This window comes from Protomyctophum parallelum, assembly GCF_964188405.1.
Source record: "Protomyctophum parallelum genome assembly, chromosome: 13".
NCBI lineage: Eukaryota > Metazoa > Chordata > Actinopteri > Myctophiformes > Myctophidae > Protomyctophum > Protomyctophum parallelum.
Window position 1 is genome coordinate 15,640,825 of NC_139708.1, and position 144,179 is coordinate 15,785,003.

The window sequence follows — 144,179 nt, forward strand, 5'->3', positions numbered from 1 at the left end:
AGAGCCCCTGGTTGTCCTGTGGGGAACCAGAGCCCCTGGTTGTCCTGTGGGGAACCAGAGCCCCTGGTTGTCCTGTGAGGAACCAGAGCCCCTGGTTGTCCTGTGGGGAACCAGAGCCCCTGGTTGTCCTGTGGGGAACCAGAGCCCTGGTTGTCCTGTGAGGAACCAGAGCCCCTGGTTGTCCTCTGGGGAACCAGAGCCCTGGTTGTCCTGTGAGGAACCAGAGCCCCTGGTTGTCCTCTGGGGAACCAGAGCCCTGGTTGTCCTGTGGGGAACCACAGCCCCTGGTTGTCCTGTGAGGAACCACAGCCCCTGGTTGTCCTCTGGGGAACCAGAGCCCCTGGTTGTTCCAGGTACAATTCCAGCCCTCAATGTGTGTCCCTATAGCAAGGCTCTTAACCCCTAATTGCTCCCGGAGCGACGCACCATGGCTGCTCACTGCACCTATAGTGATTATGTGTAAATACAGAGGCCAAAGAGGCAGACAGGCAACAGGCCTTTGGTGTCAGTTGTTCATGAACCTGGCTGTCTGGTGGAAGCAGTTGTCTCTGAGCCTGCTATAGTGCTAGACGGACCCTTGAGGCAGTGGAACGGCTGTTCATACGACCCTCTGCAGCAGCGCTTGAAGGCAGTACAGTTCCCATCGTGCCAGCCGGTGATGTATCCAGTCAGGATGCTGGTGCCTCTGCAGGCCCATATGATCTTAGGCCCCATGTCAGAGTTCTTAAGCCCCCTTTAGGTGAATGAGGCATTGCTGTGCCTTTTTTTTAACCACATGGCTGATGCATGTGTGTGTGTGTGTGTGTGTGTGTGTGTGTGTGTGTGTGTGTGTGTGTGTGTGTGTGTGTGTGTGTGTGTGTGTGTGTGTGTGTGTGAGAGAGCGAGAGAGCGAGAGAGGGAGAGAGGGAGAGAAAAGGGGGGGGGACTGATTTGTGAGAAGAGGCTGTTCAGATGTCATTGACGATCATAATTGATAATGTGTGAAAAAAGAACCCCAGAAATATTGTTCTTTGAAAACACATTCTCCAGAGTTACAGCCAATAACTCTTCTTCATGTCCTGTCATGGAAATTAGGCTAATGTGATCTGGATGGATGTTTCCCACAGCACAGCGCAGAACACAGCACAGCACAGCACAGCACAACACAACACAGAGAGCACAGCACAGCATAACACAGCACAGCACAGAAGTGGTTCGCAAAGTGGGGTCTGGGGCCCTCCCCAGGGGTCATTGGGGGGGTTCCAGGGGGTCCCCAGCAAATTGTGTTCATATACTGCACTATAGTGTCAAATTCAGTTTAAACACTTTTATACTTCAGCTGTTCAAAAATAGAAGACCTACAAGGTCACAATACATATCTGCTATCTGATATTAGCCCACATCTTCTCTTATGGGGCACAAATGGCACAAGATCTTTTCAGATGGGGGTCCACGGCCTAGTAAATACATTTGGGGGTCCTTAACATGAACGTGAGTGTGGGAGAGGCTGTAATGAATGAAGAATCGGGGACTAAGGGGAGCCATGGAGCTTACTGAGGATTACAACTAGTGCACAGACAGCTGTCATACATTTAAGCCTAATTTATACATCGTCGCACGCCCGTGGCGCTCACCGGAATTTCAAGCTAACTGCGATACGTCTCATTGTTAGCTCGGAAATCTTTTTTTTTTTTTTTTGGTGGTGCAAAATAATTCAAATTAGGCTGCATGTACGCACACGCACCCACCATGCACGCACGACACACACGCACACACACACACACACACACACACACACACACACACACACACACACACACACACACACATAAAGCTGGGACCAAAGCTGCATTTTGAGAGGGCAATAATGCAGCGATAGACCAGATCAGGTCAGCTGATAAACTGGACCAGGCATGGTTGAAACAATATTTGGGTCCAGTAGTCATTAGAGTCTTTCTACGTTGTTTTGTGTGCAGAGAACCAGTTCGTTTGGCTGGTGTTTCCACCTCAGCCCGGTTCGGTTGTGAACCAAACCAAACTGCACAGAATCGTGCTGATCAGCACGGATTAGCCTTGATTATAGAGGGTATGCGATGCGTGTGACATTATCATCAAACCCGGAAGTTATGCGGGAAGTTCGGGAACGCCTACTGAGTGGCAAATAACGACTTTCTGGCCTCGACAGCCCATACATCCGAACAGAAAAGTCCAATATGATTGCATAAACGACATTAAACACTGTTAAACCCACTTTGCCACTCGATTTGCCACTCACTTTATGCATGCGCATACCCTCTATTCCATGTCCACCGCTTTGTAATCTTGAATGGTTGTGTGACTGTAGAAGGTTTCCATGTGCAGTGACAGTACAGTGTACAGTACAGTGACAGTACAGTGTACAGTACAGTGACAGTACAGTGTACAGTACAGTGACAGTACAGTGACAGTACAGTGACAGTGTACAGTACAGTGACAGTACAGTGTACAGTACAGTGACAGTACAGTGACAGTGACAGTACAGTGACAGTACAGTGACAGTACAGTGACAGTGACAGTACAGTGACAGTACAGTGGCAGTGACAGTACAGTGACAGTACAGTGACAATACAGTGACAGCAGGGTTTCTCAAAGTGGGTGCCGTCGTGTCACAAGTCCAGGGCTCCCTGCCGCAGAACACTTTGACAATAAGTGTAATTTCTCCATATCACTTCAGGTTAACCACTTGTGTAGACCCTCTATACTTAGTAAGACGGACCACCAAACCTCCTTGCCAAACATTGACGATCTACAAACTGATCTATAACTGTGGGCCTCACGATAATAAATACACATGAGGTGAATAAAACTAAGAGAAATGAATGCTCAAGTAAATCATACAAGACACTGCAGGATGAGACAAACACAACAATGAGCAGGTTTGTTTAAGACGCGCCACAAAGCCATCTTTGAACATGACATCATGTCTCCTCCGTCTCTGCGTTTCACTTCATCTCAGTGCACCGAGATAATCCCTCCAAGGATGGGATGCAACTGCTTTTGTTTAGTGTCTGTGGCAATATCTATCTCTGCCTCTCTCTCTCTCTCTCTCTATGCCTCTGCCCCTCTCTCTCTCTCTCTCCATTCTGGAGGATTATGCCAGTACGAGCATACGGTTTCCCAGAATTTCCCACCGGCCAGCTGCCGTGGGTCTTCTGTCCCCGCAGAGGTCACACAGAGGTCAGAGAGAACGAGAGAGTTTGTAATTATATGCATGTGTTTGTGTGTGTGTGTGTGTGTGTAAACGCATCATGTGTGCCCCATGTGGTATCTCTCAGTGTACCCTCGCGTGCGAGTGAGTGAGTGTGTGTGTGTGTGGTGTGTGTGTGTGAGGTGTGTGTGTGTGTGTGTGTGTGTGTGTGTGTGTGTGTGTGTGTGTATAAACGCAGCATGTGTGCCCCATGTGGTCCCCTCGCGTGCGAGTGAGTGTGTGTGTGTGTGAGTGAGGTGTGTGTGTGTGTGTGTGTGTGTGTGTGTGTGTGTATGCGTGCTCATCTTGGTTCTGAAGCAGGCAGTGACAGAAGGGTCAGCCAGGCCTCTCCTGCCCATCATCTGGTTTCTCACATCTCCTCAGTCACGCTGAGGTCAGCAGACAGGTCAGGTTTGGGTCACATGGTAAAAGGCAGCGATGACAGTGCCAGTAATGTTGTGTCATCATCATCTTCATCACCATTGCTATGCTGCTCTGTGGACGGGGTGAGATCTCGCCTTGCATTTCACATATACGGGGGTATTGTTTTAGCAAATACAGTGGAAAAAAGGCAGTGCTGTCATAAGAACTCTGTATCCACAGTCATCTATGATGTCAATCTTCTTCATGATGATCTATGAGTTGTCTAGGCCTATGACATATATATGACATAATGACTCAAAATTTGACCAACCTTTCAACCTGATCAGAGCCCTATAGAATAGTGTAAAGACCCTGCGAAAGACCCGGCCATAACTTGCTTCTCCAAGGGAGCGAGCTCTCTTCAGTCAGGCGAGTGCTTTGTGAGATTATCTCCGGTCCGGACACGGACAGGCACGAAAACGGACCCTTTTATAGACGACTAGTCTACTGCAGAGCCACAGCTTTTTGAAAAGACAGACAGAAATGAACCGAGTACAAGCAGCTCTGTTAGTCATGCGGTGGAGCACCGCTAAGGCTGTAGCATTCAGGAAGTAGGCCACACATTGCTTAGCGCGAGGTGCGCACAGTGCCGTACCTGGTCTTGGTGGAAACGTAATACCACACGTGGGCACATTATCAGCCTCCCCGGAGGCTACGGCGGGGGCCAGCCAGGCTGGTGACGTCATCACATCAAAGGGAGCGACTGCAATTTTCAGGGCAGTGAAAAAGCCATGCAGAGAATGGAACAAGGAACCCGCAGGTGGGCACTTTCTCTATTCAGCGAGGTGCCTGTCCGTCCACACGGTATTTCTAGCCCGTCCTATTATCGGGCCGGGTTGATTGCACATCTCACACCCTCACTGAGGACTTTTCATGTATTTCCTGTTGAACTTATTTTCTTTTTGCTTTCACATGTCTCTCTCTCTCTCATTCTGAGTCTGCTTTCGCGGAACACTGACAATGAGCCACGTACTGTTACTGATGCACTAACCACACCCAGCTTAACCTCATGATAGTTGTTGCTGTTACTTTTCAGGAATATAAAAAAATCACACCTGTGTGAAGTGAGGTGGCGCTAATATATTAAAGTATAACTCATGTTGATTAGGTGATGTAATGGTGATGTAAAACAAATGGTGTCAAAACAATACAAATTATCTTTATTGTTAATGGCATTTAATGTTTGTGTTAGGGACAAGATGACGTACATTTTCTCCTCATTGTCAATGGTGTTTTTAAAACAAACATTGAACTAAAAACAAACATTAAACCATACAGTGCTGGCGCCCCTAAAAAATGCCAAAATAGAAGAACTACAAGCTCAAAATGCACCACGTTTTGAGCTTGTAATTTTTGTGACATTGTGGAAAATAACTTTTTATGTGAAAAAAACTGTATTTAATTTGCTGCACGTTTGTCGATAATAACATAATCTACAAGTGGGGAAAATGCTAGGTGATCGGCAAGAGCTCTCTGCTGTGCCGCACAGAGGATATTGTAAGTTGGTCTTTAGAGTGGCACCCATTGAGCTGTGCCAGGCATGCATGGAGTGCACAGGGTGCCCACAAGGAGACACAGAGAAACCATGAGACCATCCACAGAGAGAGAGAGAGGCAGAGAGAGAGAGAGGGAGAGGGAGAGGGAGAGGGAGAGGGAGAGGGAGAGGGAGAGAGAGAGAGAGAGAGAGAGAGAGAGAGAGAGAGAGAGAGAGAGAGAGAGAGAGAGAGAGAGAGCAGTGAAGGGAGGGGAGGGGAGGGAGGCTAGAGGGCGGGAGACTCCGCAGCCATGGCAACAGTGTGTTTTTGTTAGCGCGCGTGAGTCAGACAAGCGGTGAGTCACAGTCAGGAGGAAACACACACACACACACACACACACACACACACACACACACACACACACACACACACACACACACACACACACACACACACACACACAGTCACTCAGGGGGAAGCCAAATAAGGGCAACTGCACCAACATGCAGAGAGAGGGACAAAGAGAAAAAAGAGACCAGGAGTGAAGACAACGAAAGAAGGATTAAAAAGAGGAGGTGACATGACGGAGGGGGGTCTGTAACAAACCTAGGACAAGTGAGAATGGAACCAAACAAACAACAGAGAAACACACGAGCAGAGTAATGGTAGAGAGGGAAATGGAGGCCAGAGGTCTGGAGGAGCGCACACACTGTAACCAGACTAGTGGTGGACAAAGTAATATGCTCAAAATTCAGAAGGACAAATTATGATGTACATTTTCCCTTCCTATATATCGAATAACTAATACATTCCTAAGGGTTAATATATCTTTTGTGAAGTTTGGGTCCAATATTTCCACTTGAAATGTAGGGCAGATAAAGTGTTAAAGTGTTCTTTATCTGCCCTACGTACGTACTACTTATGTTACTGTCCACCACTGCACATAAAACACACATGAGGATCAGAGGGGAAGGAGGTAGAGGGCCCACATACTGTACCCTCTCCCAGGAGCACCCTTCACATGGGCGGGGGGGAGCGGAAACGCACGCAGACACACCCAGGTGGTGCGCGCACACACACACACACACACACACACACACACACACACACACACACACACACACCTTGGCTTAACACACTAAACCACCCATTTATTTGTAGGGATTGTCCAACGTCTGCACGCATTGGAAAGCTGTCTGGTTTCACAGATCAAACGAGATAATTGTCTTTGATTTTCTTTTTAGAAAGTTACAATCTGTGTGGTAATTACAGTCGTAATAATAATAATTAGACTTTTATCGATCCCCGTAGGGAAATGCAGTTATGACCTTTTTCTGAGTGGAAAAACACGCCTGTTTCCTTTATTATTATAATTTTTTTTTTTTTTGAACTTTGTTTTTATTCAAAAGTTTTCTTTTTTCTTTACACCAAATAATAAGAATGATCAAACACAATTAAAACATACGAATCAATGAAAACAACAACAAACCAAAACAAAACTGAAGAAAGAAACAAAAAACATACATAAAAAGAAAGAAAAACAGCTTGACATAACTACTATAGTACAGCATTTCCAAGTTGAGCTAGGCAGGAGAGGAACTGGAGACATGACTCACAATACACTTCAGAATCAATTATATAAAAGCATTTTTGTTTTGTTTTGACACAACCACTTCATGACACTTTTACAGACCCAACAACCTCTACACATATATTGAAACACCCAAATACAATATCACAGAAGTCCATCTAAGTATGAAACTGTCCATTTTTAATTGTAACCTTGCGGTCATTTCTTCCATTATATAAACCTGCTTCAGTCTCTGCTTCCATTGGGTTATAGTAGGTGGCTTTGTTTCCTTCCAATTTACTGTTATCATCTTCTTTGCAATCAGTAAAAGTATCCTTAATATGTAACTCCATGCACGCACCTCCTCTGGTATAATACCAAGCAAACATAACTCAGGACCAAAAGGAATATTCAACCCTAAACATTTTTCGATTTCCTTATTAACCTCTTTCCAAAACCTTGAAATTATTGGACAGTCCCAAAAAATGTGTGTATGGTCCCCGATTTCCCCACAATTTCTCCAACACAATTCTATGGATGGTGTTTTCACATATGAGGAGATGACCAGAGGAGTATTGAAAAACCTAGTTATGAGTTTCCAATCGAATTCCTTCCACATCTGGCTATTTATTCCCTTGTGGCAGCCTTCACACATGTCCTCCCAGGTTTTGTCTTCAATAATTATATTTAGTTCCAATTCCCATTTATCCTTAATGTACCATGTGTTTTGAGAAACATCCTCCAGTGCTTTATATAAATTGGAAACATGTTTTTTAGTCGGGAATTTTTTTTCTGCAATACCAATGAAGTACATCTCAATATCATTTGGAGTCTTACTAATCAGCTCTCTCTCCCTATGATTTGTGATATAATGTCTTATCTGGAAGTACCTGAATAAATCACTTGAAGGGAGTTTAAATTGCGTCTGGAGTTGGGCAAAAGATTTAAAGATCGTTCCATCAAATAACTGGTTTATGGTTTTAAGCCCCTTATCAGCCCAGCGACTGAATCCAGTATCGCTTATGGATGGCAAGAAATCAATATTACCCACTATTGGCATTGCCCTTGAAACTGACCCTGGTCCCCACAATGTTTTCTTAACTGCTTCCCACACCTTTAACGTATGCTTTATCCATTCATTTCCTATTTTAATTTTGTTTTTATCCATTGTTTTTTTATCAAGGAAGGGTAATGTTGACAGAGACACCCCTTTAATTGTGCTCTGTTCTATTTGGTTCCAAACTGTCTCTTCATCATTACTTATCCATGCTACAATTGCAGTCAACTGAGCCGCCCAATAGTAGTGCTTTAGATTGGGAAGGCCTAGGCCTCCCCTATTTTTTGGCAAAAGAAGTGTTTTGAGCCTTATTCTGGGCTTTTTATTTTGCCAAATAAATTTAGAAATCATTCGGTCCAGCGCCTTGAAGGTGGAGATGGGAACTCTGACAGGCAAGGACTGAAACAAGAACAGAAGTCTAGGCAATACGTTCATTTTCACCGTTTCAACTCTACCCAATAAGGAGAGAGGAAGAACATCCCATCTCCCCAGGTCATTTTTAATGGCTCTAATTAGTTTTGTATAGTTTGCCTCAAATAACTGTGTAGGATTTGGTGTAATTACAATTCCCAAGTATCTAAACCCTTGTTTAGACCAACGAAATGATACATCATTGTTTAGTTGTGTAGGCCAGGACCCAGAAATCATCATTGCCTCTGATTTGCTTTCGTTAATTTTATAACCTGAGACGGAACCATAACTTTGCAGGCATTTCATGAGTGGGGGAATAGAGAGAATTGGATTTTTTATGAAGAGCAAAACATCATCGGCGAATAGCGCCACCTTGTGGACGAACCCTCCATCATCTGGAATGCCTTGGATCTGAGTATTTCGGCGTATAGCTTCAGCTAAACATTCTATGCTGATTGCGTAGAGAATCGGGGATAATGAATCCCCCTGTTTTACGCCCCTCTCAACCCTGAAAAAATCTGAACAGTGACCATTAACTCTAATTCTTGATTTGGAATTATTATATAGCAAATTAATCCAAGAAACAAATTCTTCTCTGAAACCCATTTCCTTTAAAGTCTCTTCCAAGAAGAGCCAATCTAATCTATCGAACGCTTTGACACCGTCAAGGCTAAGAAGCATCGATGGGTCTTTATCCCTTGCAGCTAGTGACTGTATGTTTAATGCTCTTCTGATATTATTTGTCCCCTGTCTTTTCCATATGAAGCCCGTTTGCTGGGGGGATATTAATCGTTTAATGTACTTTTGGATTCTATTTGCTAATATAGAGGTTAGTATCTTGTAGTCCACGCACAGAAGACTGATTGGGCGGTAACTAGAACACTGTATGGGGTCTTTTCCTTCCTTATGTAATACCGTTATGATGGCCTCTGACCATGATTTTGGGGGATCCCCTGTCAATAATACAGAATTATATAATTTGCATAGCTTGGGAGAAAGTTCGTTTGCAAAAACCTTGTAGTATTCCCCTGAAAAACCGTCTGCTCCTGGAGATTTATTATTTTTTAAGTTGGAAATTGTTTCCCTTATTTCCTCCTCAGTGATGCGTTTTATTAGTTTGGATGCTTCCCCCTCTGCCAATTTATTTAATTCAAGGGGTCTCAAGAATTCAATGATCTTTTCTCTTTTAAATTCTTGTTCTTGCCCCTTGTATAATTGTTCATAAAATTTTGCAAAGGCATCCGAGATCTGCTTAGGCTGCGTTTCAACCAGGTTGGTTTCGGGGTGTCTGATCTTAGCCACAGCGCGACCAGATTGGGCCTTCCGGAGTTGAAAGGCCAACAACCTGCTCGCCCTATTCCCCATCTCATAATATTTTCTATTAGTATACCTTAGTGCCCCCTCGGCCTTGTATGTTAATAGCTCATCTAATTGTTTTCTGGTTTCTTTTAATTCTTCCAGTGTTTTCCCATTCCCAAACTGTTTGTGTTCTTTTTCTAGTCCTTTTATTTTGTTTTCCAATTCTTGTTGTTTTGCAAGCCTTTGCTTTTTTATTCTCGCTCCTATAGAAATAATCTTCCCTCTGATTGTGGCTTTACCTGCATCCCAGACTACTGAGGGTGAAACAATCCCATCATCATTTATAGCAAAGTACTCCAGAATGGCACCCTTTATTTCCTCCTTAATACTAGCATCTGATAATAATGAGGTATTAAGCCGCCAGTACTTTAAGTGGTTAACTGACTCAAAGCCAACTTTCATAGAAACTGGGGCATGGTCTGAAATAGTGATCTGTCCTATAGTGCATTCTCTGATACGAAAAAGATCCTTCTTTGACACACAAAAGTAATCCAACCTAGAATAACTGCCATATACTTGGGACATAAATGAAAAATCCCTTTCATTTGGGTGGAGATGTCTCCATGCATCTACCAAGCCTAACTCCCTCATCACGTTTGTTAAACCCATGGCCTTTTTGGATAGAGTTTTTGTTGACGACGGTAGTTTATCCCACTTATTACTCAAAGTACAATTCTGATCTCCTCCCATGATTATAAACCCCTCTCCTTTATCTGCAATTAATGCAGCAATCTTTTTACTAAACCGAGGGCAATCTTCGTTCGGGGCATACACATTCAAAATGGTGACCTTTATGCCTCCCAGTGTCCCAACCACCATTATATACCTGCCCTCTTTATCCTGGAAGGTTTGCTCATTGCTATAATATACAGATTTACTGAACAAAATAGCCACCCCTCTCTTCTTACCACCCGCATACGACGCTCCGTACACTTGATCTACCCACTCTCTTTTAAGTTTTGAGTGTTCGATCTCTGACAAATGAGTTTCCTGTATCAAAGCCACTGAGCACTGCATTTTCTTCAATTGACTAAGTATCTTTTTCCTTTTTATAGGGTTGTTGAGACCCTTTATATTATAGCTAATAAAATTTAAACCTGCCATATTTTTTGCTTTTCATTTTGACATGCCTCCCCTCCTCACCACACAAGCCCAACTCTGCCCCATAAACACACACAATGGATACAAGCTGTATAAACACTGAAAAATAAAAACAACAATCAAAATTCCCCGTAGAATGCTCCAACCCAAAAACCAAAACACACAATAACACCCCTTGGAACACCCTGGGTAGAGAAAAACACTCTTGTTTTGCACAGAGTGCAGCTGCAACGGGCCACCTCCTGATGTCGCCCTCGTCCCATTGCTCGATTCGCATATCTCTTAGAGCATGCATTGGTCCCCCTCCTCTACCCCCACTAAAACCTATCTGAAATTAAGAAAAGAGGAATACTAGGGATACTTAGCCCCCCCCCCCCCTCCCTCGGCAGGCACCCCCCTTGATGATACTGAAATAAAACCATATTGAGGATATTCCCATGTCTCGCTGTCCCCAAAATACACTTGTTACCCAACATATATTTGCATGATTATCATTAATAACCAAACCAAAATGATACCTCTGTATTTAGCCTGCCGCCCCCTTCATATATTATTCACAAACTCCACATCAGTCAAAATGAAACAAAAAAAAAACAACTTAACAAATCCTTGTGGACTGACCTTCATTTTTACACTTTCTATCTACCCCCCCCCCCCTCCCACATTCCCACCCTCTCCCAAAGCATTCCCCTATATTCAAATAATAACCATTGCCTTAGTTTTCTTTTTTTTTTACCTTAAGTTCTTATTATACTAACAAATGTTTCAATTCGTCGCAACATCCCTTCAGATGATACTGACCTCCAGGACGTTCATAGATGTGATTCAGAATATCTGGATACCTCTCTGTCCTAGACGTCCTTGGCTGGGATACTTTAATGTCCGTTGCTATTCTTCTTGGTCGTCATCTTGAATGGTGGGTCTGTTGTCATCGGGATTCAATGGACTGCATTTTTTTTATGGCTCTGATGTCCTCCAGGTTCAGTTGACGGCTCCTTCTTTTCCCTCCTTGTGTCTTCCACCCGTCCTGCGCCAGCTCCCTGTCGAACATGTCTTGTTCCTCTGCATCCACGATGATTTCAAACTGCTTCAGTGTCTCTCTAGCATCCAGTAAAGATGGGAAGACCTTCTCCCCGGTGTCCAAGAAGATCTTTATTTGGGCCGGGTAGATGGTGCGGGCTTTGATTTTCTTATCTTTCAGCTTTTTAATCACTTCCCACACTGCCTTTCTCTTTCTTTGTAGATTCTGTGAATAGTCATGGTCAAATACCACTCTCCTTCCCTCATACTGGATGTTTCCCTGTGACCACGCTTGCGCCAAGACTGTCTGTTTTACCCCATAGTCAAGGAAGCGAATGATTATGGATCTCGGTGGTGCTGTCGGCTCTTTCGGTTTGGGCACAGTGGCTCTGTGCACTCTCACCACCCTTACGGACAGTTCTTCTTCTAATTGCAAATTTTCACACAGGAATCTTTGTATAAAGCCAGGCATATCATTCTTTTCTGCGTTTTCTTTTATGCCATACACACGGATGTTGTTTCGACGTGACATATTTTCCATTTGGTCACACTTAGCAGCTAGGCTGGACTCCTTTTTTAGCAAGTAAGCTAATGCTCTGTCATGTAGCATGCTCCTGTCTTCTGCGTCACTTACTCTTTGCTCTGCCGTAGCGACTCTCTGGTCCAACATGTCCATCCGTTGTTTTATTTCAGTCATGGATGCTTCCAGTCTGCCCAATGAGGTCTTTGTGTCCCTATAAAAGTCACTGTTTTCAGCTCGGAGCTTCCGCAGCTCTGTTAGCATCTCAGACTCCACGTTCCCTCCAACAGCCATGGCTTGCAATGATTCACCCGTTAGCTTTAGCTGCGTTAGCTTCAGCTGCCTTGTATTTGGTCTTAATTCAGACTCCTCTGTGTTTCCTTTGCCCGAACTTTTCGTAGTCTTGCCTTTCACCATTCTTTGACGACCATTTCAGTATATTTTCGTATTCATTTGTTAGGTTTTGATTAGTTTTAAGGCTATTTTGTAAATAGGTTCAGCGGAGCTAGTCTTTCACACGTCTACCTCGGTCATGACGTCACCGGAACCCCTATTATTATAATTTTTTGTGAATTAAGTTGTCAATGGAAATTTGAGTTGACAAAAGGATTCAGTTGACAAAAGCTGAGCTAGCTAAAATCCACTACAGCTAGCAACAACTAGTAACCTAACATTTAAGAGTTAAGACACTCACTAACTACTGATTTGTACTTAGTTGCGTGCTAGTGTCTCACACTGAGAATAGCCGATGTACAAGCCCACAACTCGTCGCAGTGTGACATGTTGTGAGCTTGTAGATATGCTATTTTCTGTGCGAGACATGATGCACAACCCAAGTATAAATCAGGCCTAATTCCCTTCTTCTTCAAGTCTTTGTCCCTCTGACTGATGGGTTTATTTTCCCACGGCCCATTGTGGGAGTGGAGGAGCCCTTTAGGTGGGCGAAGCTGACTGTATTTACACTAAAGGAATCTGAAGGTTTATGTGTGTGTAGGCAGAGGTTTACATACACACATAGACCACGGCTTAATGTGTGTTTTGGCTACCGTTGGCCCTGACAGAGTGCTTCTACGCGAGCTTGAGTGTGTGTGAGTTTGTGTGTGCGTGTGCTCGCTTCAAGGGAATGAGTGTGTGTTCTTTCTTCAGGGTAAAGAGAGTGCTCAGTGCTCCATATATATCTACATCTGTAGGAGTGGCATAAAATAGCCCCCCAGGCAGACCCTATACGAAGATATGCCTGTTTTTACAATATCATAAAAGCTGATATACTCAACACTTCACTTCATAAAGCCTGTCCCCGGCTGCCCGTCCCAATGAAGCCAGGGGGGGGGGCTGCCTGCCCCAATGAGGCCGGGGGGGGGCTGCCTGCCCCAATGAGGCCGGGGGGGGGGGGCTGCCTGCCCCAATGAGGCCGGGGGGGGGGCTGCCTGCCCCAATGAAGCCAGGGGGGGGGGCTGCCTGCCCCAATGAAGCCAGGGGGGGGGGGCTCCCTGCCCCAATGAGGCCGGGGGGGGGGCTGCCTGCCCCAATGAGGCCGGGGGGGGGGGGCTGCCTGCCCCAATGAAGCCAGGGGGGGGGGGGCTGCCTGCCCCAATGAAGCCAGGGGGGGCTGCCTGCCCCAATGAGGCCGGGGGGGGGGGCTGCCTGCCCCAATGAGGCCGGGGGGGGGGGGGGGGCTGCCTGCCCTAATGAGGCCGGGGGGGGGGCTGCCTGCCCCAATGAGGCCGGGGGGGGGCTGCCTGCCCCAATGAGGCCGGGGGGGGGCTGCCTGCCCCAATGAAGCCAGGGGGGGGGGGCTGCCTGCCCCAATGAGGCCGGGGGGGGGGGGGGCTGCCTGCCCTAATGAGGCCGGGGGGGGGGGGCTGCCTGCCCTAATGAGGCCGGGGGGGGGGGGGGGGCTGCCCGCCCCAATGAGGCCGGGGGGGGCTGCCGGGGGGGGCTGCCTTCCCCAATGAGGGGGGCTGCCTGCCCCAATGAGGCCGGGGGGGGGGGGGGGGCTGCCTGCCCCAATGAGGCCGGGGGGGGGGGGGGGGCTGCCCTAATGAGGCCGGGGGGGGGGGGGGCTGCCCGCCCCAATGAGGGCACAAGGTACCTCGCTGACACTAGCATGGCCTCTCATTCAGCAGCTTTGACTCATTCTAAGACTCTGTTGTGTGCCACTCCCAACATGCACCATATGCGAAAAGCTATTTATTACAGTGACGAAAAAGATGCTTTGGGTAATTTAGAAAATGTTCTACTTGACATAATCTGTGTCTGAAAGAAACTTTATGCTATTTTATAGTTATTTATAATGATTACATTTCAAGTGAAGCTATACTATTTCAGGGCAGTGGTGTAATTTTAGACAATGAAGTTCATTGTTAAACCTTAATGTTGTTGGTGCCTCAGTAGCTCAGTCGGTAGAGCCTGGCTTTGAACTATAGTAGACTGTAAACAAAACCAAAAAAATGGACATGGGAACAGTGACATCACCCACTGCTTTCTACAGACCCGCTTCGAAGCCACTGTTTCGGAAAATTCAAATCCACCAAGGGCAGCGCTAGAGACAGTAGAAGCCCTAGAAGAACATTTAAAGTGGGGCCATAATTTACAATGAACCTGGGTACTGCCGACTTAGCATATGAGCAGCACGGCTAGGGTAACCTCAACCTGTAACCTGCTGGTTGCATGTGTGGTGCTCCACCTCAGCAATGCAGCTCCCAGGGATACACACTGTTTCCCAAACAGTGGGACAAACAGCAGGACCAAACAGGACCAAACGGGACTCATTTGTGGGTCACGGACCACATTTTGATTTCCTACCTTTAAAAAAATATATATTTGGATACATTTTAAAACAAACAAACAAATCTAATAAATTCCATTTAAAAAGAATATAATAATTAAGTAGTAAACAAAAATGCATCGCATGGATGCACCTGGGACGTGTCCTCAGTGATGTATCCCAAGGTCATCGGGTCTTCCAACATCATACCCCTCGCTCAGGTGACTCAGCCGGGGTGATCAAGTCCCGACTTACGTCCCAGTAGCTACCCTCGATCAGTCCCATTAGGAAAAAAACAGGGCCACACTGCCGGGACTGGGTATGCGGGAGGATCGCATCAATTCTGGCATGTGGAGGGACTAGGCTCTGTGGGTTGACTCCTGTCCGGGCTCCTCCCAGGTCTCACCAGGTCCACTCCTGCTCTCAACAGTTCCAGAACATGTGCGTTGCACCAGACTCCCAGCACCAGGCACTTCCTTCAGGAGTGAAAATAGCCGATCAAAAAGATCGCAGCGCGGCACGAAGCGTCGCGTTGTGCGCTTGTAGACCTGCTATTTTCACCAGTTTGGGTCCCAAGTTTGGGCAAGCGTCTAATCTCTCTTTTGGGTCTCGACCTGAAAGGTTTGGGAAGCACTGGCCTATATTGTATTGTGTAGGTGTCTATATACAAGTGCATTGAGTACAATACGGTTCACACTACTGTATATTGTTGCCGTCGGGCAGAAACCACTTATCTCCATTCTAACCCTATTTTTTGTGTGAATTAATGTCCTAGTTGATCACTACAGTGTCACACATGAGTATAACATGTAGGAGATCCGCAAGCCTGTAGATCTGCTGCTTTTGCTGTTTTCGATTTTGAATCCTGAAAAGTAAGTTCAGTTTTGGACATATGAGGTTTCCACACGACAGAGAAGATATATAGATTTGAGATTCGCCACAAGACACCATGGTATAATGAAGTACAAACACAGCTTAAGAGGTCAATTTGGTCAAGTGGTAAAAAGAGGCTATTTTGGACATTATTTTGAAAGCGGATTGAAAGCCGTCACGAAAGCGTTTAATATCGGTATGGCACCGGCCCCCGAAATTCCAGGATCGGTCACTGGATCTTATTATGTGTTCTTCAACAACATCTCCTTTCAGACAGAATCCTCCCCTCTCGGCAGGTGAAACGCTGCTGAGAGACAGGTGCAGAAAGTATGTATACGGCTGTCACAGGCTTGACCCTGAGCTACCGCCATGGGTCAAAGGTCAGCACTAAGTGGAGAGGCAGCTTTTAGAGAGTGATGTTACTGTCGGGAAGATAACAAGAGGGGACAGAATGTAGTGTGGTGTTGTAAAGCTGGGAGAGGGAGGGGGTACAGGGCCGGGACCGGGGTACAGGGACCAAGTGTGTGTGTGTGTGTGTGTGTGTTTGTTGACACACTGGTGATTAATAGGACACAGGAAGTCACTCAGTGGTGTGTCACTTCAGATGATGTCAGCGGTTGAGCAGAGGAACCCAACCGCCATGTGGCCACAGATAGACTTCCTGACTCGCTGACCACACACACACACACACACACACACACACACACGTAACGTGCACATACAAAAACACACACAACACATGAACTCATGAGGTCATGACATAACACCATTTTTCGAACACTCAAAATACTATTCTGTAATAATTTTCATTTCTGTTACTGTTATTATAAAATATCTATTCTACTAATTCTGGTATTACAGTATTACAGTCATTTGTGTGGTCGTCACTGTGATGGACTTTCGTCAACACGTTTCAAGTTTTGTCTGTCTGTCTCTCTCTCATGCCATGAGCTCACCTCTGGAGAATGCATCTCCATATCTTGACTCCTTTGTGCTGAGCACCATCTCCTGATCACTGCATACTCTGAGTCTGCTCCCCAAAACCTGCATGCCTGACAGCTCTAATGCCATCCATCTGGCCTGACTGAACAACTGCTTCTGAGAGAGACAGAGAGAGACAAAGAGAGAGAGAGAGAGAGAGAGAGAAACAGGAGGAGGTAAAGATGGTGTGTATGATAGGAAACGGGTGCTGGGTGCAAGAGAACAAGTGAGCAAAGGGCAGTAGCTGGATTGAAACAGATGTGTGTGTGTGTGTGTGTGTGTGTGTGTGTGTGTGTGTGTGTGTGTGTGTGCGTGCGTGCGTGCGTGCGTGCGTGCGTGCGTGCGTGCGTGCGTGCGTGCGTAGGCTGGTGGTGGGCTGGGGGTGAAGGTGGTCCTGGCTGGATATATTTAGTGTGTGGAGTGAGAGAGGGCGGTCGCTTCTCAAGGGGTTTTTCCAGGGGAGTATATTTAGACGTGGGGACGTGTATAGAAGACAAGAGGGAGGGATGTGAACACACTAGTCTACTAATGCCAATCTGATGTAAGAGGCTGCAACAGAGGGCCACACGCACATCCCCTCTGTCTGTCTGTTCCTGCAGACTGCACCTATTAACCTCCACAGTATTTCACACGTTATGGTCTTCACACACCCACACCCACACACACACCCATAAGACTAACTCACTCACACACCCATAGAGGCCTTGCTTGCACAAACATTTTAATAGGGCCTTGTACAATCACTCACACACACACACACACACACACACACACACACACACACACACACACACACACACACACACACACACACACACACACACACACACACACACACACACCGTTTTGAAACAGGGCATACTTTGATAGAGAGAGGGAGTGAGAGAGAATCGCTTCTACGTTGAAAAATGTCGATAGGCTATTCCCACTATTGAAAGTAATACATAAATATAGCCTGCTTTGGTCATAGTACATGATTGATTTATTTTGATTATTGGTGTCATTTAGTATATTTAACTAAGCCAGTTTGATTATCTGTCCTGTGCAGTTTTCGTTTACAAAGGCAACATTTTTATGCTCCTATATTCAATGGAAAAACACAATTCGATCGTTAATCCCAATTCTATCTCAGTCAGGACAACTCAAGAATGGATGGAATAGATATTTATTGAATATAAATGAGCAATATGTATATTATGGTTTGGCGATGAATTGGATCTGCTTTTTAGGTACTCGGATCAAGCGCATCAGTCCCGGCCATAGGGACTCCGAATCCCCCGTACCTAAACAGTAGATCCAAAACGACAGGTGGTAGCTGGGGTGGAGGAGGGTGAGCACCAATGATGAGAGGCGGCCCAATTAATGACCGGCAGCGACTGCACTGAGGTTTCCTGGCTGAACTTTCATCACGCATGTCTGTGACAGGCGTGATGCTCATTAGTATGAGTGTGTGCACACCTTTGAGACAGCATGGAACACACCATCATATCTCCTATAGACAGCATGGCACACACCATCATATCTCCTATAGACAGCATGGCACACACACACCATCATATCTCCTATAGACAGCATGGAACACACCATCATATCTCCTATAGACAGCATGGAACACACCATCATATCTCCTATAGACAGCATGGAACACACCATCATATCTCCTATAGACAGCATAGAACACACCATCATGTCTCCTATAGACAGCATGGAACACACCATCATATCTCCTATAGACAGCATGGAACACACCATCATATCTCCTATAGACAGCATGGAACACACCATCATATCTCCTATAGACAGCATGGAACACACCATCATATCTCCTATAGACAGCATGGAACACACCATCATATATCCTATAGACAGCATGGAACACACCATCATGTCTCCTATAGACAGCATGGAACACACCATCATATCTCCTATAGACAGCATGGAACACACCATCATATCTCCTATAGACAGCCCAGTGCCATGCAGGCCTGTTGGCCCGCCATTCCAGACACCGCAGGGCAGGCGGGGCGAGAAAGAGAGGGAGAGAGAGGGCCGCCAGCAGCCCTGTGCGTTATTTTCCGAACACCAAAGCAGCTAACGTAGTAAAATAAAATAAAAATACAAAAAAGAGACGAAAAACGAGGGCCACAGCTGAAAAAGCAATGCTAATAATAATGAGAGCAAAGAGAGAGAGAGAGAGAGAGAGAGACAGAGAGAGAGCAGTGTGGTCTCAGTTCAGCTTGCTAAGGATAATAGCATGCGCGCTGGCTGGGGCAGATGGAAGGGGAGAGGAGAGAGCGAGCGCAGAGCCGCAGTGACGCCATTGTGGTTCCACGGCACTTCCTGTCTACTGCCACAGTGTTTGTGTGTCTTGTCGCCATGGCAACTGCCAACACATAAATACCAGAGAGGGAGTGGACAGAAAGAGAGAGAGAGGGAGAGAGAGAGCGAGAGAGAGAATAAGGACAAACCTATAACCAGTCAAAGTCAACTGAACCCATTCTGAGCCTCCTGTAGTTGGCAGGTTCGTCAGCTGGGCTGAGAGTCGAGACCCTGATGGACTTCTCGTGGACTTTATGGCCGCTCTGGGCCTGTTTTCTAGTGACGTGGTGTGGGATGGATGAGTGTGAGATGAGGTATGGCCTGAAATGTCCCTGGATCTGGGGCCCGTATAGGTTGACAGGTTGGTTTGGCGAGTCACCCAGTAGCCGAAAGGTTACTCACAATCCCCGTTTTGTTCAACCCACACTGCCAGTGCTGCCCAAAAGCTACCTCTGAGTGCAGGCAAAGTAGAGTCCTACTGTATATACAGTATAGGCCTATAGGGCATACTGTATATCCATCCATCCACTGCCACACTCATTATGCTCGCACCCACCCTATTCTCCTCGCTCTCTCCCTCGCTGATCGAGCTCTTGTCTGACATCACACACACAACAGAAGTGGTTGGGTGACATTGGTAATTGTGCTGATGCCGAGTCTGATTTTCACCGATATCGGTGCATGTCCATATTTGGGCATAATACAGGAATACAGTTCTTGAACACCAGTAAGACGCCCTGAGGGCGAAAGGGCCCTTTAGTGTTAGTGTTAATTTAAATCACAATGTTCACCAGTTACATGTGTACACATGCATTCTCAGAGTTCGATGAGCAGTCAGCATGTTCCTGTGTGGTAATAATAGCGGTGTGGACACAGCCCACTCTCCCACTGTACAGTACAAACACAGCAGGAATGTAGGCCCATCTTGCATCATTAAAGGGTAGGGACATCGTTGCCGTCGGGTGGAAACCTCCTACTGTGTGTCCAAAAGCATTCCTTTTTTGTTTTCACTACTTTTGTGCAACACTCTTGTATGATGAAGTAGTAGGGCATCAATTTATGAAAGAACATACGTTAAAATATGAAGATATGGTTGTCACCAACGATATACAGTACAATACCACAAAGAACGGTTTACACTGTGTATGAGTGACTTTTCATCTCCATCCATCTCTCAGATTTTTCTCTCTCTCTCTCTCTCTCTCCAAATACATTTTTCCGCTGCTTGTTGTATAATTAGATGTGAATTACCATGACGACCAAATGGGAGGTTCTTTTTTTCTCCTTCTTTCTCCTGCAGGGCCCTGAGGCTGAGATTAGAGTCACTTAACTGCTGTCTGACTCACCGTCTGAGTAGATCACTCAATGACTCAATGACTGACACACACACACACACACACACACACACACACACACACACACACACACACACACACATCTATACACAGAGTATCCTGGGTGACTTATTAATTTGTTGTTAGTCTCTCTACTACACCAGCTATTCACACACACACACACACACACACACACACACACACACACACACACACACACACACACACACACACACACACACACACACACACACACACACACACACACACACACACACACACACACACACACATCTATACACAGAGTATCCTGGGTGACTTATTCATTTGTTGTTAGTCTCTCTACTACACCAGCTATTCACACACACACACACACACACACACACACACACACACACACACACACACACACACACACACAATTGGCTAAACGCTAAGACACTATTGATAACATGACATTAATATTATAAAAATAAATGTATGTTAAAAAAATGTCTACTTACCCATTTGGGGCGTGAACCCCTTTTGGTGTTTTAAACATTATGTTATAATTTAGCTATTGAAGCTCATACCACCGTGGTGCGCTATGAGCTTGTAGGTCTGCTATTTTTGAAAATGTGGCACAAATCTTTGAATATATATTCTTTCAGAGTGAAGGTTTTTCACTCAAATCTTTGCTTCTGGGGGGTCCCTGGAACAACATATTTTCAGATGGTGGTCGTGGCCAATTACATATAGTTTCTGGGGTCCTTGACATGAAATATTGAGCACCCCTGACATAAAAAGGTAGGTATGTAGGTATTTCAGAAAACTGTCAGGATTTAGAAGACATTTTTTAAATTTCGACGTCAGGCCTAAATGGGTTAAAACATTGAAAAATAGGTTTGCATTGTGATAGCGATAAGTAGGAACTTACAGTACGGTAAGTCATTAGGTTCATCGATGAAAGACAGAACGCAATCGATCAAATTGATCACCAAAATTGAGTTAAGTGATCCGATGGGTGGGCCACGCAGACACTTTAGATTTTCCAGGTGGGCCCTGATCCAGAAAAGGTTGAGAACCACTGTGCTAACTAATTGTTAACGTGCATAGGCCTACTGTATGTGTACCATCAGATTGTCGTGGATAACAAGTCTCACGGTGACAGAGGCAAATGGCTGCCGTGAATTGAGGTTTTCACCATGTCAGCATGCCGTTCGGTGCAGTCTCATGCTGTGTGTATTATTAGTGTGGTTGCCCTAGACTATTGTAATTTGTATCATGTTCTTTTAAATGCCGAAGATACCTTATATTCTTAGTTGAGGTGAGTCCCCCCTGGGGTTCTATATACAGTAATACTGGGTCAGATAGTATTTCACTCTACAGCTAATCTCTTCGACAAAAATAGACGATCTACAAGCTCACAATGCATGGCATTGTCTGTGGCATGCGTGTATATACAGTATAACCCTGTACTGTAGATCGCTGCTGTTGGGTAGAAACCTTGTATCTTCATATTTCAGCGCTTTATGTTTTTATGTATGACAGTGCCATGCAAAAGTAGCAAAAAACTGACTGTATACAAACACGCTCACAACAGATTGCAAACTGTAGCTCCATTTACACCTGACATTATGCTTGGCCTGCAATCGGATAGTGAAAAAAACAACGGGGTAAAAAAACCTTGAACTAAGTCAGGTGTAAATGCGCATACAGTATAAAAGATGCAATGAAGATCCAATCACGCAAACCACCTCTGCAGGTGATCAGAGCCCCATTGGGCCATGCACATACAGTAAGTGATGACATTTAATTGCCATGCATCGCCAATGTACACACAGTCAATAATGACATAAACGGAAATAAACTATAACGCGTGCAGAGAGCCTACTAGGAAGTGTGTGCTCACAGGGCAGTCAGGTTGGGCAGCCAGCCTGCCATAGCAGAATGGAAAACAGAAGGCCCCATGCAGGTTTGACTCCTAGCTGGCCCCGGCTGTCGAGGTGTTGATGAGTAAGACACTCCCTGTATGCTCCCTAACCGCTTGGTCTGACCACTAGAGCAGCAATCAACTGGGTGGTAGTCTAATTATTATCAGAAAGATTATAAAACGACTCCCCCCTGTCAGGTGTAAAGGAGCAACTTGGACACTCAGGCATGAAGGAAGCATGAGTTCAAGTCCGTTGCTCTCCCCTTGTCCCCCATATATGGGGACTAGGTTGGTGGAGGGTGTGTAGAGCCCAGGATCACATTAGATGATTGACACAGGGGTGAAAAATGGGTTACAAAATCGTGGGATAAAAAAATAAAAAATAAAACGAAATGCAAATAATGAAGCCATTCCTGTGCATTGGACAACTTTCTGCGGTACATGGTTTGAGGAGACGAAGAGTGCCTCATCCTTTACCGAATCTGATTTCAACATGTATATTATTTTAATGGCAGGTGTCAGTGTAATCAAGATGAATCCTATCTGGGCACTCTCCGGATATGAAACACATGCTGAGGGCAGGTGAAACGGGGCCATCCGCGCCCGACCCACATTACTCCAGATTGTTGTTGCCTCACTGGCATCAACATCCATCCACAGATCTGCTCACAACACACACATGCACGCGCACACGCACACACAGAAATGGGGGTGTACACTTTTACAACAGTGCTGATGTCTATCGGGTTTCGACATACAGTAGATGACGGGCGGTGAAGATCGTGTTTCAAATAGCTATACAGTATCACACAGTCACACACAGCCAAAATCCCCAGTGTTAGTTGAACTCTGAGGGAGTGCAAAAATGGACCCTGTAGGATTCTGATAAATCTGTCTCTTTGCACCACGATGAATATTTAATGGTGCCCGTGGTCTCAAATCCGGCTCATCTTACCCCGGAGATTCACAAGTACCTTTTACATGTCAAGGAAGTGGACAGATGCTTATTGTACATGAAATAATGAATGACATACTGTACATGTGTAAAAATACCGCACATTTAGATGAAGCGAGACAGGCAGAAAGACAAACAGAGCTGCGATGGAAAAGGAGATAAAGCAGATGAGCCCCCCCCTTCTTGCCCGCAGACCCCCATGTCTGGCGTCACTGTATGCACACGTGCACAAACACGCACGCAAACACTGCAGGAAACAGTAGAGCCTATAAACAAATGCAACAAAGCAGACGCACTCGTGGCCCTTCCTTCGTTCAGCTTGGCAGTTGTGCAACGTAAAGAAACCTGAATCTAGTAAATCCCCCCGTGTAGACGACATAGAGATTGATGTCCGTAAACACGACTCCATCCCTCTGTCTGAAGATAAAGGAGCTGGCAGGCAGCGCTGGTGCTCATGTGCCTACTGGAACACTCATCGCCTCTTAAGACTGCACGAGTTGCTAAATGCTAAGAGACAGTTTTGTGTGTCTGTGTGTGTGTGTGTGTGTGTGTGTATTACTATACTTGTGAGGGCCAGATGTCTCCAAAATTACACTAGAAATGGAGACATTGCAAGGAAATCTTTTCCTGGTCCAGACAAATTTGTTAGTTTATGTTTAAAAAATGATTTGAGGCAGTAGGCTTACAATTAGGAAAAGACTCAGGTTGGGGTTCGACATTTAGGAGGTTACGTTTAGGGGTTAGGAGTCGGTGTTATGTCTGATTTATGTCTGATTTTTCAGTTTCCAGTTATTTTCTGCAATTTTCAAAGTTGTCTAAAATGTTGACGTCCTCACAAGTATAGCAATACAAACGTGTGTTTGTATGTGTGTGGGTGTGTGTGTGTGTGTGTGTGCGTGCGCACGTGCGTGCAGTTGGAATGTGTGATGTCTGCTCTCGCAGGGGCGTGGTCGTCTCTCTCTCTCTCTCTCACACACACACACACACACACACACACACACACACACACACACAGACACACCCTGGGATGAGTCTGGGAGGGTATAGTATATGGACGGATGGACGGGAGGAGGGGAGGGGAAGTCATAAAGACTCTAATAACCCTGTCTGTCTCTCAGGAGCTCGTCTTACTCGCCCTGTGCTGGGGGGAGAGGACTAGGGAGTGTGTGTGTGGGGGGGGGGGGGGGTTGTTTCAACACAGGACAGGTGCAGATCAAACTGAGCTTAGACTCACAGACAGAAAGACACACACACACGCACGCATGTGTGACAGGCATTTATGTACACAATACATATACATATATACCACCTGTCATCTTAAAGGTATAAGTGGTTTTGTCTCGCCCCCCTATAGAGTCCTCTAGGCGAGACTAACCGACCACACTAGATGTCTGTGTCGGTGGCCCAAATGCCAGGTTATTGTTTTGTTTTTTTAACCAATCACGTCACTTATACAAGGTCACGTGAGGAGGTTGCGATTGGATGCGTCACCAAATTACGTGGCTACGTCGCTAGTTGAAAACTAGGATAAAGATACCAAGGATTAGTGAGTGACGTTAGTTACGATTGAAGCTGCTTATAAGATACCAGGCTTATATCTACCAGTAAGACGCCTGAGGGCGAGAAGCACTGGCCATATATAGAGTGTTATCTGTGACCTTTGGTTGCAAAAATAATTGTAATTATAATAATAATATAATAATAATTGTTGACGTTAGTTGGCTGTGCAGCGATGTTTCAAAGACCGCCAGCGTGCACTGTTTTGTTTGAATTGAACTGAATTGTTTCTCTGTTATTATTATAACCCAAGCAAACGGCAGGAACACAGTCAAACTTTATTATTCGCTCTAAACTCTGACTCTTCTTCTGTCACATTACAATCACATTCTCTATCTCTCAAAGCCCCATAGACCACAGGTGCTCCCTTGTTGCACCAAAGTACCATTACAGTTAAATTGAAGTGTACTCGGGTACAAAACAACATTACTAATGTGAATGCTGGCCACTGGGGGAGGGCAATTGTATTCGGCAACCGTTCGAATCTTGCGGCCCCGTTGAAATTATTTGCCGACCCCTCTGTGAAATTGCCCTACTATTGGGTACTATTGGGTTATGTTTTTGATATAATAATATATCAAAAACATAATGGCATAATGTGTTGAAACTGTTCCAGATTTAGCTGGAGACCCCCTGGAACCCCCTCAGGAACCGTTGGGGATCCCCGGACCCCACTTTGAGAACCACTGATCTAAGGTCTGATATCACCCACGACCTCGGCTCAACCCGTGGCAGATTGGAATCAAAAGTGCGTCCAAGGATTTTAAATAATGTCCACTTTGATCCTTGTCAGACAAACATACCGAAGCAAGACCTTATCACGTGGGAGGGGCTCCGGCTCACAAGCTATGTTCCTCAAATGCAGTTAAAAAAAAAAGAAAATGTGACAAGAGGTTCTCCTTGACTTGGCTTATATGTCAAAACAGCATATCAGGTGTCGAAACACTAACACCCCCCTTTCTTCTTGCACAGTAAAACACCCTCTGTTAATTTAACTCTGAGAGTGTAAAAGTTAAATCAACACTGCCGCTTTCGACTGTCTGCGTGTTTAGCTTGGCTATCTTCCTGCTTGCCGTTGACTCAAACAGCCCTTTTGCTCTTTTATTAGCAGCTGCGCGGCCAATTATCTCCCTGCCCCCCCTTTCCTGTGCTTGGTAGTCGCCTCAGCCCCACAGACGGGAAGAGAGGGAAGGGACGGGTGGAGGAGGAGGAGAGAGAGAAGAAGTACGAGAAGAAGAAAAGAAGAAGAAGACGCATAAGAAGTGGAAGAGAAGACAGAAGAGGAAGAACAAGCAGCAGAAGAAGAAGAAGGAGCAGAAGAAGGGGCGGGCCAGGGTGCTCTGACGTCGTCAAAAAGGAATCCCCTTGACTGGGCTGGGTCTGCCTGCCTTCTCACTCTCACCCTGTCTGGCTCCCAGACACACTCTCTCTCACACACACACTCCTGTCTGCGCAGCCAAAGGAAAGACATACTGACAGATAGACAAACAGGGGGAGAGAGAGAGAGAGAGAGAGAGAGAGAGAGAGAGAGAGAGAGAGAGAGAGAGAGAGAGAGGGACAGATCAACTCACATTAGGACAACGGGGAACGTCAGGAGAGGCAAAACTAAAGAGAGAGAGAGAGAGAGAGAGAGAGAGAGAGAGAGAGAGAGAGGAAAAGAGAGACGAGTAGTTTTCTCTCAGGTAGGTACAGATTTCTGTGTGACTGCTGCCTTCTGAGAATTCCTCTCAGATGCAGGTCGTTGCCTTTTACTGTTATATGGCTTTACTGCCTGGCACACCTTGTATGCCTTTTTCTTTCAACTTTGTAGCCTCAGGACCGCCCCGGCGGCGGGCTCCCACCCACAGAGAAGCTGTTCACACTCATTTTTACAGGGAGTTCCTGCAACCTGTTGATCGGGACGGGAGTTCACACAAAAGTGACTGTGATGCGTGTCTGCTGCTCAGACTGTGGAGCTGCATGGCATAAAGTGGACTATAGCGCTGCTGTTCCGTCTCGCCTGAGGTCTGCTATTGTGGACTGTCTCCGTCACAAAGGTCAGCTGTAAATGGTTCCTTTGAATGGGATGGTAGTTGTTTTCTGTCTGTCTGATCTGTGTCTCAGAATGGATGTCTTCTGGCCTGTTCGGGTGATTGGATGTGTGCCGATTGATTGTCCAGACGTAATGACTTACCCTGCCTCTCTGTGTGTCTGTCTGTCTGCCTGCCTCTCTGTCTGTCTGTCTGGCTCGCTCTACACTGTGTGTACGCTGTCTGACTGTCAACATACTGTACTGTCTATCTCTCTGCGTGCCTATCAGTCCCCCTCTCTCTCTCTGTGTGTGTGTGTGTGTGTGTCTGTCAACTAACCACAGCTGCATGCAGCGTTTTTTGGCAGAAGAGTGCGGTGGACGGAGGTCATAAAAAGTTCTGGAAGAGCACAGGGCGAAAAAGACGTAGCCGTGGTGGCGTGGAGTGCGAACTGGGCCCGCACGAACATTCCTCTCATTGTTCAGAGGCCCTGTAAGTCTGTGAGCTGCGCTGCTTCCACAAAACCTCCATGAAAGGAAGGGAATCTACAGCTACTGTAGCTAACCCAGTTACAGCTAGAGGCTTCTAGAGCCGTCTTCCTGTCTGGCCGCCTGCCTGTCTGGTTCCCCTTTGGGAGTGCTGGTATAGACCATATTGGGATATCTAAGACTAAAACGTGTCTAAAACGGGGCTCGGAGAGAGGCTGACCTATGGGGATGATGTGGGCTAATGAGCGGCTAATTTGGGTTAACTATGGGCCCTCTTGTTTCAGCCGCCATGGTCTGCTGCAACGCTACGGTCTGCGACTTTAACCCCAGATAACCTCTCAGCCGAGGGCCATAACACAGAGAGAATGAGGGAGAGAGGGAAGGAGTATAGTTACGATTAAGACTCATTTATGGTCGGTCACGCGGAAAAGTAGCCGATCTACAAGCTTACAATGCATCAGCGACGCGTTTGTTGTGTGCTTGTAGATCGTTTTCTGCGATCTTTGTGCGACATAGTTATGAATTGGGCTTTATACTTCCCATTCATGGAGGGAGAGAGAGGGAGGAATGAGGAAAGAAAAGAGGAATTAAAGTGAAAGAGAGCGAGGTGAAGACCCAGTAGCCGGGCCGTGGTTCTGGTGCAGCCGCGGTGAGCGAGCGAAGGTGTGTGGGTACAGGTGGGTGTGCCGGTAAATGGCGTCTCTAAGAATGGGCCCGGGCTCTGGAAACCGTGGTGTATTGGAATAGTATGTTGTGTTTCAGTGTTTGACCGTGTGTGTGTATGTGTACTGTGCATGTGTGCTTGAGTGGCAGCCGGGGGCTTTAGTGTGTGCATGTGTGGTTGGGTGGCAGCGGGGCATCTGTGCACTAACTACAGGGCTGATGGTGGTAAGGGGGGTTTGGCAGAGAGTCAGGCCCCAGCGTAGGGTTACACGCGCTGGGATAGAGGGAGCACAACCACGGCCTGGGCTGAGCCGGGCCTTTAACTAGGCTGGTTTCACAGCACTAACTGCACTTTTTTTGTAATCTTGGGCTGGAAATACTTTTTATTTTCAGACTAATGTCCCACATGTGGCACGTTCCATTGATTCCAGGCCTCTCCTTCTCTCTCTCTCTCTTGATTGAAGAAAGGCTGCAGTAGAAAAAGGCTTGTATAGGCAGAGGGGAGCGCCAGGAGTGCTCTGAATGTCATTGAAAGTCGTGGGCTCAGCAATAATTTCCCCGTCACACGCAACATGAAACAAACGCGCCATTACTCGAATGCATACGTGTCGTGTGCACACACGCACACACACACACACACACACACACACACACACACACACACACACACACACACACACACACACACACACTGTATTGTATTGTGTAAAAGTATCCAGCCATATTGCGTTTTTTGTGTTATCCCATTCATAACGGATTTGCAACCAAGCCAATATTATGGATCTGGTGGGGGAAATATTATGCTGAATTTGCATCTGATCGATCTAGAGGTGTTTGCGTTGTGTGTGTGTGTGTGTGTGTGATTTTGTTCCCTGAACCAATATTCCAAATGGACTCGTAGTCTCGTACAAATACATTCATGTTTTCCAAGCGTCGGTGACTTACACACTTGTTATCTCCTCAGCTCTGTGACTACCAGTCTGTCACAGGTAGAGAACTTGCCATTCGTTCTCCATGGTTTCCCTAACATGCTCGGCTGCGTGCTTATCGGGGAAAACTGTATGTTTAAGTGGTGTAATTTCCACCACAGCAATTATGGAAAGCAAACATTGCCTATTTGCGCTTTTAGCTGGGTTTTTTTTTTACTCAATTGTTTACACAATGTGTCCAGACATAGAATAGTTCTTGATAATTGTCGTTGCGTGCAGTGTCGAGCACACCAAAATAGCAGATCTACAACCTCAAAAAAAGTGCCACGGTCATGTGAGCTTGTAGATCTGATGTTGTCAGTGCTAACAATCCGTCTTAAGACATTTATATCATGATCACTCGAAACAGAGCATAGGGAGCGAATGGCTGTCTCCCTGGTAAAATTCCCTGATGCTATGGAAAGATACAAATGCATCACACACGTCGGCGCGATACATTAAATAATTATTAATGGATTGTACAATGGCGGTTGAAGAGAGACTCCGGGGCGTCTCTCTGTCTCTCTCTGTGTTTGCACTGTGAAGTGTTTCACGGCCAGGAGGTGAGAATGATGTCAGACTGGTATGTATTTACACTATTCCTGCTTCATGAGAACATGGTCCGAGGCTCGCTAAACGCACACATGCCGCGTTTGCCCGGCAGCAGTGGCCGACCACTGACATAACCCTGTTTGTTTATAGATAGTGACCGTACTGTGGGGCGCAAGACGCAGTTTGCGCGTGTGTGTCTGTGTGTGCGTTACTGTGAGGACACATGCAGATAGAAGATATGTGTTGAAACAACAAGGGCTTGAGATCCAGCTGTCTCAACAGAGGCTTTTCCACTTAGCGGTATGCCCTTGTGTAAACGGCAATGTCAACTCTGTAACTCGGAGCGCGCTGAAGAGGAGAGAGAGAGAGAGAGATAGAGAGAGAGAGGGAGAGAGAGATGATCGGAGGAACACAGCCTGTAGCCACGTCTACACTTTGGACATCCATATGTCCAGGCTCAAGAAAGATGCTACGCTATTAGAACACACACATCGCTAAGACGGACTTTTTGTCGTACGGCGGTGTAGCTCGCCGGAAATGGCCGATCTACAAACTCATGACGAGTCGTGAGTTTGTAGATGTGCTATTTCCGGCGTGTGACAACGTTATGCGACTAAAAATAAATTAAGCATTGCAAACCGCAGGCACGCGCGAAAGATTCTCAAACATAGACAGATTGCCCCACAGACGGTATTGTCTCAACTAAAAAAACATACTCAAAAAACATTTTGTTAACAGGGTACATCTGCTCTTGATCGTTAAGTCAGTGATGTCAATGTTCCTATCCTACGCCTCTGTCAGGATGCAACACGTTGGCACAATTAAGAGCTGCCAATGGGTCGCCCATGTGATGGTTTCTTACCAATCGTAAACATCCAATTTTACTACAACGAAAACGTTTGGAAGCTGCAAAACTGTCTCTCGCTGCTTTACGGAGGCACGTCACATAAAAACTAAACTTGAGCAGAGCAAAAAAAAGAAAATCCCACGAAAAGCCAAACGCAGAAAGAAATGCCCGAGGGACGCCGTGAGTGACGGAGACGATTTAAAAAAAAGGCGAGTGTTTGAGGTGAGGCCGGCGCTGGACGGGCGTGCGTCAACCCCCGGAGTGCCGTCATTAGAGAGGAAGGGAAGGAATGAGCTCATGGACATTAACGGCTGTGGGTTCCAACGGGGAGGGGGGAGCGAGCGAGAGACAGACAGACAGAGAGAGAGAGAGAAACCGATGGAAAAGATGAAAAGACAGAGAAAATAGCACACTATATGAAGCCAGTGCCAGATGAAAGGAACGGCGGGATCGAGGGCTTTAGGTTGATGGCGCGGAGGAGTTCAAGAGGAGTTAGCGTGCATGTCTTTGATGGGTGCCGAGGACCTCACGTGACCTCACGTGACCTCTCGCCTGCAGACGCTCCGCCGTGTATTGCGACCATATGGATCCTCGAAGCGGACCTTTGCGCAGGGATCTGTGCATTTTCATGTGAAGATGACAGATGAAGGTGAAAAACGTACTGAAGGTACCGACGCGTTTCAATCAAAGAGAATTTTAATCAAACGAAACATTAATGCAGAGATCTCTTTTTATGTGGAGAATAGATGTGTGTGGAGGCCCCGTGTTTCAGCGCCGCTGTCCAAAGTGGGGTGACTCAAACGTAAGAGCGATTTGTGAAAATGTACCACGTCACAATGTGAAAAACGATATCTCGGCCTAACTCAATATAGCCCTAAAATGAGTCAGTCCAGCCATGGTCCTGGCTTCCATAATGTTTCTAATTCTGTAATCTATGAGAGAGACAGAAAGCGAGAGAGAGAGACACAGAGAGAGAGAGAGAGATAGAGAGAGACAAGCAGACAGAGACAGAGATGATGGAGAGAGAGAGAGAGAGAGGAGAGATTCAGAGAGTGAGAGAAAAGGAGAAACAATGTTTTTCTTCATTCTACCCAGCAGCATCAAAATCACAGTGTGTTCTGGGTGGTTAATGTGGTGTTATTGGTTGATTGGACCGCAGGCCGGGGAAAAGAACATTGGTCTGGAGAGGACCGGGGCCGATATGGGGAAAAGAACATTGGTCTGGAGAGGACCGGGGCCGATATGGGGAAAAGAACATTGGTCTGGAGAGGACCGGGGCCGATATGGGGAAAAGAACATTGGTCTGGAGAGGACCGGGGCCGATATATATGCATGAGAAATGGACGCAGCCTCTGTTGTTTGTGCCTAAAACGCCTGGCCAAGCCAACATTTCATTCACTATTTCCATGTTCTTGCATCCATTCCCACCATGGTAGCTTGTCCACACCACTGCCATTTCTGTACACAAATCACAGTCAATTAGGACAAAACTGTCTTCAGCTCCACAGAAAATGGAATTTATATAGCCTATATACAAAATGTAATTAACTATTTTCAAGTGATGCTCAATAGACTTGGACATAAATGGCAGCGTGACAGCAACGTCTACAGTAGCCTATTTTGCTTTCCAAGTTGAAAGCTTAGATGAAGTAAGGTGGCACGATATGAAATCTGACAAAGATGATAAACAATTAGCGGCCGGCCGTCAAACTGTTAAGAAACATTTTGTTGGAATGTTGTTGACTGACTGAATCAAAATGCGGCTGAATGTAATTATACATTTTGCATTTGAGAATACCTCCGGCAAGTTATATTTGAGGACAAGCTTATTGATGTCTATTAGATGCTTTATCATATTTTCCAGATTTTGCTTCCGACATGGTTGAGGCTCATTTGTGACAGTAATCGGTGTTGGGTTTCTCTTATATATCACTTCAAATTAATATTATTTTACTTTATATTACTTGGTATGAAAAGAAATTCTCTACATTACTCTGAAAAAAAGAGATGTTCAATAGAGCGCCGAAGTCCTGGCGTCACTCGCTCGTCCCCTCGATTTCCCTGGTTCACGGAAGTAATTTTTCTATGGAGAATAACATGGGCTCATCTTAATATCGTTTCATATAAGCGTTGTGGTCCAAAAATAAACAAGCTGTCTCTCTGCGTTATTGTCAGGGAGGTGTCTCTGTATCGTTTGCGATACAGTCTGTTTCAAGCGAAAATGTAACTAATTCAGTAGCAGTAACAATAGCGTTTTCTCTCAGTCAGTTGATTCTTCATATCCATGATGAGTGAAGTGGCCTGGATGATTTGTATATCATATATCATATATTATATGAGGCGATCTAAAATCCCCCTATGGGGATTACAATGCAAATACAAATTACATGAAGCCGCAGATTTGCGCCCTCTACTGATATTGACATCAGACTTCGGTGCTCTACAGCTCCTTTTAGAACTGAATCCACTATATTGGAGCAATAATTAATCTCACAGGAGGAGTCAACTGCACATATTGCAGCCTCTCAAACCTAAAGGAATACAATTTATGTGCGTATATTAAAGATATTTTCGCTATTTTTGAGTGGTGCAACCACTCCAAGGAACAGCAATGTCCGTGTTCACCTATGTGTCCGTGTGACGTTAATGAGCACAAGTATGACTATTAGTACCAGTAGGGGCGCTGTTGTGCCAGAAACAGAGAGAGAGAGTGCTGCACTGTTGCCTGCTAATGAGAGAGAGAGGGAGAGAGAGAGAGAGAGAGAGAGAGAGAGTTCACACAGGTGTGATTTTTTTGAAAACGGACGAATAAATCAATTATTTTATTCAAATAGTTTTTCTTATATAAACGATTAAATCCATTAGTTGGATGAACTTTTGAAGCCCCACTTTACGGCCCAACCCTGGTAATTACATACTGTAGCATCTTAGCATCTGCATTGGGTCCCTGGGGTCACTGTCACTGTGTCCCTGGCAGCAGACACTGAGTGAGAGGTCTGCAGACTAAAGCCTATTTAGAGTGTGGACTTCCCCATGCACATGTTGCACTGGATGACACTGACTCATACCGTGTACACGGCACAAGAATCACACGCCACTGGAGCGCCCAATTAAACGCCATGCCAAAACAACATTCAATCGGATGTTTCATTTAACCACTTTAAACCTTCCTACGTTGGCCATGTCGTTACAGGGCGAGAAGGACAGAATTGCCCCTGAGAAATGTACAAGAATTTAAGAAAAAAGGAAAATCCCATTTTTGGAGAAAATGGTGAAAATAGCCAATCTGCAAGCTTGTTGTGAGTGATGCAACGTTTTGTGAGCTACCGGTGTCTTTGCTATTGTTCATACTATCAAGTATACATATAATCCCATGTACTGTATAGTTTATAGTGTTTTGCAGAAAATATCAATACCAACATAGAGATTCTTTGAGATTTAACTCATACTTCGTCATACGCCCTTCTCGCACTGAAAATAGCCAATATTATGCTTCAAACAATAACTTTTCTTCTTCTTTTTAAGGGTTTATTTTGGGGACGAGCGACACAGCCGTACATGGATGCATAAAGAGATCTTGAGCCGGGCCGTGTGGTGGAGGAAGCAGAGGGCCAGGGGCAGGGCAGGGCAGGGCGGGGCTAACGTCTTAATGGGACCGCCACTTCCTCCTAAGCTTATTCTCCATGCTGTCATTGAAAAGCTATTTTTATAAGAGGCCACAGGAAGTAAGCGAGTCTCTAGAAGCACTCACACTCGCACACACACACACACACACTCGCACATACACACACACACTCGCACTCACACTCGCACACACACACACGACCGAGAAAGGCCTTCGACAATGGTCTGTGAATGACATAGTTGACACCGAGCAAATAAGGCTCCACTCGGGCTCATGCGGTGGTGCTCACACATCCAGCACATAACCACACACATACGTGCAAACACAGTTGTACTACATTACGCACACAAGTAACTGAACCTGTTGAACCCTAGCGTCCTTATTCGGAGTATGCCACAATGGATGAACATTTGGAGAAGATAGCAGATCTACAAGCTTAGAATGTGTTGAGAGCTTGTAGATCTGCTATTTTCGGCAAAGAGAGTTGGTTTAGAGGGGGAAAACGAGGGGGCCTATAGTATATAGACCCCTGGGGGAGTGTTGAAATAGACAAGACAGACAAATGGATCCTTATGGGTCCATTTGCATGCATTTTTACACTCTTGGTAGTTAAATGAAGGCTGAGGATTTTTCTGTGTAGAATTAAGTTGAGCCCCCTCAAAAACTAGCCGGAGGCGCTATGAGATGGGAGTTTGACAGAATGCCTGGCAAAGTAAAAAAAAAAAAAATCCATTCAATGCTCAGTTACCTCCAGGCCCCGCACTGGCGTTGCTGCAGGCAGCTTCTATGCGATCTACGTGTGTGCACTTCTGAAGTCCACCTCTGCAGCTACTACAACCTCTGTGCTGTTGGCCAGGGGAATTCCTGGCAGAGTGATTTTTTTAAACTAAAGGACTAAATCACATTGCCAGGGATTTCCAATGGCTGGCATGAAGGAAGCAACCTGGAACTGCATGCATGGGGGCCACACAGCCACACGTTATTTTTCACCCCCCCCCCACCCCCCCCCCCCCCCCCCCCACTCCACATTGTTAGCAAAAAGTCACACACATTAAGTGTTGCATGGCAGCGGGACTTAACTCGCGTGTGAACAGTGTAATTATCCTTCGTGTTCACAGTGGTTAAGTTCTGCCACCATGGGGCTACAGTCTGCAAGCTGGGAGGGGGGGGGGGAGGGGGGCATCCCTGGGGAGGGGGGCATAGATGTGATAGATGGATGGATAGTAGTACATGACACTGACTGAACCCAAGCTCTCTCAACGGGGGCTTTGTGCTGCTGTACATGTCCTAGCCGCAAAAGCTTATTCTGAATGGCCATTCTGATAGACCCCTCTGTGTATAAACATATCCAGAAAACCTCAGTACTCCAACAAACCAAATGTATTTCCTGTGGCTGCCGAAGACAGAAAAATGTTAATGGCCAAAGCGATGCCAGTACACAATACACCAACATTCAGTTAATATACCGTCCACGGAGGCACTATAGAGCGTCGCAGTCCCTCCCCCTTTCAGAACAACGAGTGGCCCAGGAAATTAATCCCAATGCATTTTTCCCATAGGCATTTCAGAAAGTATTTATTTAAAGACCTTTTAAGCGTCGTACGAAGCCAACTCTTGTCGTGACAAATCATGACAACACACACAATATTTTGGACAAAACAAATAATTACATAGAAGAAAAACAACAAAAAAAGTCTTGTAACCTGCCGTTTCTTTCTACTTTCTAATTCTTTGTTTGGCCCGAAAAATTGTGTTTGTTGTCATGATTTGTCACGACAAGAGTTGGCTTTGTCCGCAGCGTAAACGTCTTTAAAAAAATACTTTCTGAAATGTCTATGAGGAAAATGAACGGAGAATCATTTCCTGGGTCATGGTAGGGGGGCGGGACTGCGACGCTCTATAGTAAAGTCATGATGAGTGTTCAATTGACCATTAAGCCCTACAGTATATACTTCTCGGTCTAAGCAGCGAGCGTCTGTTTTTCTGCCAGTGTGTTTGGGTATCCAATATACTATACTATATACCCAAAAGTACAAATACATCTCCAGGAGGTTCTCGACACTATTACGAGAGAAAGTGCAGTTTGCAGTGAAAGACGGCATACAGTAAATGGCCGCTTACGGCGGCCTACCATTTTCACAGATAACTACCTTATCTGTGCCTTTGATTGTAATGCTCCAAGTCTAATCGTTTCCCTTCTCATAGTGTGCTCTGTGTGTGGTGGAGTGGGCGGACACCTGTGGCGTTCACAAAGGTCTCTCTATTCTGGTAACTAGTGTGATGGTATCCAGTGGTGCATTTACTCACTGTATTACTTAATACTTATTTACTTCTACTCCACTACATCTCGGATCCAAATATTGCACTTTTACTCCACTACATTTATTTGAAAACTTTAGTTACTAGTTACTTTGTAGACTTGTATTATTAATACAAAACATCAACATTAACCACTTGTACTATTTTCGTACATTGTACATTTCGGCCATTTGAAAATAGCAGATCTAAAAGCTCACAATGCGTCAACATTGTATACGGTACATTAGAAAACTTTTGTGACCTTCTGCATAATGAGTAATTTCTACTTTTGGTGCTTTAAGTACATTTACAATACCTTTGTACTTTCATTCAAGTGCATTTAGAATTCCAGAGTTTTGCTTGTAAGAGAGTAGTTCCACATTGCAGTATTGATACTTTTTCCACCACTGTGTGTCGGTATCAGAGCGGTGCTTTCTAGTGTGGCTCAGAGGTGACGACGTGCACTCTGCCTAGTGCACGGTGACGACGTGCACTCTGCCTAGTGCACGGTGACGACGTGCACCCTGCCTAGTGCACGGTGACGACGTGCACTCTGCCTAGTGCACGTCGTCACTGGAGTGCAGCTTCCGCGGTTGCAGGTGTTCTGCTGATGTAAGCTCGGTGACGTCAGCCCGCCAGACACTGTGTGACATAAACCAGTTGGTTCCATTTGTACACTCTCAGAGTTACAGACCCATAAGGGTCCATTTGGTTCCAAACTATCATTTAGCTGGGGACCCCCTGGAACTTCCTCAAGGACCCCTGGTGGTCCCCGGACCCCACTTTGAGAACCACTGATCTGTATAGAGTATAAGGTCGGTGCCGGGTGGAAACCTTGTATGTCGAAAACGTTATTAATATTTAAAAAGAAACACACCCGCACATTTAAAAGTGTGAAAATATCGTGTGTGATGAAGTAGGGAAATACATGTATGGGAAAAAAAATAAAAACACTTGGAAATGTGTAGATACAAGGTTTCTGCCCGACGGGCCGGCAACGAGATGTCATCTGTCTCATTACTGTCTTCAACTGTTCCTTTAGGGCTGGTAATATGTTATCATCTGTACCAGAGGCTGGTAATAACCATGTTATCATGTATATCAGAGGCTGTCAACATCACTCACGGGGCTGTGTGTTTGTGTGTGTCTTTGGCTCTTTGCACAGGTGTCTACTATACAACTCTAAATGTCTGCTGCACGTGTATTCTGGGTGTGTATGTTAAGTGTGCATGTCTATGTAACTTTGTGTTTGCATGTATATTCTGTGTGCATTGTCCCTGTGTGTGTGTGTGTGTGTGTGTGTGTGTGCGCACACTCACGTGTGCTCTTGTATTACTATACTTGTGATGACTGTATACTATACAGTGTATAGTGTATAGTATGGTAGAAATTGATAAATAAATAGACATTGCGAGGACCATTTGTGTGTGTGTGTGAAGGTCTCTCTCTCTACGCCTCCTGGGCTGGTCTCCTGTGCCTGCTGTGCTGATAATCAGTATGTGATGTTGGCTGGCTCAGTTCAGCAGGAACAGGGGTTTGGTCTCACGCACACCGAAGCACGCACACGCATGCACACGCACACGCACACGCACACACACACACACACACACACACACACACACACACACACACACACACACACACACACACACACACACACACACACACACACACACACACACACACACACAATAGCACAGACTGTTAAATGAAATGATTATCATGCCATGTCCATTGTCCATGTATGCTTTATTTATTTTTTCTCCAATATGGATAATATTCATGTTTATTCAGTGACGGTACTTGGTACTTGACAATATTCCCTAAGGACAATGAATGATGTCATTCAAATGCAATCATTTTGCATTCAACCACTTTTAAGTGGTTAAATAGCTCTATTCTTAGAGAAACGGACTTGGGAGTTACGACTGTGCGTGGACCGCTCAATTCCGTCTACGCCCAATTCCTTCGCCACAACATAGCCGATCTACAAGCTCAAAACGCGTTGCAGCGCAACACGTTTTGAGCTTGTAGATCGGCTATTTTTTGGCGAACTTTCCCCCATGAATAGGCATGCTGCAATTCAAGTGGTTAAACGAAAATAATCTGCACTTCTGCTCGAGTATTAAAAACAATTAACCTCTCTGTTGTGGAATGTGTTTGTTGGTTTAATAAAGTATTCACTGAAGGTGTTTTATGGGGAAATATTGTACAGGAATAGAATATATTCTGTTTTTATATACTTTACTTACATATATATACTACAGTAGTCCATTGTGTTCAAAGTATGTATTCAGTCCAAGGTTCTGTGCCTACAAAGACCCTACCTAAAAAAACAATAACTAAAAAGAAAATAATTTTAAATTTTCTGAATTTTCTGAATTTCTGAGTCAACCTCAGTAGTTTATCATATATTATAGAACTTAAAAACAAAAGTATTTACAAGCTGTAAGCATATCCATTGAAACATTCATGGCTGAAGAAATACTGTGCCTAATTCAAATGTGTGTATGTGGTTTCATGATTTTTTTTTATGATGTTCTTTCACATGCAAATAAAAATCCCTCCAGGCTGGATAATGTGTTCCTTGCCTCTCTGCACCACCACAATACATCACACTGGTTACATGAGCAGTGGTGGAAAGGAACTAACACTAACATTTTGATTAGTATTACAAAACAGACAGTAACCTAACCACTTCAGCCTAATTTAGAAAATTTGAAAGTAGCCGATGGGCTATTTTCAAAATATTTGAGAATGTGACATTTTGCATAATGAGTACTTTTACTTTTGGTACTTTAAGTACATTTTTAAAGCTTGAAGCCAATACTTTTGTACTTTTACTCAAGTAAATGTCTTTCTATATTGCAGCATTGATACGTTTATTACTGTAAGTAAAATGTAGTTTTTCCACCACTGTGCATGAGTATCATCACTGTGTCTGTGTCACTGTGTCTCTCTTTCTAGGCTCTTGGTTTACCATCCTGGGACTGAAGTCCTACATACAGCAACATACACCTGGTTTACCATCCTGGGACTGAAGTCCTACACACAGCAACATACACCTGGTTTACCATCCTGGGACTGAAGTCCTACACACAGCAACATACACCTGGTTTACCATCCTGGGACTGAAGTCCTACACACAGCAACATACACCTGGTTTACCATCCTGGGACTGAAGTCCTACACACAGCAACATACACCTGGTTTACCATCCTGGGACTGAAGTCCTACAGACCTACACACAGCAACATACACCTGGTTTACCATCCAGGGACTGAAGTCCTACACACAGCAACATACACCTGGTTTACCATCATGGGACTGAAGTCCTACACACAGCAACATACACCTGGTTTACCATCCTGGGACTGAAGTCCTACACACAGCAACATACACCTGGTTTACCATCCTGGGACTGAAGTCCTACACACAGCAACATACAGAGTGTTAAACCAGTGGTGGGAAAAAGTACTCGCATGCATGTTTCAGAAGAAACTAGCAGTAACTGAAGTTTTCAAATAATTGTGGAGTAAAAATACAATATTTGGATCTGAGATGTCGTGGAGTAGAAGTAAAAGTAATGAAAATTGAAAGTACTCAAGTAAAGTAAAAATGGAACCTACTGTAATTACAGTACTTGAGTACATGTACTTAGTTACTTTACCCCACTGATGTTCACTGTTAACCACTCAAACCCTTAGTTGAGCGGAATACCCCAGAACTCTCTCTCTAGTCTGTCTAGTGTCTACACCAAATATAAAATGATATAATACATATAATCAGTGAAAACAGCTAATCTACACGCTCACAAGCACTGCGAGTGTGTAGATGCTGTGTTCGGTCAGTTCAATCGTAAAGCTGGTTCTAGAGATTCCAGAATGGGGATGCTAGGGTTCATGTGGTTACCACACAGTGTAATAATGGACCGTTAAATGTCCATAACACACAGTGTAATAATGGACCGTTAAATGTCCATGACGTCAGGCTAACACTCTGGCTTTTGCTGTGAAGGCGGTAGGTGGTGAAATGTAATTTCACAACACGGTTGGGTAATGAACAGAATAATGCATGGAGGCCTCTCTCACGCCCAACGCTTATCCAAGTTGTGCAACTCGAGTCAATTACATTAACCTTCTGCATTCATCTATACTGTAAGTGATGGTCACCCACTTGGCAGCAGTGGAGATAGCACGCAAAACTTGGGTAACACCAATCATGTTTCACTGTGATAAATTCCAGTTCATTCAAATTCATATCTTCTCATGATCACAAAAAAGACACACACACACACACACACACACACACACACACACACACACACACACACACACACACACACACACACACACAAGTACTGTATTGCACAAGCCACTGGTGTAAGGTTGTAACCTGCACATGCTTTCACAGAATTATATCCTGCTATGCATGCATGAACAGGGCAGGCTCAGACGCAGTCTCCGGAAGATGACACTGCTTCTGTGCAGATTTCTGATATTAGGGGTCCGAGCAGTGAGGCTGAAGGGACCTTATTGTTCTTGTTATCATTATTATCTTTGTCAGGCTACAAGTGTTTGTGCAGCAAAAGCCATATAGAACATACAGTACAACCACCCAGATTGGCAGGTGGTCACTCAAGGTGAAGTTCAGAGAAGAGGGGAGGAGAGGACACATCCCTGGGGAGGGGTGGATAGTAGGATCGGCCTCAGGTTTTAATGGGTTAATCATTATTCTAGTACATAAGTACATAAAACCAACCAAACTAAACAACAAATGGTCACTCCTAGAAGGACCTATTGATGCCTTGTGTGTTTTTAAACTTCTAGTGAGCGGGGTCTCTTTTCTTGACTTTCATGCAATGTAGCACTTTGAGATTTGTGTCAAATATAAAAGTGCATTACAAATAAAATGTATTATTATTACACCTGTGCTACTGCCCTGAGTGTCCTGACTGAACCTTGAGCGTCCCATATCACTCAGGCTCTGGGAGGGAGCAGGAGATTAGCTCCAGATTAGAAGCACGTTAAAAAGACAGATAGGGCGCTTAGCCGCTGTTGTGCGGATGTTTGCTGTCGTCAGGTCGTCGCCATGGCAACGCACACACAGCGCCCGTCATCCACGTCAGACAGCTGCGTCAGGACACGAGGAACGACGGCGGTTCAACCGACCAACGACTTCCTGTTTCTGTGAAAGCAGCGTGTTCCATGTTCTCTACAGTATATCTGTCCCACTCTGTCTCTCTCTATGTGCATCTGTTTGCCTCTCCATTTCACCCAACCCCTCCCCAAGTATCGCACTCATCTTTCCTTCACCCCTTTCTCTCTCTCTCACTCATTCATTCTCTGTCGTCACACCCACACCCACCCAGCCCCCCCCCCCCCCCCCACACACACACACACACCCAACCTCACCTGCCACAGCCTATGCAGGTTATGAAAGCACGGGCGGGAGTTCCCATGGCAACATAACAGGTAAACAGTGGGAGATAAGGAAGTGAGACGTATATGTGGGTAGAAGTGTGAGAGTGACGACAAGCTCACATACTGTATGCACACGTGCACGCACACGCTGACATGAATATGCTAATGTACACAAATGTACCTAAACTGTGTAACTCTCTCCCTCGGTCTCTGTCTGTGTCTCTCCCCCTCTCTTCTAACTCTTACTCTCACTTGGTTACATTTGTACATTCTCCAAGTTACAAAATGGAGAAATTAAATTGACACAGATTATTTCATAATGTAACTCTCTCCCTCTCAGTCTATGTGTGTGTGTGTGTGTGTGTGTGTGTGTGTGTGTGTGTGTGTGTGTGCGCGACTGTGTGCGTGTCTCTCCCTCTCTCTTAAACTCTTACGGGTCCGTTTGGTTACATTTGTATCAAGAGTTACAACATTTGTAACCATTCAATGGTTAAATTGACACTGATGATTTCACTGTGTAACTCTCTCTCTCTCCACTCCCAGTAGATCCACCCCACCCTACAGCTGCGTAACCAGCCGACTCTCGCTCTGTTTCTTTCCTTTCCTCTCTCCTCTGCTCTCCATTCTGGTTCTCACAGTGGGGCGCTGCCAATCTGGCTGGAAGGGAAGCGCTCATAATTACCATTATGACTACTGTGGCCCGGCCCGGCCCAGGACGTCACACACTGTACCGATTGTTCCGCGCCAACACTGTCTGCTCTGTGCAGCACACGCCATGCAACGTTATCATAGCGTGACTGCAGCTCACACACACGGCACAGCACCACGCCACAACACAACACATGCGAATGCATGCGTGTACACACACGCACAGACAAACATAAACGCTATCTGAATTTTCCTGTCATCCTTCAATAAAGCACTGAACAAACATAAGCTTCAATGAACTGCATGATGGAAAAACCATACATCACTCTGTCTTCTGTTAACCCCCCCCACACACACACACACACACACACACACACACACACACACACACACACACACTGTGGGGCTGTGTGCGTGTGTGCATGTGTGCAGTGAAATCCTCGGACCTCAGTGCTGATTTAACTCTGAGATGACCGAAAGCAAACCCTTACATTTGGGTCAATTTCTACAGTGTTAAATTAACAGATTGTGTGTGTGGTGTGGTGTGCGTGTGTGTCTCAGTCTGAATGCTAATCTTTGCTTGCATGTAGGCTACTGCATGAAAACAAGCGTGCATTTTGGGAAAGTTGACCATATTGGAAAGTTCTATTCCAATTCTCCAACTCAGCGTCCAGAAAAGAAAAGGCCATCATTCCCACATACACACCAAAAAAGAAATATGTAAAAAACATCAACAAATAATAAAAGTTCCCCACATCACCAAGGTTTCAACGTACACAACACAGTCAGTATAATACCCACATTTCCATTCCTGCGGTTGCAAATATAATTGGATTGTGGATATGACGTGTTCTGGAAGTGAGGGATATATGGGAACTATGATTAGCCTCAGGAAATATCCGCTCCCACAACAGGACAGTGCTCTATTGCTATGGGAAATGTCATTATCGCTGTTACAGTGTGCGCTAGATTGGTCCGCCTGATTCCACTGGCGGTGGAAACGGGAATTTATGAATTCCTCCCGACATGATGCTCTCTTGTGTGTTTGGTGGGTGGAATCTTAAAGCAGCAATCCGGAACGTATTTTAAAACCACATGAACCCTAGCGTAGTAGAAATCTGCTCTTTCATGTGGAGGAGAACCGGGTTCAAATCCAGGGCGGGACGTCAAAAGTAACGGATTGCGGCTTTAAAGCCTGACTTATCGTTCACTGCACAACAAAAATAGACGATCTACAAGCTCAGTGACGTATTTGCCGAGCTTGTAGATCTGCTATTTTGGGAAAAGGGGGAATGTATGTGAGAATTCCTCCCCACATGAATGATATGCACTCTTGGGTCTGGTGGGTGGGAGCTTACTGCGGGTCTTGGCAGCGGAGCAGTCCTCACGTGCAGCATGTCTTCTGATGTCCTCACTGGCCCCGCGGTCCGCGGGGGAAACCAGCTCCAGGGGCGGGACTTCCCAAACAACAAGTGAGGTGATTGGTGGTCTCGTCACCTGAAATGGCTTTTGGCCGTGGAGGAACATTCCACACAATTACTCATGTCACACACACCCCCACACGCACACACACACACACCCCCCCACACACACACACACACACACACACACACACACACACACACACACACACACACTTACTGCCAGATGCAGTGCCAAAACAAGTTCATCACCACCAGTCACCACACCTACAGTGTATGTGAGAGTTTTGGAAAGGCAAGATGATTACAGTTAAATTCCCAGAGTCAGGATTATTTTTTTCACGGTGCCACTGCTAGATTTAATTTGTACCCCCCCCCCCCCCCCCAAATAAAAACATCTTTAGAATAATAATGTTAGAACTTGGAACACATCCATTTGAAATATATATAATATAATATATAATATATAAAGAAAACTTATCTAAACTACAGGTAACCGCCAAAATAAAGAAAATACCACAGTAAATGAGGCTTACAAGACCATTATGGAAAGCGGGTTCTTGCAGTGCCATTAGTGTGATGTGCATTTTCCTGGCAGGGCTCAGGTCTACCTAACCAACGCAAAAAGAACATTCATAATGATCACTTTCATCCACAGACCAGGCGTTTCTATCTGGTTTATGGATGGCTGCGGTTCCTTTCAGGTCATGAATGATGCTCCATTCCATGGTTCCAGCATGACAATAGCTCCATCTGTAGGACAACAGTGGTCACTACACGTGTCGATGCTCAAACTAGTTCTGAATAAAACATTATGGGACTGCTTTCTGCCACTGTATGTACCATGCAAAAGGAAGGCAACTCTTGCATAAAGTGTCTTAATAAATAAAAAAATATTGATAGTTATCTTACGTTGTTTTTCCTCTGCTTTGAAAAGTCTGAAAAGGACACGCGCACCAACAATTCACTGTTTGAGTGAGTGACAAATATAACCATTTTACTTTATTGATTCTCGATTGATTGATACATTGGTATCACATGAACTGTTGTAGATTTGCAACTGTGAAAAAATCATGTACCGTACGCAGTACAGTGGTTCTCAAACCTTTTCATTTCAGTGACTCCCAGTTTGGTATGCACTGGGCCATATAGAACCCCATAACACGCTCTCATACACTCTCTGAGTTACAGACCTGTAAGGGTCCATTTGGTTCCATCTGTTACAGACCTGTAAGGGTCCATTTGGTTCCATCTGTTACAGACCTGTAAGGGTCCATTTGGTTCCATCTGTTACAGACCTGTAAGGGTCCATTTGGTTCCATCTGTTACAGACCTGTAAGGGTCCATTTGGATCCATCTGTTACAGACCTGTAAGGGTCCATTTGGATCCATCTGTTACAGACCTGTAAGGGTCCATTTGGATCCATCTGTTACAGACCTGTAAGGGTCCATTTGGATCCATCTGTTACAGAACTGTAAGGGTCCATTTGGATCCATCTGTTACAGACCTGTAAGGGTCCATTTGGATCCATCTGTTACAGACCTGTAAAGGTCCATTTGGATCCATCTGTTACAGACCTGTAAGGGTCCATTTGGATCCATCTGTTACAGACCTGTAAAGGTCCATTTGGATCCATCTGTTACAGACCTGTAAAGGTCCATTTGGATCCATCTGTTACAGACCTGTAAAGGTCAATTTTCAGTGCAATAATTAATAATTTAGCTGCAGACCCACTGGAGGTCACCAGGACCCCTTTGAGAACCACTGCAGTGCATGATATTGTAATATAGGGCTGGGTGATGATGTGACTGATTGACTGAAATAAATAACAACTATTTCAAACTTTTGTCTGAATAACGATTAAGAATTCTAAAAAAGATACTAAAAAGCGAAAACAGGAGATCTACAAGCTCACAACAAGACACGTTGTGAGCTTGTAGATCGGAGAATTTGGTGAAAAATAAAAAAAAACAATGTAGTGGAGGGTAAAAAAGTGAACAATGTGAATAATGCGATCGCATCCCCGTTCTTAGTTATCAGCAATATGCTGGTAACTAGGAGAAACATCATTTAGTCTTTTTTCCAAAGCTGCTTGCCGATGGAAAACAAATGACAAATATAGCACTCTTGGATCTTGTTTAGCTGCTGTGAAGTCATCAGGGATTTCTGTCAACAGTCAATTTGGATTCAAACTTGAAATAAATAAAATATTGCAGTTTTGTAATCCAAGCATCTCTCACACGCACTCCCACCAGCATATACAGTGCCACATACTCGCCTATACCACAAATCAATAACATTCTGTACTGTCTTTGGTACATGCTACACAGCATGCTATCAGGCTAGTTCAATCCCCCTAGATCAAACCTGTAGCAACACTTGTAGATTATAGAACAACTTTAGAGATATAAAGTTATGTATTCCGTAGCTATATTTCAATCATCAGAACAGAAGTTACAGTACATACATTTTGAAATTAGGTAAATATCACATAACTTACCAGCATCTTCCATTGCATAAGGCATTCTTGTTTAGCATTACAGTGCTAATATTTACATTGCATGGCCCGAACAAAGAGTTGGGAGAATCAAACATCTTTAAATAACACAAAAAGGGGTGGGTGGGGGAAAAAAGTTCCTTGGAGTTGCTAAAATAAGGGTTCCCTTTAATCCGTTTTCTTGTTAGGCGTAAACTTGTCAGCATGGAGGGCGAACGTCTCAGCCACAAGGAGGGGGAAGACTATAGTAGCATCTGCATAAACCTGGGTAGAGAGCATAAGGAACAATATATGTTACAGGATGCCATTTCTGCTGCTTTTTAAACATTATGACGTTTCTGCGTATCATGACATGCACAAAATAGGGACATGTGAGCTTGAAAGTGGTGTGTCTGTGTTTTTTAAATCTTTAACCAAAGAAAAGTATTAACAAGAGCTTCTGACTAAATAATAACTACACTGGAACATAGCCGTCTGTCAGGTGGAAACCTCATTATGTCCAAAACTGTTACTTTTCAGGATTCAATTTCTAAAATAGTAAGTAAAGTAGCAGATCTACCAGCTCAATTTGTGCCGTGTTTCAAGCTTGTGGATCTGCTACTTCTGTGTACCTGTGTGTGACGCTGTATTGTGATCAAGTAGGGTGTTCATTTATTAAATTTGAATCTTTAAAAAGTTACAAGTTAGTTATGGAGATAAGAGGTTTCTGCCCGACAGCAAACATAGGTTATTTTTTATATTTCCTGAAAAGTAGCGGTTTTGGACAATGTTTCTGCCCGACAGCGACATTATGTATGTCTGACGCTTGCAACGGATGGAACATAAGCTTAATTAAGCCCAACATTCGCTTAAAATAAGAGATTGACAAGCTCACAACGCAACACGTCAAAAGTCAGGGTTTTCGGTTAAAATTCCTAGTTTCCGTCGTTAGTTTCATTACCTTAACAGGCTTAGCATCCATTCTGATTTTGCCCCAGGACACGGCCTCATCAGGTCTGGCCCCAGAGTCCGAGCCATCAAATTCCTGACCTGTGTTAACAAACACTGAATAGTCGGCTCCATTTCTCTGGAAGGAGACACAGATGGAGTGTGAGGAGTAGGGTAATTATAGTTAAATCAACCAAGACTAAACCAGTAAGACGCCTGAGGGCGAGAAGCGACCTCGCCCTTCGTGCACTGGCCATAAACAGCATGGAGCGTGACCTCATCAAAGTCAGATCAACATATGGAATGTCGGAACAGGTCAGCTCCGTATATGGAGATCTAAGGGTGGCAGCGGGGGTCTTGAGTGTCTTGGGTTTGGTAGGGCCGGGACTTACTCTAGTTTTCGCCGGCTGGCGGGCACGGCTGCATAAATAACTTTGGGGCAGGCCCGTCTAGAGTTTAAAAAAATGTTAAAAAAAATGTTTTCGGGATTTTACTAAAAATACAATAAAATAAACAATGCAAAACTAAATAAAACCAACTAAGAATTGCATGTAAATCATCTTTGTTTTAGGTTTTTTTACTATCATATCTGATGTCAGGCATTATTTCATTCCGCCTTCATCAGCTTCTATTGTATACATCAAGCCAAGCCAAGACTGAAATTAAGAACTCTACTAAAACTGGTCAATTCCTAAAAGTAACTACTCACTACTTGGGCAGTCGTAAAACCAACTAAAACTAAACTGAAATGGAACATATCAGAGCTGGTTACCATCAGATTGGCATTGGATATGTGGTGTTTGACCAGCCCTCCTCCCAGGATGATCATCCCTGTCCGTTTGGCAAACACAGCTGTGCTGTTTAATTTACGGATATCTGAAACACGACACAACATGGACAGCATCAAACTGGTTAATCGACAATCCACAATTGCGTTGATTAAACTTCTGTTTTAGTAGTTAGCCGATGTTAGCAAATGTTTCATCAGCCAACAAAACGAACCCTATAAAAGACAAAAATGTCAATTCATCAATCATCACGGTTCTCATTGAGACACATCAACATAATAGCAGATAATATTAAATATCAGATGACTAAGATGAGTAGAAAAAAGATACACAGTACTTAAAACCACTGGAACCTTAGCGTCGCTATTCTGGTGCTGACGCATGTTGTGAGCTTGTAGATCGGCTATGTCTACAGAGGAGATTTGGTGTAGAGGGAAGAAAAGTGGGCCAAACGCAGAGCCCTGGGTGACCCCGCGAGTACAATATAGGGTTTAAGGGGTTAAAGTCTCATACCAGTGGTCTGGCATGTTTAGTCCATTGACTATGACTCACAGTATACTTGACAGGCTGACATTACGACCGATCATTTTCCAAAGCATATCGTGGTTTGTTTAATTTTCAAGGAGGACACTGGATTCCATTCCTTTTAGTAAGATATGAACACAGACCGGCAGAGACTTGAATCTAGCCTGAGAAAGGTAACACCAACACAGGGAATATTATTGTGTGGTCTTGTCCATGTTATGTTATCATTATGTTTGAATGCATTTTAAAGCTCTGATTTAGGTCTAGTCAAAAATATTCCTTTACAACATGCTTGCCTTATTAACCATGGCATTATGTTTAATCAATAACAATGGTAATATCTTGTGTTTATAATATTGTGTGTATCGACACCAGTATGGTCACGAACAAACCAACTGCGTTTGCTTCTGCACCAGCAAATTTCACAAACCAGTGAAACCACAGCCCTCAATCACTGTTTTTACATCACTTGACACACACAGCCGTGAAAGTATGTTCTCATGCGAAAGACATACACGACAAATCAAACAAATAATAGACTAATCAACTACTGCAGTGGTTCTCAACCATTTCAGGCTGTGACCTCCAAATATCATATTTGAACTGGGGACCCCCCACCCTGATAAGCACTTGGAATGTAGGAGGCATTCAACTTGCAGATTTACAAACCCTTTGCATTGTATTTTCAAATTATTTGTCTCCTTCTCATATTATTTGACAATTTGGCCAATGTTTGACCAGTTTTCATAATAGTTTGTTGATTACTTTTGATGCAGTAATGGTATTTTTATTTTCTTTGTTTTTGAGGTATTAAAATTGTCACTTCACTGTCATCTGGGGACCCATCAAACTTATTTATGCCCAGGAATCCCTAATTCCTGGATATAATTTTTTTAAGACACACATGTTGACAATCAGTGAACTACTGTATGAGGGTCAGCCCTAAACACTAACCAATCAGAGACAACTGTGTTTGGGACTTGGCAATGGTGAGGTGTATTTTACCTTCCACTATGTCCAACACCAAGCCAGGGTTTCTGTAGGAGTGGAAGTAGATCATGTCCCCCAGAGAGCCATCTGTCAGGGCAGGGCTGAACACCGGGATGTCATTCTGAAAGAGAGGCCACGTCACACAGGTTAACACCACCAAAAAACACTGACAGCCTTCAGTGCACACAACAATATTAGTATACTATACACTCACTGGATGAGTGACATAACCCATTAAGACCTCAGCGCGATTTTACAAATGCCTTCTAAATCAGTAGTTCTGACATTACCAGTTTTCAAAAATGCAAAAAGTGTGCGGTTTGAGCTTATATACAGTATCTTTTATTTTATTTTATAGCCAACAAAAAAAATCTAAAATTACACACTTTCCCAGTTTAAATGGGTTTATCAAAATGTATTAGACTTCAGCATTAAGTCTTTTTTCATTAATTGTCCATTATGATGTTGTTTTATTTATAGGTTTTATTGTATTTTATTCACACCGGAGTGTACACACACAGCAAATTGAGAAAGGTCTCCAGCCTGAATGGACATTGCAATTATGTGGTCAACATTCTATCTTGTTCAGCTACCACACCAGCCAACTCAATTACTGGTGCAGATGAATTCATTTCTATCCAGGACAAAAAGGTATATTTTTTCATAAAAGGAATGCAAGGTGAAACCTTGCACCTCAATCTGGTGTGTAATGTGTATATAGACTGTACACTCCCTACTCTAAATGTTACAAGGAGGATTAAAGCAATGCGATCACATAATTCATGGATGTTACGTATTCTACTTCCACCTTCAGGCTGTCCATTCTTCCTATAATTAAGGCGATTCATCGATTATTCAATTAGTTGCTAACTAATTTAGTAATCGTAATCGAATCGGCAACTAATTGCTCTAGTTTTTTTTTCAATTATTGTCATACTGTTACCTTTAAAGACTGACATATATGTAGCTATTCTTTAATCAACTCTATGTAATAAGAGTAAAGGTGCCATGGGTGGCTTTCATTTTTTTTAGATTTTGTCTTTTATTTGAATAGCAGGCTAATCAGCAACTGAGTATGTATTTTTGAATCAATTATTCATCTTTAGTTATTTTTCGTTAGTTGGAACATGTCTATAAGAACCTACAATCTAATTTATAAAGTGCTAAATAAATTCCATAATCCGATCAATCGTTTAAATAATTGGCCAATTAATCGATTATGAAAATAATCGTTAGTTGCAGCCCTACCTGTAATGCATCATTCATACTGCGTGTTGCATGCCGAAAATAGCCGATCTATAAGCTCACAATGTGTCGCTCGACTATGGCTCGGCTATTTCCAGTGCGCGACACCCTCCGTATGAATAAGGCTTCCCCAGCCAAACATACTGTATATGCCAGGGCTCACCTTGTAGGCCCAGTAGTAGACAGAGGCAGGGTTGTTTATCTCCTTGCCCAACCGGTGGATCATTTTGGACGGGGTCCAATGGGTACCCTGGGCGAACAGAGAGAGAGAGAGAGAGAGATAGAGAGAGACTTAACACATCATAATGGCAAAGACAAACAAAATACAAGTAGAGAAACTTACACACACCTCAGTTTTCTGTTCTAGTACCATCTGATCCAAAATCGGCATGAGCCAGTCCTCAAACTTACAGTAATTGGTATTGGGGACCAGAAGATTACCTATCCTGTGGACACAGCGAGAAAGAAGTGAAAAAGTGGTGTGGTTGTTAACAGTAACAAGGAATATGGCCGATACGATTGGAAAGAAATTGACCAAATGCCAATATTTGAAATGTCCGTCTCTAGACTGCGTGCATGTGTTTTTATTCATTTATTTTTTCAGCATATTGACATTTCTTTCCATAATGGAGAAGTGGCTCACCACTATATTGACTATAATGCCAATAATGGGTAGCCAACCTGTTGATGCCTCTCTGGCGCAGGTCCTTGCCAGCCAGGCTAAAGTCTCCAAGGTAAGTGTCAGCCAGACACTTGATCAAATCCTCCTCTATGCCTCCAGCTGTGGTCACAATCACATCCACCTACAGAGATCAGAAAACCATGCCAACATAATGACGAGTGTGCAGTCAATGTCACCGACATATATTTTAGCCTCCAGTTGAAAACTAGCACTCGTGCTTTATACAATGCATCTGTGATTGTGATGTCCATGTCATATTTAATAATTAAACATAACATTACTAACTCACAGTATGTCATTATGCCTGTCTTATGAGCCCATTATTAACTCTACACAAGCTATCTGCATCATGCATACCAAAATGTTGATAGGCTTCCAAACCCCGTCTGAGGTTATGAACTGCAAATCAACACAAGGGAAACAAATCCAATATGACAATGGAGCTGTATATTTATAATTAGACACCATGGAGGAATGTGTGTCTTTAGACATTCTGAGCATTCCTGTGTCAAACAGTAGATGGCCTGTAGCCACAAATTAGTTCTGTCAGACTATTTTCAAAGCATCTCACCATTTGTTTACACGTTTTTCACAAGTTCACTGGTCATTTCTCATTCAGCATTTTTAGACTTGTTTTTTTGAACATTTTGAAATGTACCCATTCTACATACTGTGAAATAAAATAATCCATCAATCAAACAGTATGTCATATACTATTACTAGCAACCCCACGTTACACATTTTAGACTACACATCTTTAAGTACAAGGACAAGAGGAACGCCAATTGCGTTGCCGTTTGCGTTGTTGCAGACATTGCTTACAAAATGTAATGGGCACATTTCCCAATGTGTATATTATAGGCAAAAATATATGAAATGTGTTGACCGATTTGTGGGTTGTACCATGTTGTGCTCCGCTAGGTAGCGAATGCTTTCCCTGACTCCAGAGCTGATGAGGTTGGAGGTGTAACCAAGGAAGATGGTACAGCCTGTGTGGCGCTGGGACGGGTTGGAGTCTTTCCACTCACTTCCTTCTCCCGTTTCCACCGGTTCCAGACGTTTCTCTATCTGTATGTGTTGCATGACAAAGATTATAAAGCATTGGCATATGAAACGTGACTCACATTCATATCACATGTAAAAGATACACTAAGTCAGAATGAATGTCATAACCGGTGATCTTAGTGCCGAAATCAACTGGAAATTGTAAACAGCCTCAGGGGGCGACTTCTCTCGATGCATCGACCGGACTATCACATCACATTCTCTCACTGACTTTTGGATTACATACATTTTAAGGGAAAGCCAAACACAAAAAATACATATATCTGACAGCTGGGATCTATAAAGGAAGAGGAAGAATGGGGGAAACGTATACAATTACAGGCCATACACAGTGGACACCTTAACAGATGATCAATGTGTTTTAGACATCAGCAGCTCAAATACAGATCTCCCATCCTTGATCTGACACTTGCACATTCCTCTCACCATTTTGTTGATCTGTTCGATGGCCAGGCCCATGTTACTGGCCTGGAAGCCTGTAGTGAGGTAGGACCTGAGCAGAGCGCGGTGGTCCACCCCCTGGTTGAAGTCATAGCCCCGGATCTTGGGCAGGTCCTCGGGTAGGTCCTCGCTCTGTTTAAGGACCGCCTCCGTGGCCACCGACGGAGCTTGATCTGCCATGTCTTCTCTACAAACAAAACACAGGACAGCAATGGCAAGTGTTAGCAAAGAGGCGCCTTTTCCTTACATAGAACTCAACTGGCGTAAAAATCGACTCGCATTTTTCATTAAAAGGGCCACTTCACCTCTTTTGCAACCAGATCCAGATGTTTGGGAGATAAGAAACACTTTCCTGGGGTTTTTATGTGGGTAATATGTGTTTTTAGATATTTTAGTATTTCCAGTATTTTAGTGTCCATGATGTTGGGCAGTGGGCACACTGGGCTCACTTACTTCCTGGACTACATGTTGTCTCAGTAAGACATCTGCACCTGGCTCGCTGATAACAAACTATCTTTAAAAAACTGAATCCATTCTCTTTGGATCAAATAGTAATCTCAGCAAGGTAGATGGCTTCTCGGTTAGAGTGGGTGACATAATTATCACACGAAAAAATGTAATTACCTACCTAGGTTCCATCCTGGAGGCCAATCTTTCCGGTGATAAAATGACCACCAACGTAATCAAAAAAGTCAACCAAAGAACAAGATTCCTAGTATACAGGATCTCCTCACTGGTCAACAAGACCCTAACAGGAGCCCTCGTATAAGGTTTCTTCAACTATGCAATGCATGCACCTCTTGGTACCACAGCACCTTAAAACAAGGCTCCAGACTTCCCAAAACAAACTGGTCAGGTTACTACTTGGCCTCACTCCCCGAACCCACCTCACCCCTGCCCACTTTGACAGGCTGGAAGGGCTTAGGGTTGACGAGTGACGACAGAGTACAGGATCTTGTAATGGGTCTGGTCCACAAGATTTGATACACCACCAAGATACCCATCATGCATGTACCTGTCTAAATACTTCCTTAATGTCAACGAAGTCCACACCCACAACACCAGAGGGAGTTCAACAAACCATGTGCAACCCAGAATCTGAATCCCCCTCACTTTAAATGTTTTTCCCTTATTACCCCCTCTATGATGATTTCCTGTTTTTGGCTATAATAGAAGTGTATATTTGTACGTCTCTAAATGTTATGATGAATTGAACAAGGTGGACCCTCGTGTAAACAAGTGGTTTATTGGGTCGTCCACTCAGTTAACAGTTTTTGTATTGAATTGTGCTTGAAATGTACTATAATTCTGCAAACTGTTCATGAATACTTCAATCAAAAACTTTATACTGTATTTAAGATTATGACTAATCGTATTCAAATTGTATCGGTCCCCAATGCTGGACAGAGCCTTAACTTGTTCTTGGACTCAATTGACTCCCTAGCCCCTCTCGGAACCCGCCGTAAAGCTTTTCTGAAATTTGGATGTCGCTTTGCGTAGGGTCCCTGTGCGTATCTATATTTTCGTATGGGAATGTTGGAATGTGGACATAAATATCCTCGGTAACATCGTATCTGTGCTCTTTGACGGCCTCTTTTCCTTTGAGGGCTTCTGAATCTGTGAACTATAAGTACCTATACATACCGCTGCGAATATCTTCCGTTTATTTACCGTTTATTGTACCGCCTCCCGATGTGCGGTTGGCTTGTGCCGGCTACGTTCCTGCCTCTGATCTGCTCTGTCATAGCTATAGCGCCACTAGCTAACCAGATAGGCGGTACAATGAGGTGTCAATAAACAAGGAAGGAAAAGAAGAATCAAAGCGACCAAATCGGTCAAACAAAGATTAAAAATACTTAACGGCTTCCGTGCCACAGGAGATATTCGCAGCGGTATTTATAGGTACTTATAGTTCACAGATTCAGAAGCCCTCAAAGGAAAATAAGCCGTCAAAGAGCGCAGAAGTACGTTTCCGAAGTTGTTTACGTGTATTTATGTGTGCGTACCCGGTGGCAGGGAGGAGCTGGTATAGGACCCATGCTCTGGGTCTAAAAAATTTCAGAAACTTCAGTAGCATTCATTGGGTTCTGCTTGTAGGGCTATTGACTCCCATACCAGAACAAGGTGATAGTATGCTCCCAGACTGGGAGCATGTTATCTCCTTGTTACAGTTTTTGAGTGGTGCAACCACTCCTACATCCAGCAACGTCCGTGTACCTGTGTACCTGTATGTATGTATGTATGTATGTATAAGTGAGCATGAGTATGTTACATATTTATACCAGTAGGGGGCACCAGAGATACAGAGAAGAAATTGGAACGATACAGAGAAGAAATTGGAACGATACAGAGAAGAAATTGGAACGATACAAATTGGAATGTTACAGAGAACCAATAGACGGGAGTTGCACCACTCGGTTCACACTGGTGTGATTTTTGTTACAGATTGGAGGTAGCTTTGAAGTCAAGGATGTAAAGAAGTGGTACGGTTTTAGACCGAATACCCTGGGAGGCAGGTGCCATAACTGCCATTTGTAAAGGCTAGGTTTTATTGTGAATTTTCAGTGAGGAACGTTATCAAACAAGCGAGAGTTCAACGTTAATGATCAATAATAATGATCACAAATCCAAGTCAAAGGCATAACATTATGAGCTAGGCCCACCTCGCATTTTCTCTGTGAACAGTTCATTGGGCAGCGGATTGCTCTGAAAAGCCGTAGGACCTCTGATTGGCTAAGGATCAAATCAATCACAGAAACGTTTCTCTGACAATTATGTCATGCTAGTTGTGTTAGCCGCTCTGTACGTATCGGCTTGTTTTACTGTCCAGAAAGACACACAACCTATTCATTTAGAGTTGGTTAACGTACCTATTTTTGAAGAGCGTGGCGGTTTAGGAGAGGAAGGTGTCAGTTAGTGTAGAATGTGTTGTGGAGCATTTTCATTGTAGACAGCAGTAAACAACACATGAGCCTGGTGGAGCCTGCATGTATACTACGGAAAGCGTAAAGGGACAAATTGTGGGCGGCTTAGATTCGCGTTTCGTTACGTAACTAAAAATAAATAAATAAAAAATATAAAATAAAGATAAAATTATGAAAAAGATAAATGATAAAAATGATAAAATATTTTAAAAATAAGAAAACCATATGTCGTTTTACATGGTTTTCATCTTTTTATTCTTTACATGCTTTTTACTAATAAAGTAGGCCTATGTCATCAAAAACAAAACGACACAGCCTAGGCCAGAGCCTAGCCCTCCAAGCAGAACCCAAATGCTACTGAAGTTTCTGACATTTGTTCGACCCAGTGCATTGGGTCCTGTTCCACGTCGTCCATGCCACCTGATTAAAACATTTACTGGCTCATGTTAACATGTTTACCGCCTCCCCGCGCTCTTTGACGATATTCTTCAGTATGAGGCTTTCTGAATATGTAAAGTATAAGTACCCATACATGCCGCTGCGAATATCTCCTGTGGCGCGGAAGCCGTTAAGTATTTTTAATATATGTTTGCCCGATTTGGAAGCTTGGATTCTTCTTTTCCTTCCTTGTTTATTGACACCTCATTGTACCGCCTATCTGGCTAGCTAGTGGCGCTATAGCTATGACACAGCAGATCAGAGGCAGGGACGTAGCCTCACAAGCCAACCGCACACCGGGAGGCGGTACAATAAACGGTAAACAAACAAGAAGAAATAAAGCGACCAAATCGGTCAAACAAAGATTAAAAATACTTAACGGCTTCCGCGCCACAGGAGATATTCGCAGCTGGATGTATAGCTACTTAAAGTTACCGATTTCAGAATAACTCAAGGAAAATAATGGCGTCACATGCCGCGGGTCCTATTTTAGAGAGAATCTCCACTTCCGCATATAGGAATTTCCATACGAAAATACAGTAGTGAGCAGGGACCCAACGTAAAACTCAACAAAATATCATAAAAGTTTTACGTAGGGTCCCGAAAGGGGCTAGCCAGAGCCAAGGCTTAGACCTAGAATGCCTGTGATCATTTAATTATACTTCGTAAATTTCTAGATAGCTATTATAGCTATTCTCATGTATGTTAAATACTGTACATACTGTACATACTGTATGTAACAACAAGAGCCGTTATAGGGCTAAGAAAGGCTATGTCGTTTTTCCTGGTTTTCCTAATCTATCATAGAAACACCTAACCACTGATGTGGTTGACTGTATTGTTTTCCATGAGTATTTCCTCATCTTATTATTTTATTCTATAGTATGCGGTGTCACTGAGCAGTATATGGGAGGGATTGAGGGTTTTCTTTTTCTCTTTATTTTCATTCCTCTTTTTTGTTTTTCATTAAAAATGTATACTATATTATACCAATTATAACAATTTATAACCTGTTTGACAAAAAAAAAATAAAAATAAAACCATGATTTTCATGATCTTTTTTTTGTCAGGTCACGGTGAAACCTGACATATGAATTAGTCAAATTGAATGACCACTTTGGCTCCTAGTCGGGACCTAGTCCTGATTGGCTGCCACACACGCATGTATTGGTTATAATTTATCGTTGAAAACCATGAAGAACGTCAAAGGCCTACTATAGTATAGTATGTCGTTTTTCATGATTTTCATCTTTCTTTTATCGTTGAAAACAATGTCAATCAATAAGTGAAACAATGACATCTTTGGGGCACCTGGGATCTCCTCAAGGACCCCTGGGGCTCATGCACACACCTACTTTGATAAACACTAGTGTAACCTACTGTACATAGAGTATTGTCTTGTACTTGTCTTGTAAATCTTTGTAGGCCTACTTTTATACTTCTAAACATGTAAACTATGCAGAGGATCAAAATACGTATTATGAGCTTGTAGATTGCCTATTATTGCATAGCCGGCTCCTTTTTTCTGCCATGAAAGTGGCCCCCATACTAACTCCATGATCTTTCATCATCAATGGACGCTATGAAGTGATGTTATGTGGCCTTTCCTGCACTGTGTTCTAGCTGTGACCTTTATGTATTCCACACATCACAGAGCCTTTCAAATGGCCTCTAGTCTGCACACAGGATGACCCAACCAAGGGCATAAAGAGGAGTAGCCTAGAGTACACAGGTCACAAAGGAAAGACTGCTGTCTGCTACTGGAAGACCATTGAGATTTAGAAAAGATAGAATAACGAGTAAAACAAAATTGTGAAAATTGTGAATAAGTGATTTTGTTTGTTTATTTATTTTTTGGGGTAGAAGCTGGCTCCTGCAGTGCTGGCCGATAACTTTTCAGTACTAATGTCTCCATCCTCTTCTCACTTTTAAAGTTGGTCTACTGATTGCTGCCGCCTGCTCATACACAATAAGCCATGTCAGGAAAAGTGTGCAGTAGCAACAGTGTGGTGCAGGCACGGAGAGTGGTGGAGCAACTACGTGTGGAGGCTACCATGGAGAGAATCAAGGTATGCATGCATGCATTTATTAATTTCATTAATCATCACTTCACTGTAACTCAGAGGGTAAACATTTGACTGTGTAAGACAAGACAATGTGAAAGCAATATGAGCATAACTGCATGTAAAGAAAATCAGAATAGGCTTAGAATGATTAAAACGAAGGTAGGAATAAATAATTGTGTTCTTTAATTGAAATTACATAATTCATTATGCAGAAGAATGAGGTAGTTATTCAACAATAATTTCAATAAATATATAAGGATCTTCAACAAAATAAACAAATAGTGTTCACCATATAAATACTGTTTTGTATGTTTGTAAACCAGCACATATTGTAAAAACATAATTGCTACATTTTATGGGGGTTTTCTTGTAAAAGGGGTGGGGGTTACGAAAATGTTTGGACATTCCCAGCTGTATTTTACTTCACTTATAACTCCATAAAGGTAAAATAGACAAATTGTGGATATGGGTTTGCTTTTCATTTCTAAACCACTTTGAACCTTAGTTAGGGCATGTACGTCACTATAGATGGAAATAAACCCAACCACAATACATGTGCTTTGTGATTTCTTTTAACAGCAAAACGCATCCAATACACATATAAAAGTTTGCATTCTTTGAATGTGTTTTTAAATGATATTTTGAATATTTCCTGGGGGCCAACCTATCTGTGTGTGCCTGCAGGTCTCCCTGGCAGTAGCAGAGCTGGTCCAGTACTGCCAGAACCACAGACGCAGTGATCCGCTCCTCACTGGCATCGCCGCCAACACCAATCCATTCAAAGACAAAAAGACGTGTGTATTGCTCTAGGATTCATTTATGCACAGAACAAAACTGCTGGCTGGGAAATGGGCCGTAACCTTTTTGCAATAACATCAAAATTAGGGTTTATTACTGCATGCATTTGAAACTCTGAACAAAAGAGTGGTGAACATGCCTATGCTATGAACGATGTACATTTAATAATACATTCAATACTTTTAGCCTTGCTAGTGATGGAGCCCATGAATTGGCAAGAATGGATGTTGGTCATTCAGTCTGTCCAACACTTTAGACCTAAACAAATATCTTGAAAAAAATACTGGCGCTCTACCTTCATGTTCCCCAGAAGATTTCCCTTACTGAACCTTACTGAAACAGTACATGTTTTTATGGTTGTTAATGTTTTGTTTTGATAATTGTTTTACATAATTGATAGCCTTTGTTTAAGTTAACATGTTGACAGGGGGGACCGTAGATGTCTGTTGAAGACAGGAACACAGAGAGGAAACTATGGAATGGAATTTCCTAGGTATGATCATGTTAAAATGCTGAATTCTCTGGGATTGCCAATACGGTTCTGAATTCTGATCACATATTTTTTGTTGATGTTTCTCAACTGAAATCAGAGACTTAACACATCAACCTGTAGTCTCATAAACACACACAGCCCTCTGCTACAAAAGAAACAAGTTCTGGAGAAATTGCTTTTCCGAAAACATAAAACATAATTTACAAGTCTTTGGCTGATGGCCCAGATGCTATAAATATATTTTAAGTACCCATTCCTTAACTGATGTAACTTTTATATGTCCCTCTAATCTCAGGAATGGTGGAGTAGTTATTCAGGACTTCACTGTGTGTTTGTTTTGTAACAATGAACTAACTGCCCAAGGCAAGTGCATTAAGTTAATTACTACTTTGTACCACCATTCAGTAAAAATGGCTTCACACACACACACACACACACACACACACACACACACACAGTTAGTCAAAATTAAAAAAAAAGATGTTGTGCAGTGCTTTTTATAGTTCTTGAAATACTGCAAAATGTTGAGCAAACGATTTGAACGAACAGTTCGAGTTTGAACAGTCATTGATCAAAAGTTAAAACCTTTACAGTTGTATTGTGCAATACTGTGTGATATGTATATATGCATACATTTTTAAGCAAACATTTTTTACTCAAATTTCCCCCTTCTGGAGGTCCATGGAACAAAAATATTTTGAGATGCGGGTCTGCGGTCATTTCATTTTGGGGGTCCTTGACATGAAAATGTTTGAGAAAGACATGGAAATATAGGTTTTTCAGAAATCTTTTTGTAGAATCGGCCTCCTTGCCTTTATGGGTTAGGTCGGAGACCCCCCCTCGACACTCAACTGAATGACGACTCTCTTCTCCAGGGAGAAAATGTCTGGAATGTTTTTATTTTATTGTCAAGTTACTGTGAGTTGTATAAGTCTTCAAATAAGTGCTGAGTTGTAAAAAGCTCCACTATGAAGACTGATTTGTATTCCTATGGCAATATGTGTGAATATTATTTAAATAAAGACAAATTAAAAATACATTAACAATACAAGCTTTTCTTTTAACAAACACACACAATCAAAGCTTTGAATGTTGGCTCAAAACTAAAGCCCAAAGCCCTTGGACTGTACCTGTATTCTGCAATACAATTTCAATCAATCATATACCCAATGGCAGTTCCATTGGTGCGGTTTGGGCTTAAGTGTTACCAAAATATGTCTTGTTTGATATGCAAGACCATAGTAAATATTCCTTCCGCACTGCTGATATGAAATCAAGTCAGCCCGGTGTTGGAGGAACGATGTGGAAAGGACAGGCATCTGTTTTTTTCCCACTGGTGTAATGTCTTCACACATCGGTTTAGTGATGTGTTTAAGTCTTGGTCTTTCAACTTCGGACCCTCCATACCTCCACATTATCGCCCGGGGCTACTGCTAACACGCCAGCTTCTACGCTCAACTGATGTGTCAAGACAGTGGAGGAGGGAGAAAGAGAGAACAGACAGGAAAAATAAATTGAATGCAGAGCGACCACAAACAGGTGTCTACAAATGCATGCTGCATTTAGTCAGATCACTGCAACTGCTGCCCTGCTATGACTCTATAATGTAGAGAAATAACACTATATTAACAATGCAAACCAAATCCTTCGACTCAATTAAGCAAGGAAAATCTCCCAAGAAAAAAAAAGCTTGACAGAAACAAATGAGGGAGAAACCTTGGGAAGGCTCACAAAAGAGGGGACAGGCGTGCAATACTGTAGGTACAGTATATTGACAAAACAAACAACGTGTAGACCGGCCATTTGCCTTATTCGTCATCAATGACACATAGGACTTAGGTGGTTGAAATTACTCAAATCAATCAAAGCATTTGAATTAAATCAGAGACAAAACAGCACTCACCCCACTGACTGCCGTGTGACGACATACAGTGCATAGAGTCCTTGGAGGCGCACATGGGAGATGTATCTAAATAGACAAATAGTAAGAGAGGATGAAGAACTAGATTACAGTTATGTGTTGTATGACATAGACATAGACAACATACACATTTTAATTTACAAAAACCAAAAGGAATGGAACAAATAATTGATTGAGCAATCATCTACAAACATCCATGAACAATATTTATATTTTAACCATGCACTTGAATCCATATTCTGTGGGGGAACATTGACCAATAATAGCAGATCTAAGGAATTCTTAACCCAAAAGGCCACGGGTGAGCTGCTAACAATACCTTGACGGTTCCATCAGCGGAGCAGGTGTAGAGACTGCCGGGCGAGCGGTGGATTCCAGTGACCAGGGACGTGTGGCCCACGTCGAACTGGGACACAGCCTTGATGGTCCCTGACCGCATGGAGAAGGCGTGCAGCATGCCCTTCTGGTCTCCAGCCCACACCTCACTGTCACTGTAGCACATGGACAGCAGGTAGGAGCTGAGCTGCACGGGAGACGGAGGGGTTCCAAGTCAGTCTATTATGTATGTTAAGTTAGGGCCGGGTGGCGATCATTAGGCCTGGCACAACCATTACATAATCGTCCATTCACAATTACTTTAGATATAATCGCAGTTATTTTGCATAATCGTCATAATCATTTGAATTTCCATGCTGAGAAGAATGTTCATACTTTTTTAAATATATTAAAAAAAAAGCTCATCTACAAGCTTACTACAATGTGCTTACTGTAGATCAGCAGTTTCCACATTTGTTTTTATTTTTTTGGTTAAGTAAAAAAATATTAAATGTGTCAACAATAATATTCATATAAAATCACATAATCGTGACATCCCTATATAGTGGCGATATGACTTAAAATCAATGATTTTCTAACTTTTGCCTCGATTACAAAAAAAAACGTCTTTTAAAATATGAAAATAGCCTCAGCTATTTTCTATATTTCTGTACATCACCATTGGGGTTATGTGGTTAAAAAAATCTATTCGAATTGTTCGGTGTAGTTTTCTATGAGTATTTCATCATCTCACTGAGCAGTATGGGTGGGAGGGATTGTGGGTTTTCTTTTTCTCTTATTGTCCTCTTTCTTTTTTCTTTCCTTTGCTTTTCATAAAATATTTTTTTTATGCTGCATCATATCAATAATATAACAATTTAAAACCTGTTCTTAATAAAAACTTTTGACAAGAATATATTTTTTCCGTTAATGTATAAGACATTTAAAAAATATATTAAAAGAATCTGCTTCTTGATTATTCAATTAACCTACATGAGCAAGATTATGTCAATTATTGGTTTCAAATCCAAATATTGATTTGAATATATATTTGCGGGTAATTGCCCGCCCTAAATGAATCAGACAGTGGCCTTGTGGTTAGTGTGTCCGCCTGTGGGTGGTTCGATCCCCGGCCGGGTCATACCAAGACTGAAAAAAATGGGACCCAATGCCTCCCTGCTTGGCACTCGGCATCAATCATGGGTTGGATTGGCGTGTCAAATAAACTAATAAAATGATTCCCAAGCGCTGCAGCTCACCGCTCCTAGGCTCCAGCTCACCGCTCCTAGGCTGCGGCTGATGTCTGTGTCTGAACATGCAGTAACATAATTATGAAGCAAGTCGGTCTACTCTAAACAAACAGTAACATATGATTCCATGTCACTGTACCCGGAGTTTCTTCAGCACTTTCCCTGCCCTGCGGTCATAGACGGCCACGGTGTGATCTTCACTTGCAGAGATAATGTACTGATCATCTGCAGCCACGCACATCACTGCCTTGCCGTGGAGACGAAGGCTCTTCACCAGCGGCTGAGCAGCTGCAGCACAAATGCACGATATTAAATTAAAATGTAGCGTCCAGAATTAAATTACTTTAAGCACATAAACACTTGGCAAACTAATACTTAGTTGATCAGGGTCGGCTATGTACTTTTTTTTGCCCCCTCTCTCACTGAATCACTTTGCTGAACTACAAGCTCAGAACGTGTTGCTTTGTGACTCATTGTGAGCTCATAGATCTGCTAATTTCGCAAAACATTTTCCCCTTGGAAGAAATAGGGACGCTAGGGTTCATTTGTTTAAGTATACATGGTCTCACCTCTGACATCGTAGATGTTCACCCGCTTGTCATACAACCCGGCAAGCAGCACGTCCGGCTGACAGGACAGACAGAGCACAGCGGCCCGGGTGCTAATGATCCCATTTTCTGCTCCGCCTGCCTCCAGGTCCCACAGCCGCACTGTGCTGTCGAAGCTCCCCGAGGCCAGCAGCGGGCCACTGGACGCAAGGCACCACACCCAGCCCTGGTGGCTGGTGTAGAGGCCCTGCCCCACCAGTGTGCTGAGCAGTGTGCCGCGGGAGCCCGCTCGTAGGTCCCATAGGTTCACGTTTCTGTCCCGCGAAGCCGAGGCGCACACCGCCCCCTGACCCCCCAACAGCAGTACAGAGTTAACATGCCCGATGTGGGCCGAGGGCAGGGAGATGCGCTCCAAGGCCGCCGGGGGTGGGCTTGGGGATCTGGGAGGCTCCCCTTGCTCCACCTCCATATCTACCTCTCCTCCTTCATCACCATCACCCTGATTCCCCAGGTCTGCCAGGTGCTCCTGGCCATCAGCTCCATCTAATGCTCCCTCACCAGCGTCTCGTGGCGCTCTCTCACGCCTTTCTTCCCCCATCAGGCCGGCTGCAGCCTCCTCCACCCTCACCCTTGCCAGTGGCTCCCCACCTCTCTCCGGCTGCATGTCTCCTTCGCCTTCCAACGCCACCTCCAGTACTTCGTGAACACCAAAAGCTACCTCTTGCGCAGCCACCCCCACCGCCTCTTCATCATCTGCTCTTCCATTCCCTTGCCCCTCAGCTCCAGGTCGTCCACCCTCCCCTGGCCTTAGCTCATGGCTTTCTCTCCCCCTCTCACTCTCATCCTCCAGGGTCTGCTTGGCCACCCAGTCAGCTTGGCCTGCCCAGCAGCTTATCAGCTCCTCCATCTCCAGGCAGGCAGCGGGCCAGTCAAAGTCTTCCTTTGGACCCACAGGGAAGGCAGCCCGGGAGCCTGTTAGCCTGCGTGCACGGAGCTGCCAGGCTATACCATCTTTGCCAACATTTCCCAATGCATGGCACACCTGAACATAGTAAGAGAGACAGCATCATTCTATCTAGAGCAATATTAGTCATCTCCTTGTTCTACACAAGGCTAATAAGACATTATTTGGAGTGAGGTTGTTTATGACCAGTGTTAGGGATATAGTAGAGTGTAGTCAGGTTACTTTTTAGTGTAATGAGTAACAAAACAATTAATTTATCACTTATCAGCTACTTACTGTAGTTATGTTTTCAAATGAATTGCATTACTTACTGTTACTTTAAACATTTCCCTGTTCATTTTGTTGCCACAAATGAAAAATAAACTATCTCACACATTCTGACTTTCTTTTAATTTCCTACTTCTGGACAACATTGAAGTTCCAGATGGGTGTGTCAGTGTCCGTGCACAATGTTAAGCCCATTCAACTAGCGACATGGCAGACATTCAGAGATGGCAGAGAGGTCAGCCTTTACGTCATGGAAGTATTCTAATTATTTTGAGTTTGTTGGTCAAAGGAGCTTAGCTGTCAAGTCATATGAGCCAAAACCTCACCATAACCTTGAGTCATGGAAAGAAATGTGGGATAAAACAGTAGATCCGGCCGGGCACTCATTTAAAAGAGGAGAAAGGGCTTGATTAATTAAAATGCTGTTTGATGTTTCAACCATCAGGTCTTCATCAGGCACTGCAGCTAGGATCTTCTGTTTTGTTTTGTATCCCACTAGATCCAGGTGCAGAACTGACGCTTTTGTAAAACCTTTTTTCTATTCTCCATGAGAACCTGGTCCTTTTGCATTTTTCCCATTTCCTGAAAAGTAACGGCTTTGGACATACAAGGTTTTACCAGACGGCCACGATTTATGCCACCTGCCCCACCCTCTTCTCCATACAGCAGACCAGGAGGCAACTGTTTGGATTGAGGGCTTTGCATTAGCTAAATACAAAAATAATCACTATATGACACAATACTGTATAAAAGGTATGCGCATGACATCATCATACCCGGACGTTATGCAGGAACGCCTACTGAGTGGCAAAAAACAGTCACAAAGCACTGCTTGTCGTTATTGAAAGTCGTCCCCATCAAACTAACCTTTGGCAGCACATTGATGACACACTGTGCAGGGAGGTGTGAGGCAATGCGGGCCACCATCTCCCATGGCAACGACAGCAAGCCACTGTCGTCAACAGAAGGGGAGGGTCTCGGTTCTGTAGATGAGGGGCAAGGGCTGGAGAGAACACTGGAAGAAATATATGGGGGCAGAGGGAAAATGGCATTCAATTGCCATGAACCGATTTGCGAATGCTTTCCCCACAATAACAGAAAATACACTAGCATAGAGCCCTGATAAACTATGCCAGGTCTTATACTTCGTCCTACAACGGTGGTGTACAAAAATGCGACATGTTGTGAACTTGTAGATCTGCTATTTTCCATTATTGAAAAAATGTGGGAATCGAGGCAAAGGTCTGAAATAATCGTGATATTTGGGGAACTATAAACGCGTAGCTTGTCAAGGCTTCGTCAGACCAGAAGCAGATTGATGAAATGAGTCAAATTACTTTACCCATGTAGGTCAGCCTGGTCAGACTCAGCTCTGAGGTCATCACTCATGTCAACACGAACCCCCTCGTTGGCTACTCCCTCTGCATGCTCGCAGTTCACACCCACCTGGTCCTCAGACATCACCAGCTTCACTCCCTTCCAAATAAAAAAACAAAACCATTCCATAGTTACCGGTATATAGTGAACTATTTCCCACTGAACACGTGACTGAAAGTGAAAGATTATAAAATGTTTACACATGTACAACTGCATGGTAGCTTCGACCTAGCCTAAGATTTAGACTCTAGTAGATGTGTATTTAATATATTTATCGATTGACATTTTCAATCTACGAGAATGTCAGAATCAATAAATACATCTACGAGTGTCTAAATCTTGGGCTAGCTCCGACCATGGCTAAGCAACCCCCCCCCCCCCCCCGAGTCAAAGTATACACATTTAGTATCAACACACACACACACACACACACACACACACACATAGCCCCTTTCGGGAATGTCAGAAACTTCAGTAGCATTGGGTTCTGCTTGGAGGGCTAACACACACACAGATAGGTGTAGCTCTGACTGTAGAGAGGGAGAGAGATGGCTGGTTGACTCAAGGGAGTAGACATCTCCTGATTGCTGCACAGCTGCAGCAGTCTATGGACCAGAGCTAGTCTACAGGGTAGTCTAGTCAGACCTCATGTGTTACATTTTTCCAAAGAAACGGGAATAACACAACAGACCACTAGCAGAATGTTACATTTTTGTGAGCCCCAAAATATTAGCCATAATACATTGTGATAATTGTTGTGTTGGTATATAATCGAAATATTAATATGGAGCGTCAGGGCGTGTTTTACAATCACCCCACCCAGACGCAGTAATGTCAAGACGAAAAAGCACTTCAGTACCAACCAGCATAGCAACTTACCCAAGTGTCCCTTGTCGGCGGTGTTGACTGTCAGTTCATTTGAGAGTAATTTCCGTTCATTTGAGAGTAATTTCCGATGTTTATGTTCAGAAGAGAATATTCTGCTAGAATAGACATTTCATAATTAAGTTAACTTATTAAGTGTACTGTATAGTAATACATGTTCAAGAATCAAGACAAGTCCAGCATTGATCGGGTTCAGTCAGTTCAGTTCCAAACAGACCGCCGGCCGGTTGGAACTGTTGTACGGAGTCAAATGTTTGTTTGCTCAGTTACCTGCTGATAGGAGAGCAGGCACGACTCTCGCTGCCATAAATGTAGTACTTTCCACACACACAAAAAACTATTATATTAATGTATGCCTATTAGGAAGAAATGTTTTACACACCGAACTACAAAAAATTCAAAACACTGGTTCCGGCGCATGAGGAATTCGTCACCACGAGACTGCATAAAACCATAATCCAGAATGTGGCATCACCGCCATCTACTGGATTACAATGGTTTACCACTACCAGAGCAAACGATTTTGGGTGTCCACTGCTGTCCTGTTCACTTGCAAAAAGAAAGTTAAGTATATCCTGGCAACTTCATCCCCTTAATACCTACAAATAATTTCCATTCATGAGCGCATATTTTTAAATACCTTAAATTATATAGTTTGAATTTCCATTTTTGCCAAGCAGCAAACTAGTCTGGATAAGTAGATATGTTAAATTAAATGTATTTACAGTAGATGAAACGGAGGATGCAGCCTTGAGATTATTCAGTCTTCTTTTGTTCATACAGTTAGTGTTGTCGGCAGGCAGCAGCAGCCTTTGCCAGCCAAAGTTATTGTTCAAATCATTTAACACACATTCAGTTCACAGTAGTTAGTAAAACAATTAGAATTTGCCTGGCATAAAATGTTGTCCCTGCTTTTGAGGTCCAATCCTAGCATCCATCCAATTCCATCCACTGGGGAGGGCAACCTGTCCCCCAGGTGATGAATCATGTCATTATTTCCATTCAAACAAATAAGACACTCACATCCACATATTCCCAGCTTGATAGAAAACCTTTTATTTTCCCATTCACAAAAGTAAAATAGAAACCATCCCACCTGCACCACAGTTGAGGGGGAAAAAAGAAATACCGGTACTACATCAAATCCATTGATTCAGATTGAACATAATGATGGATGAGTATTTTTTTTTACATTCTTCCCTAAGGTATGCACCAAGCTCTGTCTCTCCCACTCATGTCCTACTACTTAACCTTGACAAAATCAAAATGGTCCGCTATAAAACAACGAAAACAAATTCTTTAAATAAAAAGAACATTGCAGAAAAAAAAACTTTTAAAGTCTAAAACATTTGTGCATTTGGGCACAAAAAAATAATCAAAAATCTCAATTAACAAAAATAAATAAAAAAACAAATTAAATAAACAAAATAAACATCTGAGCCATAAGATAAAAAAAAATAAAGAAAAAAAAACTCAACCTGTGGAAAACTTACATTTGAGAATGAGATTTCGCTTGTACATTGAAATTAGCATATCGCTACATTGCAAAGGGTGACAAAGTCTAAACTTTTCACCCTTTTCTTTATGGTGTTAAGACCAGTGTCACACTAGAGCGCCATGCAATGACTGAGTTTAACCACTTAAAACCCTATATACTTGGCTGGCCAGAGTCCCCAGGGCACAAACACAGTTGAATGTCATTGCTTGGTGAAGCCTTTTGTCACAATTTGAGATGATTGCCCCAGCTGATAATTTAAGATTCCTCATCGTTTCCCTTTTCTCATGCCAGATGTTCTAAGGGGAGATGACGTTGTGTTTTTCTCCTGTTAAAAAGTGTATAAATGCCAGCACATCTGAATTAAAAGTCCAAGATAATCTCCCTGCTCGATTTAGTATTTCTATATTTGACTGTCCTGTAGCAAGTCCCTCCTATAGGACTACGTAATGCTAGGCCCTCTACAAGCTTGTAGATTGGTTACTTCCGCTGACTGGGAACATGGATGCAAGGGTTCATGTGGTTAAGTCAGTTCTCTGTGCACATCTGTTCCAACGACCTGAGAGAGGCCACCTACCGATCAACGCTTGCCTACCAGTTAACCCTTATAGGAATATACCATTAGTGTTCACCCTTTGGGGTGCTGCGGCTTACAAAAGTGTTAGTCCAAAATATTACATTCCATGTAGCATGGATAAAATGAAATAAACTACACCTACCTAGGAACTATATTCATAGATATGAGCTGGTGTCCAAAAACGCTCTTCCCGACAATAAGAAAATGCATTTTCTTTATTAGTATTGAATGCCTATATTTTAAAAGTAGCTCTGAGCGACCTACTGTATATTCTGACAATCACAAACTGAGATGGTAACTGGCATGTAAATGCTGATTCTCCACGTGGCCTCTTATCTCAAGCATGATGCAGGCTCTGCCTACGACATCACATCGGTCGGGTGAGAGCTGGTGCAAAGATAAAGTCTAATGGCTGATTTACACTTGATTGCGTGTGTCACGCATGGGAAATAGATCTACAAGCACACCATGTGTCACATTGATCAGACACATGAGCTTGTGTATCCATTTACATTGTGCAACACGAAGCATAAATCAGGCTTAAGCGGCACTCCTGCATACACACCCTTATAGTAAAATAAAGACGAGTAAACACATACATACAGTCACACATTCAATCCAACAGAATAGTCCACTATGGACAATCACAAGAAGATACAGCTGGATACAGACAACCGCTCCGCTCACATATGCTAACCAATGTCAGGGTAGAAGAAAATTATTCGGATAAAGAAGTCGTATATTCCCAGGCATATCCTACACAGTATCAACGGGTGTGTATATGGCAAATGGCAACGACTGTCACCATGTTTGATCTTTAGCTGGAATCGCACAGCTGCCATTTGAGCAGCAAAAGTTGCATTGCCATCGACAAAGCTCTTAAAGGCAGACCCTCAAGAGGGGGATCTGTTTTATGATAGTCTAATAAAAAAATAAAATAAAAAAAGCAAACATCCAAAAGCATGCAACATTGTTCACGACCGCCAAAGAATGGGTCTCGATGGCCGGAATCGAGTGTAACTCATAGCCTTATTCTACAAAAAGCTCACATGAGGGGGGAAAAAAAACATCCTCTAACACAGATATGGACTGGCAGGAACACTAGGATATGGATCCCAAATACTGTAATTAAGATGTCCACCCCACCTCCCTCCCCATGATACCTATACAATCCACTTTAGGAGGAGCTACCTTAAAGCTAATCCTATGCAGAGGTCTTAATCTTACCTGCTCATTTCACCATTGATTAACAATTATCTTCATTACATTGTTTGCTTACTGTAGCAAGCCGTTTACAGTCCTAAAATCACTTATTGGAGAGAAGGAAAAAAAGTCTATACCTTAACATTGGTAATATTATTACTGAGTATCATTAAGAGTGAGATTCTAAATTTCTTACAAAAAGAAAAAGTGCATTTATATCGATAAGAACCAACTCACTTAACTTTTAAGATCTTACCGATGCCTTATCGCTCTCTTTAAAGCCCGTTTTGTATATAGTCTAAAAACAAAGAAGCAGTAGCAGCAAACGGATTCTCGTCTTTTCTACAGTATTAGAACTGTTGCAGTGATTCTCTTAACAGCCAGAGAGGAAGCTGAACCCTGTTATCTACCTAAGGTGGATTCTCAACAATACAACGCACAACCTCCATTACCTATGGGGACAAGAGGGGTTTGAGCGGGAGGGCGAAAGAGCATTTATGTCTGCCACCTTCAAACTATGGCAACCCTGTTCTATTGATGAAGCCAAATGAGAAAACATTGTGTAAATGCTCAACAAGACGGACATATTTCAGTCTAACATGCGTCACTCAACAAGAGGTAATAATTTGCCATGCAACAACTGTCTCTCATTCCCTTATCACAGCTAGTAAAACGATAAATGACAGATTTAGCACTATACGGTCTTGACTCACGGAAGGGGGTATGCACTGATGTGGTGAAAACCTAGAGAACAGACCCAATGTGTAATTTTTTTTTCCCCCAAAGAGATGAGAAATATGGATCAACAGAAAGAAAATAATAAATTCAGCAACCAAGGGAAGAGGATGGAACAAAAATTTGGTTAAAGTAACACCTTGATAGAATAAGACCTACATCTATGTACTGTCTATGAATGGTGTGTGTAGTTTGCGTAAAAGGTGCAAATTACTCTTGTACAGCTCCCGCATTATTTATGTACTAAAAGCATCTCATGCTTTTTTTATTTTTCATTTAGTTTTACCACTGGCTAGCCTTTAGGTGGCTAGCAATTTTAGCGCTACATCTGTCCCACCCACAGCCCGACATGGATTACCAATGCCTATTGTATATGGATGTGTGCCTGTGCATCAACCTCTCAGGCAGGGCAGCCCATCTTTAATATGTCTATGTGTGCCGGTCAACATATTTATGTGCATTGTGGCATTTTTAACTGTGGCCCTCAAGGCTGCGTCAGATAATTCCATTGTATATGTACCTATCTGCAGAAGGCGATGCTTCTGCCTATACCACCCGCCCTCCCTACCCTTTCTGGGATCCCTGCCGCGTAGTCGGCAAGTCTTTTTGAGTGTGTCGGATTTCACTGGGCGTTTGACCCAAGAGGTATGTGTAAATCCCCGGTTTACCCTCCCACACCCACCACCCTCCTTCCCACCCACCCTCACAGAAACACACAGGGCGCACGGGAAAAGGGGGCCGTCCGTAGCGGAGGGTCAAAGCCAGTCGCGTTGCTCGCTGTCCCGGGTGTCCCCCCCTGCGGTCAGGGCAGTGCATTTACACAGATGGATGAGTTCCCCCAGTAACCCTCCCCTAGATGAACCTACGGAAGAAACAAAAAACAAACAGCAGGTCAGAGGTCTGTTGGTCTATGCTGAGCTACTGGAATTGTTCAATAAAATGTAAGGTCAACACTGGTAGTGTGGTAGGGCGTTAGTAAGCTGTACCACACTAGGTAGGTCTGAGTAGGCTCATTGTTTGGTTTCTCTTCTTTTTGCTAAACACAGCTGTGCTATAAAAAAAGTCCCAGGGTCAGGAAGGAGTAAAGTCGATGTAAGCCAGGCTCGAATAGGTTCTGGATCAGAATATAATAGGAACAAAATGTATCATCGTTTTATCAATGAGCTGGGTTTTTCATCATATCCAGACAAAGACACATAGCAGGCCATGTTATTTTAGGTGGTCCTACCTAACAGGCCTGTGTCCCGTGTGGACCAGGGTGGGCTAGACGCCATAGCAGGCCGACAGACGCTCCTTCAGCAAAGGGGGGAACTGCTCCGAGAACTGCTGCCAGTTCTCCTCGCCCACCTGGTCCTTAAAGCCATGCAGGATCTAAAGAGAGACCACACAAACACACATCAGGAAAAATAGCTTAAGTGGTAGGTTGCATTCAATTTATAGGATTTATTCTCATTCTGGCATCCAACTAGCTCAATCGAACCGTCCTTAAGTGAAGGGCAGATTGTTTTACAGATTAAACTGTAGATCTGGATCAGCACACCTTCCAGAACAAATGATATCATTTTCATTCAATGAGCTGGTGTTTCATCATATCCAGATAATTTGATTAATTAAAAAAAAAAGTAAATGACACGGACACATCATTCATAGACTGGACACGCTTTTCGGGAAAAACGGCGGAAAAACACAGATGCAGTGTGCAGAGACCTTAAGTGTTACTGTACATCTTGTCACTCTGAAGAAACCTCCCCGTTTTGCCTTGGGATAACAAAACCTAGGGCCTAAACACTAAGACTTGTTGTATTCAATTAGGGCAAACATTAAAAGTATTAACACATCAAATGCGTGAAACTTATCCATACGCTTTTTATATCTCGATACGTTTTTTTTTAATGATTACTGTACTTCATCTTTATACGCGCCCGGACAACATAGAAAGTAACACCGATCGGCTCTACAAAGATCTGGTATGTGATCCGGGAGTTAAAAGCCCCCCCCCCTCCTGAAAAGAGGTCTGGTCTATGCGGGCAGCCCGCATCCATTACGATGCATTACGACGGCATAGACCAACGCAGATGTCAGGGGATCTAAAATGGACGTACCCATGCTCTAGTGTGTGTGAATACACTCGATTCCCCCTCCCCTCCTGTTTCTACATGGTTTCTCCCGAGGAAGCATTGTGGGGGAGGTCTCTTCGTCTCGGATTGCATTGGCAGTTTGAGTCCCCCCCCCCACTGCCACTGTGCCTTGCAATCGCCTTGCACCTCTCTCATTCTCGGAAAAAGATATAACGCAGCATCTATTATAATATTAGAGAACTTGTACCCAACACATGGCAAGAAACCCAAAGCCACAACAGCTACGTCGCTATTGCAACACCCACAACACCATCTTACACACTACACCCACACACACACACACGGCAGTGACGTCACACACTTACCTTCGCAGTGTTGTGAGAAAATTCATTCACAAGCCCACAAATGCCATTCAACACACACTACGACTCGCTTACAATTCGCCAACCTGGCAACTACTACCCCGTCTTTTAAGCCACTCCCCTGTGCTGCTCTGATAGTCTCCCTGACAGTCCTGTCCGCAGGAGAATAAAACAAGGAAGGAGAGGAATCTTTGCCTCACGATTTTGCTTATTCCTTCTAAATCACTGTATATAAAATATCGCTTACTCAGCGAATCTCTTAGTTACGTCAACATTGTTCTTCCACAGAACTTGGCTTGTTCCAAACTATTACAATTACACCGTTCGAATTCGCCATTTCGCCTGCCGAGTACTTTTCATTGCGCACACGCACACACACACAAGAATAGCCGTGCAGCCTATACACGGCGCCAGCGAGACAGGACGTTATAATCTTGAGTTTAATTAAATAACTGTCTTTCTCCGCACACGCACGTGCGCACACAGCATTATTCAACTGAAATGCGTAACGCCAATATTGGGCTAATATAGGTAATATGCTACCAATATGTGGGTAGCCTACAGCCAGGGATTTACCCACGGAATGAATATATATATATATATATAATCATCTATACCAGGGCTGCCCACACTTTTTTTTACTTCAGAGCTACTTTCAAAACGACCAGCAAAATAAAACTATCATCCCATTGGTTTTTATTTTTGGAATTTGACTTTGCTACTGATGATTGTACGCAACAACAAGTATTGCATTGTGTGTTTGAGCTGACAGGCCCTTTTTGATGTCAATCAATCAAGTCATCTCAGGTCATCTCAAGCGGCAGATGCAAAAATCGTTTTTTATATTAAAATTATATATATTTTTAGGGCCATGTCATGTGGTCTACCTGCAAAGCCTTTGTGATCTATACTGGTAGATCTGGTGGTTACGAACGTAACCCAGGTTATTTAAATAAAACTAGCGAAGCAACTCGCTTAAGGGAGATTGCGCCCTCTGGCGTGATCACAGAAGCATTACATCATACACTCACAAACAATGTAATTGGTTGGGTATGACCACATGGGCGCCTGACCCCTCCCTCTCTCACAGGTATCAGGCGCGTCCTACCATGTTGTCGCCATTCCAAGATAACATTGAAACTTCTCATGAGGCATGCTCACAAGGGCGTTTTTGCGAGTTGCTTCGCTAGTTTTATTTAAATAACCTGGGTTACGTTCATAACCACCAGTTATTATTAAATTAAAACAGAACTCAGCAACTCGCTTAAGGGAGACATAATGCACTCCCTTCTTGTTATCACAAAGTCTAGACCCAGAGTCGTAAGGGTCCAGACCCACTGTTTGCAAGGTATATGAGAGTAGAAGATCTACCTCTCACATAAAAAAAACGCCTGACGGTCATCAACACGTCAAAGGCCATCGGAGTGTCAACACATCCCTCCAGGTTCTGACAGTCCATTACAGTTCCATAGAACAAGATTATCAGCACATCCCCTCGCCTACGGCGAGAGGGAGAGAGGAAAAACTGAACCTAGAGCCTGAGGAACCAAGGGACTCTTGTTCCTACTAAGAAGCTACACTTAAAGACTGCACGCGCCACTGGCGCCGCTGTCACATCCAGTCTGTAAAAGGTCGCAAAAGTTGAAGAGGACCCCCAACTTGCTGCGGTACACACATCCTGAATGGAAACCCCCTTACAAAGGGCCCAGGATGTCGCCATGCCACGAGTAGAATGCGCCCTCACCCTCAGTAGAGGCTGCAGCCCTTTACTCGAGTATGACCGCTCTATAGCTTCCACTAGCCATTGTGAAATCCTCACTTTGGATACAGCCTTCCCCAAAGATCTGGGGCCCCAGGAGACAAACAGTTGTGTCGTCTTCCTGTCAGTCGCTGTCCTAGATTCAAGATTCAAGAGTTTTATTGTCACACAGATGTACAAGTACAGCATTGTGAAAAACTTAGGTTGGGGTGCTCCACAATACACAATAAAATATAAATAACAGTGCAACCCCATTTAAAAGGTTAAAAACAACTCAGATAAAACCCATGTAAAAGGTTTTAAAAGGTTTTTTTAAAGGAACACAGACAACACACAAGTCCTTAATACATAAATAAAGTGCATTGTTCATTTGTTTAGCAGTCTTACAGCCTGGGGAAGAAAACTGCTCTTGAGCCTGGTTGTGCTGGCTTTGATGCTTCGATACCGCTTTCCTGAGGGCAGCAATACGAAGAGTCTGTTATGGGGGTGTGTGGGGTCTTTAATGATTCTCCGTGACTTGCTGAGACAGCGCTGGTTGTACAGCTCCTCCAGACTGGGCAGCCGACATCCAGTGATACGCTCGGCCGAGCGCACCACCCTCCTGAGAGCCTTGTGGTCTCTGTCTGTGCAGCTCCCATACCAGCTGGTGAAGCTGCTTGTCAGCAGGCTCTCAATAGTCCCTCTGTAGAAGTTCCTGATGATTTTCTGACTCAGGCCGAACTTCTTGAGGCGCCGGAGTCCATATAGGCGCTGTTGCGCTTTTGCAACCACCACCTTTGTGTGTGTCTCCCATTTGAGTTGCTCGTGGATGTTCACCCCCAAGTATTTAAAGGTTTCCACCCTCTCCACCACAGCGCCGTTGATGGTGACGGGAAGTTGTGGTTCCCTCCCCCTCCCCATATAGACTCTCAGAGCCCTTACCGGGCACAGAGTATGTCTCCTCTCATCCTCCACAGAGGCAAAAGGAGGCGGACAGAATTCCACCAAATCCACTGGCACGCAATCGGCCAGTTGGTTCTTGGGCACGAATGCAGGGTTCGTCCGGAGGACCACCCTCGTCCTATTACCGGAGAACGTGACAGGCCGAAATGGCCGCCAAGTACACTTTTATAGTGCTGAAAGCCAATCCCTTGTCCATCAAGCTCTGGAGAAAAGTCAAAATGACCCTCACTGACGCCTGAAAAGGGGCCGCCCGTTCCCGTAAACACCACTCCTCAAATGCGCGCCATTTCCCATCATAGGCTGTCCTAGTTGACTGGGCTCTATAACACTCTGAGGAAGGCCCTCGGCATCGAGATTCATCCGCTCACGGGCCAGACCCACAGGTCTAGGTCCTCTGGTCGGGGATGAAATAGCTCTCCTCCCGCCTGCGTCAGGAGATCCCTGCGTAGCGGAAGCTGCCACGGGTGGTCGTATAGTAGAGGAGTAATCTCTGACCTCCACAAGCCCCATGCTGGCGCCACCAGAATCACCGACAGACCCTCGGTCCTCACCCTCTCCAGGAGGGGAGGGATCAGTGACAGAGGGGGGAAAGCATACAGCCGTCCCCTGGGCCAATCGTGTGACAGAGCATCCAGGCCCAGAGGCGGCGTGCGTGCTATGGAGAAGAACAGTGGACACTTCGCGTTCCCCTCCGAGGTAGAACGAACCTGTCACAGATCTGAGCAGCTACTGCGTCGTGCAGGGACCACTCTGCGTAGTGGTACCCGCCTCTGGACAGAAGGTCCGCCCCCAGGTTCCGAACCCCCGGGACATGGGAGGCTCTGACCGACCTCAGTCGTTTGTGACACCATAGTGTCAGCCGATGAGCCAGTGCATGCAGCGTGGCGGACCGAAGTCCGCCCTGCTTGTTTATGTAGCACATGGTTGTTGTGTTGTCTGTCCTCACCAGGACATGACAACCTCTGATCAGCGGTTCGAAGTGTCGTAGGGCCAGAAAAAACGCCATCAGCTCCAAATAGTTTATGTGTGCCGCCTTCTGACTGGCGTGCCACACCCCCCTGGCAGCTCTGCCTTCGTGGGTGTCCGCCCAGCCCATCAGGCTGGCGTCCGTGGTGATTATCTTCCTCGAGACTACTAGACCCATGGTCACGCCCTCGGAAAGAAAACACCTGTCTTTCCACCGTAGTAGAGCCAAAGTACATTCTCGTTGTACTATGACTGAACGATGTTGATGGTGCTCCGGTATCCTCAGTGACCGCATCCATTCCATCTCTGAAAGGGTCTCATGTATAACCTGCCTAGCCGTATAACGGTTAAGGCCGCCGCCATGAGACCAGCCATCCTTTTGCACGTCCGGAACGGGACCCTGCGTCCCACTCGGAACAGTGAAGCACACGCCATGACTGAGTTCACTCTCTCCTCTGACAGGCGAGCTGTGAACGATACAGAGTTCAGTGTCATGCCTATTAAGTCTATAGACCGTGTCGGCATTAATACACTCTTCTCGTAATTTATGTTGAAACCCAATGAAATAAGGTGACTCACCACCCATTCGGTGTGTAGCTTGTTGTTGCGAGTCCGACATGGTGACCCAGTCGTCTATGTAACATGCGATGCGGATCCCCCGCTGTCTCAGGGGGGCAATTGCTGCTTGCGTGCATTTCACGAAAACCCTGGGACTCAGGGACATTCCAAAAGGCAGGACTAGGTATTCGTAAACCCGTCCCTCGTACCCGAAACGCAGGAACTTCCTGTGTGGTGGGTAGATTGGAATGTGGAAATAGGCGTCCTTGAGGTCTATACTGGTGTAATAGTCTCATGCGCAACAGCGCCGCATTTGTCAACATCTTGAAACGGAACCCAAAGGCCTTGCTACTGAAGCCTCGGGATAAATTTTGCCGTGGCGGCCCCGTCGAACAGCAACAAGGCCCGAAAGCCTTGTCGCCGAGACTTTGTCTTGTTCTACTGTCGCGGGACGCTTTAGCGTACAACCGTGCAGTAGACTCATACCCTCCATGTTCTGGCAATGATACAACATTTTTGTTTTCACACGTTTCACACAAATCTTTATTGTATTTACGGGAGCAGGAGGAAATACAGTATTTTGCATAGTTATCTCTGGAACATTTGCAACAATAACACTGTGAAAAGGTGCATGACACGCGACATTTTTCGCTAAAACGTCCTGTTCTATCAACTTTCTCTCCGGCGGCGTGAAGCCCGTGGCCACTCCGCAAAGTCCCGTGCCCAGAACGTGGGGTAGATGGGAGACATTGTCCGTTGTCCCCCGGAGGCGCCGCTGACTGTTATTTACGCTGCTGGTTGTTGCCAGCCTGCTTATTGCATCCTCCGCGGCGCTGCTGTCCGGCGCCCGGTGAGGCCGACGGCTTTCTGAAGCCTTTGTTGTCTTTCTTGTGGGGCCTGTGGCGAACCGCTGAGGTAGAGGGGGCCCTTCCCGCCTCGGGGGCCTTGAAAACGGGTCTGGACTCACGATCGTACGACCTCTTCTTGTCGCGGTCGTAAGTCCGGCCAGCAGGAGATTTGAAAGGCGGCTTCTTGGGCTCCGTAGGGAGGTAGGCGTCGAGCGCCTCGTCTTTGGTCTTATCTCCAGGCGGGCCGTCAGGTTGGCCATGGTCCACGAGAACAGATTGTCCTGGACCAGCGGCTGATCCAGAATGACGTTCCTCTCTGCTGTGGTGAGCTGTGGAGAATAGTTTAGCCAACGGAACCTTTCTAGGATCACGATGCCAGCCATGGCCTGGCCAGTCAGACCAACGTTGTACTTGGTGAGGCGCATGATTTCTTTATGAATGCGTCTCAGCTCTGCCATGTTGTCCGGTGTCGGAGCGTCTCCTACTTTCTTCAAAATGTAGGTGGCCGATCCCTGGAGTAGGGATATTGCGTTCATGTCCTTGGCTGTCTTGGTCAGGGACTTGTATGTCTTCTTAGCGACAGCGGACATGTCCTTGTCGATGGGGAGGACAAATGTAGGGTCCTCCTTTTGAGACGCTATTTTCCCACGGAGGAGATGTCTAGCTACTCTCTTATCCATCGGCGGCACGGCATCCAAACCGGCGTCTTTCATTCCTGCGCAGTCCAGGTCTCTCTTATGTTCGGGGGGGAAAGTGAAAGAGCTGGGGGCTTTCCAGGATAGCCCGAGTATGCGATCGAAGCCTTTGGTTAGCGGGAGCAGCTGTCTCTGGCGAGGTTTCTCTTCCTCGTCGTTGAGTTCGTCCAACAATGTGTCGTCCTCCGCCACTTGTGGGGCTTCCTCAGCAGGCCATTTCAGCTTGCACCTCACCGTGGCTTTTTTGAAAACCTCCATGGCTAGTGGCGCACTCAGGGGTTGTGCTTCGGTGGGGGCCGTCACCGTAGCCTCGGCTCGTGGCTTAGCCGCGGTCTGGGGTACGGTGTCAGTAGGAGGTGCGGTGTCAGTTTTAGCTGCGGAGCGCCTGTCCATTCCGGCCAGGAGGGTAGCTCTGAGCCGCTTCTCATACCGAGACGCGGCCTCCGCCACTTCCTCGTCACCGTCGGAGTCAGAGGATCCCGTGTCAGACCCCGAGCAGTCGGATCTGTTACACGTGGAGCCGGAACTCTCGTCGTCGTCCTCGCACTCCTCCTCCTCTCCCATGGATTCCCCTGCGTCGTGAGCGGCGCCGGGGTGTCCATTCTTCGGCTTTGACGGGCCCTCCGAGGGCCTCGCTCGCTGGCGGGGGGGGGGGGGAGGAGTGGTCGAGGTCCGCTGCTCCATCGTCGGGGACTGCGGCCGAGGCTTCAGCGCTTGCTCGACCGGATCCCTCGGCTGTAGGAGGGTCAGCGTAGTCACTTTCGGAGTAGTGGGAAGGGGAGCGAGCGTGCCTCTCACGCTCCTTTGCGAGCCCCTCCATGTCCCGCACGTGGTCGCGAAGCCAGGCCTCACTGCGTGAAGTGAAGCAGGCTTCAGCCCTGACTAGCCTACGGGCTAACCGGGGCTTGGGGATGTTGGTGCAGATAGAGCATTGCCAAGGATTGTGGACGGCGTCCACGGCATGCTCTAAACCGAGGCACTTCACGCATTCCTCGTGTGCGTCCTCCCCAGACATCCATCTCGGACAGTTCTCACAGTGTTTCTGTGGAACCGGGGCCGCGGCGTCGGATTTAGCCTTCCGTCGACGACGCCGGGACGCCGATTTGGATGCAGGAACAGCATCAGACATGGCTCTTCGCAGGCCGCTGCCGTTGCTGGGCTATCAAATGGCAACGTTCCCCGTCTCCAAGTGATAGTAGTAGAAAACTAATTCGAGCAATTTCCCAAAGCCACGAAATTAGTGTAGTAGTAGTAGTTCGTTTTCTTAAACCGCAAAGTAGAAGCTGTTCTCAGTGTTGTTTGTGGTGCCAAGATCCCTTCTTGTCCGGTAAACGTTACTTAACCCATTCTGACCTGAGATCAGATTCACACGAGGTTTCCACTGGACACACACTGGTCTGATTAACCCATTCTGACCTGAGATCAGATTCTAAAAATGTCAGTCGTTCTTCGATTTTTCAAAAAATAACAGACCTACAAGCTGGTATCGCGCCACTCGGTGGCGCGATATGAGCTTGTAGATCTGCTATTTTTCAATAGCTAAAGCATAACATGATGCTGACACCAAAATGGGTGCCCGGTCAGAATGGGTTAAGAAAGCTCTAGACTTTGTAGCATGCTCCTTCTCACGTGAGAAGATTCAATAGAAATGGCGACAACATGGTAGGACGCGCCTGATACCTGTGAGAAAGGGAGGGGTCAGGCGCCCATGTGGTCATACCCAACCAATTACATTGTGAGTGTATGATGTAATGATTCTGTGATCACACCAGAGGGCGCAATCTCCCTTAAGCGAGTTGCTGAGCGCTGTTTTAATTTAATAATAACCTGATCTACCTTTTGGGCACCGCTTAACGTCAGATCAGCCGTTTTGTCGGTCAGCGCCAAAAATGCTCCCCGACAGCATAATCGGAGCAAATACCGGGCAGTGTGTAATAAGGACACATAATAATAACTAATAACCCATCCGTTACTACATGTGGAGTCAACTCCCGCAATTTTCTTCTTCCCAGTGCGCGGCAAGGTAACTCTGGGATGAGCGGCCGCGAAATTCTAGTTTCATAACGTTTGCCACACACACAGTGTCATGTACAGATGCACGAAACGAATGACATTATCGAGGGACCGCCATGATCAACTGGCCGCTTTACATGTCTTTTGTTGGAGATCGCCATTAGCCATAGCGTCTTCGCCAGCCAATGCAGCCATCACTATCCGTTGTGTGATTGTAACCTTTTTATTCATTATAATTGCAGTGAAGGCGTCTGGGACGTCATCGACCCGTTTGTAATGTATAACGAATACACATGTCTCATCCTAAACTGCGGAAGCCAGAGTTGTCATTTTGTCGATCACAGCCGGGCTTAGCGTCTCTCATACCGTGGATGAAGCTCTTTTCCATCGCTGATCGCTCCTATACGTGCTTCTGTGCTTCTTTGCCCAAACATGTCCAGACATGTCAACCACTAACCTCACCGATCCAGTAACTAGTCTCACCGTTATACTATCGTTCTAAAACGATCGGTGGAAGGTAGCCTACACTGATCAAGACTTTTGTTGCCCCCCCTGTTACTGCGATTGAGACAATGATCAGATATGTGCGCATAATCATCATCATCATGAAGTTATCATCATAGCGAGTTATAAAGGTTTAAAGTCACAGAGATTGACAGGCAGATATAAAAATAAACATAAATAAATTATTATATATATATACACAACTATAGAAGGCATGGACCTGAAGAACTATTATTCACAAAATAAGGCCTATAGCGACATGTACATACTATATACCGTATGAAACAGAAGACTCTCTGCTTTCATAAGAAAAAAACTAATACTGTAATAATAATAAAAATCACACCCCTGTGAAGTGAACAGTGCAATGTTGTGAAGTGAGCAGTGCAACATTGCACTGCTCACTTCACAGGGGTGTGATTTTTATTATTATGATAGTATTAGTTTTTTACTTTTCATACGGTATATAGTATGTACATGTCGCTATAGACCTTATTATGTGAATATTTAGTTGTGCGGTTTTCCTATGGAAATTATAGATGTTGGCTATGTGTGGACCAGTGATGCACTCTAGGGGTGAGAAAGGGCATCACAACAACGTCATTTTGGTACTGTAGATGTGCGCATGCACGAAGACCCGTGGTTCTATTCTATTCGATTTGTGTCGCTGTGAGCCTCGACGGTCTGTCGGTATGTATATAAATGTGCCTGTAAATGTTGTTATTGTGATATTATGATCCTTATTGTACTCATTACATAGTGTTTAGTTGCTTGTATGTTCTGCGGTTGAAGTTGTGTTTTGTGTATTTCTTTCTATTGCAGTAAAATTACCTGCTGCTACTACACTGCTATTACTACAACCAAACCAAGTAGAGGATCACGCATCGTGCGGACTGGCCTAGTCTAGATCATATATCAAAGTTTAGATTAGTGTATGTGTGTACGTGTATGAGTGTGTAATGTGTTATTATTATTTTCTATATAAAAAGAACAAAATCCATCTTCAGTGTGGTTTGAGTGTTATTGAAAAGTGGAGTAATTGCACAGTAAGGTCGGGTTCCAGCGAGCCTTTTCAGAGGGAAATCACTTGTCAAATTTCTAGATAAAGTGATATCTGAACAGTTGTTCAGGTCCATGCCTTGTCTAAAATTCTCTTTTTCAGAGAGAACTTCAGAGAAGGCATGGACCTGAAGAACTATTATTCACAAAATAAGGCCTATAGCGACATGTACATACTATATACCGTATGAAACAGAAGACTCTCTGCTTTCATAAGAAAAAAACTAATACTGTAATAATAATGAAAATCACACCCCTGTGAAGTGAGCAGTGCAATGTTGTGCAATGTTGTGAATAATAGTTCTTCAGGTCCATGCCTTCTCTGAAGTTCTCTGGTGGGCGCAAGCTGCATTCAATAGCCAATTACTGACAAACTGTACATAGGATCAACGTGTATTTGTTTTCCTCCTAAAAGTAGACATTCAGGGCTTTCAGTTTGTAGTATGTATATGATATTATTTGTGTTCATTTTTATATCTGTCTGTCAATGTCTGTCAACTTCAACCTTCCATATCTCTGCTGTTATTTCAAGCGAGCAGCGTGCAGGCAAAAGCAGGTGTTAGAAAAAGGTCAATATCTCCAGAATGGAAGATGGTAAAATCATGATTATTTTTTAAATTGAAGTGGACAAGTTAGGCTTTCTTTTGATTTATGCGGTGTGATTCTCGCTATAAGAGGCCCCTCGCTGTGGGCCCCGAAAAAGTTCAAAAGTCCAATGTTAATCGCTCAGCACCACCAAGCCTGAGCAAATAGAAAACTCTAGCAATCAATGTGTTAAATGATCAAATCCGAGTCCGATATGAGCTCATTACAGCTTGCATGCGTGAAGAGGTTAAAAAATAATAATAATACACCACGCTTTGCCTTTTAGGATAAATGGAATGGTCTTTGGCTCATACTCACTTTATAAAACATGTCTCTCAGGTCGTCCTTGGGGTTCACCCAGGAAGCCACTGCATCGCAGAAGAAGATGAAATCCTGGACAAACACATGAATAGTTCATGTTAGCACTTTTATACATTTAGTTGGTGACTTTCTGCTTCTCCTAATCCACTGATGTCAGACTGTAAAAATTCCATACATGATTTCTTCAGATTTCGAGTGTCTTGTTTAAGTTTCATCATACAGTGGATGAATATTGAGACAGAAAAATAAACTTATGTTACAGTGATGTGTCTGGGGTGCATGCATCCATTTCCATTTCTTTAACCAATATATAAAATAAATGGCTTTGAAAGAGGGGTCACATCCATTTCCACATCACCGTGCATCAAGTTTATGTTCTCCGTAAACCAATAACCAAAACAACACACCCACCTGCACCACTCCTCCAGGGTTGACCCCGATCATCATGCAGATGCCTCGGAACGCCGAATCCTTCTCCTCGTTATCCCGGATATTCCTCAGTGACGTGCACCTGGGCACGAGTGGTTACAACAAATGTTTCGTTTTAACCATCGACGTCCAAAACCATAAACTAAAGAAACCAAACCTAACATACATTCAAAACCATAAGGTTTCTGGATCAGAAATCCAGAACAAAATGTATCATTGTAAATCAATGAGCTGAGTTTGTCATCATATCCAGATCAGCAATATGTAAAAACACTAGATGGAACTTTAACCATTAATTGTGACTCACCATGGTCTGATGAACTGCTGCAGCTGTGGCGCCACCTCCTGGGGACAGACGTAACCCAGCCTGCCAATCGTAATGGCTGCACACATGGAGACACCAGGGGGCTCAGGTCAGTTAGATATGGTTAGGTACAGTTGGTCTGGCTGTAGTTTGAATATTAAAGTACCAGCAAATTTACCTTAAAAAAGGGATGACACATCTCTCAAATAAACCCCCTCAATTTAGTTATTTAAAAAAAAAAATCATAAATCGTTGAAAAGAAAAGGGCACAACTCAAATCTTCTGAAAACTATGCTAGCTGCTATGTGTGGCTAACCTGAGCCAGAGCCAGTTTTTTTAAGAGAAAGATGTGCACAGTTTTGCAGTCTTTCTGGGCAGAAGTAACATTGACACCCAATGAGGGGGGGAGGGCCATCACAAGATTCACAATGCTTCGAGTCTGCTTTAATTAAACAAACAGATGCCCTGGTCCTCAACAATTCGAAGTCAGCTAGGCACCAAAGCCAGCCACTACCATTGCCCACGCCCTCCTCCCTCCCGTCCTCAAGTACAGTGGAACCCGGCCCAGAAAGACAGCATCCGTGGCGCAGACCACAGGAAGAGGCATCCCAGAGACTGGGTTTTGCTGTGCTGCTGTCATAAATGGGTCTGCTGTATACATAATCCTTTACCTCCTGATGCAATTTATACTTTCTGTATACAACTTATAATTATAGCACGAAGGGTGAATCGCCCGTTTTGTTGTAGACAATGATTTAGTTTCATTTAGTTTAGGGAGTTCGGTTGGATTTAGTTTTGTAGCAGGGGCAGCTACAAGGCATGCTATGCTACACATGTCGAGTCCCAGAATGGGCCCGATCTCAGCTACAGGAACAAGAGAGAACACCACACTCAGGATAACTTTAACATACAGTACACACGACACATATGGACATTTAACAGATTCAACTGTTCAATCTGGATCAGAAATCCAGAACAAAAGTATCATTTTGATTCAATCGGCTGAGTGTTTCATCATATCCAGATGACAATTAGATTAATTTAAAAAAAAGTAAATTACACGGACACATCATTCATCATCCTTTGGTACCATGTGGGTGACGGTCCCATATACACCCATGCCAAGAAACATTCTGGTTTGAATATCCATGGAGTATATCATCATTACTAGTAAATGGGGGAAGACGTAGTGCATGCATGTTTACCCGTGTTCTCCAACAGGGTCTTTGGGGTGTTGGGCCTGTTGATGATCTCCACCAGGGGTGGCAGAACCAAGCCCACGTAGGGCTGCATCTCTGCACCTGGAAAACACACCAGCAAGACAACACAATGTCAAACACCTGGGAGCACCCTTTGTCCAACCAGAGCACTCAGCACCTTTTGAAATGCCATTATGATTTAACCTGACAGTAGGTAGTTTCATCCAAAATCCACTCCCTGCTGAACAGGCACCTTAAACCACCAATAGGATTCACTAGTGCAGTGACAATGATGCCCCTCTCCCCCCAATGCTGACTGGATCATAACATAGAGGATCAAAATGTATCATTGTAAATCAATGAGTTGGGTTTGTCATCATGCAGATCAGCAATATCTAAAAACACAATTGTGAGGCACAGTGGACTTTCCATGGTGGTGGGAAGGAACATTACCCCCTACCCCCATCGTGATCAGGAATCCCACTCTGGAAAAGTTTGACTTTTATCTCCAAAGAATCAACCAATAATACATTTTTCCCATGCACAGTTTGTATGCATAATAGCCACATGGTAGTGCTTCACATGGAAACTGACAGGTTTAAGAAGTACCTCCTGATATCTGTATTTTCCACCAGAGTTGTTACCAATACTTCCAAAAGATACAATATCAACAGCATAATTCCATCTAATATTGCACAATGAATTTTCTTCGACAGGAAACTAGCCTTCTATGTTCTAATTTAAAATCAGGTTTTTACAGCAGGACACCACACTCAGGATACCTTTAACATACAGTACACGCGACACATATGGACATTTAACAGATTCAACTGTTCAATCTGGATCAGAAATCCAGAACAAAAGTATCATTTTGATTCAATCGGCTGAGTGTTTCATCATATCCAGATGACAATTCGATTAATTAAAAAAAAAGGTTAATGACATTATTTATAATCCTTTGGTACCATGTGGGTGACTTTCACAAAATATACAATCTCAACAGCATAATTACTTGCGCTAGCAGAGCACGCAATAATTTCGCCCGGTCTGTGTGCACCGTGACAGCCAACCCGCCACTTGATGCGTATGCAAATAAAACAGCAAATTTGTGCCTGGTTTGCTGGGACCAGTTTACATAAATGACCATATGTCTTACGTCATCATTTGGAGCTAGTCATACGTATACTATATACATAATCAGTAAAATAAAATAGCAAATTGTGCCTGATTTGCTGGGGCCAGAGTACATGGTGTGTATATGTATGACTAGCTCTAAATGATGACGTAAGAAATATGGTCATTTATGTAATCTGGTCCCAGCAAACCAGGCACAAATCTGCTGTTTTATTTGCATACGCATCAAGTGGCGGGTTGGCTGGCACAGTTCTTGGCGCAAAGTAACCACAGTATACCGCTAATCAACTTACAACTACATACTCTATATAGTATATGTATAACTGCTCTCAATGATGACGTAAGTAATACAACATTATGTTTCTGGGGTTATTATACTGAGAAAGATAGAAGTATAAAGACCTTCATGTCAAGATTAGGCTTTAAACAATTAAATACAAATACAACTACAGATTACGGAAGTATTTTAGATCATGTATATTTTAACAAATGTGAAAGTATTATTACAGAAATTGAAGTTAGAGACACATATTACTCTGATCATGATTTAGTATTAATATCACTATAGTCCAAGATGAAATACATTTAAAACAATTGACAATTTACAATAAATAATTATACTGTATAACATATTTTAATTCAGTTTATATACCTTTTTTTCCATCACATATCAATGATTTATTTTTCTTTGAAAAACTAAAAAGGGATCTAGAATATTTCTAAATTGATAAAAGTGTATTTCTTATATAGATAGAAACTTGAACCATACTTAATAATACTAGGTGTTTACATGCATAAAGTAGATAGGTAGCAAATAGTTACACCTAATAATTAGACATTTCAAACGTTCCTTCACAGAGATACTGAGATTCCACAGTTTACAGCAGTCGAAAGTACTTGCGCGCTCTGCTTGCACATTAGTTGGCCATTTATGGCCTACTAGTGTGCAACAAGCAAGTATGTACTCGACAGAGTGCAGTTCTAGTTTTTCGACAGGAAAACTAGCCTTTTACGTTCCAATTTAAAATCAGGTTTTTACAGCAGGGAGAAGAGACAAAACACTTCTAAAGGAACAGATCAAACAAATCTATCAAATACAAGAGTTAATCATTGTCTACCGTCCTGGATTTCTACTGCCCTTTATTCTGAAAGCGTTGATTGGCCGGGACATTGGACTACCTAAGCTCACCTGCATCATTCCCCGTTTCCTGCTTGTCACCTCTGCCTGTGGGGATATCACACACATAGTCACTAGGGCTGATATCACACACATAGTCACTAGGGCTGATATCACACACATAGTCACTAGGGCTGATCAGGGAGGAATGCAGTGCTGGCCTGACCACAATCACGCAAAAAACACTCCATAGCTGCACAACGGGACTCACACGAGCAATTAAGTTAGAGTGGAAGATTCATGCTCCACTTTATCCAAGGCACCATCTAAAATCTACATTCAACGCACGGGCAACGTCCCGGCACACTGCACAAGCATGCTGTTCTAGTGTCCTACTCAATCAATGATCCAGAGGCACACACAAATGCAATGCCAAATTCCAAGTACTAGTTACGTTTCAAGCGCAAGAAACAGGACAAGAAAGGTCCACCCACACACACACACACACACACACACACACAGAAAGGTCTTCTACTATTCTAGTCTACAAAAGCTAAGAGGGGTCACTGTTTCTTCAAGTCATTAGATCAAGGTTAATGGAAGAATGGTCACTAAGATACGGTATCACACACACAAGTGAGAGCAAACCAGTTACTGGACACAGAACAAAAGAGCAAAGAAAGGACGTTAGAGATGCTACATCATCAGGGGAAATTACAAGAGAGACGCCAGCTTTCTCACCCATCTGCATGGAGATCTCGCCGATGGCCCAGGTGGCGTTGTTGCACACCGAGATAAACTCTGGGTTCAAGTTCAGTCCCAGGATAGGCATGAACTCAGCTACAGAGACAAGAGAGCATACAGGGTCACACACACATTAATGTTAACACATATGAATGCTAAACAAATTCATCTGCCGATCTGGATTGGGAATAAATGTTTTACCGATCGGTGCTGCAGACCAAATCTTCTAACTTTTAAAAAGGACACATCGATTGCCGTTGCTCGTCTATCTACATCATACCAAATAGCTGATTTATTCTTTGAACTAGACAAAACCGTCCTGAAATTTAAGATTGAATCTAGCTACTGAGGCTCTAGGTGCTGTCCCCATCCACCACACAACTCAGACTCATCCTAAAGTCCACATGGAATATTCAGGATTCAAGTGTCTTAAGTAAGTTCATCACAGCATGTGGATGGAGATGGGGAGGCAGGCAAACAGGATGGGGAGCATACCTGATGGAAGGGCATATTATTAACCCATTTAGACACTTTGAAAAAATATATATTCAAAGATTTGCGCCACATTTTTACGATTTTCTGGCGCGCTACGAGCTTGTAGATCTGCTATTTTTCAATAGCTAAATTATAACATAATGTTTAAAACACCAAAAGGGGTTCCCGCCCAAAATGGGTTAACCACACAATAATTTAAATTAAGTCCAGCAGTGGTTGAATAGTAATGTGATTTCAAGGGGGAGTGGTTAATCAGGTTGGTTGAGTAGCGAGTACCCACTGTTAATTTGCCAGAGATTTTTTTCCAAACACACACACACACACACACACAACTCACCAATACAGGGCTTGACGTGAGGGAAGCAGGCCTTGGTTAGATCTCCCAGCAGTGCAAAGGAGCTCTGTCTCACCTCAGGCATACTGTCCTGCAACACGAAGACAAACAGCAACATGAGAAATTAAAGACCAACACTTGGAGATGTATTTTGTCCTGACAGACATTAGCTTAACATCTAGGGATTATCTGGATCAGGACATTATTTTGGGAACAAAATGTATCACTTTGAATCAATGAGCTGGGTGTTTCATCATATCCAGATATGGGAAAGATTATTCTGCCACACAGTACCTGCATGCACTGGAAGAGCAGCGTCATGATGTTGGAACGAGCCACCAGCTGTTCTACATGGCCACCGAGGCCCTCGGCCAGGCCACTCAGCAGGTCCAGAGCCACGATCATGAAGTCCTTGTCGGGGGCTTCATATTGGTCTGGGTGCTGGTTGTACATCTGTGTGCGCACACACACATATGATGCGTGTGTGTATATACAAAACAGACTGCTGTGAGTTCAATTGAATACCACCAATTGGTGTTAGAATTGGTCCCTCTACCAGAAGATGAGTCTATGGATGCTAATCAAGCAGATTGCTTTAACGTGCGGCACATAGCCTTTATTTAAGTGGGTAGCGCGGATCACACATCCATTCATCAAAGATTTGATCATCCTTGGAATTAAACTGTGAAAATGTTGCTTAAATGTTTTACCGATCAGTGCTGCAGACCTAACTTTGAAAAAGGATTGCCGTTGCTCGTCTACATCATACCAAATAGCTGATTTATTCTTTGAACTAGACAAAACCGTCCTGAAATGTAAGATTGTATCTAGCTACTGAGGCTCTAGGTGCTGTCCCCATCCACCACACAACTCAGACTCATCCTAAAGTCCACATGGAATGTTCAGGATTCAAGTGTCGTAAGTAAGTTCATCACAGCATGTGGATGGAGATGGGGAGGCAGGCAAACAGGATGGAAGGTATACCAGATGGAAGGTATAAGCCCTTTAGACACTTTGAAAAAATATATATTCAAAGATTTGCGCCACATTTTTACGATTTTTCAATAGCTAAATTATAACATGTTTAAAACACCAAAAGGGGTTCCCGCCCAAAATGGGTTAACCACACAAGAACCAGTTTGGTTGAGTAGCGAGTACCCACTGTTAATTTGGAGCACGTAAATTGGGCATAGTACGATTTTGTAATTGGTACATATGATATGGAATTGTACGCGTTACACCTTGGCACTCTCGAAACCAAAATGACGGTGAAACTACATAAAGACATGAAGGAAGAAGCAGTGTGTGCGGGAGTCAGTTAAGGTTCTATAGACATTCAGCCATTAAATGCAACACCTCTGTTGCATAACGGTCACCATTTTCTCTGAGCCTTGCCAATAAGTTGCAGCAGTGCAACGTGGCAGCTGCAGTGCAACGTGGCAGCTGCAGTGAAAGAAAGCTAGAGAGCCATTACTAGTGGCTTATAAAACAACACTCATACAATGTTGACGGTGTTGTGTGCATGTTCTCACCATAGCCTGTGCAAGTGTCTTCTGGACTAAGGTGACGCAGCGCTGGTACACAGGCTCACAGTAAGGCAGGAAGCCACTCTGTAGGGCTGTGGCGACTGACGACAGACACTGGAGACAAAGACATAAGAGCTAGTTAAAGATGAAAGAATACAATATAGAATTTAAAAGCATATATACACCTTTTTTTTACCAATTGGCAATTACCTAAAACAAGTTTTATGGGGGAATGTTTTGTCATGTTTTGACCTAGGGTGCCTCCACAACAAAAGCGGAGCTTTTCAGGAGGTAAGAATTCAATTGAAAGCCACAACTTGTGGCTTCATCACTCCAGAAAACATAGCACAGGTTGAAAAAATTTCAGCTAGCGCCACAAAGTGGCCTGCACTGGTATGATTTCCACTTTGGTATTTCACAGATCAAAATGTAGCACCGATCATTGCAGTCAAAATCTTATAACTCTGAAAAAGGGACATTGCAATATACCAGATATGGCATTACCAGATACGGTAGCTGATTTATTCTGTGAACTAATCAGATGGAAGTATCCTGAAATAGAAGACTGGTATACTGCTACAGAGGATGTAGGTGCTGCTAAGACCCGTCTCTGCTGTCCCCCCCATCCACCACACAACTCAGACTCATCCTAAGGTCCACATAGAATTTTCAGGATTCGAGTGTCTTAAAAAAGCTCATCACAGTGTGTGGCTGGAGATGGGGAGGCTGTGCGTGCGTGAGCTGTGTTCACCTCCAGCAGAGGGAAGAGATCCTTGTCTTCATCTTTCAGCTCATTCCACTTGGCGATGAGGGGAGGCATCAACTTCTGGATGTACTCCTTGAGAAACATGAACAGATAGAATTGTGTGAATGGTATATACACCTAGTGTTTTTAGTTATAATGTAGTGTACACACGGTAGTAATCAAAATAGAATTGCACACTGACCATCAGAACCCCCACCAGGCCAAATTAATACCAAATACCCATTTATTAACAGATGCTTATAGATTCAACTGTAGATCTGGATCAGAAATCCAGAACAAAAGGTATCATTTTGAGTCAATGAGCTGGGTGTTTCATCATATCCAGATTATTTCATTTATTCAGAAATAGATAACCTGGCCTGAAAATTATTATATAATATCTAGGGGAACCTCACCATTTAGCATTTCTAAGCCTGGGGATAAACCGTTGGCAGTCTTGGCTAAACATCATCTCAAAAGGCCTGCACACTCCGACACTTACTGGCTGGTTGAGATGGTGCCCCACAGAGTCGGCCAGAGTGCCTATGGCGTCATAAAGGATGAGCAGGTTCTTGTGCTGGTACTTCCCAAACGCAAACACCAGTGTGTCCAGGATAAAACTCAGGTAGGGGACCAGCTCCGTGCATGCCTCCTCCTCCAACGTGGCAAACGCACTGAGCAAAAGGGGGAATAATGGATAAGATGCAATGTAGAACTGCGTTAATGACAACACGCGCTCAATAGATTCACCTGTAGATCTGGACCAGAAACAGGAACTAACTGTATCATATCGAGTCAATAAGCTCTCATAGTATCCAGATGAGAAATATATTACATTTATTCAGAAATCAGTAATATGAAATAAATGCATCAACTGTCCCTGTGATTGGTTTGTGTTAAATCTCGGACATAAGGAGTGAACAAAAATGTTCTCAATTAGAAATTGCAGAACATATGCTGCGTCCTCCGACCGTACCATTACAGTGTATGGAGGTATCATAGCGAGAAGCTCACAACGCACTGACGGCCAAGCTACAGCAGGCTTTTCTCGCGCGTTTACGCAGGTTTGTGCGGGACCTTCCGGGAGGATATATAGATACGCGCGCATGGGGGCATACAAACGTAAAATAATTTGAACCGATCCTATTTTTAGAGCACGCGTAGGATGGCCCGTGGTATCCGTGCGTCTGGTGTAGCTGGTATCATTGACATATATTGGTCCTATCCAAACGCACTGTACGCGCGCAGTAAATGCGCGCAGTAAACGCATACGCACGCGTGCAAAATTGCCTGGTGTAGCTTGGCCGTCAATCGTGTTTGTCACAAGTAATGGTGTTTAGCACAGATCATTGAAGTAAAAATCTTATAACTCTGAAAAGGGACAGTGCTTGAGTGCAGATGCTTGTCTGCATTATACGAGATATGGTATTACCAGATACGGTAGCCGATTTATTCTCTGAACTAGTCAGATGGAAGTATCCTGAAATAGAAGACTGGTATACTGCTACAGAGGATGTAGGTGCTGCTAAGACCCATCTCTGCTGTCCCCCCCCCCCCCCATCCACCACACAACTCAGACTCATCCTAAGGTCCACATAGAATTTTCAGGATTCGTGTCTTAAAAAAGCTCATCACAGTGTGTGGCTAGAGATGGGGAGGCTGTGCATGCGTGAGCTGTGTGCGGTGTTTGACAAGTATGAAATGGGGCTTAATAAATTGAACTCTAGCATCACTCAGGACAAACTGGGTACTTGTGCACACCGTACACCAACACATACAGTCCCTCCTTGAAGCACCCACCTGCAGGCAGCTTCCTGCACCCTCTTGTTGCCGTCCAGGATGCGTTTCAGCAGCTCTGTCATGAGAGGCTTGAGGTGGGAGTCGGGGGGCTGGGACACCACCCAGTGGGCGTAGCGGCTCAGGGTCCAGCAGGCGATGGAGCGCACCAGGGCCTTCTTGTCACACAGACATTGGATGAGGTGCGGGATGAGCTCTGGCAGGTAGGGAACCATGCCCTGCATGCAGCCTGGAGGACATATTATACAGTCAATATGTGCGTGTGTGTTAGGTTGCGCACAGGTGGTGAAAAACAACCATGCTGTTTGTGCTCCGAACTCACTATAAAGTTAAAAATATAATTTTCAATGATTATGTATGCGTGCAAGTGTGCCTGTGTGGTCATGGGGGTCTCTGGATCAGACAGTATGAGTAACACCTTCACTGACAGTCAGATGTTTGATTGTGCATCACCTCCAGAGAGTCAAGGAAAGAAGATAAGGAAATGGCAAATATGTAGTCTTTAGTATTTGCATCCCCATGTTGCTACAAGCTTTCTTCATAAGTCCTTTGAGTAACCATTACAATGAAAATAAGTCAGAAGACTGTATTGTGTTTATCCTTGACGCTTCTCAGATGAACATGATTAACCTTTACTTGTTTTTCTTGCTTGACATCTAATAAAATCAAATACAAAATGGTGAGAGCGGATGATTTCAAGGTTCAAGGTGGTCCTTATCATTTACGTCTTGTGTACAAGTACCTCTGGGGATAAATACTACAACACATCTGCTACATTTGGCATCCCTATTCCAGGGAATTGTTCAAAATATTTATGATACAAATGTATAGGGCTTCAGTAGTCACTTAGGTGGTGAAAAACAACCATTCTGTTTTCGTGCTCAGACACAGCTAGCCATCCAGCCACCCACCCACCCACAGCTCACATAGTGGTTGCACCACAAAAAACTATCAAATTAAAATGTATAAGACTTAACAAACGTTCATCTTGAATGAAGCCTGTTCCTTGTATTACCCGATGAGCCAGCCATTTCATTACACCAGGGTACCAGGGAAGGAACAATCTTACCTTCAGCGATGGCTCCCAGCACCAGTATCCCAGACTCCTTGATGACCCAGTCGGGGTGGAAGAGTAGGCCTTTGAGCAGGGGCAGGAGGTGGGGCAGTAGATCGTCACGGAACACATTGGCCAAAACATCCAGGGCTGCAGCAGAACACTTTCCTACAGAAATAAACAACCCGGTCATCTGTGATAAGCTGGCAGAGCAGTAAGAAAATGTAGACGCCATTTCAAAAATAGCAGATCTACATGAATGACAACACACAATGACTTCCACCTGTAGATCTGGATCAGAAAGTGTTTTGACATTTTAGATGAGTAAATAAGGTTAAATTGTAAGCAATATAAATATAACCTAAATTCTCTGGTAGGCTCAACATGACACTACAGAGAATGTTGAATGTGTGTGCAAGACCAGTTACCAAGAGATCATTACTTATGGGTTTTACTTATGAGTTGTACTATAACTAACTTAACGTTTCCTTGAGCTACTGAGGCTCTAGGTGCTGTCCCCATCCACCACACAACTCAGACTCATCCTAAAGTCCACATGGAATGTTCAGGATTCAAGTGTCTTAAGTAAGTTCATCACAGCATGTGGATGGAGATGGGGAGGCAGGCAAACAGGATGGGGAGCATACCTGATGGAAGGGCATATTAACCCATTTAGACACTTTGATATATTCAAAGATTTGAGCCACATTTTTACGATTTTTCAAAAAAATATTTTCCTTGGTTCATTGCAATATCACTACTGCACAAGGGCCAAATACTTACGGAGGTTCCAGTCGGACAGCGTGTCATCATCGTCGTCGTCATCATCGTCTATGTCCTCGCCTTCCTCACCCTCCACCCCCTCATGCTGGAGGGTGACTGTTCGTGACTTATGGAAACGAGGCTTGATGTCTTGTTCGCTGTCCGGAACTGCCTCATCCTCTTCCACATCGCCCTGGAAAGACCAGACACGTACACTTTCACGTGTTCTTTTTTTTTTATCCACACAGACAATAAGAACAAACAAAAACAAGAAGAAAAGCCTGATCTCATCAAAAACCAATTTTCAGAGGCAGTGAATGGCATTTATGATTTTCTACATTCAACAGATGACAAACTTGTCTGAGGTCGGACCAGAGATCATTTGATTTACTGGTTCATACAGGTTGGTGATGAGTTTCAAATTCTTAGTGGGGTGGGGTTGGTTCGGGGCTTAAGAAGAACCATGCTAACATTAAGCTGCAGGCAGAAGATATATTGACAGCTCTTTAGTACGTCAGGGTTTCCTGCACAATGTTGTTGGCATGGCTTGAAATAAATCGCACCATGCCAAGCTTTTTTTGAGGGGGCTAGTGAATCATGGTGTGTGTGTGATATGAAATGTCCAGTACCTGCCCTGTGCCTCCCCAAGTGCCACCCCAGTGTCTGCCCTGCAGTGTCTGCCTAGTGTCTGCCCAGTGTCCGCCAAGTGCCTCCCCAGTGGCTCCCCAGTGCCTCCCCAGTGTCCCCTGAGTGCCTCCCCAGTGTCCCCCTGAGTGCCTCACCAGTGTCCCCCTGAGTGCCTCACCAGTGTCCCCCTGAGTGCCTCACCAGTGTCCCCCTGAGTGCCTCCCCAGTGTCCCCCTGAGTGCCTCCCCAGTGTCCCCCTGAGTGCCTCCCCAGTGTCCCCCTGAGTGTCTCCCCAGTGCCTCCCCAGTGGCTGCAGTTTCTCCCCAGTGCCTCCCCAGTGCCTTCCCTAGTGCCTCCCCAGTGTCCCCTCAGTGCCTCCCCACAGTGTCCTCCTGAGTGCCTCCCCAGTGCTTCCCTGAGTGCCTCCCCAGTGTCTCACCTGAGTGCCTCCCCAGTGTCCCCTCAGTGCCTCCCCAGTGTCCCCTCAGTGCCTCCCCACAGTGGCCTCCTGAGTGCCTCCCCAGTTTCCCCCTGAGTGCCTCCCCAGTGCCTCCCCAGTTTGCCCCTGAGTGCCTCCCCAGTTTGCCCCTGAGTGCCTCCCCAGTGTCTTCCCAGTGCCTCCCCAGTGTCTCCAATAGCAAAACAAGAGCAATAATACAAATTAATCGGCCCAGGCCGTAGCGTAACGGTCTGGGCACCAGACTGGTAATCCAGTCGCAGTGTGCCGCGGGTTCGACTCCCGGACCCGACACGGCCTTTACTGCATGTCATCCCCCCCATCTCTCTCCCGTTTCCTGTCAGCCTACTGTCTGTCCCTTCAAAAATCAATAAAAGGCGTAAGCCGCAAAAAAATATCTAAAAAAAAATAATAATAATAATAATACAAATTAATCTTACTTTATTCATCTTATTAATTAATTAATATGTGATTGGTCAAACGTTGTGAAAGGGGAACCCCCCCCAAATCTGTCTACCCCTGTACTAGACAGGGATAATAGTCAGCGTGAGAGAAAAATAAATCATACATTAATAACAGCGCACCAATTTTTGGGTTGGTAAAATGGTGTTTTCCCAAAGTTGCCTTTACCGAATGAGTGTGCAAATCCATGCTTCATGGATGGAAGCAGCTTTTGAAGTTCTGTTGTATTATATTGCTAGTCTGGCCAATCAATTCAAATATTCATATCTTGAACTTGAATCCAGCGTAATCGTTGTTCACCACGGCGCAATGACATGTCGTGTTGAAACCTTTAAGTGAAACACATACACGGCCCAGCGTTCACATCAAACATCACCACTCAATGACGTAACGCAGCAGTCCAGCAGAGGCTGTAAAAGATCTCCACAAAGGTTTACTAGTTTCCTCATGCAGATCGGCTACTTTAGCCATTTGATAACTTTGATTTGTCCCAATGTTGGTTGTTCATAGACCAGGGCAGGCTGAGTGCACATGGGCCGTGCACATGGGCGCTCGCGTGTTATTAATTAAGCGGCGGAGCCGCTAGAGAAATTTATTATTACGAGGATCGGATTGGCACTTTTTGTTGCCCCCCTGAGCCCCTCATATCACTTCACTATCATAGCAAGCCTGCTGGGTTGCGACTGCATCGGTCATGTCATTCACACCACGGCCAACTCTACACTGTACACATACATACGGCCAATAATATTTTTTCGCAGATCTACATGCGAGGGATCTGCGTGCGAGTGTCACTGTGCGGTCATGGGGGTCTCTGGATCAGACAGTATGAGTAACACCTTCACTGACAGTCAGATGTTGGATTGTGCATCACCTCCAGAGAGTCAAGGAAAGAAGATAAGGAAACGGCATCTACACTGATCTCACTAATGGTCCCCATGAAATCCTCAGGACGGAGAACTTTAAGTGTGTCTGTATGCACTGAAACAGACAAGAGCAGCTCACCTTAAGTAATATGATGTCAATCTCGGAATACTTCATCCCATTCACCAGGATAGGAATCAGTCTAGAAAAAGAGAGAAGAAATTAAAACTAGGTCCAACAAATCACCCGGTCTGTACTTTGAGATATCTAGAGTCAGCCTACTGTACAATGTATAACAGCAGCGGATTAGAAACACTGTATGTGTTGTATGTTTAAACTTTAAAACATTCCAGTTAGGCGCATCCATTACAACTACCTGACATTTGCTTCATTGGAGCCTTTCCCACCCTGGAATTGACTGAGGTGTTTTTACAACCAATCTAAACAAATGTCACTTGAAACACTTAGGCTTTGTCGTGTTGCCTATCCCACAGTCTTGAGGGCTGTAACTAATCTTAAAATGGCTCAGATTTACTTTCCACTGCCAAGCCTTTCGAAATTCAGAGTATACATCACCGTTAAAGGCTTCATAAGGTCTGTTTGGTATGAGACGCAATAGACATGTGAAACTCAACATTGGAAGCTGATGTTTTTACCATAAGCAAAATATATATACATTACAACTGTGAGCCATAAAAGAGAACTCACTATAAAGTTCAAAATATAATTTGCAATGATTATGTATGCGTGCGAGTGTGCCTGTGTGGTCATGGGGGTCTCTGGATCAGACAGTATGAGTAACACCTTCACTGACAGTCAGATGTTTGATTGTGCATCACCTCCAGAGAGTCAAGGAAAGAAGATAAGGAAATGGCAAATATGAAGAAAGCTTGTAGCAACATAGGGATGCAAATACTAAAGACTACATAAGTCCTTTGAGTAACCATTACAATGAAAATAAGTCGGAAGACTGTATTGTGTTTATCCTTGACGCTTCTCAGATTAACATGATGCAACTCGGTTTTCTTGCTTGACGTCTAATAAAATCAAATCAAATGGTGAGAGCGGATGATTTCGATTTTATATTGAAAGATTTATCAAGGTTCAAGGTGGTCCTTATCATTTATGTCTTGTGACCTCTGGGGATGTCATGTTCCGTTCAGAACTGAGCCTCGGCCCAGGCCGTAGCGTAACGGTCTGGGCAACGGACTGGTAATCCAGTCGCAGTGTGCCGCGGGTTCGACTCCCGGACCCGACACGGCCTTTACTGCATGTCATCCCCCCATCTCTCTCCCGTTTCCTGTCAGCCTACTGTCTGTCCCTTCAAAAATCAATAAAAGGCGTAAGCCGCAAAAAGAATATCTTAAAAAAAAAAAAAGAACTGAGCCTCTATTTTCTGTGTTTTTGTGCCCTCTGGTGGACGTTGGTTAAATGTGTGTTTCCATGCAAACTGTCCATTCTGAAGCTAAACGTCAGACCCTGCGGTCTTTGCAACTGCTGCTCTATTCCTAACCTAACTTTGTGTTCATGTCTTGAAAGAATCGTCTGTAAGTAACATGATTGCAACCTTTTCTGACAAGTTTGGCGATTTTTTAGCTTTTTGGTTTATCTTAATTTATTCTTTGCAAGTTGGTTTTGGTGCTGAGCCTATGCTAGCATCTAGGTTGTTGCTAAGCTAATGCTAGTAGTAGTTTCAGTGTATCACTAGTTTCAGTGCATTGATATACAGTGACAATATCACTGCTTGGTCAATTTCATTAGCTTTATTCAGCATTTATGATACAGTTCATAACTATTCCGCATGCTGTAATTTCTTGGTTCAGTTCATAATGCATAATTAGTTCATAACTCCAATTCATATTTCAGTAATGTGCAGTTATAAAAAACGGGTTAAAACTATTTACATTTATCTACAAGCCATTTACATTATAGCCTACAGTACAGTCATTTCATGTCACTTAAAACATGAGTTACAGTGAAATACACTTAATGCTTGTAGACAAGTAATTGTATGTTTTTCATGTTTATTATTTCATTGGATTATATAAATAGGCATTATTTAATTAGTGCTTCTTTCTTTATGTTTCAGTTTTACAATTTTGGCTTGATTGCTTTTGGAGAAGTAAAAAACCCCTCAAACGTTACTCTGCCTCCGACCGTCTCTTCGAGCCAACTGTTAGCTGTCTGTTTATCTGTGTACATCATACCTCAGTGAGAACAGAACAGGGGATAAATACTACAACACATCTGCTACATTTGGCATCCCTATTCCAGGGAATTGTTCAAAATATTTAATTTGCTTTATGATCCAAATGTTTGGGGCTTAAGTAGTTACTTACTGCACCAGATGTCCAGATAGGACCTCTTTACAGATGGGTTGCTCTGCCAGGGTAAGCCAGAACTCACAGGCCTCCAGAGCCACATTCTCATCCGGGTCCTGAGTCCGTTGCAGCATGTACTAGGGGTGGGGAAAAAAGCATGTCAGTGTTAGGGCGGTCACAATAATTGTGCCCTCGTTCAACAACCGGCGTGGCTATCCCCCCCCCCCCCCCCCATTGCCAAGATTATTGTACAAAGAATATCAGAAGGTAGGATGTGTTGACCATATATTATTTAGAGTTCTAATCAGTCGGGCCTTCATTTTCAGGCCTGTTGAGAACTCTAATATTATTCACCCTTCGTAACATCAGAGCGCAGTGTACAGAGTTTCAAGAGAGGATTTCGACAGTATTCAGAGACAGGTTGCAGAGAATACTACACTCATACGGGATTCCAAAACAAATTGTCCATATCACCACGTTTTTATACCAACTTGTGGTATACAACAAATGCCAAATTGGAAGCAGTCAACACAGTTTTGCAGTTAAAATAAGGTTGAGGCAAGCAGAAGAACATGAGCAACCGGCATGCACACTTTGCATTACCTGGATGATGCTGTGCATGTGGGGGATGAGGCGGTCGATGCGGACCTCCAGCAACATGACCAGAGCCCTGCACACGTTCTTCCTCACCTCCGAGTCCTCATCTGCTGCCAGCGCAAACAGACTCTGGGAGAGGGAGAAAACGATGGGTGATGAAGAAAGACTGAAACACAGACTGTTGGTGTACTTCCATTCTGCATTTTCCTGCAAACCCACCTCTATGAAGGTGTCAATGTTGTCCATCAGTGCCTGGGCTCTGCCAATGATGAACTGGTTCACACAGGCTATGGCATGTGACCTGCACAGACAAACGTCATAATCATTAGGTCCATCACTGCCATCGACAACCAATGAGTCAGAAAAGCAAGAGAATTTAGCCGCTCCCCGTGAGGTCTAGACTAAAAGAAAACCCTCCGTTTTCCTCAATACACTAAATGTCTTTATCGGAAATAGTTGAAATCTACGAGTCTTTGAATTCCTACACGCATATTGCAGGGCAACTGGATCAGACAGTATGAGTACCACAACCTTCACTGACAGTCAGGCGTGTCTTTATGCATCATCTCCAGTAACTGAAGGCAGGAATTGGTAGATTGGGGGGAGGGGAGTGCCCTGTTAGCTACCTGATCTTGGATTGGTAGATTGGGAGTGTCCCGTTACCTGATCTTGGGGCTGCAGTGTTTGAAGAACTGGAGGAACTTGGGGATCATGATGTTGAGTGGTCTGTTCAGAGCCTCACTGTCCAGCAGCTCCGACGAGTCCTCACAGATTTTCTGCAATGCGCCAAATGAGCCCTGCAGGCGAACGTACACGGAGGTGGTTAAACCAAAATGCAAGAGAAATGTTTGTTTTTTTTAAAGAAAAAGGACAGAGGATCAAAATGTATCATCGTTAATATCAATCATCGTGTTCAGACCTCGCAGGTGTTGTAGTCCTCAGAGTTTAGCAGGTTGCAGAGCTGAGGCAGCAGTTCGGGCCATGCCTGCAGCTCCCCCTTGGAAGCGATTGTCGTGATCAGGATCCCTGTGAACCATAAAAGAGAAGAACTCACTATGAAGTTCAAATAATCGCATTATGTATGTGCCTGTGGTGTGGTGATGGGGGACTCTGGATCAGACAGTATGAGTAACACCTTCACTGACAGTCAGATGTTTTATTGTGCATCACCTCCAGAGAGTCAAGGAAGGAAGACAAGGAAACGGCAAACAAGAAAGCATGTTGACGATACTACATAGTCATATAGGGTTGACAAAATCTGCCTTAAGTAAAAACGTGTTATGCTTAAACAGGACATTTATCAACTTTTCTGCTGTACCTATCCGTTATCAAGCTAGCCCACCCAGTAGTAACAAGACAAGAAGTGCATTGCTTTAGTTGCAGTAGTTAAAAGTTCATCGATCTGAATTACAGTATAATAACAACCACTGCTGGAGTTGGCTATTCACTGTGGGACCATTCACAGAAATCATTTTCACATCGAGTTTGATAGGACATTTGGTCTAAGATTTTAATCATCCCTTTCTACGCCAACCGCTGGTTTGTACAAATGCACAGTTGAAACATTCCAGCAGTCTACTCTCTATTCTAGCCAGCTACACTTCATGTGAGGGTTGAGAGTATTATCAGCCCATATGGACACCTACAAAGTAGTTTTGTCAACTGACGTTTGTGAGCTGAAACAAATGCCTACAGCAGTGGAACAGTGAATTGAAATGGCTGGAGGAATGGAAAAAACATTTTCCTGGTGAGGTGAGACACTTGCAGCTACAAAGCTAGTGTACTGACAAAACACACCCAGCATTAGAACACAGGGTCAGCTAATGTTAAGTTTAAAACTATATCAAATTAACATTGTGTCAGCCAAGACAGAGAAAAAGACTAAAATGTCCTCGGGTGATTTTGCCCTGCATGTGGAGAGGACTACGTCTCAAAATGTGTGTGGAGGAAAGAGAGCAGTGTGTGTAAAATGCAGCTGCACAAACAAGACTGACGTTCTGACATCCTTCATCCATTTGTCAAAAAAGCTCTTCAGAGCTCAGAGATTCGTATAATTTACCCAAATCCTACTATAAATTTACAGAACCTCTGTATTTCAGTCTGTTCGACACTTTTCTCTCCAGTGGCTTGACCAATTGATAATTGACTTCCAAAAAATTTGCATAATTATGCAGACAGTGACGGAACCCATTATTGTTTATTAGCTTAAAATAGATTTGTTTAAACAGAGATTCGTAGTTCCTGCACATGTGCGGCCATGTGCTCTGTTGTCACGGTTATGGTCCCATATGATGAAACTTCACCCCCAATCGCACCAAGTCTACCGAAGTACAGGTGTGAATGCGACCAGAGAATTACTGTTACTGAGCACTCAAGGCCTATGGGCTGCTGTCGTGGTTACAATCCCTGCACAGGATTTGTAGCCGCTGCGCTGGGCAGACTTTAGCTTCACGGCTACAGAGTTTACACACACAGAACGTCAGCAGCACAGCAAAGTTAAGTTTGATTTAGCGACCATGTCCCCAGACCTCCTTTAATAGGCACTCGCACACACATCGATGTCGGGTCATAAATGACCGGGTTGTCACACACCACGTGCGATAGCAAGAACAGCGCATAACCTCTGCACTCTCTAATAAGGACAGGCATGCATATAGTTTGGGTAAGCACAGACCCCAGGTATGGACCAGTTCATCTTTAAAGAAAAAGCAGCACTCGCAGAAAAGGAGTTCCTTAGCAGGTGACGGAAATCACACTATTTTTGCACAACACTGCTGTAAAATAGATATTGTTTAAGTGTGCCTCTCGTTTAACCGAAAATTTTTCGACAGCACAAAAACAATCCATAGCTGCAGTCGTACCCCACACATACACTCACCAATGGTGGCACGGATGAGGGGCGAGGGGTCGCCGATGTTGTTGAGACATTCCTGCTTGATGAAGTCAGCCACAGTCGGTGGGAAGTTCTGGTAGTGGGCCTTGACATTGTTCTTCAAAATCAGACCACTCAGCGAGCGAGTGGGCTCATCTGGAGAGGCGCCATGAAGGACAATTAGATAAATTATAGGGATGGAGGTTATGAAAGAGACGCCGTGTGTGCGGTGTCAACAGGGCCTGAAATTAACCATTTTTTGATTACTAGTAAATATGGCCATTTTCACTCTTTGATGGCCAGGTATTAATTAAAATTATCCGCCAGTGCCACAGTATTTTCAGCCTTAAGGTTCTTTCAGATGGGCAGTGACTGACGCGCCTAGTAATTCATTTTCAATGAGAGGCGTGAGTTTATTTTAGACAGGATAAGTTAAGGGCCGACAACGCAAGCGTTGTTCGTGCACATGCCCATGGCTGACTAGACCTGGATTGTGTTGAGCTTTTTTTTTTTCAAGCTACGCGTCCCAGGCAACAACACCTGCTCCCTGTCTGAAAGGACCTTGAGTCTTATTGTTGACTTAGAGTGTCCCGCTTATTTGAATTCACCAGAAACAAAGATTTTGTAACCGTTATCAATGCTTTAGTTATGGGCCATGACTAAAGCTTGTTTTGGAAAAACAAAGAATTCGAGATAAGCGTTTAGAAAAACCTGTTCTGCTGGAGGCAGACAGCAGGTTGACTCATCACTTCGGGTAATTTTTAACGCCATTTTATGCTTCATCATGCAGTCGGTTGTGATGAGGCAAAAATTGCCCATCTATAAAACTCAAATTGCATTTTGAGTCACAAATACACACTTTCTAAAGTAAAAATCTGTTTATCGTTTTACACGTCAAAATTTCAAAAAAGAATTCAAATTTAATGAACGTGGCACAAAAAATTCTGACATTTGTATTCGATAGAAAATTTCTGTTTTAATAATGCTTCTTGGCAATAACCTTGATACCGTATATTTCCCTTTGAAAATGGTGCCCATTTCTAGGTAACATGCATTTGTGGGACGAGTATATGGGTTCCACCCATAATTTTTTTTATTCTCTACCAATGCCAACAGCTTCTTCTGCTGTTGCTATTGACTCGTTTTGAGCTTCCTACCCCAGGTGACGGGGGTGGCTGTTTCCCCATAGGATCCACTCCAACAGAGGTCTGAGTGGGATCCTATGGGGGGGGGGGGGGGAGACAAAGCCCAGGAGGTCCTAAGCCATTCCCCTCTGGGGAAAACCTCCATAAAAAGAGAGGGAGTCAGGCCAGTAGGTGTATGGGAAAAGGAAGGCCTATCCGTCAGATAAGATTCATGACACAGACGGACCCTTAGTGGCCTGTAAGTCTGAGGTTTAAATTTATGGACTTTTTATGTCCCCTTTGTATAACAGTGCGCCATCAGGACAGGCATGCAGGGAACTCACCTTCCGTTTTCAGTCGTGTGAGGACAAAAATTAGATAGTTGTTAAAGTCAGGGAACTGGTTGAGCTGTTCAAGTTTCTGGCATGGCGGTTAAGGACAAGCACATAGACACCATCTAAAGTTAGCAGCGAGGCTTTCCAATGGTATGAAATTAGAAACAGCCATGTCACTTTAGTCCAAGATGTCACTTTATAAAAAAGCTAAACTAAACAAAATACTAAAAACAGTCCACAAAGAGTGCTAATACACAAACAGAGCATTGCAAAGCAAACAAAGCCCACCCCTAACGCCCAAATACACTGCTGTACTGAAGGAGTCAAAGTCCTTGACCACCCACTTCGAATGTTATCAACCAGTAGGTTACTTATCACTTGAATGCAATCGAGCCAGTAGGCTAGCTGCGATTAGGAAACACGGAAGTGAAATTACTGTCCGCCGAAGTGAAAACATAGTGAACCTGACTTACGTGGACAGTTACGAGTGATATGAGGTTAGGGGATTTTATGTCATGTGGCCGGTTAAGACTGAGGTTAGAGTTAGATTTAGGACAGATTTAGGATTACTTGGACAACGCGACCAACGTCGCAAAGCCTATTGGCTCAATTGCATCGTCTTGATAAGTACCTACTGGTTGAGATCAGTTGATTTATTAGATTCCATTACCTTGACAGGGTTCCAGTACTTTTACATTATTTGATACAAGCTCACAATGCAAACCATTACGAGCTCGTAAAGCAGACAAAAAAAGAAAATATTTTCAGGTGGGGTTCTGTGGGCAAATACATATTTGGGGGTCCTTCACACGGCATGGTAGGATACTTGTTGGACAGCTCTCTGTGTTGCTGTGTTGGGTGACTGGGAATCCTTGAGAAGTTGGAGGACCTGCTGGAGTCCCTGCTCATCTGGCTGCCACTCCATCCTAGGGGACAATCCAATAGATTAGGCACACACACCCCATTATATCACATGACCACACCATCCTGGGGGACAAACCATTATTTCACATGGCTTCCTTCCATGACTGTTTTTCCATATAATGTTCATGTAAGGCGTGGCAATATTTATGACATGCAACTAGATAAAGGATTTTTGTATCGTAATCATGATAATGGCATGAGTGGATTCATTTCCTGGTTTTAAAGGCTGCATTACAGTAAAAGTATGTAATTTTCTAAACTTAACGGACAGTTCACCATTTGCCTTTGGCCAATTTGTTACTGTACACACCAACGGCAGACTTTATCAAAAATCGCATTGGTACATGTTTTGTGAAAGTACCAATAGTCATCCAAAAAACAGATAGTATTGGTTAAAATTTGTGATATCTTATTTGGTCCAGAAACATTGATGTCCAGATGTACATTGATTGTATTTGACTGCTGCATGAGCCATGATATGAATGAGTTTTTTTTAATTGCCCTTTTTCTCTGGACTTCATTGTTTTGTGAGTACTTATTTCATTTGCGGTTATTCATTGTTGAGGAAGCTTGACATACAATAATTCCACCACCTGTAATTTTATATGCATACATACAATAAACACTTGAAACTCAAGTGACAAATGATACCAGGAAATGGGGCCCCTGCAGGAGAAAATAAATGACAGCGAAGAATCTGGATCAGACATCAGAAACATCACTGACAGGGTCAGGTGAGAGACATCAAGATACAAAAGCCCTCAAACAAAATATGTATCCTTTTTGTCTCTCATAGCGGACACATCATTCTTCATAGACTGAATAATTGAGGTCAATATTAATAGATTGAATAAATTAGGTACCAGTCTTGATTATCACTTCTTTAGAGATAGATTCAGTGTATACAATCAACTAGTCACAGAGATCCTACACAGCTCCTTAAACAACAGAAACATTTCCATCACACATATTTACAAGAGTTAGACGGTTTAGTACAAAGTTCAACTTCCAAGGAAGTTTGAATGTTTAATAGCAAAGTGCTGGAGAAAGAAAATAAGACAACCGACAGATGATGAGGATGTAATTATTCTTAATCTGTGAAGGTACGACCTGTCCATTAGTAGACTGGCAGTAAGACAATGGCCATATGTTGCCATTAATGTTAAGACAATAGGATGGTGAGCAGTGCACATGGTGTCGGGGTCGTGGTGGCAGCAGACAGGGCCTGTGCTGCGCTCAGCCAAGCTCATAGATTCCACCAACACGGTGTCTCGGGCATACATGCACGTCAAAACCTAAAATTATAACTGGAAATCGGCTTGCGGCACAAAAACGAGGACATTGTGGACAACACATGCAGTAAAATCTCCCAGTGACCCGGCTTAACCGGTTTAATCCCCCCCCCCCCCCCCCCCACCGCGGGTGAAGAGGAATGGCTTGCGTTCAAAGACTCGCAACGTTTACCGTTATTCTGCAACAAACTACTAAAAAGACGCCCATGGAACCCCAGAGGATCAGTAATGGACTGGTGGCCGGTCAGAGAGAAGTTTGTAGGACGGAAACTGGGGGATCCCGGCCGCCCAATCCATCAGCGTGGCTAGCCCCTTATGCCACACACCAAGCCCGGACTGGTTCTAATTCTACATGCCCTGGATAATTTAGCTCGTTGGTCGCATTGGAAGAAAACATTGAGTGGATTGAAGATCCAAATATCACTGTTTGTTAGTTGAATTCCTCTGAACTTGCCCTTCTTTCCCAGGCCTGGTCGATATGGCAGTACCCCATCCCCCCCGATCAACGAGCGTTCAAAAACGTGCCTCGTTAAAAGGCTACTAAACTTTGTTTATGTATCGTGAACTCGCACTCAAATCATGTCCCTTCAAATACATATACGATTAAATTACTATTTGGACCATTGTCGTTGCTGTTGCCGAGTTAGGTAATCAAGGAATGCTACAATGTAGCCACAACACGTTGTGCTGGCTGGCGTTAGCCGCTAAGCTAACTGGCTGCTGGCGTTAGCCGCTAATAAGCTAACTGTTGGCGTTTGCCACAATGTTATCTGCTGCTGGCGTTAGCCACTAAGCTAACTAGCCGGGCAGCCGGAATTAAAGAGGAGCTAACACTCCAGCTAACCGCTAACACATTCTCAACGCCTTGACATTACCCAACTAACTAGTTAGCCGGTCGGCGTGGTCATTTCCACGATAACAACACCAAATACAACACGTTCACGACACAGTTTACGTACAATATCGTTTTGTGTAGATTGTTTTGTTTTTTCTTCGACGGGGCCGCGTTCTCTTCTTCTTGTGCTCTTCTTCTGTCGCCTCGCCTCTCGCTGCTGTTGGTTCAAATAATGAGCAGTTGAGCACGCCGCACGGAACTGTCTGTCTCGACTTCCGTAGTTGATTTGCCGACTTTATACTATGTAGTACGACCGTGTCGCATGCATAGACTGTAAAAAGTTCGCGTGCCAAAAAGAACAGATATACAACTTGTACATGTTCTTTTTGGCAAAGAGCTCGGGGTCTTCCTCCCATCGAGTCCCAGTTGGCACTGGCTGGCGTCTCTCTAAAATATGATTTATATGAAATATGATTATGATTAATTGTTCATATTTGATTGATCAGATTTAGACTCACCAATGAAATTATAAAATGGAATGGACAAAATATCTCAAAGAGCAAACAAAAATCTTTGATAGCATTTTTCCACATTATGTCAAGATCGAAGGACTAGGACATTCTGGGAAAATTCAGTAGTCCAAGTAAAGTAAGCACAGCAGTTTGGCATGTGGCCCATTAAAGGTAGGGCGCGTTCGGCTATGCGCACCGGGAATGTGGTCAGTTTGTTGAGTGTGGTGGGCGGTGACGTCACAGAGTGCGTTCAGTGTGCCTTATTTACTAACGACCAGTTACAACACACCATTCACCTACCTCCTCCCTCACCCTAACCCTAACCTCCCCCGGGGCAGACACCTAAACCTAACCGCAACCCTCTCCCGACCCGCAGTCGGATGATAGTATGCCTCCCGGGTTGCTCAGTGCGTGCACACCAGTGCGTTCAGGGCGCATTTCCGAACGCGCCCGTAATCCCCGTATATTCAGTGATTTCACTCAAAAAACCTTAGGTTTCGTTTTTGGCTGGGACCTAAGCCTTTCATCCAATCAGGATAGAGAGCCAAAAACGAAACCTAAGGGGTTTTTTTTACCCCCAGGGGTTAACTGGGGACAGGGAGGAACTCCTTATATGGTCAGCACACTATAGTAGAGAGGATTATCACAACAAAACAAAAAAATAAGTGATATTTGAATTGAGTGAAATCACTGAATATAAGACAACACTGCAGAATCATCTTCATACTTATTCTTTGTGATGTCACTCACTCACATGTCACATCACAGGTTTACAGGTGTAAAATTAAATTATTTTCCGATAGTTTTTGACAGAACCCTGATCAGTTACATAACCGCGGCTGGTATATGGGAACAGGCTGTGTCAGTGGAGGTGAGCTTTCCACCATCCAGGAGGATAAGATGGTGCGTCAGTAAAGCCTGTAGGATTATCAAGGAACCTATCACCCCATCCACAGACTGTTAAATTCAGCTACTGGTTGGCAAGTGGTTCCAGCTGAAGCTGAACTCCATGACAGCTATATACTTCCCCCATACAACCAGGTTGGACGATAGGACTGTCTGCCACCACCACTGCTAACATTACTTAGGCCTACACTACTACTACTAAACACAGTGCATGCGCTGGAACACACTCACACACACACACACACACACACACACACACACACACACACACACACACACACACACACACACACACACTAGTGCACACACACACAAACCCAAACAAACATGTTTAAATTACTCCTAAACATTTTGCCAAACATCACACACTCTCCTATCCTCCTGGTGGAGACCTGTGCCCAGAAGGGCACTTTTTCTAGTTAATTTCTGCATCTCTTAGGGCCCATTTAACCATAATGCATTTGGATGGCAAAAATGGCAGATCTGCAAGTTCAGTGTCTTGAATGAGATGTGCTGTGAGTTTGCATATCTGCTATTTTCCAGCATAGGACCGTTGCACAGTGAAGTATAAACAAGGCTTTAGGATTTATAAGTCGTTTTTAGAATCCTCCTCCTCAGGAGCATATCCACGGATATCCCAGCCGTGCATATCCACGGATATCCCAAGACGTGCATGCCTATTCCCACCTGGCTGAGGAAGAAATGCCACTTGACAGTTTTCAAATCAGCCTCAGAAAACATCAGGTATAAGTGATGACACCCATTGCAGAAATCTGCACGGCGTAGCACCTGGTAATTATAAAAGCCTAACTTAATTTGCTCACTTCTTCATCGCAGCTCACTTCCAATATAGGCCTATTCTATATTCTGGGCTAGTGTGCTTCCACTGAGATAATTGGACTGCTTGAATTCTAGTTGACTTCGAGCATGGATTTTTTTTGTATTGCCATGTTTTGTTCTTGCTTAAATGTAAATCGCTCTGGATTAAGAGCGATTTACATTGCTAAATGCCTAAATTATAAATCGGGTCCACTGTCTTCTTCAGCACTGTTTTCCATGTTTCTGGAAGTTTTGAGAAAGAGCTAGCTGATGTCATGTACGTTATTTGATGTCATGATGTCATGTACATATTATTTGATATAAGGTACCGTAAATCATAGAGATAATGAGTAGGCCCATCTGCACTGTAACATTGATATGTTATTATATTAGACTACATATAAATTATAATTTCAATAATAATTTATACTGTTTCAATTGTTTCATGTTTGTAAAATGTAGGCCTAGGAATTAAGTGACATCATAGCTAATGAACTATATCCTTTAGTGACATGATGTAACTAGAAACAACCACCAGGTGTCCTCATTCATCCAGTCTATGAGGATCAGAGGATTTCACAAATCAGTTTTTGTTTAAAACTGGACTGCGTCAGGGACATAAGACAATTTACATCATTTTATTAGGCCTACCTCCCCAATTTGATTGAAATGAATTGACATATGAAGGACCACAGTTTGACATAGTTAGAATATTTATGGATATAGAACAGATTAAGATAGACATTGGTGAGATTACCCTAAATCGCCACTGAATTCCTATAGCCTACTCTCAAGAACCGCTATTCTGTCCGTGCCTTACCAATAGCAGTTCTCGGCTCCATACTCGTCATTTACAATTACTGTAACACCACTATTATTGTTTTTCCATAAACAGTAGGCCTACAAACTGACCTCCAGTCCATATGGCATGCATGTGGCAGGTTTCAAATAGCTATAGACTGATTGATTGATTGATTGATTGATTGATTGATTGATTGATTGATTGATTGATTGATTGATTGATTGATTGATTGATTGATTGATTGATTGATTGATTGATTGATTGATTGAATGATTGATTGATTGAAGTATTTATTAACAGTTGTGGAGAATTACAGTACATTTCAAGCATGCACAACTCAATACAAAAACAGTTAGCTGTGGATGACAATCATGACACCATAAAGCATTACACTTGTTTACAATATGGGTTCCCTTTTCAATTAATCAGAACTGAGCAACCTGTGCATGCCTTGCCAGGTTAATCTATTAACCTGGCAAGGCATGCACAACCACAGACTTTCACTTTGCTGAACAATTTGAACTGTCTTGAATGAATAGCTGTGAGAGGCAATAACTAGCCGGCCCTTTATTGCAGTTAGTTATAGTAAACTACTCATGTTAATGGCCTGAATGGTCCTGAAGTGTCAAACACTGATGAACATTCAAAGGCTATAGCAGTTCATGTACCAGTTGTAGGCAGGAGGGATGTTTATCTTCACTGTATTATTTAAGTGTGGAGAGTCACGATACAGAGTGAACACCATCCAGACCAGTCATTTCCTCTGTAAGAAAGTGCAAGTAAAAATAACTACATGTCATCCAGTCCTAAGTTACAGGCAAATTGTGTAATACATGACTGTTGATTTAATTTAGTTGTTTTAATGGAGCCAGTGTGTCTTGGGAGAAAATAAATGTATTGATTATTGTTTTACTATCAAGCCTGGCTGGCGCATAGGCCCCCTATTGTGATGGCATAGACAAACAACAGCAATAATGAAAATAGCAGATCTACATTACAAGCTTGTAGATTGGTTTGCTATTTGCGGCAAAGAAACTGAAAATGTTCCAAATTTTAATTAGTGTGGTTGCCCTGTTTTAGTGTGGCAACCAGACTATTGTTGTTGTAAATGAGCGATACTCCCACATATGTCAAATTGACCGGCTTCATCTGGAATCGTGTGCTTGTATTTTGCTAAGAGATCCGTTGTATAGTTTAATTGATATAAATTAATTAGTTCTCCATAGAAGAAGGGAAGATCGAAGACTAATTAAGGCTCCAATTTAAGTATTTTTTCCCTCGGAGACCGTAAGCGCCATATTTACAAGACTTGGGGGGAGGTTCATAATAATTATGAAAATTAATTGGAAAGGAATTACATCAGTCGGCCATGGTGGTACTATATAACAGCCCACTTTACGTTTTTCCCTATAACTCTTGAACCGTAAGTCGTAAAATCTAAATGTCTTTTTCCATGGATTCCAATTGGGTCATGACGCATCTCCCCATATAGGCCACCAAATTTGAATTTGAACACACTCTTTGCTCCTCCTCCTTTCAGATTTTGTCCAAATCTCTCAAAAATTGGTATGCATGATCTCGGGACCTATATCCGATTAAACACCACAGGTAGAATTTTGATAGTGCGCAATTGCGTATCATTCGCCCATAATCGGCTTCCGAAGTTAGTGGGAGGGCCTTTTTTTTCAAAACATGCCACAAATCATGAACCAAACGTCCAATCCACCCATCATTTGAATCAGATTTTGCGGATGGTTTAATCAACCAAAGAGCTAAAAGCAATTTCATTTTCATCCATAGGGGGCGCCGTAAATGCAAAACATGAAACCATTTGTTGCAAAAACATTTTTTTTGGGGGATAAATCCCCTAATTACTTACACATGATCACAGGGGTGACTTGTCATTGTAATTGGCTAGCGAAATTAGTGGGAGGGGCCTATGTAAGCGATTGCGGCAACCACACAACAACCAATGTATTTGTATTGAGGGTCTGAAATTTCACAGCTGAACAATCGCAATTCAATGTATATAGAACCACAAATTTTTCTTTTTTAAACACAACATAGGAAAACAACAAGTACCACAATACGGACATTACAATGCAAAACAAATCTTGATAATCTGATTGGTTTAAGAAGCATAAAGGAAGGGAATATTCCATTAGTGTCTCTTTGCCAAAGAACATTTAGTACATTTACTTGAGTATACTCTTTTGAATACTTACAGGGGCTTTTTGAGCATGCACTTCTATAACAATCTAGTCACTCCAGTTCTATGGTCGCTCAGGTGGAGGTTATGTAACTCGATGGAGAACACCAGATTGATCCATTTTAAAAACAGATTCTTCATCTTGATAATCTAATTGGTTTAAGAAGCATAAAGGAAGGGAATTTGCCATTAGTGTCTCTTTGCCAATGAACAAATAGTACCCTCGAACTGGCCTCGTCCAATCACGCCGTTCACCGTGTCCAATTTCCTGTAAACAGACGGGACTGTCAGGAATTCGCAGTGGTAGACGGTAATTAAAGTACATTTATTTGAGTACTCTTTTGAATACTTTTTTTTGCATGCACTACTATAACAACAAACATCGCATGGATGCACCTGAGACGTATCCTCAGTGATGTATCCCAAGGTCTTCTTGCGCTTGGAAGAACTAAGCTCTGTGGGTTGACTCCTGTCCGGGCCCCTCCTATGTCTCACCAGGTCCACTCCTGCTCTCACCAAGCCCAGGACCTGTGCTAAATCATGTTGTGCACACTGCCAGACGGCATCCCTTATGAATCCAAAATAATGTGTACGCCTGTGATCACTTATTTATCTGACCCTTTCACATTTTTTTGTTATTTTCTTCTTCCAACCATGTCATTAGTCATTCTTACAGTTTGACAGCCTTTGAATTGCAAGCATAAAATACAGACACATTTCCAAGTGAAATTGGCATGCATAATGTGTTGTGGGAGAAAATGGGAGCTACCCGCATGTGTGTGTGTGTGTGTGTGTGTGTGTGTGTGTGTGTGTGTGTGTGTGTGTGTGTGTGTGTGTGTGTGTGTGTGTGTGTGTGTGTGTGTGTGTGTGTGTGTGTGTGTGTGTGTGCGCGCGCGAGTGTGCGCCACTGTGCCAAGAGGAGCTCTATAAGCCAACGTAATGAAAAGTTTTAGGTTATCAGATAGGCTGCATGCATTTTATAGCCTACAGCATGTTCATTTTAATGGTCAATTATAGCATTGTGATCGCTTGTAGATAATTCCCAGAATAGGAATGCTGCTGGGGTTAAGTGGTTAAACGCCAAGTAGGCCTATAAAGGTTATTTTCAGTCTTCTGATGGAAATATTCTCTCCAGTTTTCCTCATGACATACTGTATCTTTGGGGGAAAGACTTACATTTTGTCACGTAAGACAAAAGGTGCTATAATAACAATGTAATTCAGGGGTGCCGTGATATGGACAGGGGTGACTGAGCCAAACATGTTTGAGAACCACCAAGGCACAGGGGAACAAGCTGCGGGTATCGAAATTGGCAGGTGTGAAACCCTAGAAGGTAGCAACATGCATGGCATGCAGGGATTGGCAGTCTCTGAAAGAACAGAACAACGAAAATAAATGAGTGCATATGAGGACCGGGAATTGCACAGGGTATTGTTGTATCTAAAACAAGACGCATGCATACATTCAGCACACGCACACATGCACGTACGCACGCGTACGCACGCACACGCACACACACAGGTATACATTGAGCTCAGCTGAGCTGGATGCAATCCTACCTGGAAGGAAGAGAACAGATGGTGAAGGTGAACGGAACAATGTCCCCCCCCAACCCCCAGACAGGAACAAACTGCAGGTTGAAAAGGCTCTCAGCTCTGAACTCAGTAGAATCTTCTGCACCTGGCTCAAACACACCTGGGAAAAACTGAATCCATTCTTTTTTGTTCAAATAGTAATCTGAGCAAGGCAGATGGCTTCTTGGTTAGTGTGGGTGACAATATTATCACACGAAAAGATGAAATTACCTACCTAGGTTCCATCCATCCTGGAGGAAAATCTTTCTGGTGATAACATGGCCACCAACATAATCAAAAAAGTCAACCAAAGAACAAGATTCCTATACAGGATCTCCTCACTGGTCAACAAAAACACATTGAAGACCCTAACAGGAGCCCTCGTACAAGGTTTCTTCGGCTATGCATGCACCTCTTGGTACCTCAAAGGCCTAAAAAGCCTACTTTCCTTAGTGGACGCACTCTGAGCCCCCCACCACACATACAAACGGTACTTTTTGGGCATTTCCCCCGGGAAAAAAATACTTTTAGTTACTCCGCTGCGCCCTCTACCGATATTGCCCAGAGAATTGCCTCATAGAGAATCCCTTTCTGGCCACCGTAGTATGTGTGGTGGGGGGCTCAGAGTGCGTCCACTAAGGAAAGTAGGCTTTCTAATGACACAACCCGCCTTTGTTTTGGTGAGTAGCAAAAACGTTATTTTTATTTACGCCAAAGACGAGAGGCTGGTCTGCATTCATGCGAGTTCCAGAAGTTGACAGTAACATAGCACTAAATGCAACGCATTAGAGATATGGACCAGAGCTAGGTGGACGACAGAGTACAGCATCTTGCAATGGGTCTGGTCCACAAGATTCCATACACCACCAAAGATACCCATGTACCTGTCTAAATACTTCCTTAATGTTAACGAAGTCCACACCCACAACACCAGAGAGAGTTCAACAAACCATGTGCAACCCAGATTCGGCACAATCAAGGGAATAAATTCATTTCGCTTCTATGCCACAAAAATGTGGAACGCCCTACCAACTGTCATTAAGACATGTGAATCCCTTGAATCCCTTGGCCTCAAACTGGCCCCCGTAAAATCTGAATCCCCCACCCACCCATTTTTCCCCTCGCTGTATGTTTTTCCCCCTTTTTTACCTGATTTCTTGTTTTTGGCTACGTATATAGAACTGTATATTTGTACGTCTCTAAATAGATGAATTGAAAACGGTGGACCCTCTTGTAAACAAGTGTAATGCTTTATGGTGTTGTCCGCTCACAGTTAACAGTTTTTGTATTGAGTTGTGCTTGAAATGTATTGTAATTCTGCAAACTGTTAATAAATACTTCAATCAATCAATCAATCAATCAATCAATTAAAGTAAATTATGCAACGCTACTCGTTACGAGTCGTTAGCTTTGTAGTTCACTGATTGGGACCTGATTGGGTTTATCCCAGGGGGGCAGTCAGCCAGATATTTCGTGAAGCCTCATTTGAAATCGGTAGTTCATATAATGGCCTGTTGTGGCGCTGGACTGGACCCAAAAAGCCCCATAGCTCCATAGAGGCCCATGTATTTTGGCCCAACTTCACCTAGACTGTATTACCTTAATAAACATGGTCATGAATACTTTCTTCTTCCAGTCACTAGTTTAAAGTCTCATTTCTAATGTCATAATATTCTTTTTGGAAAATTATGGTCCCATTAATTAAATAAATGACCATAAAGAAAAAAAACCATCGCGCTGAGGGGCGTGGCTACCGTTACAGTCTATGATCGGGATTCCCCTCCCACTCGAGTCAAAATAAAAACCAACGGAGAAAAAGGGGGGAAGTCCCGCCTCGTTGTCTGGGCAGCCAATGGCCAGCTGGTCCAAAACGGAGCCAGCCAATGGCCAGCTGGTACCAAACGGATCTAGAAAGATGGCGACTTACAGTGCAGGAATAACAGGCTTCATTTTACGTCCATGTTAGACCCGGCGAACGCTTTGTCCATATTTTTTACAGTCTATGGTTTATCCGGACTCTGAGATGAGATCTTAATTTCCCCTCTCAGTCAAAGTGGGCATTTCCACTGAGGGAAAAGTTGAGTGGCAGGCACGCACAGGAGCAACACATGAACTTGATGAAAAGTAGCAGATGGCAGAAACACGTATAGAAGTCATTCATAAGTAATCAATCATAAGTAAGCTAGAAATAGAGGCATAGAGAGAGAGAGATAGAGACAGAGAGAGAGAGAGAGAGAGAGAGAGAGAGAGAGAGAGAGGAGATGGAGATGGAGAGACAGAATGACAGCTAAAGAGACAGACAAAAAACAGCACACTTAAGTACCTGTCCTGGACTCAGTGTGCTTCAAAAAGAAAAAGAAACAGAAAAATGCAAAGTGAAAATTGCAAATCGCAAATGCAAATGACACAAATAAATACACATATTTACATTTTGTTAAAACAATAATGAATTACAATAAAGTGACAGTACAATAAAAATAAGTAAGATAATGGCACACTTCAAACCTAGCTAAATGCTAGAATAGATGAAAAAATGATGTGAAATGAAAATAGATGTGTTTTTAGTCTGCTTTTAAAAGAGGACACTGTTGTAGCAGACATTAGTTAAATTGGTATAGAATTCCATAGAGTGGAACCATATGGTGACTGAAAGCACCATAACCTGATTTAGAGTCAATTCTAACTTTAGAGAGGAGACCTTTATCTGATGATCTAAGGGATGTGGTCGGTGTACGGAGTGAGCATGTCAGAAACACAGGAAGGAGCTAAGCCATTGATAGATTTAAAAACGACAAGAAGCACTTTAAAATGGATTCAATTATTAGTTTCACTGGGAGCCAGTGAAGAGAAGATCAATAGGATTGAAAAAAGGATATTTATTTACTCGTGACCCATACAAATGGTTTGTGAAACACTGATCTATCTATGACGTTATAGTCATAGTCATTATAGTCATTTTAGTCATTGAGTTATTATTACTTCAGCTATACTCCTTTTCTCGATGTAGAACCCCTAAAAAAAAAACTTGCTTCCTCAAAAATTTCAATTTCACCTAACTTTCCAGATTCACTTAATCAGTTTAAACCCACTGGCTTAGTCTGTCAAGCTCTCACCTAATCTCTCCAAAACCATATCTCAAATGAAATCCTCATCCCTTAAGGCCTGCCTAGCCGATATGCACTGTTGCATGTCCCAGAACTTCCTTCAACCAAACACAGATACATCAGAGATTCTCCTGTTCGGCACCATCGGTTCCAAATCCAATAAAAAATGGTCTTCTCTCTATGTCAGCTACGTATATTTGAATCTGAACTTTATTTTGAAGAGGGAAATTAGTGGCAAAACGTGATACAGGGCAACGTTACATAGTATGCATTTAAAAAGGATGCTATAAAAATACACATTCTGTGTATCTGAAATACTTCAGTCTCATTAACACCATAATCATTAATCATATTCCCTCCCAGCGCCACAGGTCAAAGGGGAGTTAAATGCAAAACAGAGCTCTGTGTGACCTATACCATCTTTGACTGTTTTTGGTGAGGCATGATCTTTGCCTGTGGTCTTTTATCACCTTGCACACACACAAGCATGCAAGCACGCACGCATGCACACGACGCGCACACACACACACACACACACACACACACACACACACACACACACACACACACACACACACACACACACACACACACACACACACACACACACACACACACACAGAGGGCATATTGTGAGGCTTGTTTACCAGCCTTGGTTATATTAGTAGTGTGTTAGAGTCAGTGGATGTCATCACAGTCGACCTTAGGGGACAGACCCAGTTTAGTCTCCCTGTCACATGGCTCATCTAAGTAGGACCATGAGTCAACAAACGCACGCACGCACGTGCAGCCAGCCAGCCACGGATATACACACATTCCTAGGAAATTAAGAAGATGGAGGTATGTTTGAGAATAAACAGAAAATCAAACAGGATGCGGAGGAATCCCAGGACGGCTATGTGTCCTGTTGAGTATAATATCACCAACCTGGAAACCCCTGTCAGAGTAGGAAATGTCCTCCATCCATCCAGTAACTGTATCTGGTAGGTTATGTGCAATCTCAAACCAAACTGGTAAAGAGCTTGATGTGTACCAAACACAACTAAAACAATTGGTAAAAATGTCTGACTCCTAACATATGTGAACATAGATAAACCTTCATTCTTATTTCAAATTAGGTCTTACATATTTCGTTTTTTTAGGTATTTGACTTAATTAACTTAATTCATAATTATTATAAGTATTTCGTTTTATTTTATATTTTATTTTCATTATTGTTATTATTTTGTTAATGCTTAAAACTAAAACTGCAGACAGGCCTGGCTTTTGTAGGCTCATCAGGTGATTGCAGACGACATCCAGGTGGGGAGATTGTAACAGGGAGAGAGGTGCTATGATGACTATGATTGATAAAGAATATATAAAACATTCAGCCACAGCTCAAGTCATAACCTTTGAAACAATCCAACAGCGAGTCTGCATCGCTGCAGGTCTTGCATGAGTCATACATGGCTATACCCCGAGGTCCCTCTGGAATGTCTGATTCTAGCACCAAAGACTCGCAAACCTCATCCAGCCTAGATATCCTCACCTGAACCCCCCCCCCAGACCCCATCGGCCAGAAAGCGTGTTTGACCACTGTGACCAGTGACCGAGATACCACTGATAAGGCTGGTGGATAATTTAGTGAAGGAGGCATAAAGGGCAGAGCGATACACAGCAATATACTAAGAGAAACCTCAAACCTTATTTGAGACTCTGGTGGACAACAGTGGTGGAAAGTACATTTACTCAAGTACTGTATTTAAGCACAATTTTGAGGTATTTTGGACTTTGCTGGAGTATTTCCAATGTTCAAACTTTTTCTTCTTTTCCTATCTTTTCTCTAGAATATATTGTATTTTCTACTCCACTGCAATTATTTCAAAAACTTTAGTTACTAGTTATACTTTGTAGATTTTAATTATACACAACATATACATTAACCTCTTGTGTTACAATGCTCACAGTGAGCTTGTATCTGCTATTTTCAAATGGTTTTTTTCGTCACTTAAAAATGTATATATATTTTTTAAACAAAATACAACATAAAACAAAAGAAAAGGAGAAAAGAGAAAAGAAAAAACACATACAAACAAAAATAAAAAAGTCTATATTTGCATATCAAATTTTGCATATTAGGCCTACATCATATAATCCTAGGCATCTTCCGTTGTTCCTCATTGATTTGAATAATGATAATTATATTATTGATAATGAATAATGAATAATGAATAATGAATAATGAATAATGAATAATGAATAATGAATAATGAATAATATTCTGCATAATAAGCACTTTTACTTTTGATACGTTAAGTATATTTTGATGCCATTACCTTTGTACTTTTACGCTAGTAAATATATTGATTATACCGGAGTTTTACTTGTAATACAGTGTTTGCAGTATTGACACTTTTTAAGTAAAAAGAAGAAATAAAGGGAAGCTCCGCACACTCAGATCTGCGCACAATCAATGTATTTATTTAGCAAGCTTTCGGTCTACTGACCTTCTTAGGCATAAGTAAAAAGAAGAAAAAAATACATGAAGACATCTAGATTTTGTTTATTTAGTGATATTATATAACTGTTCTGTTTCTTCTGTGAAGAAAGGGCTTGGTTGGACAGGAATATCAGCTACTTAATGTTAACTTGTCCCACTCTCATGATGGAGAGAGATAATTTCAACAATTCTTTCAACTAAAACTATTATTACTCTGTTCAGCACCACGGATAGCACCTTCATTTTATTATCGAGACAAACTGTTTAGGCTGGGGGTCTCAGGCAAATCTGGGTATCATTGGACCAGTTAGATATGCTGTACATGACCATTTATAAACATTACAAATAAACAGTGTAGAAAGATAATTTGAGGTCATGAATCTAATTTTATGGGATTTTGGTGTTTCAGTATGAAGCTAACTAAAAATACATCACATGGATGCACCTGGGACGTATCCTCAGTGATGTATCCTGATGTCAACAGGGTTGCAATAGAGCCTCTGCTAAATGCCCAAATTGTAAATTGTATAAAATCTGTACATACAAAACAGAGCAATTACCTCTAAACACTATTGGAAAAATGTTAAATTGTAGAAACACAGTACACACAAACAGAGCAATTACCTTAAACACTTTTGAAAAACAACTGCTATTTGTGCACAACCTTACAAAAGCTTACCCCTAGCTAACCTTTCCTGAATAGGCCAACTACTTCTGACCCAAAATGCACAATTTGTATGGCTTAGTTAGATTTCCCTCAGTTGCAATGTAACAGCTCTTATACGCATCGTTTCTAATTATATTCCCTTTCAACTGTAAACAGATTTTGTTTTGATTGCACTGTTCCACTTTTGCTTGGCAATGTTAACATGATTTCTCATGCCAAGAAAGCCCATTGAATTTAATTTATAAGGTTGATAAGAAGAAGTTGTGAGTAAAAAGTACAGTTATTGCAGGTGCTGTAGATCGATGCTCAAATCAAAATAATATCTACAGTAGTTGTAGTATTTGATGCCAGACAACATTTACATCTCTGATGACTCAAATGAAGACTGTATAGGTCAAAACATTACTAGTTTCCTTTTATACCTAAATAAAAGGCTTGAATTGTCCGAGCGGCTCCAGCGTCTTCTCCTTCTTCTGCAACTGTCTGGTGCTGTGATTCAGCAGACTAGCTGTTCCAGGCTTGAGGCGCATGGTAGATTCCATCTGTTGTTTGTAACATCTCATTTGCAGAAAGCCCCAAGTTGTGCAAACGGCAAATACCCTAGATGTTCTTGTTTACAGCAGAATTCATGAACACATCCATTCGATGACATTGTGGCAACATAGTTTAGTATAAGTGTGTGTGGGGTATGCAGCAACTGTCACCATTTCTCTCCCTCATCCATTAAGCAGAGTGCTGATTGATATACGGGCATTGATGAGAGATGAGTAGCCTACAGATGTGTTACTCTCAGTGGTAAAGGCCACAGTAACAAAACAAACCAAACCAAAACAACAGGATGATAAATGTATCTGAATAAGGCCTTTAAACTGGAGTAAATTGTGCTACTAAATCTCTACATTCTAGACACACCACACAAAAACCTGAATCCAGCACTACAGTATTTTTGGTTAGTTTGTGCAATTCAGTTTATCACTGAATTACAATTTATCACAATTTCAGTATTTCACGCAGGTAATCTGAGGAGTGTGAGTGTTGAGTTCTGATGACCTAGCTTGCTTTAGAGTAAAGATAGCACTGGTGAATAATAACTCGGTCAAGGCTCCAGAGTCCAGACATCTCTGAGAGTCCTGGTACTACTTCTCTGCCCGGAGATTCAGAATGGTTAATTTATTGTTTTATTTACTTCTGCACAAAGTTTCCCTCACTATAGAAACTTTATTTGCAAATGGCTCTGTCCATCCAACCTGCATCAGGTTATTTAAAATACTTAAAAGATTGTATTATATAGTGCTTTTATCCAAAGCACTTTACATAGGATGCCTGGATGCCTGGATGCCCTGGGCGCGGCAGTCGCTGGGGTGTGGCCAGCACTGGTTTGCTGCACCTGGCTGGCAGGTTGATCATTCTCCTGTTGGCCAGGTGTGGCCCTCTCTCTCTTATATTTGTATCTGTGAGCTGGTCTCTGACGTGGGCAGGAGCTTTCTCTTTTCCCTCATGGCAGAGGGAGGAGAAGACTCAGACAGAAGAGCATGCAGCTCAGATTTAGACACATGGCTCCGACTCTCTGTTCCATCCTCCTCCTTCTCCTCCTCTACCTCCACCTCCTCTCTTCACAGTACACCCCTTCGCCCGGTCCCTTCTTCTTCTCACAACCTTTCCCTGGCATAATTTACACCTTCAAGGCTTTGTCTGAGAAATGTACCAGCGAGTGACTAATTAACTAACTTTACCTTTTAAGCAGCAGCAACAGTTATTTGCATCTTTTTTCTTCGTAAAGGAAAGATGTCTGATCAGGACAGCCCAAGAGACTTTAACGAGCACGCTCTGCGTTGAGCAGATGGGTGACAGTGAGCGGGTGGCTGTCTGCAGACAGAGTTTCGTCTTCGCCTGACATCGTTTCACTGCTCATTCGTGATCAGGAATTCAAGGGTTGGAGCGACGTCTCATCTCATGTCCCTCTCAAAGGGCCTTCATGAATTTCCATTGATCCAGTGAGTCATGCTCTTTCTTTCTGCTTTCCTTCAGCCCTTTTGTTTCTTCTCTCTCGCTCTCTTGCTCATACCCACGCACGCACGCACGCACGCACGCACGCACGCACACACACACACACACACACACACACACACACACACACACACACACACACACACACACACACACACACACACACACACACACACACACACACACACACACACACACACACACACACACACACACACACACACACACACACACACACACACACACACACACACACACACACACACACACACACACACACACACAGACTACATTGAACGTTAAGACATTCATACCAGTCTGTAGTCTAGTCTAGTGCCCTCTTCTTTGCAATTGCCTGGTGGGGGGTTCACACTTCACAGGAACACAAACAACCTGGTGAAAAGGCTGGAAATCAGTTGTCAAGGATTATAGCATTAAAAAAACATCTTAAAGCATGATTGATTATATATTGTTGCAACAATGAAGACAAGACTGACAAGAATGGTAGTAGGTTTAGTAGCCTGGGTCACAGGTCCAGGGCACAGCCTAACCCTAACCCTGGGTCACAGGTCCAGGCTACAGGTCAGTAGATACAGAGTTTATACATTCCAGTACGCACGCACGCACGCACGCACGCACGCACGCGCACACACACACACACACACACACACACACACACACACACACACACACACACACACACACACACACACAGACTGACTCATTGAACTTTAAGACATTCTTACACTTCCACACAGTTTTACCACTTTAACCCTGCAACTTCAGCAATTCAAAAGCAGCTAATCGATCACCTATTTTCTTTATACATTTAGAAAATTCATGGAAAATTATTTTTGAATAATATTGAAAATTTTAAATCTAAAACAAATATATAGGGGCCCCTGGAACAAAACGAGTTTGGATGACCAAATATATATATATTATATATATATATATATTCTATTTGGATGTTCGTCTAGGGCATAAGATAATCCTTAAAGCTGATCCTCCACCGTTGATGTATGTATGTACAGTATGTATGTATGTATGTATGTATGTATGTATGTATGTATTATAGTCCCTGATACAAATGAAAATCTGCCACACACTTTTAATACTAAAAAATATTTAAAATAATTATAATTAATAAAAAATAATAATTAACGATGCTTTGATCCTTCTGGATCTTCTCCAGGAAAAGAAGTGTGACACGTCAGGAAGTGACAACAGACAGGCACAGGTTTTGATAGCACATCAGTGAGCTGGATGCAATCCTACCCGGAGGGGAGAGAGCAGATGGTGGAGGTGAACGGAACACTGCCCCCCCCCCCCCCCCCCCCCCTCACAGAGCTGTGGCGTTCCACAAGGAACTAGGGGCTAGGGGCTTTACTGTTCCTAATATATGTAAACAACATGACATCAGCTTGTGACTGCAACGTGTTCCTGTTCGCAGATGACTCGGCACTGCTGGTCTCGGACAGGAACATCCATCCCCTCCTATACCTACACATCCAGCTTTTACTTACCGTCCACAAACTTCGTCTTAAACAAACATTAAATTCCCATTGACAATGAATGGAAAATGTAACGTCATATAGTGTCTGAGCAAATAGGCATAGTATCTATTTTACGTCATGATGATGTATACGATGATAAGAGCGCCCCTCACTTTACACGGGTGTGACTTTTCATTCTGTATCTGCCCTGTGTAGTGTGTTGCCCACTGAGTTTCCCCCGCGGGATCAATAAAGGTATATCTGGCCCGGGGAGATTGACTGCCAATCGGTATGAAAAGGTAATCAGTTCTTCTCAATGTTTTGCACGAGCACAGCATGCACACACATTTCTACAACAAGCATCTTGAAAAGTGTTAACATACAGTACACACTAACACACAACCACACATTTACACACAATCTAAAGGTCAACAAATGTAAAGGTCAGCATACTCCACACTTTCTGTCACACTGAACACTGCACACCTCTGTAGACAAGCAACTACTAACTCACAAGTGACACTGAGACTGAGTCAGAGATACTCGATAATGCACCCATTGCTTTTGTTCCAATTGGTGGCATATACTGCATGGAGACTAGCAGCAAATCATTTTATTTTCCTATTTGAATAAGTCCAAGTCCAATTGTCAAAGAGTTCCAAATCTTGACACTGTTCTGTTGCTTCTATAAAAAGGTGCCATAGGTGTGATTACCTTCCCTAGAGTAAGCGTTACAGCCTCCCAGAGGCAGAGCGCATTAGAATAGTGATGACAGGTCACGTACATGCAGGCCCATTATTATCATTCGTTTGATGGATGGAAGCAGCGCTTTAACAGCATGCTGCTTCCATCCATCGAACAGTACTATAGACCTCATGTTGAGTGATTGGCACTTTTTCGTGGCATTCTGCACACATCAGCGTTTAAGACAAAGGATGTTTGGGAAGAGACACTCGATTAAAAAATTACCCTGCATCATCTAACCCCCCCCCCCACACACACACACACACACACACACACACACACACACACACACACACACACACACACAGTCTCCCACAACAATTTATGTGAACCCAGGGATACAGAATCATACAGGTTCACAACCTTGCAAGTTGCAACCAAACAAAACTGCCCAAAAAGGCAATTAGATCACTTCATAAACAAGCCTTGGTTCCAGCACGTATACTTGTCCAATATTTTATGTTAAGCTTTGACATCAAAATCTTCTATTTGGATGTTCATCTAGGGCATAAAATAATCCTCAAAGCTCCTCCACTGTTGAAGAGCTTTATAATCTGCACTGAACAAATGAGCAGAGCTTCAAGGTTTGTCTCAAGGGAAGATAACATCCTTAAACGGTGCTCTGCCTTTGCAAAATCTACTTTTTGGAATTAGTTCCCTGTCAGTCAAAAAGTTGTCAGCATTCATTTTATATTGTAGTGGAGATAGGGCTTTGTTTGATTGCCTCTCACTGCCCATGGAGTGCACTAAAGATGGAAGTGAGATGGTGTTTCTGTTTAGTAAAGCGATATGAAGTGAGTATTTAGAAAGAAAAGCACTATATAAATTGTATGTATGTATTAGTAAGACCCCTTGAGGGCGAGAAGCGACCTCTCCCTTCCATGCATCTGCCTGGGTGACAGCAGACTGCTGGGCGAGCGCTGGTGCTTTGGCATGGGGGGAAGACCTTAATTTCCGGGCGACGATCTACATCTCCACGTTGTGAGCTTGTAGATCAGCTATTTGAACTATTTTAAAGTTTTTTTTTAAATAGTAAACAATGGCAAATAAGTTTAGGGATAAGGGTTAAGGGGTGGCGCAAGATATACAGTAGCCCAAAAAAAGTATACAAGAAATGTGAGTATTTAAATTGTTTTCATGAGACGAGGGGTTAATAGTGATCATTTCTCTTCATTATATTAGAAACTAGAAAAAGTGCCCCTCAGGGCACAGGTCTCCACCAGGGCAGGTCAGGTTGTGGCTTCCTGGTGGCGCTATATTAGGAAAGGGTCAAGACGGTAGCTATAATGTGAAAAGGGTGCCATTTGTTCTTATGCCTTTGATGGAAATTGGATGATTTGAGGCATGTTGTTCCAAAAATGTGTTTTGCAAAACGTTCATGATTTGAGGCTTTTTGTTCAAAACGGGCCAGTCCGGCAAACTTTGAAAGCCAATGTTAGCCAAATTGGATGGAATATGAAATATCGGACAGATCTGTCTTGAGCACATGACTATAGAGATACCGTGTAACGATTTGCGGCAAGAAAATGTGCTTTGCATGCTCTCCCCATGCCTTCAGCCTGGTGGAGACAACTATTGCACTAACTATTATAACTCTTTTATAAATATAGCGGGACTATATACTGTATACTGTAGAATACTGTCGGACAGAAACCAGCCATGTCCAAAATATTAACTTTTCAGGGGAAAAAGTATATTTAGAACAATACAATACGTATACTGCCTCAACAAAGTTGGTATGGTAGGCTACTTAATGTGTCCTACATCACTTTACCCAAATACGCCACATCCCCCCTTCACCGAGGAGGATGTCCGACAGCTGCTGGCCAGGTGTAAGCCAGGCAAGGCGCCAGGGCCGGATGGCATCGCGTCAAAGGTGCTTAAGCTCTGCGCCATATGGAGCTCTCCCCCATCCTCCATCTCCCCCATCCTCCATCTTCTGGGAGTCCTACAGGACAGCAGCCGTACCCACCCTCTGGAAAACATCCACCATCATACCGGTACCCAAGAAACCCAGCCAGAGTCAGAACCTAACCATTATATAACCTCAATAATGATGAGTGACCTGCCAACTGTCAGGTCACAGCTGGACCCTTTCCAGTTCGCGGCTATTGGGCCAAGAGGGGGACAGAGGATGCTGTGGCATGCCTCCTTCACTCCCTTCACCAACACCTATAGATTCATCTTCGGACAATTTTGCCACTATAGTCATTTTTGTTGACTTTAGTTATGCTTTCAACACCATTCAACATCATCACATGATCAAGAAACTGCATCACCTCAACATCCCTCCACTCCTCATACACTAGAAACACAACTTCCTGAGTAATAGACCACAAACAGTTAAAGTAGGTACATCTTTCTCATGAACTGTTATGGGGCCCCCCAGGGTTGTGTCCTCAGTCCTTTCCTCTACACACTATACACAAATGACTGTATTAGCCTCACCCACTAACATCACATACTTTAAATACTCTGATGACACTGCCATTCTCGGACTGCTCCATGACAATAACTCTATTACGGACTATCAGCACACTATTCCTCATTTTACACAGTGGTGCACTGACAACTATCTAGAGTTGAATGTGGACAAAACAAAATAACTGGTCTTTGAAACAACCCACACTGGACTTAACCCACTCCTCATTAATGGTAAAACAGGTGAACAGGTTGACAGTTTCACATATCTTGCACTCACACTGGACAATAGACTTAGGTTTGAATAACACATCTATCCAGTCACGCTTTCAGCAAAGACTCCATGTAATCCGTAAGTTAAAGGTTTTATGACATTCATTTTCATTTATTTTTCTTTTTCTTTTTTCTTTTAGGTTTTATTTTATGACCTCAATTACACCCAAAAAACCTGAACTTTGAACATTCAGTGGATTTTCTGTGGTCTGAAGTTTTCTTTGGGGTTTTTTGGACCTTTTGAGCTACAATGAAAACAGGCAACACAGTGAAACAGTGACATCTGCTGGCAAATCCCATTGACATATATGGGATTTGCAGTAAGTGATGTCACTTACTGCCGGCAAATCAGAGAACCTGTTTGAGCCAGAAAACCCCAGATCACAGAAAATCTACTGAATGTTAAAAGTTCATGTTTTTTGGGTGCAATTGAGATTAGAAAACCTAAAAAAAACAAGAACAATTCCAAAACCTTTTTTTTTATGTCACAATCCCTTTAAGATCATTATCTGTTGCTCCTCATCTTCTGCTACTATTGTACAAAAGCATTATTCAACCTGTTCTGTTGTACTGTTCTGCATGTTTCTACACCATACTGTCCATGCCTAACAGGAACACACTTCAGTATTGCTTCCAAGATCATCGGACTTCCCACAACCACACTTTCTGATATGAATAAGGCCATCACATGGCTAGCACTTTCGATATCAAATGACACTGATCATCTCCTGTATCGCTTCTTTAACCTCATGCCATCTGGACAAAGATACAGAACCTTGCCATGGAAAAAGGTCCGTTTTAGTAGGAGTTTTGTTCCCTCAGCCATCGCGGCATTAAACAAACTGCCCCGCCCATAGGATGGTTCTGTATACTGTGGGGAACTCATGTTTTTGTATTGTCTTGGTGTTATGTGCTCTGTGTTGTTTTTGATGTGGGTGTTTGAACAGACTGTGAAGATGAATATCCTTTGAAAGCACACATAGCTGGTTTCTGCTCAACAGATATGGAGCCAGGAGATGAAAATCGATCGTGAAGTTGTTATGGGATATACACTGTGGGCGCTGATCCATGAAAGGTTGAGAACCAGTGATGATGATTTTCCCCAAAACAGATGTCTGTCTGTGATACGATTCACGTTGCTCTTGACTTGGTGTAGTATGGTAAAACATAAAAAGATAACTTGAAAATATGGGATAGACATGGGATAGACTATGAAAGACGATATCTTGTTTTCAGTTCATTACTGATTCTACACCCAGTCAACAGGTGGGGCCAATGACTAATTTGTGTGTAACTGTAAATGAAGTGTAACTTCATGCTCATCTCTGCCAGCTTGGAAAGCCAAACTAGACCTTGAGAGTAAATCACTGCACCACACAAGTTCAGGCTATAAGGTAGTCTGTTTTTTGTTTGTAGCCTTTGTTTTTGTACAATAACACCTGGATTGAAACATCATAAATCCCCAATGTGCCTATTGAATGAAGCTTTCATTTATTATGTACAGTAGGCTATGTCTATAAGATTTACATAATGCATCAAATGTCTATAAGATGTACATAATGCATCAAACCCTGAAGCCATATGGAGAAGATGAAGAAGTGCAGGTCCTTACTGCAATATATCATGTACTCATGAAACCCTGAGTGTTAATTTAACTCTATTAGAGAGTATTTTTGTTTTACAGTGCACACTGTTTTGACCATTTCCTATTAGAAGCAAACAAACAAGAACAAATGCAGTGAGGTGGCAGTTACTGTAGTGTGCAGTTATTTTTGAAAATGTATTCTTGAAATGACCTGCAACTTTGACCTGTAACTATAGGCACCTAAAACTGCCATGTGTTGTTGTCAACAGAGATGGAATGGTAAAATAAGTAAAACATATGTTGTGCAGATTTTGAGACCATGTAATAAAATATTGATGTTTGTTGTCTGGAATGGTATGAGCTGTAACATTATACGACTACTACTCAAGTACAAATCTCTCATACTTTGAAATCTGAACTTTTGTTTTTGTGTCATTCTGTTTTCCGAGTATACCCAAACAGAGAATTATTTGACAGAGGAGTTCTACTACACCTGCCCCACATGTGAAAAATGTTGCTATAATGATGCAGTTGCATAAACTGTTTTTGCACCAATTGACCACCAACTTTGCATAACTGCCCTCCCAGGTCCTTACCTGGACTTTAACCACTCTCAACCCCCTATGCAATCTAAATATCTCTGATCTAATGCCCCTTGCATATTGTGAAAAATAAAACTGTTTCCGATCTCTGATTGCAAGGATTTCACAGAATTACTAAAAATACAATTTCAGATTCAGGTGCCTCTTGTTATATTATTCTCTTCATTTCTGTCCTTGTGTCTGACATTGAGCTTTAATGGCAGTTGCGTGACCACAAACACCTGCAGGCGAGTGGATGTGAGGGTCCGCCTCAGAGGAAAAGGGCAGCCGTGTTTCTACTACCTTGACACCTGGCAGAGGCTGCCAGAAGAAAGGGTTGTCAGTAAACACGCTGGGAATAAGGGCAGTGGAGGAGGAGAGAAGCATGTGGAGCTGAGATACAGCTGGAGGGGGTTATTAAAGGGGAACTCCTATTATTCTTTTGCGAAGAGACCAGCAACTCTTAATACACCTGCCGTTCCTGTTTTGAGCATGCCATTATCCTTTGAGAGGATATTTGGGGACATGGCCACATCTGCCATTGTCTTGGAGCAGGTGCAAACACCACAAGTATCAGCCATGTGTTTATCAAACAGATCGTGGAAAGTGATAAATAAAGATTATAATTTTTTTGGTCCTAGCTAAAACTATTCTTATGTAACACTGGAGGGGAACTGCAACAACAACCATCTGATGAAAAATGAAGACATCTAGACAATTACTTTTTTCAAGCTTCTTAGTCACAATAAGGAGCCAATTAAATCCATGCAAGCAGCTCTGTTTGCACCAACAACACTCTCTCGTGACATGACATATCCATCCCCTTCACCTAGTCATGCGTACTAGCACTGGACATCACAGAGGCTAAAATAATAGCCTTTTTTTACATTTAAAAAATAGCTACAACTAGATGAAGTGCCCCCCGGGGCACAGGTTGTGGTCTCCTGGTGGCGCTATAATAGGCCAATGTGAAAAGGGTGGCATTTCTTCTTACGTCTTGGATGGCAATTGGATGATTTGAGGCATTTTGTTCCAAAAATGTGTTGGGATATATTCCTCAGCCTAGTAGGAAAGTCTGTGAAAGATTTCACGTAAATTGCACGCTGCGTTCAGCTGGTGGCGCTATAACAGGACGTTCTGGAAATCTTGGGGCAGAGGTTCATCATTGGCATCCAGGGAGTGTGTGTGCAAAATTTGGCATTGACCGGGTTAACAGTACTGGAGATTAGCTGGTAACAGACGGACGGACGGGAGTGCAAAACATACTCTCTCCTCATGCCTTCGGCCTGGTGGAGACAACAAACTATAAAGGACTTAATTGGCTAAGAAGTATTATGTCCGATTTCCACATGTCCTAGTAAGGTACTGAGAGATGAGGAAGAAGAGAAGAGTATAAAAAAGGAAGGTCGATCAACAAGAACAGTACTTGAGGGGGAAAGAATTGTCTAGACAGAGGCATTATGAAAATGTATTAAAATATGAGCCAGATCGCTCTAGTTTTACATATATTTATTAAGCTGCACCACTGCATGTGATATTCTGTTGATTTTTCACAATATTGAGATCACTGGCATATTTCAGAACTAGACATAACACAAACCTTACAATTTCATTTTCATGATGTAGTACAGAGATTCCCAACCTTTTCTGGATCAGTGCCACTTGAAAACGTTATTATTTGGGGGTCTACTTGCAACACCCTCACAGCCCACTAGTGGGACCCGGCTCAAAGGTTGGGAATCACTGCTGTAATATACAGTAATATATAGAATAACACAGGGTTGAATGGAGTGTGCTGTGTAGCGCATAACCACATAAATAAGATATTTTCATCCCATGTGTACAGTTTATAACAAGTTCTGCAATATCATAAAAGCACATTGCAAGCAAATTATTTTAACATACATAGACTGTATTCATAATGCCTGATTCATACTTAATGGCCCGCTGCAGTGTCACATACCGAAATTAGCTGATATACAAGCTCACAATGCATCACAACATGACGTGTTGTGAGCTGACATGCTGCTATAGCTACCAAGTATAACTCAGGATAACTTAACACAAATAAATGAATCTCATACTAGTTGCAAAACATCCAGCATGCTTACAGGTTTAGCTTTAGCAATGGATGAAACACTTTAGGTGGAAACACTGTTGAGATAGTGTTTGGATAAAGCTACATTTATGTGGAATTGTACAATGTAAGATTGTCTTAGAGGTGAAATCTATACCCCCCAAAAATGTAAAAGTGCTTTCCATTTCCTCTGGTGTTTGGAACATCGGGGAGAGGAGAGTGCAATAAGTTAATTGTGGGAGTGCAGTCATGATTGACAAAAGTACACAATCTCCCCTATTTTGTCCTGCCTCACAGCAACTTACACCGCCCTTTATCATTTGATTTTATAGATATTGTTTGGGCTTTTCTGGCATTATTGGATAGTACAGTTGAGAGTGACAGGAAACTAGAGATAGAGGGGGAGTGACACGCATTAAAGCCTATGTGGTATGTGCATTAACCACTTGGCCATTGGAAGAAGAAGAATCGTAGTACTGATAAATAAATCAGATAAGGAGCAATACGAAACCAAATGGATAATTCAGTACCGTACTGTTTTTGTCTGTGACCCTGCTCCTGTCTTCCATCAATATCTTTCAGTCAGACAGCAGTATTAATGAATGATTGAATACAGCGGGGGGAAGGAGTCAACAGTCAAGTCTTCAGGGGTCCAGCCGTAGATGTGTCAAATCCGGGTCCTGCTCGGAGACACCACTCATAGCGTTGACTTGTCAATCAGTACTGTTTCTGTAGGCAAGAGCTCCACCTTGATATTCCCACAAGGTCCCGCCTGGATGCACTGCATAAGTCACAAACAACAAGACATAAGCGCTAAGTGAGCAAAAGCTTGAACTGGCTGAACTGCCCGTCTTATTTTTTAGGTTAAATGTTTGTGTTTAGTTCAATGTTTGTTTTAAAAACGCCATTGACAACTAGAACTGCACTCTGTAGACTCGCAATTACTGTCGACCGCTACGAACTTTCAAATCTCAGCCTCTCTGTAAAACATTGACATTAAATACTAAAGTCGGGTTATAACTGTCAATAGCTGTATAGCTGTATATAACTGTATAGCTGTCAATGGTGACGTAATTATGATATGTTTCAATATTGGTTGGGTAACAGGTAACGTATGTATGTATACATGTATGTAAGTTGTAAGTACTACTGTGGTCGGCTGTCTTTTTTATGTGCGTATGCTTGGTAGGTATATATACTGATGTTGATGGTGACGTAATTAAGATATGTTTCAATGTCGGGTGAATTAAAGGTAATGTCTGTATGTATACATGTATGTAATCTGAAACCTATCTTTATTACGTCACCATCAAAAGCCAGTTATAACCCGGCATTGATACATATGTTAATTACGTCACCATCAATACCTACCAAGCATACACGTGCATTCGTACCAGCACGACCACAATACAGCGCTAAACTTGCGCAAGTAATGAAGAGAAATTAATGTTTGTTTTTAGTTCAATGTTTGTTTTAAAAACGCCATTGACAATGAAGGGGAAATTTAACGCAAACATTAAATGCCATTAACAATAACGAGAATTTAATGTTTGTTTTGACACCGTTTGTTTTACATCAACATTACATCACCTAATCAACATGAGTTAGACTTTAATATATTAGCGCCCCGGGTGTGATTTTTATTATAAAAAGCTCCTCTCTCGGCCATGCTTTGTTGGTATGTTGTACATTATATCCAACACAGAGTTAGGATGACTCTGCGATATGCTTGGAATATGCTTCAAAAACATAATTAGGTTCCATGGATTAATTGTATTGTATTTTTAACTATAAATTGTTCCTCATTCTTATTGTCCTCACGTTTTATTATTTATATTCGCATTGTAAATGCACTTTTATATAAACACTTTAAAATGTTTTGTTTTTCCAGTAGTGCTTTTATATTTTAATATGGTTCTTGTGCTCATTTGAGTTTAATTGTTAATGTGTAATCTCTGCAACCTTGGAAGTGAGAGTTTGCTCTCAATGCATTTTCCGGGGTTTTAGATAAATATAGGAGTAATTCTTGTGAAATGCTTGTGTTGATATTTAATGAACCCGGGGTCGTGTCTTTGTTATGGCTAGGGCGTCAGTGCTCCAGCGGAGCAAAGGCAGACTCTGAGGAGACGCACAAAGAAGCAGTGTCATTAACAGTGCTGGCTGCATTAACTCGAACCCCATGGAATCAAGAGTGTGGTTCAGAGAACACGTACTGTACACACGTTTCACACACACACACACACACACACACACACACACACACACACACACACACACACACACACACACACACACACACACACACACACACACACACACACACACACACACACACACACACACACACACACACACACACACACACACACACACACACACACACACACAGAGAACATTGTCACTGTGGACAGTGCGTACGGTACAAACTCATAAATGCTAACTTCTTGCGGAGCCTCAACAACTAAGACTGGAAGTCAGTGTTTCACATTTTAAATTGCAGGGGCATTAAGGGGCATCCTGTACAGTGTACACTGACATCTATGTGACATTATAATAGGGATGTGACAATTCACTGAACTCATGATTTGACATGATTACTGGATTTCACGAGACGATTTTGTCACTTAAAAACAAAAAACAACTAGAAAATACTGTATTTATGTTATATTTTCTATATCTAGATCAAATTAAAGAATGTTCAGATTGATATAAGCTCACAGTCACAATACATCGCGACCTGATCGTTACATCCCTGTCTAACGTAAATATGTTCTGTGTGTTTGGTGACACGTAGTGATAGCTATCTGTATCTGGTCATTGCAGTGATCTTTATTGCAATTTCAGTCAGTTTGAAATGAAAATATACAAATATTTTCTTGGGCCATATGTTAGCTGACCGGATAATGGATTAACCACATAATGCGCGGGCAGTTTGATTCGGTGAAGTGTGTTTCATGTCAGCATGAAAAAAATATATTTTTACATACGGTATAACAAGACAAGAAATAAGGAAGGAAGACACACAACACAGGTCCCCTGCTGAAATCGAACTCGAGACATCGTGGTTATGTGGCAATACACTATCCGGTCGACTGCTGGTACACCCCTTTCTTTTTGCTACTGTACCTGGCCGCTCTGCACGTGTCCATTCTGCACATGGCTCCTGGGGGAAAAGAGTTGGCCGCGCCGCGGGTCCGCCTTCTGATCCCCTTGAAGCGCAGACGAGCGTGATGTGATCTGCTCTGTGGTGGTGCCAACGCCGTTGGCCGAGCAGCGGACACAAAGCACCTTCCGAAAACTCTGCTTGAAGTTCTCGGAGAGGAAGCCATAGAGGACCGGGTTGGCACAGGAGTTGACGTAGGTGAGTATGACGAGGATGAAGTAGAGCGCAGCCATGACGTTGGTCTCGGGGATGATGTAGACCAGGTTGTAGATTTGTGAGACGAAGAACGGCAGCCAGCAGAGGATGAACACCAACACGATGATCACCACCATGCGTGTCACCTTGCGCTCTGACTTGCGCCGCTTCGTCAGGCCTACGCGCGCACCCGCTGTCCTCACCTGAAACGTAGTGGTTTTGTGTGAGTCAGTAACACGACAGAACAAAGTTCCTACAAAATGCATACATAGAAGTACAGACAATTTAATCTAATGTCTATTTGTACCTTATCATTCATAATGCACGCTTCTGTGTTGCATTATGCAATCAATCACATTGCAATTTGCACAAAGTTAACGTCAGGGGAGGGGGACATGAAAAACTGAATCCCACCCACTTACCTTAATGACAATGAGCAGGTAGCTCAGGCAGATAATGAGCAGGGGACCAAAGAACCCGAGGATGACCGTGTAGAGGATGAAGGCGGTGGACCACGTATCAGTTGGCTCGGGCCAACTGATGTTGCAGGAGTTGAACCGATCCTGCACATCCGAGAAGATGGTGACGGGCAACACCACCAGGAAGGACACCACCCACACCATGCTGTTAATCACCATGGCAACCTGCGGCCTCCGCCACTTGGAGCTGCGCATGGGATGCACCACGGCCAGGTAGCGGTCGATGGTCATGACCGTGAGGCAGAAGGTGGAGGTGAACTGACTCATACTGTCGGCAGTCATGTACAACTTGCACAGGAACTTCCCGAATGGCCAGTAGGAAAGCACACTCTGGGTGCCCAGGAAGGGAATCCCTAGGATATAAAGTTCATCAGCCAGGGCTAAGTTCAGAATGTACATGTTTGTCACCGTTTTCATCTTGGCGTAGCGCACCACAACGTAGATAACCAGCGTGTTCCCAAGAAGACCCACCAGGAAGATGATGAAGTAGATAACAGCCGTGGCCACTGTGCCGCTGCCAATGAAGGGCGAGACCCCACCGGAGACATTGTGTGAGCCGTTGGCGATGGTGGCGTAGCCTGCAGAGTAAGGTCTTAGTGTGGTGGCTGACGTGTTCACATCCGTCGCCAAAGACATCCAGCTTGAGTAATTCATCTTGCAGTTGGAGGTCGAGTCAAAGGGTCCTTTTGGATGAGCTAATAAAAATCACCAAGCCCTATAAGGGAAGAGGCACAGACTTTAATTTGCAATGAAATAGCAATTGCTATTATGGAAAGTATATCATGCATAACTTGTGATTTGTTGCTGGCTCAATAAAATTTACTTGACTTAATATTCTGAGAAATGTATCATGCAGTAGTCTATAGTGCGTGGAAATGTAATTAAAAAAATGTGTGGTGAGGTGTTGTTTTTTTCTTCTACTGTGCACAATTATTGCACCCACAGAAGCACATGGAGGTGTACATATTTACTGTACTAAGTGTGGGGGGGGAGAATTTCCATTGGCATATGGCCAACCTGCCATTTCTCTTAATGGGAAGGTACACTTTGGAGCAAGACAGTGTTGGTTAAGCAGGTGTTCAGCACTGCCCTTTTCATTGATGTAGCCTAGCCCATAATTAAATGAAGGGAGAATTAACCAGCTGCAGTAACTTTGTAAAACAAACAAAACACTATAATGTAAGTCTATATGCACGTCTTGCGTGACCTTATAGTCAGTTATAGCGGCTAGCCTATACAATCTGGGAACCCATTGGCAAAACAAAGGAAAAACGAAACTGTGTTGTACAAACAGTAGTTTGACGTCGACATTAATTGAACCGCACTCCAAAAACACAGCAATGACGCGCAGCCCGCACCCTTCTAATGTTGGGGAAACAAACATTCTGATGCCCACTTTGCCTGGGGCTTGACACGTCTGTATAGGCTAGGGGGGATGTCGGGGCTATATGCAAAGTGTCTTGACTTGAGACAATAGGAGGATTTGACAATATAGCATTAAATTTAAATTGATTTGAATTTGCAACAAGGCCGGCGGTTATAACTTCGTGCACATTTTGTTGAAAGTTATAAGTGTCGTTGACGGCGTCATCATATCTCATATAGCTATAGCCTACTCAACTGTATAGGCTATTCTGTAGGCCTATGTAACAGAATAACATTTGTTAAATGCATGCGAGTTGCGACAGCCCAACATCCTATAGCCTATAATAGTCTATATCTGCTGTAGCCTATAGCCTAATTATTAGAGCAGTTTATGTCCCATATTATAGGCTACATGCACTAACTTGCATTTCTAGTGATGAGAAACGATCAAATGAGCCGTTTCAGAGAAATTAGACAAATTGCCTGAGATATCAATTAAATTACATTAAACTTCAACTTATTATTTTCATGAAACCAAGATACTCAAACATTAATTGCCTCATATAAAAATATGATCTTTCTTTCTTTCTCCGATTGTGTCCTCGAAGGAGAGAGATCATGTTTATAGCAGAACACAGTCACAGACAGAGGCTTATACGTACCCTTGATGTTCTCTCTCCAGTTCGCTATCCAAGGTACTTATCCGTTGGCGCCGTTCGAATCTCCAACAGCGTTTTACAAACTTCTTTAACTGCCAAAATCTAGCCTACCCTTTTATCCGCTGGAATGAAGTCCTCCTCACCGGTTTCAAATACCCCGCATGCATTTTCAGACATTTTGTCAAAATTAACTCGCACCAAATTCTATTTTTTAGAAGGATGGTCGAATTGACATTATCCTTATTTATCTTCAACTGTGTTGTGTGTTTTTCTTCTAAAACAAATGTCCTCCGTTCAACTGGTCAGAATTCCTATAGCTGCAGTAATATGTGGATGATGTTCTGAACAGTGGTGCTATGCTCAAGGAGTGCGTGGGGCCACGATGGCTTCGAGGAGCCTATATTTATGAGTTGAAAACGTCACCGCACAAGACCCACCCATTGACATTATGAGAGAGCAACACGTAGGCCTGACATGATTGACATCAGTGTAGCCTACATTGTTGCTGTTTTTTCTCTCTTCTCTATCGACAGAGATTAAAACACTTTCAGTAGGCCTAGCAATAGTCCTATATATAAATTATAATGGAGTCTAGACTTTATAAGATTCAAACGAATGACACATGCAGCAGGACTAGGAGAGGGGGGGGGGGGGGGAGAGGGAGAGAAATCCGAAAATGACCTGTCCCACTCGAATTCCCTTTGATAACCTTATTATTTGTGACTGTGGGTCTGCTCAGCCTGAGTAATTCAATGGTGAAGTGGACAAATGAGGGCATTGTGCACAGCAAGACCCAGCACGCATACGACAGTATCCCTTCTTTGGGCAGGGACACAAATAAAAAAAAACTAAAATCAAATTCTTTCTTTTTCTTTAAAGATGGAGTGCCACGATTTTTTTCCCCACCCTAAAACATGCCATCAGGTATTATTATAATATAAGGAGGAATAACTTTTTCCAAAAAGTGTACAGTATTTGTTAAAATCATGCTTTCCCACCAGTTCATTAAGTATGCCTGGTTTGCCTGATGGGTGGTGATCCACCTGAACTGAAGCCGCACCCACAGCTGTAGTTGTATGATAAAGAGGGAGGGGTTAGGGGAGGGGCTGACAGTGTGATGACACTATTTTACTGTTTATTTCATTGACTGTCAAGGGTTCAGCCTCCAGGAAGAAACCCTAAATACAAAGTTAATACACCATTGCACATCAAAACGACTCCAGGGTGTCTAGTCTAATGAAGTACTGTCATCTCATAGACATGAAAAACTGGAAAAATTAAAGAAATGTGGCACTCCATCTTTAAAAATAGTGAAATATAGCTAAGCTCACAACCGAAGATCAGCACTATTTCTCGTACAATAGTCCACGTATATGGATTAAGTGGTTAATTGAATTCTGGGCATACAAATGCAAAATTAACTATAACTCTTGATTATAGTTTAACCTCATATGACTATGTGAGTCGTATACGTCGTACCACTCACTGACCTGCAGTGACCCCATCAGATTTATGACAGTGATGTCTGTGTGTGTGTAAACAGTAGATGCTGACACACAGAGCGGTGTGTGAGGGTCTGTCCTGGAGTAACAGTGGAAGTGCTCCTCAGGTGCCAGGATAATACTATGCATGGTACAATTACAATATGACGTCACCTCTGGCAGTGTCTGACACCAATGTGACCAGTGCCATTATTTGTCAAACTCAAGAGTGGAAAAATAAGTTCTCAGATTCTATCATTTAACTATATGTCAACTTTGCGTCCTGTTGTGGGTATGGGCAAACATTTCCTGATATGTGAGATATTTTAAATAATAAATATTTTAAAAATATAACAGATCTAACAAGGTCACATAACGCACCATGTTGAGCCTGTAGATTGATCTCTGCGGGCTGTCAGAGTCTGACCAGGGTTATACCAGCTGCCATATGGCCTGGTCACCAGGAGCACATGGTCCACCATCATCTGGCTCTTGACTGTGTTCATGGTTTCATTTCGTTTTCTATACCTTTCTCATATTTGCCTCCTCACTGTCTTGCTGGAACCCACTTTCTGACACGACTTAATTGTAGGATCCTAACTAGGTCAACTGCCTGATTCAAACTGTTTGCCATTTATAGGGCCCTGCTTCAGGTAATTACCTGGACGATATTCACTGGAGGTAATTCCTAACCACATAGATAGATATAAATATATATAGATGACATGCACAAACCATCCAATGGTAAAACAAAAAGTTACAAAACCACCCGCCCCATAATAATATCTACTACTAAACATAATATACTGTAACGCCAAAGTAAATTCACATTACTGAACATCACTTCCATGTTGTATACTGCCCGTGACCTTTAAAAGGTGCCCAGCCACCTTAAATAACTATTTTCCTGGAACATAGTAGCATACATGACAGGTAAGTTGTATTATGTATTATATTTTATTTGACCTGTATTGCTATAGCTAGTATGTTGGATTTCAGCTTATGGCCAAACAAATTACAATTGAATTAACTATACAACTATACAAAACTATACAATTTTGATTGAAATATGTATTAAGTTTGCAGAATTACAGTACATTTCAAGCACAAACTCAATACAAAGACTGTTAACTATGAGTGGACGACCCAATAAAGCATTACACTTGTTTACAAGAGGGTCCACCTCACTGGGAGGGAAAAAAGTCAATTTGTTTTAATAGTTCATATGCCATAAGTATACATTATGCAGGGAGTAAGTATAGGGATCCAGTTAGCCAAACAAGATGACCACTAGTTTGTATAATATTCAAAACATGTTCCAAGTTGGATCAATGTTGTTTGATTCCTGCATCTACGTATTGAATAAAGAACTGTTTGCTGAAACTCCATGTTCTTGGGATGGTTTCTAGATCATGCTTGTGCACTTCACTTCGCTTGCACAACATTCCTAATATTGGAACTTTTAGCCCTCCGCATCTGCAGAAAAGAAATTGACAAAATACATTTAGACAGATGTACAGTAGAAAAATACAGTATGTATTGTCACTGTTGATCATCCGTTGACAGCAAATGTCAGTACAATTAAGTACATTAACCCATTTAAAGAGTCTACATTTGGGCTAAACCTATAGTGCAGTTTATGAGGATTTGGTTCTGCATAAGCTGCAGCCTTTATAGTGTAGGTCTATTTTCTGGTATAGACAACCACTGCAATATAGGCTAGGTTGCAATAGGCATACTTGCTCAACGTGCTAACAATATTATGTTGATATATCCCTATGACGTCACCTTTTCCCTAAAACATGTGAAGCAGCTCAGAATAGTGTGGGAGATACTTACACACACATAAGTAAGCCACCTCCATGTACTTGAAAGTGCCAACACAGGGGTCTCCAAACACTGAGTTGCTCACATTGATGGTACATTTATTCTTTCCATTACAGCTGTGGAAGAAGGAAAGGAAAGGCCATGGACGATCAGAAATATGAGCACGTAACCACATTATACTCCTCTGGAGGTGCCCTGAGATGGGGAGGAAGGCAATCACATTTTTCAAGTAAGTATTTTCAAGTTCAAGTAAAGCAAGTAAGTTCAAGTAAAGCAAGCAAATTATCCATGCACTGCAAGCAGCAGTAGTCTGTTTGAGCAATAGTTGAAAGCTAGCACACACTCATTTAATGTTTTATGTGGCATATTATTATTGATAGTGTGTTCCCAGACTAATGCTATTTGTTTGTCTACTTAGTATAATGGAGCATGATTCTATGTTTGTATACAATCCTCTCCAAATACATTTTAGTTTGGGATATTCATTCATGGTTCAAGGTGATTGTGTGTAGCCTACAGATACAAGGTACAGTTACGCATAGTAAACATCTATTTTGTTCGGCTCCTCTGACATTCTAGCAGGATTAAACAGTAAACAAAAAGACACACACACACACACACACACACACACACACACAAACACACACACACACACATTGGCTACATTAAATATCTTCGCTGAAAATAGCACGCAGCGTATTGTGAGCTTGTTGATCTGCTGATATCCTGTTGTCTGGATATGCGAGACAATCAGTTAGCAATATATTGATTGATTACACATTTATATATATTTTTTTCTACACTCCTCAAACTGATATTGATCTGTACTGAAGCAAGTGTGAAGCAACACCTTTCAGCTACTTTGGTAGCCGGACTTGAGCAGTCAACGTTTTGGACTTGAGCCTCGGGGCGTTGGTATGAGCATGTGGTCCGATCACGGCGACCATAATCTGCACCACTCACAGCGATGATCTGCCCTGCATCTGAGAGGAAGAAGGCAAGTACAGAGGGAGATAGTGAGATGTATCATGTAAGGGTGCAACAGTTTGATTTGTAAAAAATAATAATCACTCATTTAATAAAATATATACGATTAATAATCAATCCCTATTTTGGATCATAGATCATCGTGTGTGTGTGTGTGTCCTATTAACCCAGTCCATGGAGTGGACTGGGAACTTTGTTCCTACTGGTGGTCCAGCCTGACACATGCCCACAGACTGGGTGTTTGAGGGGGGTTCGAACTTGCGATGCCTACGCTACTCCTTGTGCTCAATGCTCATGGAATGCTGGGGGACATGACATGCTTGTTGTATCTCCACTGAGGACATATTTGATTTTGTGGATATAATTTGGGTGCACCTGAACTATTTATGTTATTATGCTATTATGCATACTGTTATGTGGACCACACACTGTATAAAAGAAAATGTCATGACTTACCACAATATAGGTTGGCCAAAGAATGCTCACATGCAACAACATGAACTGTAAAAGGATCATGATTTACATAGATTAGACATCACGTTCAGTGATTATTGTGTGAATATTTAGCTATTTCATTAGTGATGCGAGCACCCATGCTACTGACTTGCTGGGAGGCAGGTGTGGGTAGAGTCCAGGTATTTGAAGGTGCCAACGCAGGGGTCAGAAGAACGGAAGGCATTAACGCTCAGTTCACACACTTTCTTACCATTACACCTGGGGATAGAACATATACAGGTTCATACTGTGCATCTGCTGGAATGTAACTCACCGTTAGTACTTTTAATCAAGTCCTTAAGTACAATTTTGAGATACTTTTAATTTACTGGAGTATGCATCTTTTATACTTTACTAAACTAAACACCACTAACCACCACCACAAAGTTCTGTAAAGTTACATTGCGGATTTATGATGGATTATTATAAGTTACTGCGAACAGCACATTAAGGAATTAAAATAAGCCCCAACTTTAGCATTATGATGAACATATTTAATGCATTACTGTCACGGGGCAATTACTAGTCATTACAATTCAAGAAACTAATATGATTGTGAAATGGGCCATTCTGCATAATATTAGTATGCATAAAAGTTTTAATACGGGACTTTAAATTGTACATTGTGGCATTAGGCTATCTTCATAAATGTAATGCACATGATAAGATTGGTACAATTCTTTTCTAATAGGTCTGTGTCTTTTAAGGTGGAGCATTTTTATGCCACCTCCACTGCTACATGTGCTATAGGAGGCCTTGCTATGTTTCACCAGTTTCAATTGAAACAGGCCTCCACCCTCAGGAGGGCCTCTGACTGATCGGCAGGCGTCAGTCAACCCCCCGTCACCATGGCTCTCTCTCTTTCGGAACAGGTGTCAAACAAAAAAATATCTTGGCATGTATATCCTCTTTGCAGACTCACTTAACATAATCAAAGGTGATGGGTGCTAAAAAAAGAGAGAAATCGATTTTGGAAAAAAAATAGCAACAATAACAGCCGCAACTACAAAATAAATAATTGTTAAACAGCA

General features: G+C 43.3%; 6 protein-coding genes across 10 annotated transcripts in view; 1 reads left to right on the top strand and 5 right to left on the bottom strand.

Moving 5' to 3' along the window:
- Positions 1–45,298: 45,298 nt before the first annotated feature.
- On the bottom strand, positions 45,299–55,938 carry dhps (deoxyhypusine synthase). Its single transcript, XM_083779661.1, has 10 exons — positions 55,813–55,938; positions 52,928–53,129; positions 52,340–52,504; positions 51,436–51,557; positions 51,104–51,200; positions 50,918–51,004; positions 49,525–49,630; positions 47,979–48,082; positions 47,220–47,345; positions 45,299–46,543 (listed from the first exon to the last, which is right to left on the bottom strand). Exons 2-10 carry the CDS (start codon positions 53,120–53,122, stop codon positions 46,448–46,450), a joined length of 1,098 nt encoding a protein of 365 aa, XP_083635787.1. The 5' UTR covers positions 53,123–53,129; positions 55,813–55,938; the 3' UTR covers positions 45,299–46,447.
- Positions 55,939–58,280: 2,342 nt separating this feature from the next.
- On the top strand, positions 58,281–59,271 carry LOC310869082 (guanine nucleotide-binding protein G(I)/G(S)/G(O) subunit gamma-12-like; the record flags this gene model as incomplete). Its single annotated transcript, XM_083779667.1, has 2 exons — positions 58,281–58,373; positions 59,055–59,271. The coding sequence occupies 2 exons, from the start codon at positions 58,281–58,283 to the stop codon at positions 59,178–59,180; spliced, it is 219 nt and encodes a 72-aa protein (XP_083635793.1). The 3' UTR covers positions 59,181–59,271.
- Positions 59,272–60,509: 1,238 nt separating this feature from the next.
- On the bottom strand, positions 60,510–67,584 carry fbxw9 (F-box and WD repeat domain containing 9). Of its 3 annotated transcripts, none has more exons than XM_083779648.1 (9): positions 67,459–67,584; positions 67,183–67,286; positions 66,269–66,393; positions 65,794–65,941; positions 63,717–64,737; positions 63,287–63,435; positions 61,902–62,105; positions 61,565–61,630; positions 60,510–61,119 (listed from the first exon to the last, which is right to left on the bottom strand). In XM_083779648.1, exons 3-9 carry the CDS (start codon positions 66,385–66,387, stop codon positions 61,048–61,050), a joined length of 1,779 nt encoding a protein of 592 aa, XP_083635774.1. In that variant the 5' UTR covers positions 66,388–66,393; positions 67,183–67,286; positions 67,459–67,584; the 3' UTR covers positions 60,510–61,047. The 3 variants fall into 3 exon arrangements, with proteins under 3 accessions (XP_083635774.1, XP_083635775.1, XP_083635776.1); XM_083779649.1 differs by having other exon boundaries at positions 66,269–66,402; XM_083779650.1 differs by lacking the exons at positions 60,510–61,119; positions 61,565–61,630 and having other exon boundaries at positions 61,949–62,100.
- A 634-nt stretch (positions 67,585–68,218) lies between these two features.
- On the bottom strand, positions 68,219–108,491 carry LOC310869062 (transportin-2). Of its 3 annotated transcripts, none has more exons than XM_083779640.1 (26): positions 108,363–108,491; positions 106,014–106,113; positions 105,197–105,272; positions 103,735–103,884; positions 101,776–101,882; positions 101,520–101,653; positions 101,076–101,157; positions 100,863–100,985; positions 100,278–100,396; positions 98,080–98,140; positions 95,550–95,721; positions 94,782–94,934; positions 93,716–93,941; positions 92,418–92,589; positions 91,922–92,008; positions 91,177–91,284; positions 89,939–90,085; positions 89,648–89,735; positions 88,813–88,911; positions 88,144–88,179; positions 85,827–85,922; positions 84,625–84,700; positions 84,300–84,399; positions 83,886–83,960; positions 72,427–72,569; positions 68,219–72,060 (listed from the first exon to the last, which is right to left on the bottom strand). In XM_083779640.1, the coding sequence occupies exons 2-25, from the start codon at positions 106,110–106,112 to the stop codon at positions 72,462–72,464; spliced, it is 2,694 nt and encodes an 897-aa protein (XP_083635766.1). In that variant the 5' UTR covers position 106,113; positions 108,363–108,491; the 3' UTR covers positions 68,219–72,060; positions 72,427–72,461. The 3 variants fall into 3 exon arrangements, with proteins under 3 accessions (XP_083635766.1, XP_083635765.1, XP_083635767.1); XM_083779639.1 differs by having other exon boundaries at positions 89,939–90,097; XM_083779641.1 differs by lacking the exon at positions 88,144–88,179 and having other exon boundaries at positions 89,939–90,097.
- Positions 108,492–132,282: 23,791 nt separating this feature from the next.
- On the bottom strand, positions 132,283–138,722 carry LOC310869072 (somatostatin receptor type 5-like). The gene is made up of 4 exons (XM_083779656.1): positions 138,362–138,722; positions 136,278–137,049; positions 135,624–136,058; positions 132,283–133,278 (listed from the first exon to the last, which is right to left on the bottom strand). Exons 2-4 carry the CDS (start codon positions 136,986–136,988, stop codon positions 133,195–133,197), a joined length of 1,230 nt encoding a protein of 409 aa, XP_083635782.1. The 5' UTR covers positions 136,989–137,049; positions 138,362–138,722; the 3' UTR covers positions 132,283–133,194.
- A 2,424-nt stretch (positions 138,723–141,146) lies between these two features.
- The window catches only part of LOC310869079 (L-rhamnose-binding lectin SML-like), a 5,641-nt gene continuing 2,608 nt past the window's right edge, over positions 141,147–144,179 (bottom strand). Inside the window, exons 5-9 of the mRNA XM_083779664.1 lie at positions 143,258–143,367; positions 143,110–143,154; positions 142,517–142,649; positions 141,679–141,782; positions 141,147–141,315 (exon numbers count right to left, since the gene is read on the bottom strand). Of these exons, the coding sequence (XP_083635790.1) occupies positions 141,302–141,315; positions 141,679–141,782; positions 142,517–142,649; positions 143,110–143,154; positions 143,258–143,367 (406 nt within the window). The 3' untranslated portion in view covers positions 141,147–141,301. The remainder of the gene's footprint in view (positions 141,316–141,678; positions 141,783–142,516; positions 142,650–143,109; positions 143,155–143,257; positions 143,368–144,179) is intronic.

Coding starts and splice junctions, on each gene's coding strand:
- dhps (XM_083779661.1), bottom strand. CDS start 53,122: ATGGCAGATCAAGCTCCGTCGGTGGCCACGGAGGCGGTCCTTAAACAG. Junction 51,201..51,435: donor CGCCAGAGAGGCATCAACAG/GTTGGCTACCCA, acceptor CTGTGTCCACAG/GATAGGTAATCTTCTGGTCC. Junction 46,544..47,219: donor TGGATGCTAAGCCTGTTAAG/GTAATGAAACTA, acceptor CTCTCTACCCAG/GTTTATGCAGATGCTACTAT.
- LOC310869062 (XM_083779639.1), bottom strand. CDS start 106,112: ATGGAGTGGCAGCCAGATGAGCAGGGACTCCAGCAGGTCCTCCAACTT. Junction 105,273..106,013: donor CACAGAGAGCTGTCCAACAA/GTATCCTACCAT, acceptor CCGCCATGCCAG/AAACTTGAACAGCTCAACCA. Junction 91,285..91,921: donor ATCTCTTCCCTCTGCTGGAG/GTGAACACAGCT, acceptor CTTTGTCTCCAG/TGTCTGTCGTCAGTCGCCAC.
- LOC310869072 (XM_083779656.1), bottom strand. CDS start 136,988: ATGAATTACTCAAGCTGGATGTCTTTGGCGACGGATGTGAACACGTCA. Junction 136,059..136,277: donor ACCTGCTCATTGTCATTAAG/GTAAGTGGGTGG, acceptor ACTACGTTTCAG/GTGAGGACAGCGGGTGCGCG. Junction 133,279..135,623: donor GACACGTGCAGAGCGGCCAG/GTACAGTAGCAA, acceptor TGACTTATGCAG/TGCATCCAGGCGGGACCTTG.
- fbxw9 (XM_083779648.1), bottom strand. CDS start 66,387: ATGTCTGAGGACCAGGTGGGTGTGAACTGCGAGCATGCAGAGGGAGTA. Junction 64,738..65,793: donor TCATCAATGTGCTGCCAAAG/GTTAGTTTGATG, acceptor TACTATGTTCAG/GTGTGCCATGCATTGGGAAA. Junction 62,106..63,286: donor AAGTGCTGAAGAAACTCCGG/GTACAGTGACAT, acceptor TCTCCCGTGCAG/CTCAGCTCCTACCTGCTGTC.